We start from the raw sequence: 144,179 nt of genomic DNA on the forward strand, positions 1-144,179 counted from the left end.
GTTTTAACTCTGTTAGCTGAATGCACACATCAGAAATAAGTTTCACACAATGCTTTTGTGTAGTTTTTATTTGAAGATATTTTTTTTCCCAATATAGGCCTCTTAGCGCTCAGAATGTCCAATTGCAGTTTCTACAGAAAGAGTGTTCCAGAACGGCTCAATCAAAAGTAAGGTTCAACTCTGTTAGCTGAATGCACAGAACAGAAGGATGTTTCATACAATGCTTCTGTGTAGTTTATATTTGAACATATTCTTTTTTCCACTATTACCCACTTAGCGCTACGAATGTCCAGTTGCATTTTCTACAGACAGAGTGTTTCAAAACTGCTCAATCAAAAGTATGGTTTAACTCTGTTAGCTGAATGCTCAGATCAGAAAGAAGTTTCACAGAATGCTTCTGTGTAGTTTATATTTGAATATATTCCTTTTTCCACTACTACCCTCTTAGCGCTCCAAATGTCCAGTTGCATTTTCAACAGAAAGGGTGTTCAGATCTGCTCTATCAAACGTATGGTTTAACTCTGTTAGCTGAATGCACAGATAAGAAAGAAGTTTCACAGAATGATTCTGTGTAGTTTATATTTGAAGACATTCCTTTTTCCACTATTACCCTCTTAGCGCTCCGAATCTCCACTTGCATTTTCTACAGAAAGAGTGTTTCAGAACGGCTCAATCAAAACTAAGGTTCAAATCTTTTAGTTGAATGAACAGAACAGAAAGAAGTTTCACAGAATGCTTCTGTGTAGTTTTTATTTGTAGATATTCTTTGTCCCAATATAGGCCTCTTATCGCTCAGAATGTCCAATTGCAGTTTCTACAGAAAGAGTGTTTCAGAACGGCTCAATCAAAAGTAAGGTTCAACTCTGTTAGTTGAATGCACAGAACAGAAGGAAGTTTCACAGAATGCTTCTGTGTAGTTTATATTTGAAAATATTCCTTTTTCCACTATTACCCTCTTAGCGCTCCGAATGTCCACTTGCATTTTCTACAGAAAGAGTGTTCTGAACTGCGCAATCAAAAGTATGGTTTAACTCTGTTAGCTGAATGCACATATCAGAAATAAGTTTCAAACAATGCTTCTGTGTAGTTTTTATTTGAAGATATTATTTTTCCCAATATTGGCCTCTTGGCGCTCAGAATGTCCAATTGCAGTTTCTACAGAAAGAGTGTTTCAGAACGGCTCAATCAAATGTAAGGTTCAACTTTCTTAGTTGAATGCACAGAACAGAAAAATGTTTCACAGAATGCTTCTGTGTAGTATTTAGTTGAAAATACTACTTTTTGGACTATTACCCACTTAGCGCTCCGAATATCCACTGGCAGTTTCTACACAAAGAGTGTTTCAGAACTGCTCCTTCAAAAGTAAGACTCAAATCTGTTAGTTGAATGCAGAGAACAGAAAGGGGTTTCAGAGAATGCTTCTGTGTAGTTTTTAATTGGAGATATCCCTTTTTCCTCTATTACAATCTTAGTGCTCCGAATGTCCACTTGCATTTTCTACAAAAAGATTGTTTCATAACTGCTCAATCAAAAATATGGTTTAGCTCTGTTAACTGAATTTACAGATCAGAAATAAGTTTCACAGAATGCATCTGTGTAGTTTTTATTTGAAGATATTCTTTTTCCCAGTGTAGGCCTCTTAGCGCTTAGAATGTCCAATTGCAGTTTCTACAAAAAGAATGTTTCAGAACGGCTCAATCAAAAGTAAGGTTCAACTCTGTTAGTTGAATGCACAGAACAGAAAGAAGTTTCACAGAATGCTACTGTGTAGTTTATATTTGAATATATTCCTTTTTCCACTATTACCCTCTTAGCGCTCCGAATGTCCACTAGCATTTTCTACAGAAAGAGTGTTCGGAACTGCGCAATCAAAAGTATGGTTTAACTCTGTTAGCTGAATGCACACATCAGAAATAAGTTTCACACAATGCTTCTGTGTAGTTTTTAATTGAAGATATTATTTTTCCCAATATAGGCCTCTTAGCGCTCAGAATGTCCAATTGCAGTTTCTACAGAAAGAGTGTTCCAGAACGGCTCAATCAAAAGTAAGGTTCAACTCTGTTAGCTGAATGCACAGAACAGAAAGATGTTTCATACAATGCTTCTGTGTAGTTTATATTTGAACATATTCTTTTTTCCACTATTACCCACTTAGCGCTACGAATGTCCAGTTGCATTTTCTACAGACAGAGTGTTTCAAAACTGCTCAATCAAAAGTATGGTTTAACTCTGTTAGCTGAATGCTCAGATCAGAAAGAAGTTTCACAGAATGCTTCTGTGTAGTTTATATTTGAATATATTCCTTTTTCCACTACTACCCTCTTAGCGCTCCAAATGTCCAGTTGCATTTTCTACAGAAAGAGTGTTCAGATCTGCTCTATCAAAAGTATGGTTTAACTCTGTTAGCTGAATGCACAGATCAGAAAGAAGTTTCACAGAATGATTCCGTGTAGTTTATATTTGAAGACATTCCTTTTTCCAATATTACCCTCTTAGCGCTCCGAATCTCCACTTGCATTTTCTACAGAAAGAGTGTTTCAGAACGGCTCAATCAAAACTAAGGTTCAAATCTTTTAGTTGAATGAACAGAACAGAAAGAAGTTTCACAGAATGCTTCTGTGTAGTTTTTATTTGTAGATATTCTTTTTCCCAATATAGGCCTCTTAGCTCTCAGAATTTCCAATTGCAGTTTCTACAGAAAGAGTGTTTCAGAACGGCTCAATCAAAAGTAAGGTTCAACACCGTTAGTTGAATGCACAGAAGAGAAAGAAGTTTCACAGAATGCTACTGTGTAGTTTATATTTGAATATATCCCTTTTTCCACTATTACCCTCTTACCGCTCCGAATGTCCACTTGCATTTTCTACAGAAAGAGTGTTCTGAACTGCGCAATCAAAAGTATGGTTTAACTCTGTTAGCTGAATGCACATATCAGAAATAAGTTTCAAACAATGCTTCTGTGTAATTTTTATATGAAGATATTATTTTTCCCAATATAGGCCTCTTAGCGCTCAGAATGTCCAATTGCAGTTTCTACAGAAAGAGTGTTTCAGAACGGCTCAATCAAATGTAAGGTTCAACTCTCTTAGTTGAATGCACAGAACAGAAAGGAGTTTCACTGAATGCTTCTGTGTAGTATTTAGTTGAAGATACTCCTTTTTGGACTATTACACACTTAGCGCTCCGAATATCCACTGGCGGTTTCTACACAAAGAGTGTTTCAGAACTGCTCCTTCAAAAGTAAGGCTCAACTCTGTTAGTTGAATCCGGAGAACAGAAAGGGGTTTCAGAGAATGCTCCTTTGTAGTTTTTAATTGGAGATATTCCTTTTTCCTCTATTACAATCTTAGCGCTCCGAATGTCCACTTGCATTTTCTACAAAAAGAGTGTTTCACAACTGCTCAATCAAAAATATGGTTTAGCTCTGCTAACTGAATTTACAGATCAGAAATAAGTTTCACAGAATGCATCTGTGTAGTTTTTATTTGAAGATATTCTTTTTCCCAATTTAGGCCTCTTAGCGCTTAGCATGTCCAATTGCAGTTTCTACAGAAAGAGTGTTTCAGAACGGCTCAATCAAAAGTAAGGTTCAACACTGTTAGTTGAATGCACAGAAGAGAAAGCAGTTTCACAGAATGCTACTGTGTAGTTTATATTTGTATATATCCCTTTTTCCACTATTACCCTCTTAGCGCTCCGATTGTCCACTTGCATTTTCTACAGAAAGAGTGTTCTGAACTGCGCAATCAAAAGTATGGTTTAACTCTGTTAGCTGAATGCACATATCAGAAATAAGTTTCAAACAATGCTTCTGTGTAATTTTTATTTGAAGATATTATTTTTCCCAATATAGGCCTCTTAGCGCTCAGAATGTCCAATTGCAGTTTCTACAGAAAGAGTGTTTCAGAACGGCTCAATCAAATATAAGGTTCAACTCTCTTAATTGAATGCACAGAACAGAGAGAAGTTTCACTGAATGCTTCTGTGTAGTATTTAGTTGAAGATACTCCTTTTTGGAGTATTACACACTTAGCGCACCGAATATCCACTGGCAGTTTCTACACAAAGAGTGTTTCAGAACGGCTCCTTCAAAAGTAAGGCTCAACTCTGTTAGTTGAATTCGGAGAACAGAAAGGGTTTTCAGAGAATGCTTCTGTGTAGTTTTTAATTGGAGATATCCCTTTTTCCTCTATTACAATCTTAGTGCTCCGAATGTCCACTTGCATTTTCTACAAAAAGATTGTTTCATAACGGCTCAATCAAAAATATGGTTTAGCTCTGTTAACTGAATTTACAGATCAGAAATAAGTTTCACAGAATGCATCTGTGTAGTTTTTATTTGAAGATATTCTTTTTCCCAGTGTAGGCCTCTTAGCGCTTAGAATGTCCAATTGCAGTTTCTACAAAAAGAATGTTTCAGAACGGCTCAATCAAAATTAAGGTTCAACTCTGTTAGTTGAATGCACAGAACAGAAAGAAGTTTCACAGAATGCTACTGTGTAGTTTATATTTGAATATATTCCTTTTTCCACTATTACCCTCTTAGCGCTCCGAATGTCTACTAGCATTTTCTACAGAAAGAGTGTTCGGAAATGCGCCATCAAAAGTATGGTTTAACTCTGTTAGCTGAATGCACACATCAGAAATAAGTTTCACACAATGCTTCTGTGTAGTTTTTATTTGAAGATATTATTTTTCCCAATATAGGCCTCTTAGCGCTCAGAATGTCCAATTGCAGTTTCTACAGAAAGAGTGTTCCAGAACGGCTCAATCAAAAGTAAGGTTCAACTCTGTTAGCTGAATGCACAGAACAGAAAGATGTTTCATACAATGCTTCTGTGTAGTTTATATTTGAACATATTCTTTTTTCCACTATTACCCACTTAGCGCTACGAATGTCCAGTTGCATTTTCTACAGACAGAGTGTTTCAAAACTGCTCAATCAAAAGTATGGTTTAACTCTGTTAGCTGAATGCTCAGATCAGAAAGACGTTTCACAGAATGTTTCTGTGTAGTTTATATTTGAATATATTCCTTTTTCCACTACTACCCTCTTAGCGCTCCAAATGTCCAGTTGCATTTTCTACAGAAAGAGTGTTCAGATCTGCTCTATCAAAAGTATGGTTTAACTCTGTTAGCTGAATGCACAGATCAGAAAGAAGTTTCACAGAATGATTCTGTGTAGTTTATATTTGAAGACATTCCTTTTTCCACTATTACCCTCTTAGCGCTCCGAATCTCCAATTGCATTTTCTACAGAAAGAGTGTTTCAGAACGGCTCAATCAAAACTAAGGTTCAACTCTTTTAGTTGAATGAACAGAACAGAAAGAAGTTTCACAGAATGCTTCTGTGTAGTTTTTATTTGTAGATATTCTTTTTCCCAATATAGGCCTCTTAGCGCTCAGAATGTCCAATTGCAGTTTCTACAGAAAGAGTGTTTCAGAACGGCTCAATCAAAAGTAAGGTTCAACCCTGGTAGTTGAATGCACAGAACAGAAAGAAGTTTCACAGAATGCTACTGTGTGGTTTATATTTGAATATATTCCTTTTTCCACTATTACCCTCTTAGCGCTCCGAATGTCAACTTGCATTTTCTACAGAAAGAGTGTTCTGAACTGCGCAATCAAAAGTATGGTTTAACTCTGTTAGCTGAATGCACGTATCAAAAATAAGTTTCAAACAATGCTTCTGGGTAATTTTTATGTGAAGATATTATTTTTCCCAATATAGGCCTCTTAGCGCTCAGAATGTCCAATTGCAGTTTCTACAGAAAGAGTGTTTCAGAACGGCTGAATCAAATGTAAGGTTCAACTCTCTTAGTTGAATGCACAGAACAGAAAGAAGTTTCACTGAATGCTTCTGTGTAGTATTTAGTTGAAGATACTCCTTTTTGGACTATTACACACTTAGCGCTCCGAATATCCACTGGCAGTTTCTACACAAAGAGTGTTTCAGAACTGCTCCTTCAAAAGTAAGGCTCAACTCTGTTAGTTGAATTCGGAGAACAGAAAGGGGTTTCAGAGAATGCTTCTGTGTAGTTTTTAATTGGAGACATCCCTTTTTATTCTATTAAAATCTTAGTGCTCCGAATGTCCACTTGCATTTTCTACAAAAAGATTGTTTCATAACTGCTCAATCAAAAATATGGTTTAGCTCTGTTAACTGAATTTACAGATCAGAAATAAGTTTCACAGAATGCATCTGTGTAGTTTTTATTTGAAGATATTCTTTTTCCCAATGTAGGCCTCTTAGCGCTTAGAATGTCCAATTGCAGTTTCTACAGAAAGAGTGTTTCAGAACGGCTCAATCAAAAGTAAGGTTCAACGATGTTAGTTGAATGCACAGAACAGAAAGAAGTTTCACAGAATGCTACTCTGTAGTTTATATTTGAATATATTCCTTTTTCCAATATTACCCTCTTAGCGCTCCGAATGTCCACTTGCATTTTCTACAGAAAGAGTGTTCGGAACTGCGCAATCAAAAGTATGGTTTAACTCTGTTAGCTGAATGCACATATCAGAAATAATTTTCACACAATGCTTCTGTGTAGTTTTTATTTGAAGATATTATTTTTCCCAATATAGGCCTCTTAGCGCTCAGAATGTCCAATTGCAGTTTCTACAGAAAGAGTGTTTCAGAACGGCAAAAATCAAAAGTAAGGTTCAACTCTGTTAGTTGAAAGCACAGAACAGAAAGAAGTTTCATACAATGCTTCTGTGTAGTTTATATTTGAACATATTCTTTTTTCCACTATTACCCACTTAGCGCTACGAATGTCCAGTTGCATTTTCTACAGACAGAGTGTTTCAAAACTGCTCAATCAAAAGTATGGTTTAACTCTGTTAGCTGAACGCTCAGATCACAAAGAAGTTTCACAGAATGCTTCTTTGTAGTTTATATTTGAATATATTCTTTTTCCACTACTACCCTCTTAGCGCTCCAAATGTCCAGTTGCATTTTCTACAGAAAGAGTTTTCAGATCTGCTCAATCAAAAGTATGGCTTAACTCTGTTAGCTGAATGCACAGATCAGAAAGAAGTTTCACAGAATGATTCTGTGTAGTTTATATTTGAAGACATTCCTTTTTCCACTATTACCCTCTTAGCGCTCCGAATTTCCACTTGCATTTTCTACAGAAAGAGTGTTTCAGAAAGGCTCAATCAAAACTAAGTTTCAACTCTTTTAGTTGAATGAACAGAACAGAAAGAAGTTTCACAGAATGCTTCTGTGTAGTTTTTATTTGTAGATATTCTTTTTCCCAATATAGGCCTCTTAGCGCTCAGAATGTCCAATTGCAGTTTCTACAGAAAGAGTGTTTCAGAACGGCTCAATCAAAAGTAAGGTTCAACCCTGGTAGTTGAATGCACAGAACAGAAGGAAGTTTCACAGAATGCTTCTGTGTAGTTTATATTTGAATATATTCCTTTTTCCACAATTACCCTCTTAGCGCTCCGAATGTCCACTTGCATTTTCTACAGAAAGAGTGTTCTGAACTGCGCAATCAAAAGTATGGCTTAACTCTGTTAGCTGAATGCACATATCAGAAATAAGTTTCAAACAATGCTTCTGTGTAGTTTTTATTTGAAGATATTATTTTTCCCAATATAAGTCTCTTAGCGCTCAGAATGTCCAATAGCAGTTTCTACAGAAAGAGTGTTTCAGAACGGCTCAATCAAATGTAAGGTTCAACTTTCTTAGTTGAATGCACAGAACAGAAAGAAGTTTCACAGAATGCTTCTGTGTAGTTTATATTTGAATATATTCCTTTTTCCACTATTACCCTCTTAGCGCTCCGAATGTCCACTTGCATTTTCTACAGAAAGAGTGTTCTGAACTGCGCAATCAAAAGTATGGCTTAACTCTGTTAGCTGAATGCACATATCAGAAATAAGTTTCAAACAATGCTTCTGTGTAGTTTTTATTTGAAGATATTATTTTTCCCAATATAGGCCTCTTAGCGCTCAGAATGTCCAATAGCAGTTTCTACAGAAAGAGTGTTTCAGAACGGCTCAATCAAATGTAAGGTTCAACTTTCTTAGTTGAATGCACAGAACAGAAAGAAGTTTCACAGAATGCTTCTGTGTAGTATTTAGTTGAAGATACTACTTTTTGGACTATTACCCACTGAGCGCTCCGAATATCCACTGGCAGTTTCTACACAAAGAGTGTTTCAGAACTGCTCCTTCAAAAGTAAGGCTCAACTCTGTTAGTTGAATGCGGAGAACAGAAAGGGGTTTCAGAGAATGCTTCTGTGTAGTTTTTAATTGGAGATATTCCTTTTTCCTCTATTACAATCTTAGCGCTCCGAATGTCCACTTGCATTTTCTACAAAAAGAGTGTTTCACAACTGCTCAATCAAAAATATGGTTTAGCTCTGTTAACTGAATTTACAGATCAGAAATAAGTTTCACAGAATGCATCTGTGTAGTTTTTATTTGAAGATATTCTTTTTCCCAATGTAGGCCTCTTAACGCTTAGAATGTCCAATTGCAGTTTCTACAGAAAGAGTGTTTCAGAACGGCTCAATCAAAAGTAAGGTTCAACACTGTTAGTTGAATGCACAGAAGAGAAAGGAGTTTCACAGAATGCTACTGTGTAGTTTATATTTGAATATATCCCTTTTTCCACTATTACCCTCTTAGCGCTCCGAATGTCCACTTGCATTTTCTACAGAAAGAGTGTTCTGAACTGTGCAATCAAAAGTATGGTTTAACTCTGTTAGCTGAATGCACATATCAGAAATAAGTTTCAAACAATGCTTCTGTGTAATTTTTATTTGAAGATATTATTTTTCCCAATATAGGCCTCTTAGCGCTCAGAATGTCCAATTGCAGTTTCTACAGAAAGAGTGTTTCAGAACGGCTCAATCAAATGTAAGGTTCAACTCTCTTAGTTGAATGCACAGAACAGAAAGAACTTTCACTGAATGCTTCTGTGTAGTATTTAGTTGAAGATACTCCTTTTTGGACTATTACACACTTAGCGCTCCGAATATCCACTGGCAGTTTCTACACAAAGAGTGTTTCAGAACTGCTCCTTCAAAAGTAAGGCTCATCTCTGTTAGTTGAATTCGGAGAACAGAAAGGGGTTTCAGAGAACGCTTCTGTGTAGTTTTTAATTGGAGATATTCCTTTTTCCTCTATTAAAATCTTAGCGCTCCGAATGTCCACTTGCATTTTCTACAAAAAGAGTGTTTCACAACTGCTCAATCAAAAATATGGTTTAGCTCTGTTAACTGAATTTACAGATCATAAATAAGTTTCACAGAATGCCTCTGTGTAGTTTTTATTTGAAGATATTCTTTTTCCCAATGTAGGCCTCTTAGCGCTTAGAATGTCCAATTGCAGTTTCTACAAAAAGAGTGTTTCAGAACGGCTCAATCAAAAGTAAGGTTCAACGATGTTAGTTGAATGCACAGAACAGAAAGAAGTTTCACAGAATGCTACTGTGTAGTTTATATTTGAATATATTCCTTTTACCACTATTACCCTCTTAGCGCTCCGAATGTCCACTTGCATTTTCTACAGAAAGAGTGTTCGGAACTGCGCAATCAAAAGTATGTTTTAACTCTGTTAGCTGAATGCACATATCAGAAGTAAGGTTCACACAATGCTTCTGTGTAGTTTTTATTTGAAGATATTATTTTTCCCAATATAGGCCTCTTAGCGCTCAGAATGTCCAATTGCAGTTTCTACAGAAAGAGTGTTTCAGAACGGCTCAATCAAAAGTACGGTTCAACTCTTTTAGTTGAATGAACAGAACAGAATGAAGTTTCACAGAATGATTCTGTGTAGTTTTTATTTGTAGATATTCTTTTTCCCAATATAGGCCTCTTAGCGCTCAGAATGTCCAATTGCAGTTTCTACAGAAAGAGTGTTTCAGAACGGCTCAATCAAAAGTAAGGTTCAACTCTGTTAGTTGAATGCACAGAACAGAAAGAAGTTTCATACAATGCTTCTGTGTAGTTTATATTTGAACATATTCTTTTTTCCACTATTACCCACTTAGCGCTACGAATGTCCAGTTGCATTTTCTACAGACAGAGTGTTTCAAAACTGCTCAATCAAAAGTATGGTTTAACTCTGTTAGCTTAATGCTCAGATCAGAAAGAATTTTCACAGAATGCTTCTGTGTAGTTTATTTTTGAATATATTACTTTTTCCACTACTACCCTCTTAGCTCTCCAAATGTCCAGTTGCATTTTCTATAGAAAGAGTGTTCAGATCTGCTCAATCAAAAGTATGGTTTAACTCTGTTAGCTGAATGCACAGATCAGAAATAAGTATCACAGAATGCTTCTGTGTAGTTTTTATTTGTAGATATTCTTTTTCCCAATATAGGCCTCTTAGCGCTCAGAATGTCCAATTGCAGTTTCTACAGAAAGAGTGTTTCAGAATGGCTCAATCAAAACTAAGGTACAACTCTTTTAGTTGAATGAACAGAACAGAAAGATGTTTCACAGAATGCTTCTGTGTACTTTTTATTTGTAGATATTCATTTTCCCAATATAGGCCTCTTAGCGCTCAGAATGTCCAATTGCAATTTCTACAGAAAGAGTGTTTCAGAACGGCTCAATCATAAGTAAGGTTCAACCCTGGAAATTGAATGCATAGAACAGAAAGAAGTTTCACAGAATGCTTCTGTGTAGTTTATATTTGAATATATTGCTTTTTCCACTATTACCCTCTTAGCGCTCCGAATGTCCACTTGCATTTTCTACAGAAACAGTGTTCTGAACTGCGCAATCAAAAGTATGGTTTAACTCTGTTAGCTGAATGCACATATCAGAAATAAGTTTCAAACAATGCTTCTGTGTAGTTTTTATTTGAAGATATTATTTTTCCCAATATAGGCCTCTTAGCGCTCAGAATGTTCAATTGCAGTTTCTACAGAAAGAGTGTTTCAGAACGGCTCAATCAAATGTAGGGTTCAACTCTCTTAGTTGAATGCACAGAACAGAAAGAAGTTTCACAGAATGCTTCTGTGTAGTATTTAGTTGAAAATACTCCTTTTTGGACTATTACCCACTTAGCGTTCCGAATATCCACTGGCAGTGTCTACACAAAGAGTGTTTCAGAACTGCACCTTCAAAAGTAAGGCTCAACTCTGTTAGTTGAATGCGGAGAACAGAAAGGGGTTTCAGAGAATGCTTCTGTGTAGTTTTTAATTGGAGATATTCCTTTTTCCTCTATTAAAATCTTCGCGCTCCCAATGTCCACTTGCATTTTCTAAAAAAAGAGTGCTTCATAACTGCTCAATGAAAAATATGGTTTAGCTCTTTTAACTGAATTTACAGATCAGAAATAAGTTTCACAGAATGCATCTGTGTAGTTTTTATTTGAAGATATTCTTTTTCCCAATGTAGACCTCTTAGCCCTTAGAATGTAAAATTGCAGTTTCTACAGAAAGAGTGTTACAGAACGGCTCAATCAAAAGTAAGGTTCAACTCTGTTAGTTGAATGCACAGAACAGAAAGAAGTTTCACAGAATGCTACTGTGTAGTTTATATTTGAATATATTCCTTTTTCCACTATTACCCTCTTAGCGCTCCGAATGTCCACTTGCATTTTCTACAGAAAGAGTGTTCGGAACTGCGCAATCAAAAGTATGGTTTAACTCTGTTAGGTGAATGCACATATCAGAAATAAGTCTCACACAATGCTTCTGTGTAGTTTTTATTTAAAGATATTATTTTTCCCAATATAGGCCTCTTAGTGCTCAGAATGTCCAATTGCATTTTCTACAGAAAGAGTGTTTCAGAACGGCTCAATCAAAAGTAAGGTTCAACTCAGTTAGTTGAATGCACAGAACAGAAAGAAGTTTCATACAATCCTTCTGTGTAGTTTATATTTGAACATATTCTTTTTTCCACTATTACCCACTTAGCGCTACGAATGTCCAGTTGCATTTTCTACAGACAGAGTGTTTCAAAACTGCTCAATCAAAAGTATGGTTTAACTCTGTTAGCTGAATGCTCAGATCAGAAAGAAGTTTCACAGAATGCTTCTGTGTAGTTTATATTTGAATATATTCCTTTTTCCACTACTACCCTCTTAGCGCTCCAAATGTCCAGTTGCATTTTCTACAGAAAGAGTGTTCAGATCTGCTCTATCAAAAGTATGGTTTAACTCTGTTAGCTGAATGCACAGATCAGAAAGAAGTTTCACAGAATGATTCTGTGTAGTTTATATTTGAAGACATTCCTTTTTCCACTATTACCCTCTTAGCGCTCCGAATCTCCACTTGCATTTTCTACAGAAAGAGTGTTTCAGAACGGCTCAATCAAAACTAAGGTTCAACTCTTTTAGTTGAATGAACAGAACAGAAAGAAGTTTCACAGAATGCTTCTGTGTAGTTTTTATTTGTAGATATTCTCTTTCCCAATATAGGCCTCTTAGCGCTCAGAATGTCCAATTGCAGTTTCTACAGAAAGAGTGTTTCAGAACGGCTCAATCAAAAGTAAGGTTCAACCCTGGTAGTTGAATGCACAGAACAGAAAGAAGTTTCACAGAATGCTTCTGTGTAGTTTATATTTGAATATATTCCTTTTTCCACTATTACCCTCTTAGCGCTCCGAATGTCAACTTGCATTTTCTACATCAAGAGTGTTCTGAACTGCGCAATCAAAAGTATGGTTTAACTCTGTTAGCTGAATGCACATATCAGAAATAAGTTTCAAACAATGCTTCTGTGTAGTTTTTATTTGAAAATATTATTTTTCCCAATATAGGCCTCTTAGCGCTCAGAATGTACAATTGCAGTTTCTACAGAAAGAGTGTTTCAGAACGGCTCAATCAAATGTAAGGTTTAACTTTCTTAGTTGAATGCACAGAACAGAAAGAAGTTTCACAGAATGCTTCTGTGTAGTATTTAGTTGAAGATACTACTTTTTGGACTATTACCCACTTAGCGCTCCGAATATCCACTGGCAGTTTCTACACAAAGAGTGTTTCAGAACTGCTCCTTCAAAAGTAAGGCTCAACTCTGTTAGTTGAATGCGGAGAACAGAAAGGGGTTTCAGAGAATGCTTCTGTGTAGTTTTTAATTGGAGATATTCCTTTTTCCTGTATTACAATCTTAGCGCTCCGAATGTCCACTTGCATTTTCTACAAAAAGAGTGTTTCATAACTGCTCAATCAAAAATATGTTTTAGCTCTGTTAATTGAATTTACAGATCAGAAATAAGTTTCACAGAATGCATCTGTGTAGTTTTTATTTGAAGATATTCTTTTTCCCAATGTAGGCCTCTTAGCGCTTAGAATGTCCAATTGCAGTTTCTACAGATAGAGTGTTTCACAACGGCTCAGTCAAAAGTAAGGTTCAACGCTGTTAGTTGAATGCACAGAACGGAAAGAAGTTTCACAGAATGCTACTGTGTAGTTTATATTTGAATATATCCCTTTTTCCACTATTACCCTCTTAGCGCTGCGAATGTCCACTTGCATTTTCTACAGAAAGAGTGTTCTGAACTGTGCAATCAAAAGTATGGTTTAACTCTGTTAGCTGAATGCACATATCAGAAATAAGTTTCAAACAATGCTTCTGTGTAATTTTTATTTGAAGATATTATTTTTCCCAATATAGGCCTCTTAGCGCTCAGAATGTCCAATTGCAGTTTCTACAGAAAGAGTGTTTCAGAACGGCTCAATCAAATGTAAGGTTCAACTCTCTTAGTTGAATGCACAGAACAGAAAGAAGTTTCACTGAATGCTTCTGTGTAGTATTTAGTTGAAGATACTCCTTTTTGGACTATTACACACTTAGCGCTCCGAATATCCACTGACAGTTTCTACACAAAGAGTGTTTCAGAACTGCTCCTTCAAAAGTAAGGCTCATCTCTGTTAGTTGAATTCGGAGAACAGAAAGGGGTTTCAGAGAACGCTTCTGTGTAGTTTTTAATTGGAGATATCCCTTTTTCCTCTATTAAAATCTTAGTGCTCCGAATGTCCTCTTGCATTTTCTACAAAAAGATTGTTTCATAACTGCTCAATCAAAAATATGGTTTAGCTCTGTTAACTGAATTTACAGATCAGAAATAAGTTTCACAGAATGCATCTGTGTAGTTTTTATTTGAAGATATTCTTTTTCCCAATATAGGCCTCTTAGCGCTTAGAATGTCCAATTGCAGTTTCTACAGAAAGAGTGTTTCAGAACAGCTCAATCAAAAGTAAGGTTCAACGATGTTAGTTGAATGCACAGAACAGAAAGAAGTTTCACAGAATGCTACTCTGTAGTTTATATTTGAATATATTCCTTTTTCCAATATTACCCTCTTAGCGCTCCGAATGTCCACTTGCATTTTCTACAGAAAGAGTGTTCGGAAATGCGCAATCAAAAGTATGGTTTAACTCTGTTAGCTGAACGCACATATCAGAAATAAGTTTCACACAATGCTTCTGTGTAGTTTTTATTTGAAGATATTATTTTTCCCAATATAGGCCTCTTAGCACTCAGAATGTCCAATTGCAGTTTCTACAGAAAGAGTGTTTCAGAACGGCTCAATCAAATGTAAGGTTCAACTCTGTTAGTTGAATGCACAGAACAGAAAGAAGTTTCATACAATGCTTCTGTGTAGTTTATATTTGAACATATTCTTTTTTCCACTATTACCCACTTAGCGCTTCGAATGTCCAGTTGCATTTTCTACAGACAGAGTGTTTCAAAACTGCTCAATCAAAAGTATGGTTTAACTCTGTTAGCTGAATGCTCAGATCACAAAGAAGTTTCACAGAACGCTTCTGTGTAGTTTATATTTGAATATATTCTTTTTCCACTACTACCCTCTTAGCGCTCCAAATGTCCAGATGCATTTTCTACAGAAAGAGTGTTCAGATCTGCTCAATCAAAAGTATGGTTTAACTCTGTTAGCTGAATCCACAGATCAGAAAGAAGTTTCACAGAATGATTCTGTGTAGTTTATATTTGAAGACATTCCTTTTTCCACTATTACCCTCTTAGCGCTCCGAATCTCCACTTGCATTTTCTACAGAAAGAGTGTTTCAGAAAGGCTCAATCAAAACTAAGGTTCAACTCTTTTAGTTGAATGAACAGAACAGAAAGAAGTTTCACAGAATGCTTCTGTGTAGTTTTTATTTGTAGATATTCTTTTTCCCAATATAGGCCTCTTAGCGCTCAGAATGTCCAATTGCAGTTTCTACAGAAAGAGTGTTTCAGAACGGCTCAATCAAAAGTAAGGTTCAACCCTGGTAGTTGAATGCACAGAACAGAAAGAAGTTTCACAGAATGCTTCTGTGTAGTTTCTATTTGAATATATTCCTTTTTCCACTATTACCCTCTTAGCGCTCCGAATGTCCACTTGTATTTTCTACAGAAAGAGTGTTCTGAACTGCGCAATCAAAAGTATGGTTTAACTCTGTTAGCTGAATGCACATATCAGAAATAAGTTTCACAAAATGCTTCTGTGTAGTTTTTATTTGAAGATATTATTTTTCCCAATATAGGCCTCTTAGCGCTCAGAATGTCCAATTGCAGTTTCTACAGAAAGAGTGTTTCAGAACGGCTCAATCAAAAGTACGGTTCAACTCTTTTAGTTGAATGAACAGAACAGAATGAAGTTTCACAGAATGATTCTGTGTAGTTTTTATTTGTAGATATTCTTTTTCCCAATATAGGCCTCTTAGCGCTCAGAATGTCCAATTGCAGTTTCTACAGAAAGAGTGTTTCAGAACGGCTCAATCAAAAGTAAGGTTCAACTCTGTTAGTTGAATGCACAGAACAGAAAGAAGTTTCATACAATGCTTCTGTGTAGTTTATATTTGAACATATTCTTTTTTCCACTATTACCCACTTAGCGCTACGAATGTCCAGTTGCATTTTCTACAGACAGAGTGTTTCAAAACTGCTCAATCAAAAGTATGGTTTAACTCTGTTAGCTGAATGCTCAGATCAGAAAGAAGTTTCACAGAATGCTTCTGTGTAGTTTATTTTTGAATATATTACTTTTTCCACTACTACCCTCTTAGCTCTCAAAATGTCCAGTTGCATTTTCTATAGAAAGAGTGTTCAGATCTGCTCAATCAAAAGTATGGTTTAACTCTGTTTGCTGAATGCACAGATCAGAAATAAGTATCACAGAATGCTTCTGTGTAGTTTTTATTTGTAGATATTCTTTTTCCCAATATAGGCCTCTTAGCGCTCAGAATGTCCAATTGCAGTTTCTACAGAAAGAGTGTTTCAGAACGGCTCAATCAAAACTAAGGTACAACTCTTTTAGTTGAATGAACAGAACAGAAAGAAGTTTCACAGAATGCTTCTGTGTACTTTTTATTTGTAGATATTCATTTTCCCAATATAGGCCTCTTAGCGCTCAGAATGTCCAATTGCAATTTCTACAGAAAGAGTGTTTCAGAACGGCTCAATCATAAGTAAGGTTCAACCCTGGAAATTGAATGCATAGAACAGAAAGAAGTTTCACAGAATGCTTCTGTGTAGATTATATTTGAATATATTGCTTTTTCCACTATTACCCTCTTAGCGCTCCGAATGTCCACTTGCATTTTCTACAGAAAGAGTGTTCTGAACTGCGCAATCAAAAGTATGGTTTAACTCTGTTAGCTGAATGCACATATCAGAAATAAGTTTCAAACAATGCTTCTGTGTAGTTTTTATTTGAAGATATTATTTTTCCCAATATAGGCCTCTTAGCGCTCAGAATGTTCAATTGCAGTTTCTACAGAAAGAGTGTTTCAGAACGGCTCAATCAAATGTAAGGTTCAACTCTCTTAGTTGAATGCACAGAACAGAAAGAAGTTTCACAGAATGCTTCTGTGTAGTATTTAGTTGAAAATACTACTTTTTGGACTATTACCCACTTAGCGTTCCGAATATCCACTGGCAGTGTCTACACAAAGAGTGTTTCAGAACTGCACCTTCAAAAGTAAGGCTCAACTCTGTTAGTTGAATGCGGAGAACAGAAAGTGGTTTCAGAGAATGCTTCTGTGTAGTTTTTAATTGGAGATATTCCTTTTTCCTCTATTAAAATCTTAGCGCTCCCAATGTCCACTTGCATTTTCTAAAAAAAGAGTGCTTCATAACTGCTCAATGAAAAATATGGTTTAGCTCTTTTAACTGAATTTACAGATCAGAAATAAGTTTCACAGAATGCATCTGTGTAGTTTTTATTTGAAGATATTCTTTTTCCCAATGTAGACCTCTTAGCCCTTAGAATGTAAAATTGCAGTTTCTACAGAAAGAGTGTTTCAGAACGGCTCAATCAAAAGTAAGGTTCAACTCTGTTAGTTGAATGCACAGAACAGAAAGAAGTTTCACAGAATGCTACTGTGTAGTTTATATTTGAATATATTCCTTTTTCCACTATTACCCTCTTAGCGCTCCGAATGTCCACTTGCATTTTCTACAGAAAGAGTGTTCGGAACTGCGCAATCAAAAGTATGGTTTAACTCTGTTAGGTGAATGCACATATCAGAAATAAGTCTCACACAATGCTTCTGTGTAGTTTTTATTTAAAGATATTATTTTTCCCAATATAGGCCTCTTAGCGCTCAGAATGTCCAATTGCATTTTCTACAGAAAGAGTGTTTCAGAACGGCTCAATCAAAAGTAAGGTTCAACTCAGTTAGTTGAATGCACAGAACAGAAAGAAGTTTCATACAATGCTTCTGTGTAGTTTATATTTGAACATATTCTTTTTTCCACTATTACCCACTTAGCGCTACGAATGTCCAGTTGCATTTTCTACAGACAGAGTGTTTCAAAACTGCTCAATCAAAAGTATGGTTTAACTCTGTTAGCTGAATGCTCAGATCAGAAAGAAGTTTCACAGAATGCTTCTGTGTAGTTTATATTTGAATATATTCCTTTTTCCACTACTACCCTCTTAGCGCTCCAAATGTCCAGTTGCATTTTCTACAGAAAGAGTGTTCAGATCTGCTCTATCAAAAGTATGGTTTAACTCTGTTAGCTGAATGCACAGATCAGAAAGAAGTTTCACAGAATGATTCTGTGTAGTTTATATTTGAAGACATTCCTTTTTCCACTATTACCCTCTTAGCGCTCCGAATCTCCACTTGCATTTTCTACAGAAAGAGTGTTTCAGAACGGCTCAATCAAAACTAAGGTTCAACTCTTTTAGTTGAATGAACAGAACAGAAAGAAGTTTCACAGAATGCTTCTGGGTAGTTTTTATTTGTAGATATTCTCTCTCCCAATATAGGCCTCTTAGCGCTCAGAATGTCCAATTGCAGTTTCTACAGAAAGAGTGTTTCAGAACGGCTCAATCAAAAGTAAGGTTCAACCCTGGTAGTTGAATGCACAGAACAGAAAGAAGTTTCACAGAATGCTTCTGTGTAGTTTATATTTGAATATATTCCTTTTTCCACTATTACCCTCTTAGCGCTCCGAATGTCAACTTGCATTTTCTACATCAAGAGTGTTCTGAACTGCGCAATCAAAAGTATGGTTTAACTCTGTTAGCTGAATGCACATATCAGAAATAAGTTTCAAACAATGCTTCTGTGTAGTTTTTATTTGAAGATATTATTTTTCCCAATATAGGCCTCTTAGCGCTCAGAATGTACAATTGCAGTTTCTACAGAAAGAGTGTTTCAGAACGGCTCAATCAAATGTAAGGTTTAACTTTCTTAGTTGAATGCACAGAACAGAAAGAAGTTTCACAGAATGCTTCTGTGTAGTATTTAGTTGAAGATACTACTTTTTGGACTATTACCCACTTAGCGCTCCGAATATCCACTGGCAGTTTCTACACAAAGAGTGTTTCAGAACTGCTCCTTCAAAAGTAAGGCTCAACTCTGTTAGTTGAATGCGGAGAACAGAAAGGGGTTTCAGAGAATGCTTCTGTGTAGTTTTTAATTGGAGATATTCCTTTTTCCTGTATTACAATCTTAGCGCTCCGAATGTCCGCTTGCATTTTCTACAAAAAGAGTGTTTCATAACTGCTCAATCAAAAATATGTTTTAGCTCTGTTAATTGAATTTACAGATCAGAAATAAGTTTCACAGAATGCATCTGTGTAGTTTTTATTTGAAGATATTCTTTTTCCCAATGTAGGCCTCTTAGCGCTTAGAATGTCCAATTGCAGTTTCTACAGATAGAGTGTTTCACAACGGCTCAGTCAAAAGTAAGGTTCAACGCTGTTAGTTGAATGCACAGAACGGAAAGAAGTTTCACAGAATGCTACTGTGTAGTTTATATTTGAATATATTCCTTTTTCCACTATTACCCTCTTAGCGCTCCGAATGTCAACTTGCATTTTCTACAGAAAGAGTGTTCTGAACTGCGCAATCAAAAGTATGGTTTAACTCTGTTAGCTGAATGCACGTATCAGAAATAAGTTTCAAACAATGCTTCTGGGTAATTTTTATTTGAAGATATTATTTTTCCCAATATAGGCCTCTTAGCGCTCAGAATGTCCAATTGCAGTTTCTACAGAAAGAGTGTTTCAGAACGGCTGAATCAAATGTAAGGTTCAACTCTCTTAGTTGAATGCACAGAACAGAAAGAAGTTTCACTGAATGCTTCTGTGTAGTATTTAGTTGAAGATACTCCTTTTTGGACTATTACACACTTAGCGCTCCGAATATCCACTGGCAGTTTCTACACAAAGAGTGTTTCAGAACTGCTCCTTCAAAAGTAAGGCTCAACTCTGTTAGTTGAATGCGGAGAACAGAAAGGGGTTTCAGAGAATGCTTCTGTGTAGTTTTTAATTGGAGATATCCCTTTTTCCTCTATTACAATCTTAGTGCTCCGAATGTCCACTTGCATTTTCTACAAAAAGATTGTTTCATAAATGCTCAATCAAAAATATGGTTTAGCTCTGTTAACTGAATTTACAGATCAGAAATAAGTTTCACAGAATGCATCTGTGTAGTTTTTATTTGAAGATATTCTTTTTCCCAATGTAGGCCTCTTAGCGCTTAGAATGTCCAATTGCAGTTTCTACAGAAAGAGTGTTTCAGAACGGCTCAATCAAAAGTAAGGTTCAACGATGTTAGTTGAATGCACAGAACAGAAAGAAGTTTCACAGAATGCTACTCTGTAGTTTATATTTGAATATATTACTTTTTCCAATATTACCCTCTTAGCGCTCCGAATGTCCACTTGCATTTTCTACAGAAAGAGTGTTCGGAACTGCGCAATCAAAAGTATGGTTTAACTCTGTTAGCTGAATGCACATATCAGAAATAAGTTTCACACAATGCTTCTGTGTAGTTTTTATTTGAAGATATTATTTTTCCCAATATAGGCCTCTTAGCGCTCAGAATGTCCAATTGCAGTTTCTACAGAAAGAGTGTTTCAGAACGGCAAAAATCAAAATAAGGTTCAACTCTGTTAGTTGAAAGCACAGAACAGAAAGAAGTTTCATACAATGCTTCTGTGTAGTTTATATTTGAACATATTCTTTTTTCCACTATTACCCACTTAGCGCTACGAATGTCCAGTTGCATTTTCTACAGACAGAGTGTTTCAAAACTGCTCAATCAAAAGTATGGTTTAACTCTGTTAGCTGAATGCTCAGATCACAAAGAAGTTTCACAGAACGCTTCTTTGTAGTTTATATTTGAATATATTCTTTTTCCACTACTACCCTCTTAGCGCTCCAAATGTCCAGTTGCATTTTCTACAGAAAGAATTTTCAGATCTGCTCAATCAAAAGTATGGCTTAACTCTGTTAGCTGAATGCACAGATCAGAAAGAAGTTTCACAGAATGATTCTGTGTAGTTTATATTTGAAGACATTCCTTTTTCCACTATTACCCTCTTAGCGCTCCGAATTTCCACTTGCATTTTCTACAGAAAGAGTGTTTCAGAAAGGCTCAATCAAAACTAAGGTTCAACTCTTTTAGTTGAATGAACAGAACAGAAAGAAGTTTCACAGAATGCTTCTGTGTAGTTTTTATTTGTAGATATTCTTTTTCCCAATATAGGCCTCTTAGCGCTCAGAATGTCCAATTGCAGTTTCTACAGAAAGAGTGTTTCAGAACGGCTCAATCAAAAGTAAGGTTCAACCCTGGTAGTTGAATGCACAGAACAGAAGGAAGTTTCACAGAATGCTTCTGTGTAGTTTATATTTGAATATATTCCTTTTTCCACTATTACCCTCTTAGCGCTCCGAATGTCCACTTGCATTTTCTACAGAAAGAGTGTTCTGAACTGCGCAATCAAAAGTATGGTTTAACTCTGTTAGCTGAATGCACATATCAGAAATAAGTTTCAAACAATGCTTCTGTGTAGTTTTTATTTGAAGATATTATTTTTCCCAATATAGGCCTCTTAGCGCTCAGAATGTCCAATTGCAGTTTCTACAGAAAGAGTGTTTCAGAACGGCTCAATCAAATGTAAGGTTCAACTCTCTTAGTTGAATGCACAGAACAGAAAGAAGTTTCACAGAATGCTTCTGTGTAGTATTTAGTTGAAAATATTACTTTTTGGAATATTACCCACTTAGCGTTCCGAATATCCACTGGCAGTTTCTACACAAAGAGTGTTTCAGAACTGCTCCTTCAAAAGTAAGGTTCAACACTGTTAGTTGAATGCGGAGAACAGAGGGGGTTTCAGAGAATGCTTCTGTGTAGTTTTTAATTGGAGATATTCCTTTTTCCTCTATTACAATCTTAGCGCTCCGAATGTCCACTTGCATTTTCAACAAAAAGAGTATTTCATAACTGCCCAATCAAATAGATGGTTAAGCTCTGTTAACTGAATTTACAGATCATAAATAAGTTTCACAGAATGCATCAGTGTAGTTTTTATTTGAAGATATTCTTTTTCCCAATGTAGGCCTCTTAGCGCTTAGAATGTCCAATTGCAGTTTCTACAAAAAGAGTGTTTCAGAACGGCTCAATCAAAAGTAAGGTTCAACTCTGTTAGTTGAACGCACAGAACAGAAAGAAGTTTCACAGAATGCTACTGTGTAGTTTATATTTGAATATATTCCTTTTACCACTATTACCCTCTTAGCGCTCCGAATGTCCACTTGCATTTTCTACAGAAATAGTGTTCGGAACTGCGCAATCAAAAGTATGGTTTAACTCTGTTAGCTGAATGCACATATCAGAAATAAGTTTCACACAATGCTTCTGTGTAGTTTTTATTTGAAGATATTATTTTTCCCAATATAGGCCTCTTAGCGCTCAGAATGTCCAATTGCAGTTTCTACAGAAAGAGTGTTTCAGAACGGCTCAATCAAAAGTACGGTTCAACTCTTTTAGTTGAATGAACAGAACAGAATGAAGTTTCACATAATGATTCTGTGTAGTTTTTATTTGTAGATATTCTTTTTCCCAATATAGGCCTCTTAGCGCTCAGAATGTCCAATTGCAGTTTCTACAGAAAGAGTGTTTCAGAACGGCTCAATCAAAAGTAAGGTTCAACTCTGTTAGTTGAATGCACAGAACAGAAAGAAGTTTCATACAATGCTTCTGTGTAGTTTATATTTGAACATATTCTTTTTTCCACTATTACCCACTTAGCGCTACGAATGTCCAGTTGCATTTTCTACAGACAGAGTGTTTCAAAACTGCTCAATCAAAAGTATGGTTTAACTCTGTTAGCTTAATGCTCAGATCAGAAAGAATTTTCACAGAATGCTTCTGTGTAGTTTATTTTTGAATATATTACTTTTTCCACTACTACCCTCTTAGCTCTCCAAATGTCCAGTTGCATTTTCTATAGAAAGAGTGTTCAGATCTGCTCAATCAAAAGTATGGTTTAACTCTGTTAGCTGAATGCACAGATCAGAAATAAGTATCACAGAATGCTTCTGTGTAGTTTTTATTTGTAGATATTCTTTTTCCCAATATAGGCCTCTTAGCGCTCAGAATGTCCAATTGCAGTTTCTACAGAAAGAGTGTTTCAGAACGGCTCAATCAAAACTAAGGTACAACTCTTTTAGTTGAATGAACAGAACAGAAAGAAGTTTCACAGAATGCTTCTGTGTACTTTTTATTTGTAGATATTCATTTTCCCAATATAGGCCTCTTAGCGCTCAGAATGTCCAATTGCAATTTCTACAGAAAGAGTGTTTCAGAACGGCTCAATCATAAGTAAGGTTCAACCCTGGAAATTGAATGCATAGAACAGAAAAAAGTTTCACAGAATGCTTCTGTGTAGTTTATATTTGAATATATTGCTTTTTCCACTATTACCCTCTTAGCGCTCCGAATGTCCACTTGCATTTTCTACAGAAAGAGTGTTCTGAACTGCGCAATCAAAAGTATGGTTTAACTCTGTTAGCTGAATGCACATATCAGAAATAAGTTTCAAACAATGCTTCTGTGTAGTTTTTATTTGAAGATATTATTTTTCCCAATATAGGCCTCTTAGCGCTCAGAATGTCCAATTGCAGTTTCTACAGAAAGAGTGTTTCAGAATGGCTCAATCAAATGTAAGGTTCAACTCTCTTAGTTGAATGCACAGAACAGAAAGAAGTTTCACAGAATGCTTCTGTGTAGTATTTAGTTGAAAATACTCCTTTTTGGACTATTACCCACTTAGCGTTCCGAATATCCACTGGCAGTTTCTACACAAAGAGTGTTTCAGAACTGCACCTTCAAAAGTAAGGCTCAACTCTGTTAGTTGAATGCGGAGAACAGAAAGGGGTTTCAGAGAATGCTTCTGTGTAGTTTTTAATTGGAGATATTCCTTTTTCCTCTATTAAAATCTTAGCGCTCCCAATGTCCACTTGCATTTTCTACAAAAAGAGTGCTTCATAACTGCTCAATGAAAAATATGGTTTAGCTCTTTTAACTGAATTTACAGATCAGAAATAAGTTTCACAGAATGCATCTCTGTAGTTTTTATTTGAAGATATTCTTTTTCCCAATGTAGACCTCTTAGCCCTTAGAATGTAAAATTGCAGTTTCTACAGAAAGAGTGTTTCAGAACGGCTCAATCAAAAGTAAGGTTCAACTCTGTTAGTTGAATGCACAGAACAGAAAGAAGTTTCACAGAATGCTACTGTGTAGTTTATATTTGAATATATTCCTTTTTCCACTATTACCCTATTAGCGCTCCGAATGTCCACTTGCATTTTCTACAGAAAGAGTGTTCGGAACTGCTCAATCAAAAGTATGGTTTAACTCTGTTAGCTGAATGCTCAGATCACAAAGAAGTTTCACAGAACGCTTCTGTGTAGTTTATATTTGAATATATTCTTTTTCCACTACTACCCTCTTAGCGCTCCAAATGTCCAGATGCATTTTCTACAGAAAGAGTGTTCAGATCTGCTCAATCAAAAGTATGGTTTAACTCTGTTAGCTGAATCCACAGATCAGAAAGAAGTTTCACAGAATGATTCTGTGTAGTTTATATTTGAAGACATTCCTTTTTCCACTATTACCCTCTTAGCGCTCCGAATCTCCACTTGCATTTTCTACAGAAAGAGTGTTTCAGAAAGGCTCAATCAAAACTAAGGTTCAACTCTTTTAGTTGAATGAACAGAACAGAAAGAAGTTTCACAGAATGCTTCTGTGTAGTTTTTATTTGTAGATATTCTTTTTCCCAATATAGGCCTCTTAGCGCTCAGAATGTCCAATTGCAGTTTCTACAGAAAGAGTGTTTCAGAACGGCTCAATCAAAAGTAAGGTTCAACCCTGGTAGTTGAATGCACAGAACAGAAAGAAGTTTCACAGAATGCTTCTGTGTAGTTTATATTTGAATATATTCCTTTTTCCACTATTACCCTCTTAGCGCTCCGAATGTCCACTTGCATTTTCTACAGAAAGAGTGTTCTGAACTGCGCACTCAAAAGTATGGTTTAACTCTGTTAGCTGAATGCACATATCAGAAATAAGTTTCAAACAATGCTTCTGTGTAGTTTTTATTTGAAGATATTATTTTTACCAATATAGGCCTCTTAGCGCTCAGAATGTCCATTTGCAGTTTCTACAGAAAGAGTGTTTCAGAACGGCTCAATCAAATATAAGGTTCAACTTTCTTAGTTGAATGCACAGAACAGAAAGGAGTTTCACAGAATGCTTCTGTGTAGTATTTAGTTGAAGATACTACTTTTTGGACTATTACCCACTTAGCGCTCCGAATATCCACTGGCAGTTTCTACAAAAACAGTGTTTCAGAACTGCTCCTTCAAAAGTAAGGTTCAACCCTGTTAGTTGAATGCGGAGAACAGAGGGGGTTTCAGAGAATGCTTCTGTGTAGTTTTTAATTGGAGATATTCCTTTTTCGTCTATTACAATCTTAGCGCTCCGAATGTCCACTTGCATTTTCAACAAAAAGAGTATTTGATAACTGCCCAATCAAATATATGGTTAAGCTCTGTTAACTGAATTTACAGATCATAAATAAGTTTCACAGAATGCATCTGTGTAGTTTTTATTTGAAGATATTCTTTTTCCCAATGTAGGCCTCTTAGCGCTTAGAATGTCCAATTGCAGTTTCTACAAAAAGAGTGTTTCAGAACGGCTCAATCAAAAGTAAGGTTCAACTCTGTTAGTTGAATGCACAGAACAGAAAGAAGTTTCACAGAATGCTACTGTGTAGTTTATATTTGAATATATTCCTTTTACCACTATTACCCTCTTAGCGCTCCGAATGTCCACTTGCATTTTCTACAGAAATAGTGTTCGGAACTGCGCAATCAAAAGTATGGTTTAACTCTGTTAGCTGAATGCACATATCAGAAATAAGTTTCACAAAATGCTTCTGTGTAGTTTTTATTTGAAGATATTATTTTTCCCAATATAGGCCTCTTAGCGCTCAGAATGTCCAATTGCAGTTTCTACAGAAAGAGTGTTTCAGAACGGCTCAATCAAAAGTACGGTTCAACTCTTTTAGTTGAATGAACAGAACAGAATGAAGTTTCACAGAATGATTCTGTGTAGTTTTTATTTGTAGATATTCTTTTTCCCAATATAGGCCTCTTAGCGCTCAGAATGTCCAATTGCAGTTTCTACAGAAAGAGTGTTTCAGAACGGCTCAATCAAAAGTAAGGTTCAACTCTGTTAGTTGAATGCACAGAACAGAAAGAAGTTTCATACAATGCTTCTGTGTAGTTTATATTTGAACATATTCTTTTTTCCACTATTACCCACTTAGCGCTACGAATGTCCAGTTGCATTTTCTACAGACAGAGTGTTTCAAAACTGCTCAATCAAAAGTATGGTTTAACTCTGTTAGCTTAATGCTCAGATCAGAAAGAATTTTCACAGAATGCTTCTGTGTAGTTTATTTTTGAATATATTACTTTTTCCACTACTACCCTCTTAGCTCTCCAAATGTCCAGTTGCATTTTCTATAGAAAGAGTGTTCAGATCTGCTCAATCAAAAGTATGGTTTAACTCTGTTAGCTGAATGCACAGATCAGAAATAAGTATCACAGAATGCTTCTGTGTAGTTTTTATTTGTAGATATTCTTTTTCCCAATATAGGCCTCTTAGCGCTCAGAATGTCCAATTGCAGTTTCTACAGAAAGAGTGTTTCAGAACGGCTCAATCAAAACTAAGGTACAACTCTTTTAGTTGAATGAACAGAACAGAAAGAAGTTTCACAGAATGCTTCTGTGTACTTTTTATTTGTAGATATTCATTTTCCCAATATAGGCCTCTTAGCGCTCAGAATGTCCAATTGCAATTTCTACAGAAAGAGTGTTTCAGAACGGCTCAATCATAAGTAAGGTTCAACCCTGGAAATTGAATGCATAGAACAGAAAAAAGTTTCACAGAATGCTTCTGTGTAGTTTATATTTGAATATATTGCTTTTTCCACTATTACCCTCTTAGCGCTCCGAATGTCCACTTGCATTTTCTACAGAAAGAGTGTTCTGAACTGCGCAATCAAAAGTATGGTTTAACTCTGTTAGCTGAATGCACATATCAGAAATAAGTTTCAAACAATGCTTCTGTGTAGTTTTTATTTGAAGATATTATTTTTCCCAATATAGGCCTCTTAGCGCTCAGAATGTCCAATTGCAGTTTCTACAGAAAGAGTGTTTCAGAATGGCTCAATCAAATGTAAGGTTCAACTCTCTTAGTTGAATGCACAGAACAGAAAGAAGTTTCACAGAATGCTTCTGTGTAGTATTTAGTTGAAAATACTCCTTTTTGGACTATTACCCACTTAGCGTTCCGAATATCCACTGGCAGTTTCTACACAAAGAGTGTTTCAGAACTGCACCTTCAAAAGTAAGGCTCAACTCTGTTAGTTGAATGCGGAGAACAGAAAGGGGTTTCAGAGAATGCTTCTGTGTAGTTTTTAATTGGAGATATTCCTTTTTCCTCTATTAAAATCTTAGCGCTCCCAATGTCCACTTGCATTTTCTACAAAAAGAGTGCTTCATAACTGCTCAATGAAAAATATGGTTTAGCTCTTTTAACTGAATTTACAGATCAGAAATAAGTTTCACAGAATGCATCTCTGTAGTTTTTATTTGAAGATATTCTTTTTCCCAATGTAGACCTCTTAGCCCTTAGAATGTAAAATTGCAGTTTCTACAGAAAGAGTGTTTCAGAACGGCTCAATCAAAAGTAAGGTTCAACTCTGTTAGTTGAATGCACAGAACAGAAAGAAGTTTCACAGAATGCTACTGTGTAGTTTATATTTGAATATATTCCTTTTTCCACTATTACCCTATTAGCGCTCCGAATGTCCACTTGCATTTTCTACAGAAAGAGTGTTCGGAACTGCTCAATCAAAAGTATGGTTTAACTCTGTTAGCTGAATGCTCAGATCACAAAGAAGTTTCACAGAACGCTTCTGTGTAGTTTATATTTGAATATATTCTTTTTCCACTACTACCCTCTTAGCGCTCCAAATGTCCAGATGCATTTTCTACAGAAAGAGTGTTCAGATCTGCTCAATCAAAAGTATGGTTTAACTCTGTTAGCTGAATCCACAGATCAGAAAGAAGTTTCACAGAATGATTCTGTGTAGTTTATATTTGAAGACATTCCTTTTTCCACTATTACCCTCTTAGCGCTCCGAATCTCCACTTGCATTTTCTACAGAAAGAGTGTTTCAGAAAGGCTCAATCAAAACTAAGGTTCAACTCTTTTAGTTGAATGAACAGAACAGAAAGAAGTTTCACAGAATGCTTCTGTGTAGTTTTTATTTGTAGATATTCTTTTTCCCAATATAGGCCTCTTAGCGCTCAGAATGTCCAATTGCAGTTTCTACAGAAAGAGTGTTTCAGAACGGCTCAATCAAAAGTAAGGTTCAACCCTGGTAGTTGAATGCACAGAACAGAAAGAAGTTTCACAGAATGCTTCTGTGTAGTTTATATTTGAATATATTCCTTTTTCCACTATTACCCTCTTAGCGCTCCGAATGTCCACTTGCATTTTCTACAGAAAGAGTGTTCTGAACTGCGCACTCAAAAGTATGGTTTAACTCTGTTAGCTGAATGCACATATCAGAAATAAGTTTCAAACAATGCTTCTGTGTAGTTTTTATTTGAAGATATTATTTTTACCAATATAGGCCTCTTAGCGCTCAGAATGTCCATTTGCAGTTTCTACAGAAAGAGTGTTTCAGAACGGCTCAATCAAATATAAGGTTCAACTTTCTTAGTTGAATGCACAGAACAGAAAGGAGTTTCACAGAATGCTTCTGTGTAGTATTTAGTTGAAGATACTACTTTTTGGACTATTACCCACTTAGCGCTCCGAATATCCACTGGCAGTTTCTACAAAAACAGTGTTTCAGAACTGCTCCTTCAAAAGTAAGGTTCAACCCTGTTAGTTGAATGCGGAGAACAGAGGGGGTTTCAGAGAATGCTTCTGTGTAGTTTTTAATTGGAGATATTCCTTTTTCGTCTATTACAATCTTAGCGCTCCGAATGTCCACTTGCATTTTCAACAAAAAGAGTATTTGATAACTGCCCAATCAAATATATGGTTAAGCTCTGTTAACTGAATTTACAGATCATAAATAAGTTTCACAGAATGCATCTGTGTAGTTTTTATTTGAAGATATTCTTTTTCCCAATGTAGGCCTCTTAGCGCTTAGAATGTCCAATTGCAGTTTCTACAAAAAGAGTGTTTCAGAACGGCTCAATCAAAAGTAAGGTTCAACTCTGTTAGTTGAATGCACAGAACAGAAAGAAGTTTCACAGAATGCTACTGTGTAGTTTATATTTGAATATATTCCTTTTACCACTATTACCCTCTTAGCGCTCCGAATGTCCACTTGCATTTTCTACAGAAATAGTGTTCGGAACTGCGCAATCAAAAGTATGGTTTAACTCTGTTAGCTGAATGCACATATCAGAAATAAGTTTCACAAAATGCTTCTGTGTAGTTTTTATTTGAAGATATTATTTTTCCCAATATAGGCCTCTTAGCGCTCAGAATGTCCAATTGCAGTTTCTACAGAAAGAGTGTTTCAGAACGGCTCAATCAAAAGTACGGTTCAACTCTTTTAGTTGAATGAACAGAACAGAATGAAGTTTCACAGAATGATTCTGTGTAGTTTTTATTTGTAGATATTCTTTTTCCCAATATAGGCCTCTTAGCGCTCAGAATGTCCAATTGCAGTTTCTACAGAAAGAGTGTTTCAGAACGGCTCAATCAAAAGTAAGGTTCAACTCTGTTAGTTGAATGCACAGAACAGAAAGAAGTTTCATACAATGCTTCTGTGTAGTTTATATTTGAACATATTCTTTTTTCCACTATTACCCACTTAGCGCTACGAATGTCCAGTTGCATTTTCTACAGACAGAGTGTTTCAAAACTGCTCAATCAAAAGTATGGTTTAACTCTGTTAGCTGAATGCTCAGATCAGAAAGAAGTTTCACAGAATGCTTCTGTGTAGTTTATTTTTGAATATATTACTTTTTCCACTACTACCCTCTTAGCTCTCCAAATGTCCAGTTGCATTTTCTATAGAAAGAGTGTTCAGATCTGCTCAATCAAAAGTATGGTTTAACTCTGTTAGCTGAATGCACAGATCAGAAATAAGTATCACAGAATGCTTCTGTGTAGTTTTTATTTGTAGATATTCTTTTTCCCAATATAGGCCTCTTAGCGCTCAGAATGTCCAATTGCAGTTTCTACAGAAAGAGTGTTTCAGAACGGCTCAATCAAAACTAAGGTACAACTCTTTTAGTTGAATGAACAGAACAGAAAGAAGTTTCACAGAATGCTTCTGTGTACTTTTTATTTGTAGATATTCATTTTCCCAATATAGGCCTCTTAGCGCTCAGAATGTCCAATTGCAATTTCTACAGAAAGAGTGTTTCAAAACGGCTCAGTCATAAGTAAGTTTCAACCCTGGAAATTGAATGCATAGAACAGAAAGAAGTTTCACCGAATGCTTCTGTGTAGTTTATATTTGAATATATTGCTTTTTCCACTACTACGCTCTTAGCGCTCCAAATATCCAGTTGCATTTTCTACAGAAAGAGTGTTCAGATCTGCTCAATCAAAAGTATGGTTTAACTCTGTTAGCTGAATGCACAGATCAGAAAGAAGTTTCACCGAATGATTCTGTGTAGTTTATATTTGAAGACATTCCTTTTTCCACTATTACCCTCTTAGCGCTCCGGATCTCCACTTGCATTTTCTACAGAAAGAGTGTTTCAGAACGGCTCAATCAAAACTAAGGTTCAACTCTTTTAGTTGAATGAACAGAACAGAAAGAAGTTTCACAGAATGCTTCTGTGTAGTTTTTATTTGTAGATATTCTCTTTCCCAATATAGGCCTCTTAGCGCTCAGAATGTCCAATTGCAGTTTCTACAGAAAGAGTGTTTCAGAACGGCTCAATCAAAACTAAGGTTCAACTCTTTTAGTTCAATGAACAGAACAGAAAGAAGTTTCACAGAATGCTACTGTGTAGTTTATATTTGAATATATTCCTTTTTCCACTCTTACCCTCATAGCGCTCCGAATGTCCACTTTCATTTTCCACAGAAAGAGTGTTCTGAACTGCGCAATCAAAAGAATGGTTTCACTCTGTTAGCTGAATGCACATATCAGAAATAAGTTTCAAACAATGCTTCTGTGTAGTTTTTATTTGAAGATATTATTTTTCCCAATATAGGCCTCTTAGCACTCAGAATGTCCAATTCCAGTTTCTACAGAAAGAGTGTTTCAGAACGGCTCAATCAAATGTAAGGTTCAACTCTCTTAGTTGAATGCACAGAACAGAAAGAAGTTTCACAGAATGCTTCTGTGTAGTATTTAGTTGAAGATACTCCTTTTTGGACTATTACCCACTTAGCGCTCCGAATATCCACTGGCAGTTTCTACACAAAGAGTGTTTCAGAACTGCTCCTTCGAAAGTAAGGCTCAACTCTCTTAGTTGAATGCGGAGAACAGAAAGGGGTTTCAGAGAATGCTTCTGTGTAGTTTTTAATTGGAGATATTCCTATTTCCTCTATTACAATCTTAGCGCTCCGAATGTCCACTTGCATTTTCTACAAAAAGAGTGTTTCATAACTGCTCAATCAAAAATATGGTTTTGCTCTGTTATCTGAATTTACAGATCAGAAATAAGTTTCACAGAATGCATCTGTGTAGTTTTTATTTGAAGATATTATTTTTCCCAATGTAGGCCTCTTAGCGCTTAAAATGTCCAATTGCAGTTTCTACAGAAAGAGTGTTTCAGAACGGCTCAATCAAAAGTAAGGTTCAACTCTTTTAGTTGAATGCACAGAACAGGAAGAAGTTTCATACAATGCTTCTGTGTAGTTTATATTTGAACATATTCTTTTTTCCAATATTACCCACTTAGCGCTACGAATGACCAGTTGCATTTTCTACAGACAGAGTGTTTCAATACTGCTCAATCAAAAGTATGGTTTAACTCTGTTAGCTGAATGCTCAGATCAGAAAGAAGTTTCTTAGAATGCTTCTGTGTAGTTTATATTTGAATATATTCCTTTTTCCACTACTACCCTCTTAGCGCTCCAAATGTCCAGTTGCATTTTCTACAGAAAGAGTGTTCAGATCTGCTGAATCAAAAGTATGGTTTAACTCTGTTAGCTTAATGCACAGATCTGAAAGAAGTTTCACAGAATCATTCTGTGCAGTTTATATTTGAAGACATTCCATTTTCCACTATTACCCTCTTAGCGCTCCGAATCTCCACTTGCATTTTCTACAGAAAGAGTGTTTCAGAACGGCACAATCAAATCTAAGGTTCAAATCTGTTAGTTGAATGCACAGAACAGAATGTAGTTTCACAGATTGCTTCTGTGTAGTTTGTATTTGAAGATATTCCTTTTTCCACTGTTACCCTCTTAGAGCTCAGAATGTCCACTTGCATTTTCTACAGAAAGTGTGTTCAGAACTGCTCTATCAAAAGTATGATTTAACTCTGTTAGGTGAATGCACAGATCAGAAATAAGTTTCACAGAATTCTTCTGTGTAGTTTATATATGAAGATATTCCATTTTCCACTATTACCCACTTAGCTCTCTGAATGTCCAGTTGCATTTTCTACAGAAAGAGTGTTTCAGAACTGCTCAATCAAAAGTATGGTTTAGCTGTGTTAGCTGAATGCACAGATCAGAAAGATGTTTCACAGAATGCTGCTGTGTAGTGTTTACATGGAGATATTCTTTTTACCAATATAGGCCTCTTAGCGCACAGAATGTCCAATTGCAGTTTCTACAGAAAGAGTGTTTCAGAAAGGCTCAATCAAAAGTAAGGTTCAACTCTGTTAGTTGAATGAACAGAACAGAAAGAAGTTTCAGAGAATGATTCTGTGTAGTTTATATTTGAAGATACTCCTTTTTCCACTATTACCTTCTAAGCGCTCCGAATGTCCCCTTGCATTTTCTACAGAAAGAGTGTTTCCGAACTGCTCAATCAAAAGTATGGTTTAACTCTGATAGATGAATGCACAGATCAGTACGAAGTTTCACAGAATGTTTCTGTGTAGTTTTCATTTGAAGATAGTCCTTTCTCATATATAGGCCTCTTAGCGCTCCGAATATCCAATTGCAGTTTCTACAGAAAGAGTGTTTCAGAACGGCTCAATGAAAAGTAGGGATCAACTCTTTTAGTTGAATTCACAGAACAGAAAGTAGTTTCACAGAATGCTTCTGTGTAGTATTTATTTGAAGGTATTCCTTTTTCCACTATTAACCTCTTAGCGCTCCAAATGTCCAGTTGCATTTTCTACAGAAGGAGTGTTCAGAACTGCTCAAACATAAGTGTGGTTTAACCCTGTTAGGTGAATGCACAGATCAGAAAGAAGTTTCACAGAATTCTTCTGCGTAGTTTATATTTGAAGATATTCCATTTTTCACTATTACCCACTTAGCGCTCTGAATCTCCAGTTGCACTATCTACAGAAAGATTGTTTCAGAACTGCTCAATCAAAAGAATGGTTTAACTCTGTTAGCTGAATGCACAGAACAGAAAGAAGTTTCACAGAATGCTGCGGTGTAATGTTTATATGAAGATATTCTTTTTACCAATATAGGCCTCTTAGCGCTCAGAATGTCCAATTGCAGATTCTACAGAATGAGTGTTTCAGAAGGCTCAATCAAAAGTAAGGTTCAACTCTGTTTGTTGAATGCACAGAAGAGAAAGAAGTTTCACAGAATGCTTCTGTGTAGTTTATATTTGAATGTATTCCTTTTTCCACTATTACCATCTTAGCGCTCCGAATGTCCACTTGCATTTTCTACAGAAAGAGGGTTTCAGAACGGTTCCATCAAAAGTAAGGTTCAACTCTGTTACTTGAATGCACAGAACAGCAAGAAGTTTCACAGAATGCTTCTGTGTAGTTTATATTTGAATATATTCCTTTTTCCAGTATTACCCTCTTAGTGCTCCGAATGTCCACTTGCATTTTCTACAGAAGGAGTGTTCAGAATGGCTCAATCAAAAGTATGGTTTTACTCTGTTATTTGAATGCACATATCAGAAATAAGTTTCACAGAATCCTTCCGTGTAGTATTTTGTTGAAGATATTCCTTTTTCGACTATTATCCTCTTAGCTCTCCGAATGTCCAATTACAGTTTCTACACAAAGAGTGTTTCAGAACTGCTCCTTCAAAAGTAGGGCTCAACTCTGTTAGTTGAATGCAGAGAACAGAAAGGAGTTACACAGAATGCCTCTGTGTAGTTTATATTTGAATATATTCCCTTTTTCAGTATTACCCTCTTAGCGCTCCGAATGTCCACTTGCATTTTCTACAGAAAGAGTGTTCAGAACTGCTCAATCAAAAGTATGGTTTAACTCTGTTAGCTGAATGCACAGATCAGAAAGAATTTTCACAGAATGCTTCTGTGTACTTTTTATTTGAAGATATTCCTTTCTCCAATATAGGAGTCTTAGCGCTCAGTATGTCCAATTGCAGTATCTACAGAAAGAGTGTTTCTGAACTGCTCAATCAAATGTAAGGTTCAACTCTGTTAGTTGAATGAACGGAACAGAAAGAAGTTTCATAGAATGCTTCTGTGTAGTTTATATTTGAAGATGTTCCTTTTTCCACTATTACCTTCTAAGCGCTCCGAATGTCCACTTGCATTTTCTACAGAAAGAGTGTTTCCGAACTGCTCAATCAAAAGTATGGTTTAATTCTTTTAGCTGAATGCACAGATCAGTACGAAGTTTCACGGAATGCTTCTGTGTAGTTTTTATTTGAAGATAGTCCTTTTTCCAATATAGGCCTCTTAGCGCTCCGAATATCCAATTGCAGTTTCTACAGAAAGAGTGTTTCAGAATGGCTCAATCAAAAGTAGGGTTCAACTCTTTTAGTTGAATGCACAGAACAGAAAGTAGTTTCACAGAATGCTTCTGTGTAGTATTTATTTGAATATATTCCTTTTTCCACTATTACCCTCTTAGCGCTCCGAATGTCCACTTGCAGTTTCTACAGAAAGAGTGTTTCAGGACTGCTCCTTCAAAAATAAGGCTCAACCCTGTTAGTTGAAAGCAGAGAACAGAAACAAGTTTCAGAGAATGCCTCTGTGTAGTTTTTATTTGAAGATATTCCTTTTTCCACAATTACCATCTTAGCGCACCGAATGACCACTTGCATTTTCTACAGAAAGAGTGTTTCAGAACTGCTAAATCAAAAGTATCGTTTAACTCTGTTAGCTGAATGCACAGATAAGAAAGAAGTTTCACAGAATGCATCTGTTTAGTTTTTATTTTAAGATATTCTTTATCCCAATATAGGCATCATAGCGCTCAGTATGTTAAATTGCAGTTTCTACAGAAAGAGTGTTTCAGAACGGCTCAATCAAAAGTAAGGTTCAACTCTGTTAGTTGAATGCACAGAACAAAAAGAAGTTTCACAGAATGCTTCTCAGTAGTTTATATTTGAATATATTCCTTTTTCCACTATTACCCTCTTAGCGCTCCGAATGTCCACTTGCATTTTCTACAGAAAGAGTGTTTCAAAACTGCTCAATCTAAAATATGGTTTTACTCTGTTAGTTAAATGCACATAACAGAAATAAGTTTCAGAGAAGGCTTCTGTGTAGTATTTAGTTGAAGATATTCCTTTTTTGAATATTAACCTCTTAGCGCTCCGAATGTCCACTGGCAGTTTCTACACAAAGAGTTTTTCAGAACTGCTCCTTCAAAAGTAATGCTCAACACTGTAAGTTGAATGCAGAGAACAGAAAGAAGTTTCACAGAATGCTTCTGTGTAGTTTATATTTGAATATATTCCTTTTTTCAGTATTACCCTCTTAGCGCTCCGAATGTCCACCTGCATTTTCTACAAAAAGAGTGTTCAGAACTGCTCAATCAAAAGTATGGTTTATCTCTGTTAGCTGAATGCACATATCAGTACGAAGTTTCACAGAATGCTTCTGTGTAGTTTTTATTTGAAGATAGTCCTTTTTCAAATATAGGCCTCTTAGCGCTCCGAATATCCAATTGCAGTTTCTACAGAAAGAGTGTTTCAGAACGGCAAAATGAAAAGTAGGGTTCAACACTTTTAGTTGAATTCACAGAACAGAAAGTAGTTTCACAGATTGCTTCTGTGTAGTATTTATTTGAAGGTATTCCTTTTTCCACTAATACCCTAGTAGCGCTCGGAATGTCCACTTGCAGTTTCTACAGAAAGTGTGTTTCAGGGCTGCTCCTTCAAAAATAAGGCTCAACTCTGTTAGTTGAATGCAGAGAACAGAAAGAAGTTTCAGAGAATGCCTCTGTGTAGTTTTTATTTGAAGATATTACTTTTTCCACAATTACCAACTTAGCGCACCGAATGTCCACTTGCATTTTCTACAGAAAGAGTGTTTCAGAACTGCTAAATCAAATGTATCATTTAATTCTGTTAGCTGAATGCACAGATCAGAAAGTAGTTTCAGAGAATGCATCTCTGTAGTTTTTATTTGAAGATATTATTTTTCTCAATATAGGACTCTTAGCGTTCAGAAATCCAATTACACTTTCTACAGAAAGAGTCTTTCAGAACTGCTCAATCAAAATTAAGTTTCAACTCTGTTAGTTGAATGCACAGAACAGAATGTAGTTTCACAGAATGCTTCTGTGTAGTTTATATTTGAATATATTCCATTTTCCACTATTACCCACTTAGCGCTCTGAATGTCCAGTTGCATTTTCTACAGAAAGAGTGTTTCAGAACTGCTCAATCAAAAGTATGGTTTAACTCTGTTAGCTGAATGCACAGATCAGAAAGAAGCTTCACAGAATGCTGCTGTGTAGTGTTTATATGAAGATATTCTTTTTACCAATATAGGCCTCTTAGATCTCCGAATGTCCACTTGCATTTTCTACAGAAAGTGTGTTCAGAACTGCTCTATCAAAAGTATGGTTTAACTGTGTTAGGTGAATGCACAGATCAGAAATAAGTTTCACAGAATTCTTCTGTGTAGTTTATATTTGAAGATATTCCATTTTCCACTATTACCCACTTAGCGCTCTGAATGTCCAGTTGCATTTTCTACAGAAAGAGTGTTTCAGAACTGCTCAATCAAAAGTATGGTTTAACTCTGTTAGCTGAATGCACAGATCAGAAAGAAGTTTCACAGAATGCTGCTGTGTAGTGTTTATATGAAGATATTCTTTTTACCAATATAGGCCTCTTAGCGCTCAGAATGTCCAATTGCATTTTCTACAGAAAGAGTGTTTCAGAAAGGCTCAATCAAAAGTAAGGTTCAACTATGTTAGTTGAATGCACAGAACAGAAACAAGTTTCACAGAATGCTTCTGTGTAGTTTATATTTGAATATATTCCTTTTTGCACTACTACCCTCTTAGCGCTCCAAATGTCCAGTTGTATTTTCTACAGAAAGAGTGTTCAGAACTGATCAATCAAATGTATGATTTAACTCTGTTAGCTGAATGCACAGATCAGAAAAAGTGTCACAGAATGCTTCTGTGTAGTTTTTATTTGAAGATATTCTTTTTCCCAATATAGGCCTCTTATCGCTCAGATTGTCCAATTGAATTTTCTACAGAAAGAGTGTTTCAGAATGGCTCTATCAAAAGTAAGGTTCAACTCTGTTATTTGAATGCACAGAACAGAAAGTAGTTTCACAGAATGCTTGTCTGTAGTTCTTATTTGACGATATTACTTTTTCCACTATTACCCTCTTAGAGCTCCGAATGTCCACTTGCATTTTCTACAGAAAGAGTGTTCAGAACTGCTCAATCAAAAGTATGGTTTAACTCTGTTAGTTGAATGCACAGATCAGAAAGAAGTTTCACAGAATTCTTTTGTGTAGTTTTTATTTGAAGATATTCCTTTTTCCAATATAGGACTCTTAGCGTTCAGAATTTCCAATTGCAGTATCTACAGAAAGAGAGTTTCAGAACTGGTCAATCAAAAGTAAGGTTCAGTATTGTTAGTTGAATGCAAGGAACAGAAAGAAGTTCTACAGAATGCTTCTGTGTAGTTTATATTTGAAGATATTCCTTTTTCCTCTATTACCCTCTTAGCGCTCCGAATCACCACTTGCATTTTCTACAGAAAGAGTGTTTCAGAACGGCTCAATAAAAAGTAAGGTTCACTCTTTTAGTTGAATGCACAGAAAAGAAAGAAGTTTCACAGAATGCTTCTGTTTAGTATTTAGTTGAAGATATTCCTTTTTCGACTATTACCCTCTTAGCGTTCCGAATGTCCACTGGCAGTTTCTACACAAAGAGTGTTTCAGAACAGCTCCTTCAAAAGTAAGGCTCAACTCTGTTAGTTTAATGCAGAGAACAGAAAGGAGTTTCAGAGAATGCTTCTGTGTAGTTTTTATTTGGGGTTATTCCTTTTTCCACTATTACAATCTTAGCGCTCCTAATGTCCACTTGCATTTCCTACAGAAACAGTGTTTAATAACTGCTCAATCAAAAGTATGGTTTAACTCTGTTAGCTGAATGCACAGATCAGAAATAAGTTTCACAGAATTCTTCTGAGTAGTTTTTATTTGGAGATATTCTTTTTCCCAATATAGGCCACTTAGCGCTCAGAATGTCCAATTGCAGTTTCTACAGAATGAGTGTTTCAGGACGGCTCAATCAAAAGTAAGGTTCAACTCTGTTAGTTGAATGCAAAGAACAGAAAGAAGTTTCACAGAATTCTTCTGTGTAGTTTATATTTGAATATATTCCTTTTTCCTGTATTACCTTCGTAGTGCTCCGAATGTCCACTTGCATTTTCTTCAGAAAGAGTGTTCATAATGGCTCAATCAAAAGTATGGTTTTACTCTGTTAGTTGAATGCACATATCAGAAATAAGTTTCACAGAATGCTTCTGTGTAGTATTTAGCTGAAGATATTCCTTTTTCGACTTTTATCCTCTTAGCTCTCCGAATGTCCAATTTCAGTTTCTACACAAAGAGTGTTTCGGAACTGCTCCTTCAAAAGTAAGGCTCAACTCTGTTAGTTGAATGCAGAGAACAGAAAGAAGTTGCAGAGAACAGAAAGAAATTTCACAGAATGCTTCTGTTTACTTTATATTTGAATATATTCCTTTTTCCACTACTACCCTCTTAGCGCTGCAAATGTCCAGTTGCATTTTCTACAGAAAGAGTGTTCAGAACTGCTCAATCAAAAGTACGGTTTAACTCTGTTAGCTGAATGCACAGATCAGAAAGATGTTTCACAGAATGATTCTGTGTAGTTTATATTTGAAGATATTCCTTTCTGTTCTCTGCATTAAAATCAATCAAAAAATTATATTGAAATTGAAATACTGAATTTTATACTAAAGACAAGGCATACAACTGAAAATGAAATTTTCCAGGTGAAAATTTCCAAATCATAAATATGTAGGGACAAAAAACTTTATTTATAAAGTAAAAGATAATTCTAATTAATTGATGATTCAAAGGTTTACAACTTTAAAAGTAAATATTATCTTTGAAGTAAAGTCCATTTAAATTATTTATGCCGCCAAAATTTTAGTAATTTTATATGTATATCATGTAAACTTTTTCGAGAAAGATGGAATTGGAAATGTTAGAGTATTATGTGGAAAATATCACCTAAAGGAAAAAATTATCTCCTCATGAAATATTACTTTAGCCACTTTGACAGGTGTAGGTAAAAGAACACTTAATGCACATCAATATGATTAGGAGATGCGCGCTTAGAAATACGTTATCATTGAAAAGAGAATTGTATTATCAGGTTTGCAGGGGCCCTTCTTATCCTTCATATTTATGTAACTTTGTCATCTATAGAAAGATTATAAGAATTTTAAAAATAGCTGATAGTTAAGAAACATCACCATAACACTGTGCTGAATGCATAATAAAACATTTCCCTTCTCTCTAAAAGCCTTTTAAAATTATGTACCATAATCAGTATGGCCAGCAGAGGGTCATTTCCATGTTCAAGTTCCTCTGTTTCTCGAGGGTGAGAATCCTTCTATAGTCTTCTGAGGGTGACACTGTAGTGTTTTCTTAGCCTGATTATTTTTATCTATTTTTTCCGATCCTTTCCTTTGTATATTTACATTTTACATATTGAAAGTTATTTTTTCAAATATTTTATATGCAAATTTACAAAGTACAACGACTGTACATTAAAATAACTTATTTATGCCATATGGAAGATTAAATATAATTTTACAATATCTAATATTGATTGTTTAGTTTCTAATCATTGATACTTGACATGATTTTTCCCAGCATACCTCAAAATATTCTTCAAAATCCTGCGAATTAATTCCTGTAACACTTCTGAGGTGTATTAATAAGCTAGAGATGTAAAGAAGATTTGCAGAGAAAATTAGGTTCCCAAATTAGAAATTTTGTCCCACTATCGACTAGAAACCTCTTGAAATGATCAAAAACAATAATAATGCATGTCATAGAGGAAAACCAATAAGGCTGCTGCAGCATGACTACCTCTGTGACCTCATACAAGTTACGTGTGGGTCCCTACTTCTGTGACCTCAGACAAGTTACGTGTGGGTCCGCACTTATTTTCTTCATCTCTAATAAATATTTGACAAATCTCATTTTCAAAAGTCTTTTAAGGCCTATCCACCTTTATTTTTCAGATGGAGTTCTGCTCTCATTGCCCAGGCTGCAGTGCAATGACATGGTCTCGGCTCACACAACCTCCGACTCCCGGGTTCATGTGATTCTCCTGCCTCCACCTCCTGAGTAGCTGGGATTACAGGTGCGCAACACAACGCCCAGCTAATTTTTTGTATTTTTAGTAGAGATGGGGTTTCACCATGTTGGTCAGGCTGGTCTTGAACTCCCGACCTCAGGTGATCTGCACGCCTCGGCCTCTCAAAGTGCTGGGATTACAGGCATGAGCAACCGCGGCCTGTGAGGGCTTTCTACTTTTAAGATGTCAGGACGTATAGCCTGGGAGGTAAATGGTAGTATATATATACATATATATATATATATGTATATATATATACACACACACACTGTATATATATACATATATACGGTATATTATACTATATATACATATATACTGAATATTATACTCTATATATACATATCTACTGTATATTATATGTATATATATATATACACATACACACATACACACATACACACATACACACATGAGACAGAGAGAAGAGATAGACAATTTCATGTGAAAATATAAACTGTTAACATAATATTTTGCTTCTCTGAGGAATATTTAGCATTGTTCTCAATCTTCTCTGCAGAATTTAAGCATTTTTCTCAGAACTCACCAGATAGAATGAGGGAGGGGCCATATGATACGAGCCAGAGATGAAGGGAGAACAATAGAGAGGGTGCTTTGGGAAAAATAGTACAGTAAGGCTAGGGAATACTTCTCTCCAACAAAAAGACCAAGGTCACAGCTGTATCTCTTCAGAAGCCAAACTTTCTTTTAAAATGTCAATTTCCATCTATTTCTTGCTTCACAGACATTCCATTCATTGCTGGATTTCAAATAAAGCCTTTCCATGTGCAACCTTTCTATAGAAAAAGAGAAATATGGGGGACAGTACAGTCTAAGAAGTGATTAAGAATATCTAGTGGACTTTCCCAGACTGTAAATCTTTACATATATCTGAGCCTAATGAGGTGATTTATTGTGCTATAATGCACAGTGAACTATACAGATGCTTCTTTTTGATCATGCTGCAGAATGGAACTAAATACTAAATACCAAATAGCACTCCCATGATTCTTATACATGTCATTCATATGGCATATTTATGCTTTTTTATATAGCAATTCTTATTCTTAGCTCTTAGGCAATTACGGAATCTTTTTGTCATTTTAATAATCATGCTCCATTTGAGTTATGCAAGGTAGAAATTCTAAGTAGAAAATCTTGTTTTTATTGAAAATTTTTAGTAAACATTTTGGAAAAAGTCTGTTTTTTGATGCTACTTCTGCACGCTTTCTCAACATGATATTACTTGGTATTGTCCTTATTAACCATAGTACACCATATTCTGCAAATGTTAGAGAGGGTTAAAAATCAGTCATGTATAAGTAAAGCTAATGAAATAGAAAGGAAACCATATTTAGGAAATGGAAGGCAGAAGCAAATGTATTAACCGTGAGTTAGAAACGGTTTAGTCTTTGGAATGAAGCAGCAAGAGTTTAAAAATCTGGTTTGTGATTCACTAGCTTTGTGACCTTGGAGAATTACTTCAGATTTCTGAGTATCAGTTTAGTAGGTGATATCAATTGCAACTTCGCAGAAATATCACAAGTATTAAATAAAGGACTTAGTATCTGGGAGAGCATAGAAAATTACTAATAGTTACATTTTTGTTAATATTACCGTTATTATTATCATACGTATAGTATTTTCTTTCACTGACAATGCATTTAGGACATAAGGAGAACTATAGAACAGTGCTTCTCCAACTTAAATGCAGAGCATGAATCACCTGGAGTTTTGTCAAAATGCGAATTCTGACTCAGTAGCCCTGCAAACTAAGGAAATCTTGGTAATGCTGGTGCTGCTAGTTCACCAACAGACCACACGTTTTGCAACAGCTATATAGAATGTCCTGTTTCTTTTTTTAATCACAAAACATGGCAAGCTCTAAAATAAAGCAGAATAACAGATTTAAATGTTAATACTCATGTCCTCAATTTATAATTTCTCCCTCCCTAACAATGGTATAATTCTGATTAAAAATTAGCAAAGAAAAAAATGGAAATTAATCTTCCTATGTTTATTCTTTTAACAAATTCTGTGTGATTACTACTGGGTTACTTGCTGTAGGAAATAGAAAAATTGCTTTGACATAGATCCTCAAGAATCTGTCCCACTACAAGCTTATTTTTGTAGGAAGCTAAAAGATTTATATAAATAACCGTAATTAAAGAGACAAATGAAGAAGTGCAATGAAAGACGTAGGGAAAGTGCTAGAGGAGTTCGGGGTGGAGGAAAATTATCCTATAATAATATCTATGCGTAACATTATGCTATCTTCCCTAACCAGCGCTTGACCAGATTGTCACAGTGAACTTTGGTCCTTTCTTATATCTTAGTTTTGGTTCCCACATCCTTCTGTTTGGGGAAGTTCTTGTTTTCCTCATGTAATGACAACAACACTTAAACAATGTATACTAGATAAAAGGAACTATATTGCTTTATTTACATAGTTAATTTAATTTGTACAATGAACTATGAAGTAATCAGCATTATTTCCTTCATTTTACATATGAGAAAATGGAGAATCAGCGACATTGAATCATCTCAAGTTTCTAAAATATCCACTCTCACCAGGCTGTTTACCCTGTTTTTGTCTGTATGCTGCTATAACAAAATGCCACAGATTGAGTAATTCATAAAAAACAGAAATGTATTTCTCACAGTTCTGGGGCTGAGAAGTCCGAAATCAAGGCAGTGGAGATTTGGCAGTTGGTCCCGAGGTGGCACCTTCTTGCTTCGTCTTCACGTGACAAAAGTGGGCAAAAACGGACAATGTAACGACATGGCAGAAGAGACTGAGGAGCCCGGCATTCCTCTAAAGCATCTTTTACGAGGACGTTTATCTCATTCATGAGGGTGGATCCTTCTTCATTTAATCACTTAACCAAAAGCCCCATCTCTTGATGTCATTGTCCTGGGATTTTAGTTTCAACATACAAACTTTGGATGGGCACATAGGTTCAAATCATAGCACCCTCCAAATTATAATGCCTCTCTCATGCCTGTTCTCCTTGAAGTACCCTCTGGTTTTGCTCTCTTCATTCTTGCCATCACAGTTAACCCTTCAGTTCCATTTCTTTAAGTAATCTCTAAATTTGTAAGATGGTTCCATCTTTTTTTTTTGTATATGGCAGTCTCTCAAACATATTTGTCATATGAACTAAGCAGGTAAATATGTAAATGCCAGCTAAATTTTAGTGAATGATATAATGGCCTAAAGTTGTATCTACCCTTCAGCCAAATATATTTACTTTTAGTAGCAATTTCCTGTCATATACAAAGTCACGACTCTAGGGGTAAACATTTTAGCCTGTGGGTAAGATGTAAAGCAGTGGTATGTTATAGTGACAACTCACTGTCATAGCACTGGGACATGCTCCTCTATCTGCTACAAATTGAATCAACAAAATATATATGATTTTGTCAGATTTAAATGTATGCTCCTGTTAGTAAAATAAGAGTATGGGAAAACTTTACGGAGTAGATTTAATAGAAATGTTTTCCTGAGTTATCTGCCTTCTTTATTTTTATGTTATGCTTTAAGTCTATGGTCAATGTATAGAGCTATGATTGATGTGCTTTTCCAATTCTGTTCAGATCAGACAGGTTAATTTTCTTCTTTTAAATCTTCTTGAATTTTGTCTAACACTTTTTGTTCCAATTTCTTACTAGATTATACTCCCTTCCCTAACTGCTTCATGATTACTTATACACAAACAATATTATGATATTGACACATTGAATTCATTTTAGGTGATGATTTTGGTCATAAACATGAGCAGGTTGTGAAGTGTTTCAGCCATCCCAGGGCATGGCTGTGAGTCCCTTGTCTAATGTTTCAAAAAAATCTTGAATTTGTGATGATGCTGTGATGGTCCCTCAGACATTCTTACACACATCTTTGCCCCTTGTTCCCTCTAACTTTCCTCTTCTGATAAAAAAGCAAACACTGCCAAGCTCAAATGGAATTACATTTGGATGCAAGTGTCACTATGCAATGGTTGCCAATAAAAGTACACAAGGAATTTCATTATGGTGAATTAAAGGCAAACAGACTTCAGAGAAATGAGCACGAACATGAAAATGGCGCATGGTACGCGGATCTCACTGGAAAGTCATTCGGTACACAATGTTTTCACTAGAAAAATCCATTAGCTTTAGCTAGAAATTGAAATTACTTTGTAGGAAATCAGAATAAAATATGTGAAAACATTATATTCTGTGCAAGATTAATACCACGCCTGGTGTTGAAAGGTTTGTGGTCTTGCTTCGACGATGCTAAAAGGTCAGAAACCACAAAGATGCATATGTGTTGTCGTTTGCACAGTTACTAATTTTTCTCATTATTTCCATAATGCGATGTGCTGTTTCAACAGAGAAACCCTCTGGAGAGTGGCTTGCACTGTTTTCAGGCAGCTCTTTTGCTTTCATGTTTTGGCCTTGGCCAGGGAATTCAGACAGACTTTTCAGTTATTTTCGACAAGAATGTATTCATTGATTGTTTTAAATAATAATAAATAGATTTTAAAATTACTGTACATTACTGCACTTTAAACGCCATGAGGTCAAGGACTCTAAAGTCTGGACATCATTGTATACCCTACATCTTGCACAAGGTTTAGAAAAAATGGCATGGACACCTATTTTTTGAATCAATAAATGAATACATAAAAGAATTCCAAACTCTAGTCCAAGGTTTTAGATTAATAATGTATTAAAATGCGTAAAATTTATAGACAAAACTCTTCTTATTTAGAAGTTTATTCTTTAGTTGGAGAGATAAAATATATGCACATAAAAGCTTAAGGAAAAATAATAAGGGTTTTGAAGTACTTACTATGTGAAAAATTTAGCATAAATCTTACATCCATTTATTTAACACATTTTATACGTTGCATTATTTATATATAGTGCTGATTGGTAGAATTCATATGTGAACGGAACTATAAAAATTTTGAGGATAAGCACTAGAAACACAGAATAAATAGAGTGTTAACATGCAAAACACAGAAATACTTAAATTGACTAGGTGAAAGAAAAGATTTCTGGTTCCATGTACACTGATTATTGAGGGATGAGTATGACATTATTATGCCAGAATCAATAAATATTTTAAATAGGGAGAAAACTATAATTATATATCTTTGTGTTCAACAGGAGTAGCAGTACTGATAAAGTAGAAGTTTGTTATACCTTTTTTATAGTCTTTTAAAGTTGTTTATAAATAAAATCTACTCTTAGTTAATTAATGGTTGATGTTCATTGAAGTGTTTTCAAATTTTTGACCTCTGAATTGCCTTGTACATATGGAGAAATAAAGCTTGCCTAGCATAATTTCTTGAGTGGAGAATGAATGATCTGGATAGATTTGTTGACAATATGTCTGTACTTATTTTATTAATTCTTTAATCTTCATGAAGAAAAATATAAAAGTCATATTCTAGTATTTTATACCATGGAAAAAATGTCTTATCCTTTTCCTAAGGAAAAATACATCATGACACAAAAGTAAAGTTAATTAAATTACTTACTTTATTAATTAACTGTCTATTATTTCTATGGGTTGAAGTAAATTTGATACTCAATGCTATTTAATCTAATTCTAAAAGCTTGAATGAGTAATGATTTTTTCATGTAAGGTTAGTTGAAATAAATTATCACTGATTTTCAGATTTAATATTAATTAGCTATTGCATATTCTTAATGGGAAATAAGTGTTTAAAAAGCCCTTTTTGGTTGCGAAAAGACCACGCCCATTGTAGACTTCTTAGAATACATCACATCTGGCCTCCTTTATAGAGTGGGGAATTCAACTCATAAGTGGCTGGACATTGATTCTGAACATTTTGAACATTATTTGCCTGTCTTCACTCATACTGGTTGCTGTTCTTTTATAAGTAATCACCATGTTTAGCATGCACTTGAACTATTGTTACTTAGGGTGCTTGACTATTTACAAGTCTCACTAGGATTCTAGGTATTCATTAGTCTCGTGGTGTGTATTTGCTGATGGTCCTATTATCCTTGTTGGTTCAGTTACACAGTACCATCCAAGATGCTGCAACACATTATACACAGGCTATGGGTTGTGGGAGCTACAGATTTCAGTTATTATTTAGGCTCAGAAACTTAGAATCTCTGCAAGGTTGGACATGATCCTTAGTCTTGTTTTAAGACCGTCTTGTTTTAAAAGTTAAACCCAAATTCTTAAAATATAGAATAGGGGTGCTAGTAGTGCTCACAGAATTGTAGTAAAGATCAGCTGGGAAAGAAGAGCCTATTAAACAGAGCCTGGTATTTAATAAGTATCAGCTGCCTTCAATTAGGAATCTGTGTTGTCATGATTAGAAGATTGCTGGTTTATTTTACAGATCTGTAAGTATAGCCAAAATATGTCAAAATAACCACCAGAAAGAATCATATACCGTCCCTTGAACATTTCATCCCTAGAATCTAGCCAGATTAGCATGTCTATACTGGCAATACTGTTAACACAGATTGTGCTCAAACCCCTCATTGACTTTTCAGCACCTGTAAATTACTGGAGATTTAGGAAGAAGTCTGGGGTTATGGCTTAGTTAAGCTGAGTGGCCAGAAAGTGTGAGATGCTGGATGCCTCCTCCAGTTCATTTCTCCAGCGGCCGCACCAGGCGTATCCATAGCTCCGCTCCCGGGAGCTCGTCTCCGGCGTGGGGCGTGTGCGCACCCCTGGCCGGGCGGAGCCTGGAGCCTGCTCATTAGCAGCGCGGGCAGCTCGTGCGCCCGCAGGAGGGAGGCGGAAGCACAGCCCTGAGCCGCCAGCAGGAGGAGGGAGCGCGGCGGCTGCAGGCAGGGGAGGGAGAGGAAAGAACGGAGGGACGGTTCCCGGACAGAGCGGGAGGAATCGGGGAGCGGCCAGTCCAGGGGGAGCTGCTCCGCTGCGCTGCGCTCGTTATTCACAGGACGCGGCGGCGCTTCCCGGGGCCGCTTCCCGGTCCCCTGGGTGGAGGCTGCCATCTAAACCTGACTCCAGGTGAGTTCCCCAAAGAGGCGAAGCGAGGGGTCTCGAACCAGAGACTTGGAACTGGCGAGGCTGCTCGGCTCCCCAAGCGCTGCTGCCTTGACATTTCCCGATTCACGGGAGGTTTTGGGGGCGGCTGCGATCCTCAGCCGGCGTGGGGGCGTTCGGGAGGAATTAGCTTCAGTGAACGGGGTTTTAGGAGATGTCCGCAAGGCACGCGCTATGTACGCGTTTCTAGACGAGCTTTTGAGACAGAAATTTGGCTTCCCGGATGCCCGTTTTGGCCTTCTGTCCTTCCTTTTGCTTGCCTCATGCCCAATTTTCCAAGCGAGGAAAGGACTGGAAGGTCGTGGAAGTAGGAGGTCTGGGCACAGCATTCGGCAGGGCAGCCCTGGTCTCCAAGTTTGGGGGTGGGGGGTGGGACTCTTTTCCTTTCAGCCTAATTTACCAGGGGAAAACCCGCAGAGCACCTTGAGGTGCCTTTGCTCCGCACCCTCCATAAGCTTATTAGAGGGAACTTGAGGCTCGCTAGACAACCTGTGACAGGTGACGGCAATTTAGCTTAAAAGCCATGTTGGTTCACTTCGTCTCCTCTTTATCCTTTGTTGCAAAATTGATACCTTTTTGGATTTCTTTAACAGCACAAAGTTTAAGTGGCCGGCTGACAGGAAATATTTCTTTTGAAAATGCTATGAGAAAAGTGATGAGTTAACGTTGAGAGAAAGGCAACTTTATTTTCTCGGAAGAACTTTGGGGAAAGAGATTGATAGGGAAATTCTGGGCATGAAATTATGGACATTTCCCACAGAACTTCCTTCATTTATTTATTTTTTTACATTTCCTTCATTTTTTTTTTAATCGTGTGTGTGTGTATCAGAGAGACAAAATTCGTTGGAGGTATTAGGACTTTATTTGGTTTAGAAGTTTCTTTCTTACTAATAGCACTAATTTGTGATCTTCATGATTATAAGAATTTACTAAGTGTTTTGCTTTTAGGTGTTTTGGGTCTGTTTTTTAAAAAAATTCAATTCTTACTTTGTGGGCCTTGCTGAATACCTCTCAATAAAATCGGTGGGCATACAGTTAGTGACATGACCCCTGTGGATTTAATAGCAGGTAAGTATACAAATGATAAGTTTAGGAAATAAATGTCAGAATCAACATTTAGGTGTGAAATTGAAATATCTTTCAAATATTTACCAAACTCTCTTATAGGATCCAATGTCATTTTATGGTCAAGAGAGCTTAAAGGTTTCTCAGATTGAGATATATGTATCTACTTTGTTAATCCAAATGTAATGTTTTCTTTTGTTCTTTAATGACTGTTTGAATTCAACAAATAAAACTTGCATATTTAATGTAAGGTTCTTTCACATATATTACTTCTCCAATTTTTAATATAAATTTAAGGAGAAAAGCAATATTCCATTTTGTAGATGAAGAGACTGTGTCACAGAAGTATTACTTTACCTAGATTTCTGTAATTATTATGTTATAAACTTAGAAATTACATATTATTCTGGAACATATAAAATATATGAATGTTATAAACCATAAGAATTCAGACCTATGCTATTTAACTTCAAGTTTAGTTCTTTACCCAAACAATTGCATGACTACATTGAGACTACTGAAGTAATTATATATGAACACGCTATACGAAAAAATACTTAAAACATTTCTTATTTTTGTCGTTTCTCTTTGATATAAAATATACTATAATTTAATGGAGTTATATTCCATATTTAGATGCTCCTAACTTCCAAATAACACCTAAACTCCTAAAAACTGACCTGTGTCCTTCTTAATAGAAGTGGCTTGACCGGGAGACCCAATTTTTACTAAGAATATTCTTGGGATAATTTATGTCTTATAATCAAGATAAAGACAGGCCACATTTAGTTGTATTTTTAAACCACTTAGTGTGAAGTTGCAACGCAGACATAACTTGCTTTCAGGCTACACTGCCAGCTTTGCAGTGAATAGTCTTTAAGATTCCGTGGAAACATTGGCAGATATAGCTAATGTCTATCTGATGTAGGATTTATGAGAAAAGGAGAGGTAGAAACTGAATGCTCTTATATTTCATATGTGACCACATTCATAAAACTTCATTGATAAGTACTTTGTTGTCTGACACGGGCTGATACAAATAGGCTTCTTCAAGAGTTGAGGAAGAAAACTAAATCCCTATAATACAGCCTTTTTCCTCCTTTTCTTTCTTAAGCGGTAATAGTTGATCCTAGCTTTTGTGTGTCTATGCATGCTCAATACAGTTAGGGGTATAAGGAGAAGTTAAGCAAGAATATTGAATGCTAGCTAGGAAAGTTTTTGGAGTCTCAAATACTTTGGAACGATTTTTCACATTATATACATAAAATTCCTAGTTACATTTGGGAACTAAGTATATTATACACAACTTTGCATCTGATTACAGGATTCCCTGTACATTTATAGCTCAGGTATTCTGGAAAGAGTCAAGATAATTAGTTTTATGGCTCTTGCCCGTGTGACCTGTTTCTTTCTGGTCCTGATATTAAAAGGATGACTTAAATTTTCTGGAATGTCAAAATTTTCTCTTCCCTTGGATCCTACAAAATACTTCAAGCAGTGTATGTGTGATACTCGCTGTCATTCCAACATTTCCAATCCTCCTGAGAATGCTAAACAATGCCCTAGATTTCTTCCTTTGTAATTCTTTCAGATAGAGGGTTAGCTGAGTTAGGAAGAAAGGAGAGAGGGAGAGAAGAAGAGAGATGACATTTTATCCCTCAGGAAAGAACAAGACCAATTGTATTCCTAATTTAGAAATATTATTCTACAAACATTCCTGAACAAGAGGGCTTTGCATATACATTAAAGCAGAATACCTAGTCAACTTCTAGTTATGCCATGTAGTGAAATGGAAGTAAGATGAGCAGGCCGAGATCATTTTTGTTGGAGAACTGAGACCACATGAAATAGGTAACAGAGTTACCCCAACTGGGGGGCAAGAGGACTTGAAAGTTTCCTCCATAAATTTGCAGTTAGTACAGGGCTGCTCCAGTGATCAGAGTCATGAATGCCCTAGAGTGTCTGTATAACCCTGTACACAGGCTGAGACAGCTCTAACGGCCCAGAAAAGCCTCTGGACAGAATCACTGCACCCTTGGACATTGTCCGACCGCATGTATGAGAATAGTGAGTGCTGAGGAGTTGTGGGTAGCTCGGTACAACTCTTGCTAAAGGAGTGTCATCAACATTCATTGCTGAAAGTGAATTTTTTCATTCACATATGTGATGCCTATTAGGTCATGATTTCTTGGATACCAATTTGTACAAGATATGAATTAATTTTTGAACATCCTTTCTTAAAAGTACCATGTTCATATAGTTGCTCATTTTAATATGAGTAGTTCAGATGGGACATAATAGAGTAAGGAAATGATTGAACATCCTAAGATCTAGTGTATATACCTTTGTTCATGATGAGATTCATCCCCTGTCCCCCTTTGTAGTGACACTGATGGCATAAGGAGTATTAGATGAAATTTAATGCAGAAAACAATGGGATATATGAATGGTAGATATGGTTGACAACCACCATTTTCACTGAAGTTGTTTCAAAGCAAAGAAATTTGGGATAAATTCATTTTATTTGCTCCTGAAGGGTAATTAGGAATAAGTAGGAATTGTGAAGAGGCTGTAGTGTTGACATTAAGAGAAGTTTTTGATTCTTAAAATAGGATATATTACACAAGAGTGAACAAACAGAAGATACTGAACAAATATTCTGTCATAAGTAAGTGATGGATTATTCGGACTTGTTGAACTATGTTTTTAAATGTATTATTTAAATATTTAAATATTATTAAAACCTTAAATAATATTTAAATATTATAAAAGTTGTAGAAAATTATGTTTTCAATACAAATATACACTTATAAGCTATATTGTAGATATGGGAGTAAACAATGCAATTTTTTTTAACTGAGTGAAAAATTTAGTTTTTTAAAATTCCAAATGGAGCTAACAGCTTAGTGTGATACATATTTTGAATTTCAAAATTTGTAACCAAATAGGACAAATGTGTTGAACTGTACTTTTCTTGAAGAACCGTGATAAGAATGAGCGGTGAAAAAATTACAGCATACTTACCAGGGATCAAATACTTGCTTAGGGTTAATAAGAAAAATCTCAGCAAACGCTAGAAATGAGGTACACGATCTATCAGAGACCCATGATTAAAGTGGTATCTTGTTAGGTATATGAGCTTGAAAAGAAACGGCATAGCTTCACTTTACCCCAGTTGCTTCTTTTGTAAAACGGGGAGACTAAGAGTGTGGTAACTCAAAATCCTTTGTTAATGATTTTCTTCTTAGAACAGTGCCAGGTCCAATTAGGATTAGATTGCTATTTTTATTATTGATATTTGCCCTAGTTCTGCCTTTTATTGACTGTGTGACATTGGTGAAGATCCCTTTCTGAAGCTTTGTTTCTTACCTACAAGCTGGGAATAGAATACTTGCTATGAAGAGTGGTTGTTAGTACATTAGAAAGGCTGGATATTTGTTGATATAAGGGGCTCAGCGCATGGTAGAAATTTGATAGCATTTTTTTCTTGCCCTCCCATGTATTACTGTGGAGACATCCCACATATTATGTCCAAGTTTTTATTTTCCCCTCAAATGCAATGTCAAGCACAAAACATTCCCATCTCCCAATTCTCTTCTGATGTTCTACAACCATTAAAGTATAGAAAACTAGAATGAGTGTTTTTATAACTTTTGCTGTACTTAAGCATGTGGAGAGAAGAGCGCTAGATCACAGGACACACTTTGATAGGAAAAGGGAAATATTTACACTGCAAACAACTTTCTCCTCATGCTTAACAGTTTTATGCTGTCATTCTGTCAGCACCAAGTGAGATTTTTCTATTTAAATAGTTTTCTATTTGTGGTATGATAATTCATGTATGGACTTCATGTAACTAACATAAATATAATGGATGGTTGAGAAGTGGTTTATTTTTACCAAGAGGAAAAAATGTGTACACGATTTTTTAAAATATTGCTTTGAAAATATTTAAAATTAATTTTGATTCAGTTGGTGGAAGATAGCGTCACAAATTCACTGCTAGTGGTATTCTTGAGAAGTAATGTTTGAATTTTCTAGGTATTGTCCCCAGACTGGCTTAAAAGAATTTAATTTTAGATGTAAATTTTCTGCTTAACATGGAAGATTTTCCCTGAAAATATTAGCTTCATCAGATACATAGTTGCTTAGGGGTAGCTGCATGGAATTATGGGAAGAGTGAAATAGAAAAAAATTTTCATGTCTAAGTTATACATACTGGTGTAATCATATTGATTGGATGATAATGATAATTACAGCAATAATGTGATTGAAAGGGTAAGCAAGTAACATATACTACAGTTACTAATATAATCCTGTGATTGAGTTTACCACTTCGTTTCTCTTTCCTGGAAACCCTTAAGTTTGTCACTATTGCACTTTATTTCCTTTGCTTATTGTAGTGGTGTATTAGTTGTATTACTGCTGCTATAACAAATTACGACACATTTACATAACTTAACACATATTTATTGTCTTGCAGTTTCAAAGGTCAGAAGTCCAAAATCACTTTAATATGGCTAAGTCAATGTGTCTGCAGTGTGGGTTCCTTCTGGAGGTGCTGAGGGGAGAATCCATTCTCTTGCATTTTCTGCTTCTGGTGGCACCTGTCTTCATTGTCTTTTCCCCATTCCTCCATTTTCAAGGTGCGTTGCTTTTATTTCTGTTTCTGTCTCCGCGCTGTCTCCTCCTTTAACTTTGAGTCCTTCTCTCCACTTCATCTAAGGACTCCTGTGATTACTTTGGACTCACGTGGATGATCTGGGATAATCACCTTGTCTCCAGATCCTTAAATGAATCGTATCTACAAGTCCTTTGGCTGTGTAAGGCAGCACATTCCCAGGGCCGGGAGATTAGGTGAAGAACATCTTTTGGGACTATTATGCAGCCTATCACAAGTGGTAATATCACTTTTATGCCTTGAGACCCTGAAATTAATGTACTTGCTTACGCATGGAAAAACAATGTATCTGTGGGGGTAACAGTTTATTTTTGAACCATTAGAAGGTATTGACGGGGAAGTTTTCATCTGACAACAGATACTGATAAATTAAATACCCTTAGATTTGTCAAAACTAGCTTTAGTAAAATATAAGTAAAAGTATTTGCACTGCTAGGGTCAAAAATATTAATTAAACCCATTATTTATCAAGGCCAAGTCCTGGATTAGTTAGGTTTAAATTAACCTAGAACATTATCTTCCATAGTGCTTAATTGTGAAGCTTAGTTCTTGTTGACAAAAGCTCATCCATATAAGAAAGCATCGAAAGGTTGGTGTTTTTTAACCTTTGCAGAATATAACTTTTCAAAGGGATGTTAGACAGTAGTTCCATCACAATTGATGCAGTTCACAGACATTCTTTGTGAATATTTTATCTCATGAGTTATATCTATGACACTAATCATAGACTTCTAGAAGAAATTTAGCAATGGTCATGTCAGCCTTTCAAATCTTTCTGTAACCTAGAAGAGGATCATTGCATAAGATAGATTCATTTTCCCCTTTATTCCATTGTTGCCAGAGAGAACTTGAAATGCCCTGTTCAAATTAATTTAATGCAAATGAATTCTTGCTGCCTCACAAGTAGTTTGTCCTTCATTTTTCTTAAAATTAGATTGAAAATGGATGTGACCTGCTTTACTGGTTGTTGTGCAGGAAGCGTTGTCCTTCCTGAAAGCTCCCTCAGTTGTCAAAATGAAGCCATTAAGAGTAAAGTAAATTATATTATCTGATCATAGTATCACAATTGACCTTAAAACAATAAATTTTATAATCAGTGCAAATTGCTGAATAGTGTTTGCAGTTGTAGAAATTTCAAAGGAAACCCTGGTTGAGATACAAAGCTGCTATAATCATTTTTAAAATCTTTGTTTTTCTTTTACTTTGGAACAGTAGTGCAGTAAGTACTTTTGCCTTATTGTTCTCTCTGCCTTCCAGAAACCCTCATTCAAATATTCTAAGTTTTTAAGTCTTTTTCATTTCTTTTAATATTGTAACATTTAACAATGTCAAAGAAAGTATAATTTTTCTGGAAATCAAGCTAAAAATAAAGAGAAGCCGATGTAAATGAACATCAAATTAACAAGATTGATTAGGAAAAGTAATTTTTGAAAAGGGCCCAAAATCCCTTTGCACATAAATGCAAAAGAATTTAGTGAAAGAAGGTGAAACTGGAGTAAAGAACTCTACGGATGCGTAAGTAACTCTTAATAAGAATGAGTAACGTACATGCATATCTTTAGCTCCCAGTTTCAGAGATACAGTAGTTGTACAACAAATGGTCCTTTCCTGCTCTTAAGGAAGCCTCTCCTCCTCCAGCCATGCCATTCCTCAGAGCAAGCTCTTCCACTGAGTTTTCAGCAACCATAAGTAAGAAGGATGGTACGATAGGCTGCGTGTACATATGGCCCTCATTAGCAGGCCAACTGTTCCTTTTGCCCACCCACATCACTGGGGACATATGGCGTTACTTTGACTGTTGAAACAAGTGTGTGTGGACATATCTTGGTATGAGTAAAAGACTGTTGATTGTCTTTCTCTTGTCGCTCGTGCAACCGTCTCCTTGTGGAGATCGTATTATCCATAACACTAGATTTGAGGATGATAAATGACGTTGTTATTATTAACTGAATTTGCCTCTCTAGTTTGATCACAAAACCAGCGAATGTTTGCTTATGGAACATGTAAAGCTTATAGAAGACGGAAAGCTTACAGAAAGAAATGATGGCTTTTCTAAGCATAAGAGTCAGGTCTTTTTCAATCAAAAACTAACTCATTCAAAAATTCAAGAGTTCTGTAAAACCAGAACAGCAGAGGTTTCAGAAATGCTATTGAGATCATTTATTATAAAATAGCCATTAATGAAATGTAATAGTGAGTCTGTTGTTGTGACTATGTGGAGAAATGAATGAGAAAATATAAGATAGGCTGGAATGAAGAGAGTCATCGGATCCCAGCATAATTCATTTTGTATAGTTCACAGTATTGTAACTTTAAAAAATTATGAATTTTTTCAGTACTGTGAATTCTGAATTTGCAATATGAGGCTTTTCAATCCTTGCAACAAGTGTGTATTTTTCAGTGGTTCTAGAATTATCGGGGCTTTCGAGCTGCTTCTGATAAGAGGGCAAGGCTAGAGGACTTGTGTTGAGGTGGCATTTGCACAGGACTTTAGATAACATACATCGATGATGTAGAGAGAAGAGCGGGTGATGTTGCTGTGGATTATAGGGGAAAGGCACCTTTTGCTCCCTCTGCTGACCTCTTTGTGTATTCAGCTGTGTAGCATATTTCTTGTATAATTACGTAGTAATTTCACACACTACATTAAGAAAATCTGAACAATTTTTACTAAACTCATGTTTTCTAAATATTAAGTAAATAAAACCAATATTTGGCTAGGTAACATTTATAAAAACAGGATTTCTAGATAGATGATGATAAATTTTCATCTATATCTATAAAGCTGATAAATTTTCAAAACCCTTTGAATATCACTTGTACTACAAAGTCTCGTTTCAGTTTCAGTGCCATGGCACATTGATTAATCACCACTAAAGCGGTACATGAAATATTTGGCAATATAGGTATTTGGTAATGGTGATTGATGCACAGAATACGGCACCATTATTATGCACTGGCCTTGAGAACTTTAGTTTTCATCTTCGATCACCTGATAGAGAACAAACTAACAGCTTTTTTCTTTCACCTTGCTGGAGAATAAACTAACAACTTCAAATTATCTGATCCATCCGAAAACTTATTTCCGTGAAACTCACTGATTTATTTATTATTTCGTGGGGATCACTATTATTTGCTGTAGTAAAATATCAAATGATCGATGTTTTATACCAACATGGCAGCTCACATGGTAGGCAACAGAATGAAAACAAACAGGTTTACTACCAAGAATTATACTATATTGCTTTTATTGACAGAAAAAGCATACAGATAATTTTATTCAGAGATTTTATGTGAATTATTTTGATAAGTGTACACATATATTTATAACTGACCTTTCTTTGTCAAGTGTGTGCCCACACACGTATTCATACTAAATCAATCTTAGAGATCTTATCCAAAGATTGAATTTCTTAAAGTGACTGTTCCAAATATGTATAATTTATGGCAAAAAAGTCACAAAATGGCAATACAAGGAGGCATAAAACTGAAGATAAAGGGGGAGATGATGGTTAAAAACACCTGTAAATGAATAATTGATTTTGATTTAAATTCTTTTTAGTTCTTAGCTGATGAAATGAATATAAATGAAATTATTATGCAAAACACCTCTATTTGTTGTATATGCATGTACATATATGTGTTACAAATACAAAACTGATAGGATATTATTTAACATATATTCACACTCATAATGTGCATATATGTACAAAATGAAAATGAGTGCTTGTTTTATATGTATGTATACACACACATACACATATTGCATACTTTCATTTTTTAAAATTTTACTTTAAGTTCTGGGATACATGTGCTGAACATGCAGGTTTGTTACATAGGTATACTTGTGCCATGGTAATTTGCTGCACCCATCAACCCGTCATCTAGGTTTTAAGCTCCACATGCATTAGCTATTTGTCCTAATGCTCTCCCTCCCCTTTCCCCACACCCACCTACAGACCCCAGTGTGTGATGTTCCTCTCCCTGTGTCAACATGTTCTCATTGTTCAGCACCCACTTATGAGTGAGAACATGCAGTGTTTGGTTTTCTGTTCCTGTGTTAGTTTGCTGAGGATGATGGTTTCCAGCTTCATCCATATCCCCGCAAAGGACGTGAACTCATCCTTTTTTATGGCTGTGTAGTATTCCATGGTGAATATGTGCCACATTTTCTTCATCCAGTCTATCATTGATGGGCATTATGTTGGTTCCAAGTCTTTGCTATTGTAAATAGTCCCATGATAAACATATATGTACATGTGTCTTTAGAGTAGAATGATGTATAATCCTTTGGTATATACCCAGTAATGGGATTGCTGGGTCAAATGGTATTTCTGGTTTTATATCCTTGAGGAATCACCACATTGTATTCCACAATGGTTGAACTATTTTACAAGCCCACCAACAGTGGAAAAGTGTTCCTATTTCTCTGCATCTTCTCCAGCATCTGCTGTTTCCAGAATTTTTAATGATCACCATTCTAACTGGTGTGAGATGGTATGTCATTGTGGTTTTGATTTGCATTTCTCTAATGAACAGTGATAATGAGCTTTTTTCATATGTTTATTGGCCATATACATATCTTCTTTTGAGGAGTGTCTGTTCATATCCTTTGCCCACTTTTTGATGGGGTTGTTTGTTTTTTTTTTCTTGTAAATTTGTTTAAGTTCCTTCTAGATTCTGGATATTAGACCTTTGTCAGATGGATAGATTGCAAAAATTTTCTCATATTTTGTAGGTTGCCTGTTCACTCTTGTGATAGTTTATTTTACTGAGCAGAAGCTCTTTAGTTTGATTAGATTCCATCTGTCAATTTTGGCTGTTGTTTCAAGTGCTGTTGGTGATTTAGTCATGAAGTCTTTGCCCACACCTATGTCCTGAATCATATTGCCTAGGTTTTCTTCTAGGGTTTTTATAGTTTTAGGTTTTACATTTATGTTTTTAATCCACCTTGAGTTAACTCTTTTATAAGGTATAATGAAGGGGTCTAGTTTCTCTTTTCTGCATATGGCTACCCAGTTTTCCCAGCGCCATTAATTACATAGGGAATCCTTTCCCCATTGCTTGCTTTTGTCAGGTTTGTTGAAGATCAGATTGTTGTAGATGTGTGGTGTTATTTCTGAGGCCTCTATTCTGTTTCATTGGTCTATATATCTGTTTTGGTATTAGCACCATGCTGTTTTGGTTACTTTAGCTTTGTAATATAGTTTGAAGTCAGGCAGCATCATGCCTCCAGCTTTGTTCTTTTTGCTTAGGTTAGCCTTGGCTCCACAGGCTCTTTTTTGCTTCCATATGAAATTTAACATAGTTTTTTTCTAGTTCTGTGAAGAAAGTCAATGGTAGCTTGATGGGAATAGCATTGAATCTATAAATTACTTTGGGCAATATGGCCATTTTCATGATATTGAGTCTTCCTATCCATGAGGATGGAGTGTTTCTCTATATGTTTGTGTCCTGTCATTTCCTTGAGCTCTGGTTTGTAGTTTTCTTTGAAGAGGTCCTTCACATCCCTTGTAGGTTGTATTCCTAGGTATTTTGTTTTCTTTATAGCAATTGTGAATGGGAGTTTACTAATGATTTGGCTCTCTGCTTGTCTGTTATTGGTATATAAGAATGATTGTGATTTTTGCACATGAATTTTATATCCTGAGACTTTGCCAAAGTTGCTTATCAGGTTAAGGAATTTTTGGGCTGAGGTGGTGGCGTTTTGTAAATATACAATCATGTCATCTGCAGACAGAGACAATTTGATTTCCTCTCTTCCTATTTGCATGCTTTTATTTCTTTCTCTTACTCGATTGCCCTGGCCAGAACTTCCAATACTATGTTGATAAGAGTGGGGAGAGAGGGCATCCTACTCTTGGGCCAGTTTTCAAAGGTAATGCTTCCAGCTTTCGGCCATTTAGCATGATATTAGCTATGCATTTGTCATAAATAGCTCTTATTTTTGTGAGATATGTTCCATCAATACCTAGTTTATTGAGAGTTTTTAGTATGAGGGGTGTTGAATTTTATTGAAGGCCTTTTCTGCATCTATTGAGATAATCATGTGGTTTTTGTCATTGGTTCTGTTTATGTGATGGATTATGTTTATTGATTTGCATATGTTGAACCAGCCTTTCATGCCAGGCATGAAGCCAACTTGATCGTGGTGGATAAGTTTTTGATGTGCTGCTGGATTCTCTTGCCAGTATTTTATTCAGGATTTTCGCATCGATGTTCATCAGTGATATTGGCCTGAAATTTTCTTTTTCTATTGGGTCTCCGCCAGGTTTTGGAATCAGAGTGATGCTGGCCTCATAAAATGATTTAGGGAGGAGTCTTTCTTTTTCTATTGTTCAGAATAGTTTCAGAAGGAATGGTACCAGCTCCTCTTTGTACCTCTGGTAGAACTCGGCTGTGAAGACATCTGGTCCTGGGCTTTTTTTGGTTGGTAGGCTAGTAATTACTGAGTCAATTTCAGAACTTGTTATTGGTCTATTCAGGGATTTGACTTCTTCCTGCTTTAGTCTTGGGAGGGTGTATGTGTCCAGGACTTTATCCGTTTCTTCTAGATTTTCTAGTTTATTTGTGTAGAGGTGTTTACAGTATTCTCTAATAATAGTTTGTATTTCTGTGGGATCAGTGGTGATATCCCCTTTATCGTTTTTTAATGTGTCTATTTGATCTTTCTCTCTTTTCTTCCTTGTTAGTCTGGCTACCGGTCTATCTATTTTGTTAATCTTTTCAAAAAACCCACTCCTAGATTCATTGATTTTTTTTTGAAGGTTTTTTTGTGTTTCTCTCCCATTCGGTTCTGCTGTGATCTTAGTTATTTCTTGTTTTATACTAGGTTTTTAATGTGTTTTCCATTGCTTATTTTGATTGTGATGTTAGGGTGTCTATTTTAGATCTTTCCCACTTTCTAATGTGGACATTTAATGCTGTAAATTTCCCTCTAAACACTGTTTTAACTGTATCCCAGAAATTCTGATATGTTGTGTCTTTGTTCTCATTGGTTTCAAAGAACTTATTTATTTCTGCCTTAATTTTGCTATTTACCCAGTAGTCATTCATAAGCAGGTTGTTCAGTTTCCATGTAGTTGTGCAGTTTTGAGTGAGCTTCTTAATTCTGAGTTCTAATTTGATTACACTGTGGTGTGAGAGATTGTTTGTTATGATTTTCATTCTTTTGCATTTGCTGAGGAGTGTTTTACTTCCAATTATGTGGTTGATTTTAGAATAAGTGCTATGTGGTGCTGAGAAGAATGTATATTCTGTTGATTTGGGGTGGAGAGTTCTGTAGGTATCTATTAGGTCCACTTGGACCAGAGCTGAGTTCAAGTCTGAATATCCTTGTTAATTTCCTTTCTTGTTGATCTGTCTAATATTGATAGTGGGTTGTTAAAGTTTCCCACTATTATTGTGTGGGAGTCTAAGTCTCCTTGTAGGTCTCTAGGAACTCGTTTTATGAATCCTGGTGCTCCTGTATTTGGCATATATATATATTTAGGATACTTAGCTCTTCTTGTTGCATTGATCCCTTTACTACTATGTAATGCCCTTCTTTGTCCTTTTTTATCCTTGTTGGTTTAAAGTCTGTTTTATTAGAGACTAGGATTGCAACTCCTGCTTTTTTTTTCTTTCTTTCCATTTGCTTGGTAAATATTCCTCCATCCCTTTATTTTGAGCCTATGTGTGACCTTGCAAGTGAGATGTGTCTCCTGAATACAGCACACCTGTGGGTATTGACTCTTTATCCAATTTGCCAGTGTATGTCTTTTAATTGGGGCATTTAGCTCATTTATATTTACCGTTAATATTGTTATGTGTGAATTTGGTCCTGTCATCATGATGTTAGCTGGTTATTCTGCACATTAGTTGAAGCAGTTTCTTCCTAGTTTCATTGGTTTATATATTTTGGTGTGTTTTTGCAGAGGCTGGTACTGGTTTTTCCTTTCCACGTTTAGTGCTTCCTTTAGGAGCTCTTGGAAGGCAGGTCTGATGGTGACTAAATCTGTCAGCATCTGCTTGTCTGTAAAGGATTTTATTTCTCATTCACTTATGAAGCTTAGTTTGGCTGGTTATGAAATTCCATATGTACATCATGGAAACGAGTGCATGTGATACACACACACACACACGCACACACATTGCATACTTTCATTTTTGTGTCCATTTCTTTTCTGATTTTATCAGCAGCCAACTAAAGAAAATAGAAAAAAAAAATTGGTAATTCGAACTTTCATGTTCTGCATCTTCCAGCTTCACAACTTATAGTTTTCTATTTTTATTGTTATTGTGATCAGAATGAAAATGTATACAATAGAATCAGAATCAGGTCAGAATCAACAAAAATACTATAATGTTTGTACATGCTTTCGATGCAGTTTGTCTCTGCAAAGGGTGTGTGTGTTTCTATGCACATGTGCATGTACACAAGTGTGTAAATAAGTGTTTTATTCATGATGGAGAAAGGCTGGTCAAAATGATTCTGAATGAGATAGCACCACTACAGCAGATAATTAGGTCTCTATCAATAAAACAAGTCATTAAACATGTTTCTAAGCATCTACTCAGTATCTGGCACAATGTTAAGTAGTGTAAATATAATCATTAGCAAAATTCAGCTTCTACCCTCAATGGTATATGTGTAGAACAAATTGGTAAAGCTGGAGTACATTTCAGGACCAAAAACAGTTTCTGTGTAGTTCCCACTTCATCAAGACCATGTTGTATACCTCTCATACACTTAAGCCATAGGGAAGCAATTATTCCATCCATCCTTTTACAGGGTAGTGGTGGGGAAGAAGAGCTGACTGTCATGCTTGAATTCACATAATTTCATAATTAAATAATTTCATGTTACATAATCTCGATAAACCTAAAATCCAATATATGATAAAGATAGTGTTTCAAATCAGTGGATAAGTGATAAACAGTTCATAAAATGGTGTTCAGATAATTGGCTATATGTATTTTATAGTTGCACAAAGGTATAATATGTCATTAATAAATATTAATTCCATAGTGGATGTCAAATACACTTTTCCAAAATATAAAGAAAAAATACCATAGACAAATATCACTTGCAACATTACGGTTAAAATTAAATATCCAAACATAGCCCTAACCAATAACAGAAAATTTAAAAAAAAATTTATGGATTGGAATTTGTTAAAATATAAAACTTTTCTTTTTCAGAGGATACAATGAATATGTGTAAAAAGCAAATATCAAATCAGCAACAAGTGCTTGCAGTTCACTTGACATATTTAAAATATGAGTAGTTCCAACAAATCATAAATAAATGATTAGTAGTCCAATAAAAAAAAGACAAAGTACATTGACAGGAAACTGTATGAAACTCATGAACACTAAATGTCTTAGATTCTCTATTGTTAAACAAAATGCAAAAACAATAGAGAACATTATGAATATGGAGTTAATATTTAACAAAATTATTTTATCCATGTTATAAGTAAATATTTACATCCAAAAACCCTTGTTTTCTCTGAAAGTTGTCACTTATGAGTCTATTTTGAAAATGTTTAAAGAATAGTAATTAATTAACTTTAATAAATAGGTACTCCTATTGAGGGAAAACAGACATTTCCATAATTTTTCTTCTGTTTCTAATCTAGTAGATGGTAGGAAAATAATGACAATTGCATATTCATACCTGGAGAATATGCATTCCATTTCTTTTAAACTTTTGCATTCTCAAAACTATATTGATACCTCAAAGCATACCCTTTGCTGTTGAAAACAGCCTTTCAAGTATAAAGACACACACATCACTTTCCTTAAATCTTATATAAGGCAAGGGCCTAGATTCCTATCAGAAAATGTATTTCAAGAATGCTTTTTTAGTAGTTCCTGTGGCCTTATCTTATAGAGGAAGGTTTTTTTTTAAACATACACACAGTATTTGATGCACATTTTTATTGGAAAGAGCTTTTATTTCCTTAAATGTTTTGTTGTCTAAGTGTGAAAAGTATCCTGCAGTGGAATTTAGTGGCACAGATGCTTATTGTGATAGATGAGATGAACTTGCTTCCCTAAGCATGCATGGTCATGAAATGCATCTGGCTTCTGTACGTAAAAGTCAGTTATGTTCCCAAATGTGTCTCTGCATTTACACAGACGTTTAGGGGCAGACAGCCTACTGTTCCCTCAAAAGGCGGCTCTGCTTAATTATGAAGTTCAAGTTAGACCAGAAGTTGGAAAATACTAAATTCCACATTGCAGACAGAGCCTGAGCAGGTGATGTCACCACTGCATTCTAAGGTGGCAAGTCCTCAGAGAAGTCACTTATCACCTTACCATGGAGAAAAATAACCGTGTCCAGAACACAAGAGGATGCTTTTAGGTAGCGTACAATCAAGTGTGCAAACCTGTGCAATACATACCAGATGAAATCCAGTTCAGAGGCTCAGGAAAACAAACAAATGAGGATATGCTTTAAAAAATAGGACTTAATATAAACAGTCGTGAGAGTAAAACTATTGCTAAGCACATAGGAAACATAAACCAGGCTTTCAGGAAGGAGTTTGGCACATGTGTGCACTGGTAGGAGGTGTAATGTGCAGAAATCCGGCCTTTTGTGGCATAGCAACTAAAGTTCCTTTTCTATTGTCCAGACAACCTTAAATATTCCTTTATGCAGTACTATTTTAAAAAGGTCATCTACTGTGCACAATGTGTTAGCATCAAGGACATGAAATTTATCTGGAATATACCAAAACTTTAATCAATAGACTAGGACCAAAGCTTTTAAAAACAGGTTTTCGTAGATAAATCATTATAAGTTATTATTTCCTCGCCATAGGTAAGGCATGATAGATAACTTTACTTTTTCTCAGTCACTTAGTGTGTAGGTAGAATAATGACCCTTAGCAGGATGACCTTTTGAATGTGTTGTTAGGCAGCATGGAAGCATTATGGTTAGAGGTGGAATTAAGATTGCTAATCACCTCACCTTAAACTGGAGCGATTATCCTGAATTATCTAGGTGGGCCCACTGTAGTCACAAAGAACCTTCAGACAGGAAGGCGGAGAGACCAGAGTGAGCAGAAGAGCTTGGGTAAACTGGAGCCGAGGCTGAAGTGATGTGCTGTGTCCAAGATGTGCAGAGGCCAAGAGCTCAGGGATACATGTGACCCCTCAAACCTGGTGAATTCTCTCCTGGAATCTCTAGACAAAATATACACTTGATGATACCTTGGTTTTAGCACACTAAGACCCATTTTGGACTTCTGACCCCCAGAAGTATAAAGAAAAAAAATGTGTTGTTTTAAGCCTCTGAGTTTATGTTAATTTACTGTAACAGCAGTAAGAAACTAACACAGTAAGACGGCTTTTATTTTTATGTGATGTATAGAATTAAATTGGATATGCTAGGAAATATTGGAAATTTATTGATTTATTTTTTTGTCTGAGCTGGAGTCTGGCTCTGTCGCCCAGGCTGGAGTGCAGTGGCGCGATCTCGGCTCACTGCATGCTCTGCCTCCCGGGTTCCCGCCATTCTCCTGCCTCAGCCTCCCGAGTAGCTGGGACTACAGGCGCCGCCACCACGCCGGCTAATTTTCTGTATTTTTAGTAGAGACGGGGTTTCACCGTGGTCTCGATCTCCTGACCTCGTGATCCGCCCGCCTCGGCCTCCCAAAGTGCTGGGATTACAAGTGTGAGCCACCGCGCCTGGCCAGGAATTTATTTTCTTAATATAGTTCTTCATATTAGAATAATGAGAACCATCGAGTAATGAAGTGTTCTATTTTGTGAAGGATGATTATATAAACAGTACGAAGGTTAAAAACCGGGCGGGACCGGCTGGGCACAATGGCTCGTTCATGTAATCGCAGCACTTTGGGAGGCCGGGGCAGGTGGATCTCTTGAGCCCAGGAGTCTCAGATCAGCCTGGGCAACATGTGAAACCCCATCTCCACAAAAATACAAAAACCAGGCAGACGTGGTGGCGGCGCCTGTGGTCCCAGCCACTCAGGAGGCTGCGGTGGAAGGATCGGAGCCCGGCAGGTGCAGGCTGCGGTGGACCGTGATTATGCCACTGCGCTCCAGTCTGGGTGACAGAGTGAGACCTTGTCTCCATTAAATAAATAGATAAATAAATATATATATAAGTAAAAGAGGAGGGTGTCTTTTGAAGGCTATTAAAGTCGTCTAAGTGTCCTCTGATTATATGAGGCTGGAATGGTGCATGGAATGTTGTGTTGAATAACCTGATACAGTCTCTGAAACTATAGAAGCATTAGTAATTTTAGCCTGAGAGTGCTATAATCTGGGATAATTTGGTCCAATACTTCCAGAGAGGGTTGAAGTTTTGAGATAGCTGGAGTTATTTCAGTTGAAGACCTGAATATGAGGCAACTGGATACTCAATTACAATTCAATTTCTACTCTTTATATAAGGTAGAAATGGGTAACATGTGGGACACTGTGTTAAAAGTAATGCAGCCATAGTGTAGTGGTAGAAGCAGATGAAAAGTACTATAATAGTCGTATAGATGAGGTACTGGAAAGAAGCAGAGTTGAAAAATTGGAGATAAATGTCAGTTTTCCAGAGCCATGGGATGAAAACCAAACAGGATTACAACAGATTCAATTCACTCAAGATGTCTAACTTGGTAATAGGTCAGAAAACTCAATTTGTCGTATTTTCTTAAAAGTACACAAAAATGTTCCTTTTGATAAAACACGTGTAGTGCACCTTCGGATTTGATTTTTCTTTATGTTCTGTAAACTGCTCACAGTAAAACAGAAAAAAAGTCTGACAAATATGATGGTCCTTAAATCTTGTAGGAGTATGATGCTTCTCCAAAGAATAGAGGTTTTCCTAGGAAGGCCCTAAGCAAGGAATCAAGTTTCCTTTTGCAAGAAATAAAATTCTCAAAAGTTCCCTGCACCTTGGAAAGGCTCTGGTTGAAATTAATAGCACAACGTTATTTATTTAAATTTTAACTTTTAAGTTCAGGGGTACAAGTGTAGGTTTGTTACAGAGGTAAGCTTATGCCATGGCATTGGTTGTACAGTTTATTTCATCACCCAGATATTAAGCCTAATATCCATTAGTTGTTTTTCCTGATCCTCATAGCAAATATTACCCCCATAAAGTTTTATGGTTACTTTTTTCTTATCTTCTGATTAATGCCATTAGATTCACCAATTGAAATTATTTTTCAGTAGTTTAATTCCCTCTAGAAGGTTTAAAAAATGTTTCCGAATTTCCTAAGTCTTCTTTCTTTGTTAGTCTTCTAAAAAGCTATATTCAATAGAATTCATGTGCTTAGGTACAGTTTCACTAAAAGCGTATCTTCAACATTTGATCTGTTTAAAAGTTCTTAAGGTGTTAAGGAACATTAGGTATCAGAGTTTATGGCATTTGATTAATCTGAATAAATCTTGGCATCAAATTGAATTCAGCAAAAGTAACAGTGATAAATCAGAGAGCAATATTTGAAATGTCTCCAGGAAACATTTTAAAACAATTTTTAAGTTCACTAATTTGAGTCATTACACTTGGCCCTAATATGGTAGATTTTAAGTGAAGCTCAGTCGAACCTGGCAGATATCATATACAAACTTTTAATAGTCCTAACAATTCCTGTACCTCATTTGGATAAAGATTATTTCCAGAGCATCAGTGCTTTGACCAGAAAGGCATTTATTATTCTGTAACACTTTTCTTGAGAAATTAGCATGGTTCATCATTTGAGTACGCTCTCTCAGATAAGATTCTAATATTTGGGTGTGAATAAAACTTCAGGGCATTGAAAACAGCTGGAAGATAGACAATAGGGTGATCATCCTCTCTTGTCATTCTCTATCAAGGTCCTCTTTAATTATTGGCCTAAACAGCTATAACTTTATGGTGAAAACAAACCGCTCGGATATAGCGTTAAAGGTTGAAATAATGAATTATACATAAATCGATTTAGTTCAGTTATATTCTGTTGAATTGGGAGAACATCGAATTTTTAAATTTCTCTGCATTTCTTGAAGTTAGGAATAAAAGCTGGGGTGGGGTCTCCTGAAATAATGAGGTCTAGAATAATTTCTGTTAAATTTACTTTTTAGTAGGATAAGTCTACTAAAATCAATATGAATGGAACCTTCAATGTACCACTGAAGATAATTAATCTTTGAGAGGTTAAGTAACCATTACAAGGTAATTTACCTAATTAGCAACTAAACCAACCAAATTTTAGATTTCTTAACTTTAAGACTATTGCTCACATAGTCACGTAAAGTATATCTTCCACATAGTCACAGGCAATCACAAGCTAACACGAGCAGTTAGCACAAAATAGATGTTCCACATAGAATGCAGAACAAAAAAAGACACTTTAAAAATCCTTTTCCCTTTTCCAAATTCATATTTAAAAAGTTTCTTGTGGAATTTCCCAAATGCCAGCATGGCCACATATAATACAGATTGATACTCAGACCTCTAATGAGAAACAGTTAGAATTATGCTAAACAAGGAACATTCTATATTGATTTCACAAATTCTCCTCTTTCCACTTATAGTTTCTCATAAAATGTAACATGTTTGTCTCGTGTGGAGTCTGTATAGAAAAAGTGTGATAACTGAAGATATAGACACACAGGTGTATGTATGTCTGTGTGTTCCTGTGTATTATAGCCTTTCTTTAATGGTTTTCTCTTTATATTTATATATATATATATATATATATATATATATATATATATATATATATATATACTTTAAGTTCTAGGACACATGTGCACAACGTGCAGGTTTGTTACATATGTATACATGTGCCATGTTGGTGTGCTGCACCCAGTAACTCATCATTTACATTAGGTATATCTCCAAATGCTGTCCCTCCCCCTCACCCCACCCCATGACAGGCCCCGGAGTGTGATGTTCCCCTTCCTGGGTCCATGTGTTCTCATTGTTCAATTCACACCTATGAGTGAGAACATGCAGCGTTTGGTTTTTTTTGTCCTTGTGATAGTTTGCTGAGAATTATGGTTTCCAGCTTCATCCATGTGTCTACAAAGGACATGAACTCATCCTTTTTTATGGCTGCATAGTATTCCATGGTGTATATGTGCCACATTTTCTTTTTTTTTTATTATACTTTAGGTTTTAGGGTACATATGCACAATGTGCAGGTTTGTTACATATGTATCCAGCCACATTTTCTTAATCCAGTCTATCATCGTTGGACGTTTGGGTTGGTTCCAAGTCTTTGCTATTGTGAATAGTGCCACAATAAACATACGTGTGCATGTGTCTTTATAGCAGCATGACTTATAATCCTTTGGGTATATATACATATATATATAAAAAAACTATATATATATATTTTGGGGACGGAGTTTCTCTCTGTCACCCGGCTGGAGTGCAGTGGCGCGATCTCGGCTCACTGCAAGCTCCGCCTCCCGGGTTCACACCATTCTCCTGCCTCAGCCTCCAGAGTAGCTGGGACTACAGGTGCCCGCCACCATGCCCGGCTAATTTTTTGCATTTTTAGTACAGACGGGGTTTCACCGTGTTAGCCAGGATGGTCTCGATCTCCTGACCTCATGATCCACCCTCCTCGGCCTCCCAAAGTGCTGGGATTACAGGCATGAACCACCGCGCCAGGTCTCTATTTAAGTTAGCTCTGTCCAGGGCAAACCAGCATTTCAAAGATACAAACTGTTTTTGCAAAAAACAGGTATACACCTATCCATAGTGCAGACATTATGTCTACTTATTTCTCTCTAAATAGATCTTTCATTTTAACAAGTACTTCACCTTCACAAAATTTAGTTGAGTCAGTGAACTCTTATCCAGATGCTATATCTTGGCCAGATTATCAAGAATTAAGCCTCACAGATAGGCTGTTTCCATTTCCTTTAACAAAGTTTATCAGTCCTGAGTTACTTCTTGATTTCTTGCCAGTGGCATATAATGATGACTCAGCCAAGTCAGTTCCCAGAGTTGGACTCTTTTTTTTCTTATACACAGGAAACTTCTTTTCCAAGAATACTTGTTCCAGTTGCTCACAATCTTCATAGTTGATGATTATAGAATGATCTATGTACTTTCAATGTACCTTCAAAAATGAGATCTGCAGCTGGATAAGACGTGTGTGTGTGTGTGTGTGTGTGTCTTAGTAGACTTAAACCGTTCATTGAATAAGAAGCCTAGTTGATAGTGTAAGGTGAGAGTTAGAAGAACAGGGAATTATTTGGTTTAAGGAATTGTGAAGAAATGTGCTATGCCATTAAAATTTTTCTCTACTTTTGTGTTAAATCTTAATTTTGTGCAGAATTTACTAAGCTGCAGGAAACTGTCAAAATTGACTCTTGCTAAGTTCCATATTGGTTTGTAATTATCTTAAAACAAAAGTTGGTTGATACTAAAGTGCAGTTTTTCCTCTAGCTTTCATAAATTGAGACAGGTCTTTTTCTCACCCTCCACATACCTATGGCTGGAAGCCGAGGTGGTTGTTCTTGGTTCCCGTTACAACTTCTAGACTGTTAATTTCTCCGCTCCTTGCAAATTAGACTGTTCCTTTGAAACTCAAACCCCTTGGAAATATCGGCCATGCCCCTTTGGTATTACCATCATCAACAGACCTCCCTCCTGGGCACTCTGGTCTTATTTTTTTTTTTTTTTGAGATGGAGTCTTGCTCTGTCACCCATGCTGGAGTGTAATGGTGTGATCTCGGCTCACTGCAACCTCCTCCTCCCGGTTTCAAGTGATTCTCCTGCCTCAGGTTCCTGAGTAACTGGGATTACAGGTGCATACCACCACATCCAGCTAATTTTTGTATTTTTGGTAGAGACGGGGTTTCGCCATGTTGGCCAGGCTGGTCTCGAACTCCTGACCTCAGGTGATATGCCTGCCTCAGCCCCCCAAAGTTCTGGGATTACAGGCATGATCCACTGCACCTGGCCTCTTGCCATTTATTTAAGGCTGTAGATCTTTTGCTCAATATCATCTTCAGGCAAGTTCAGCCATCATTTTAGTGGCTCAGCTTTCACGTGAAAGGACCAGTACAAACCTCGGTTCCCCGTTTTTTGACATCTTTATTTCCATTACTTTTTTTCTTTCCTCCACTTTATTGTCATCAAATCTGAAACATTTTCTATAAGGGTATATACCACCAGGATCTAGATGCAAATATTCTGCCTCCTGGACATCACTCCTTGCCAGCTCGTTGGCCCAGATGTCCTCATTCCTACAACCCTTCATTTTCACTGAGACTCTTCTTAGGACACAGCTGCTGCTGCTCCCTCACGATCCATCCGTACTCTCTTGCTTTCAGTTTCCACGTTTTCCTCCTCAAATGCCATAGTTCATTTTTAGCATTCCCTTGCAACTACCCTGAGCTTCATTTTCCCACAATTTATTTGTTTCTGTTTCTCTTCCCAAATTTTAAATATTGATGTTTCTAAGGGTTCTGTCCTAATTGCTCTTCTTTTCTCTCCACACACATACTCTCTCTAAGCTCTAAACACTACTAAACAGCTCATAATTTCCAGTCTTAGAGTTTGGCCCAGACCTTTATTCTGGGAGTTGATGATTTACATGACAATAGCACTCGAATAATTCAGAGGTAACATGTCCTGGTTTCCCACATGTCAGTAAGTGGCACTGCCAGCCATGCTAGACGCTTATAAGTCATTTTTGGCCCTTCCTCAATATTCTGACAATATCCAATTCAACATTCATTTAAAAAATATTTTGGTTCCAAATACATCTGTAATTTCCTCCACCTCTTTTGATTTCCAATGTCCCCAGCCTAGCCAGAGCCACATATTTTCTTACCTACGCTTATTTTCTTAGGTCATCCTTAGTCAACCTACTTTAATTCTTAATCTCCTACACCCTGTTAGCTACAGAGAAACCAAAGTGATCTCTTAACATGTCTTTCAGTTTCCAACTCTCCCACTTTTCTGGTGTACTTGGACTAACATTTATGTTCCTCATCATTACTAATGAAGACCTGTACTGTTTCACATATCCTTCTCTTTCAGCCACGTCTCACATTAGTCTTTCTCCCTTCTGTACTTCATCCAGATTCCTACTTTTCAGTTTTTCATTTCATCCAATTCACAGGTTTCTTCTACATGCCAAGATCTTGCTCATATATTAGGGTCCATGAACACTGGGGGTTTTTCCTAAAAGACGAATCTTTCTGTAGTGTATGAAAAGCTAACTCTTTTTATTCTCAGGTCTTACCTTAAATATTCTCACTTGAAAGAAGTGGTTAGAATCTGTATAATCCAAATTAATATTTCTTTTTTTCTTTTTCTTTTGAGACAGGGTCTTGCTGTGTCACCCAGGCTGGAGTGCAGTGGCACAATCTTGGCTCACTGAAACCTCTGCCTCCTGGGTTCAAGCAGTTTTCCTTTCTCAGCCTCCTGAGTAGCTGGGACTACAAGCGCACACCACTACACCCGGCTAACTTTTTTATTTTTAGTAGAGATGGGGTTTTGCCATGTTGATCAGACTGGTCTGAAACTCCTGGACTGAAGTGATCCATCCGCCTTGGCCTCCCAAAATGCTGGGATTACAGGCATAAGCCACCACGCCCGGCCCAAATTAATATATCTATATATAAAAATTATATGTATGAATCTTATATAATCTGAATTAAGATTGTATCTAATGTTCGCCCCAAAACCCTTGTTGTATATTCAGTCCCTTGCTTCACTTTGCATGTGAACACATTTTGTAATAATCTCTTCTCTTTGCTCAGTTGGGTTTCTGTGCCTGTCTTCGTCTTCAGAATTGAAACCCTGGGAGTACAGGACTGTGGCTTTCTTATTCACCACTGCAGCTCTGTAACTAAGAGAGCATCTGATACATATGTGTGAAGGGAATTGGTTAAATATAGACCACTATGTCCAGTGGAGTCCACAGCCTATTCACTTCATGTAGTTTCCAAGAAACAAAGGCTTCTCAACATATATTAATGAATGAGATATGGGCCAGGATATCTGGTCTGGCTGGAGATGGCTTAACTTTGAGTTCACTTGAGAGGGTATCAGTGTGAGCAGGGATGCTTTCACTCACTTCAAGAATTGCATGGTGTTTAGGGGGAAGAATCACCCTGCCTCTCTGGAGAGACATGAGGGCTCTGTGGCTCCTGTGGGCTCTCAAACTGTTGGAAGATGACTGCTAAACCTGAGTTTTCAGGTCTCCTAGTTATATTCATTTAAACTTATAGATGATTTGTCACTATTTTAAGTTGTTTTTCACTGAAAATTCAGTCTGAATATAGAGCCTTATTTCATTCAGAACAGAAAGAATGGGTTACGGTGAAATCTGTTTATCTATAATTTTTAAGTAAGTACAATTTTATAAACCAGTTATTCCTAACTTGAGAGGCCTGGAGGATTTATTACAATGTGTATTTCAGGGCCACATCTGCAGAAGTTTTGATACAACATTTCCTTACTAATCCCCCTGACAGCACATTTTAGCAGGCATCCTGTGTTATTGAGAAGCAGAACGTTTATGCACCACACTTTGGGAGAGAGAAGTGCATGTTATGTTACCATTTAAAGATGCCTGGTTCTTGTGGGGCAAATTGGCAAATGATTTATCTGAACTAATGGCAGAGTGGAATTTTAATATTTTAGGGTTTTCAGGAATCTTAGAGCTGTTTTCATTTGTCTCATACATAGAGCCTGAACCTTGAAGACATTAATGAATTTGTCACAGAAATTAAATTGGGCCAAAATTTACATTTCCAACCCATGTCTGTGCTCTTCATTCTAAAGCACAATGGCCTAGAGTCATATTTTAACCTCTAACTTTTATCTTATTAAAAAATAAAATAAAATAAATAATTGTAAATACATGCATGTATTATACCTATATATACAATTTATATACATTACAATATTAATTTGAACTACACATGACATCACTAGTAAAGGCCAGTTACAGTTTAGACTGAGATAAGCCCTGTGAGAATTTACTAAGATCAAAAAGACTCCTTTTAATAGTGACTCAGTGGCACCTACTCTAAGGACAAAGGCTCCAGTATGTATCCTAATCTAAGTTATTACTGAATGTGAGTCCTGTGATAGCTTCTAATGAAAATTTCCCATTGGAAAAAATCAATGTTAATAACTGGAACTCGAGAGCTGTAATGGGTTCTGCTGTGTTTTTCGGGCTTAGACTGTGTGCTATAATATGCTAAGAAGAGGAGTTGATGACCTGTGAGCTCTGGTCCCTTCCTGATCTCATTTGATTCTTTGGTCTTTAGTTTTAAAAGGGTGATCAGAGAGGTTGCTTTATAATGGAGAAGTTGAACAAAAGGACCATCAACCTGCAGGCTCACTGGCACAGCGCAAGTTTCACCGGATAAGCATTTCAGTAAAGAGGACTATTGCCAACAGCAATACTTGCAAGGAAGCTTTGTTCCAGAGAGGATTTTTGTTTTTAAAGAAGCTGCTAGAAAAACTGACACTAGAAGCTAACTAGAGTCACTCTTTCTAGATATCAATGAAATTGTAAGTCTGAAGACATTACTTACCTAGATACAGAAATGGACTTTATTTAAGAACCAACTTTATACATATCTAATATACCTAGGCTTGTTGATCAAGTTGGCTGGCTGGGGAAGAATAAGACCATCTAGAAGATCCACATGATGAGAGAAAGCATTCGGGGAGGGCAGACAGATACTTGATGCTGGCCACAGATAGAACCCAGAGACGCTCTGTGATTGAAGTGGTTCTAATACCTAGAAGCTTCGATTTGCTCTTATAACGTGTTCTAAAGCCATTTAATTCAAGACTACCCTTCCTGGTTGGTACCTGTAGATGTAATGCATCTCCTAAGGTATTACTCTAGGCTCCATCGGACAGAACAACTACATGGAGGTAGGTGGTGGAGCCTCCGGACTCCACGACACATTTCACAGTGCTGTTTACTCCAAAACACTGGCCTAATTGAACTAATGTAGCTATTGGGTAAGACGAGAAGTAATACACGAACATTCTTAAAGTCTGTTCTCTTTTGCCTTGTGACCTTAAACATTTGAAAGACCAAGATGAACACTATTGAATAGAATTGTGTTTCCATCGTCATAACTAACCTGAAAGCCTAAGTTTTACCTCTTTCACTGCACATCCGATCTATTTTATGGGCAGAAGAGCACAATGGGCTCAGCTATCCAGGCTTTAGGAGTTATTTTAATCTTTAAAGAACAATAGACACAAGTAAAAGTACATACATAAAGTAGGTATTTTATATTTAATTTTTATTTTCATATGCATGAAAAGGGTGTTCCAAAAAAAGATTAGAGAAGTCCATGGCATGTCTTTCTGGTTAATGTTACTTTATTTTTTGGTTCATCTACCATACTACTTACAAGTTACTTGATTTTGTTCATGGAAAATTATTTTAAATGAATTGATTTTACTTTTCATCAGCACAGTTGTTGACTAATACCAAAGTTAGTTAGAAGGTTATGATTTTTGTATTTATAGAATGGCAGGGGCAGCATTTAGATAATACATCATAGTAACTTGGCATTTATGAAATATTAGTTTTCCATAAACATGAACTCAGAGAGGAAGGTTACATTTTTTTAAATTATAATAACATTTTGAAAAGCATCTGTCCTTTAAAATGTTACTGAAATATATATTGGAACTGGTGTTTTAGATGCCAGTCCTTCCTGAAGAGTGTTTTGAGATTTTTTTCAAATACTGCCTCAGTTCTATATAAAATAGAAAAAATTCTGCCTTGTAAAATGACTACTGGATGTAGGTAAGAAGAAGTTAAGGAAATATTACATAAAAATAGATTTGCAAAGGTAATTTGCTGGAGGATTATTTACACTTTGATGAGTGGATCTGGATATTTTGATACTAAGTGAAAGTGGTTCCACTGGAATTAGAAGGGAACAGAGATCTGCAAGCAGGAGTGAAAAGAATGTGTGTAAGCCGGGCACGGTGGCTCATGCCTGACCTCAGGTGAGCCGCCCACTTCAGCCTCCCAAAGTGCTGGGATGACACGCTTGTTAAGTGGTACTCTAATTAATCAGTAACTTAAACCTCAAAAGAGATTCATTATGTACACAAAATTAATCTTGTGTAATCAAGTGTATAAGTAAAATTAATTGAAGAAATCAAAAAACGCACGGTGGCTGACACCTGTAATCTCAGTGCTTTCGGAAGTCCAGGTGGGAGGATCCCTTGACTTAAGGAGGCTGAGACCAGTCAAGCAACACGGTGGGACCCATCTCTGTAAAAAAATTAGCCGGGGATGGTGGTGCGTGCCTGTAGTCCGAGCTACTTGAGAGGCCGAGGCAAAAGTATCGCTTGAGCCTAGGACTTGGAGTCTGCAGTGAGCTATGATCACACCACTGACTCCAGCCAGAGCAACAGAGGGAGACAATGAGAACACGTGGACACAGGAAGGGGAACATCACACTCTGGGGACTGTGGTGGGGTGGGGGGAGGGGGCAGGGACAGCATTAGGAGATACACCTAATGCTAAATGACGAGTTAATGGGTGCAGCACATCAACATGGCACATGGATACATATGTAACAAACCTGCACATTGTGCACATGTACCCCAAAACTCAAAGTATAGTAATAAATAAATAATAAACCACAAAACACTTGTAATTCCACATCCAGATATATAAACCACAGGAATACTTAGATAAACACACGCTATACACACATATAGTATATATATGATAAAATATATTTGTATGTTCAACTTGGGAAAGGTTGATGATTTTAGAAACAAACTAATAATTCTTTTGCCTTGTGCTCTAATGATTTTCAATATGAAGATGTATTTGGGATCAAATACATGAGGCTCCACATACAAGACATCTTTCTTTCCCCTCTTCTCAGCACCATTTTTTGGCTGATTATTGGACTACAACTGGGAGATCTAGAACTAAATTCCTGCTTAGTGTTTACTTGTTCAGAGCATAGGCTTTGAAATCGTCCTGTTTTGCCTCAGTCTCCACAGTGGTACCTACTAACCTCATGACTAGGGGATCGTGTAGCATTTCTCTAAGCCTTGTTTTCTTAGCTGTGAAGTGGTAAATTTTGGAAGTGCTTTGTTCATAGGATTTCTGTGAAAACTGAATTGGGTAAAGAATGTAAGGCATTTAGCACAGTAAAATAACCTGGATTACAGTAACTTTTCCAGGAGTGTTTATTAGTACTTAAACTGTCATTGTCATCAAAATTCTGTTTTTACATATGAACTTAGAAATGTCATTGTAACCTTCTCAACTCATTTGGTCATTTAAAATGGAGAGGTTGAGTTAGGTGTTTCTTAAATTTCTCTTTAGCTCTGATACTATGAGTCTGACGTTAAGTAATGCAAAGTTGGTAATTAAATCTTCCCCTTTCGTGATGTAGGAGAAAGGCATAAAAAATTTCTGGGTGACTGGATTCCCTTGCAAGTTTATTAGAATTGTAATTACGTAGCATTTTGAATAAAGCATTCATTCTGGAAATCATTAAGTTTATTTTTCTTAACTCCGTTATTTTGTCAACTGTGGAAAAATTGGGATTTAGGAGTAACCTCTGATTTAAAATTCCACCTACTAACCATTTAAATTGTAGTCTTGTAATTTCCTAACTTTAGTCTTGAAGGTGTTTCTCATTCTTATGCGTTATTATACTGTATTATATATTTATGCAACATAAAATTTATAGTTTTAACTATTGCACATGTTTACATATGAAAGGTGTAATTTTGAACTTATCATTATTAAATTTGCTAGTTTTGCTTCACTATTCATTTTGGACACTTATCCATATTAGTACATGCAACTCAAGTTTATTCTTTTGAGCTACTGTATATCATTCAAATGTATGAATAAATAACCTTGCTTTGGTGGACATTTAAGTATTTTCATGTATCAGTATGAAAAGCAGTTTCAAAATGAACATTCAAATATACATTGTCATATATGTGTATAATATTTGTATATATGAAGGTTCCTGTGGGTCATATATCTGAAATCAAAATTACAAGTGTTTTGTACCTTCTATAATTAATTTTACTCTCAATTTTAAGTAAACAAGATTAGTTTTTGCACATGATGCATCTCTTTATTCAGTTAAAATTACTGACATAATTAGAATACCACTTAAAACTTGAGAATATTTTCAAGGGTATTTATGCAAAACTTACATAAATGTGTTGAAAAGTCCTTTTGTATATATGTAGAGATTACATGGTATGTTAAATTCATCAATTTGCCTAAATATCAAGTTATACTTAAGTAGTGTCCATACACCATGCTTTTGCTTGACTGAACTCCAATATGTATATCAGGAGTACTTTTTAACATTCATAGGTTAAGTGGCCTGTTTTGGAAAATGATATTAAAAATGGAATTCAGATGAATGCTTAAAGATTAAAAATGAATGAGCTTTCGTATTAATCATCAATATGACAACCCTAAAGGGAAGCATGATTTTCAAATGTACCTCCTTGTAGGCAGGATAATTCAGAAATGCACAGTGCATATTAGATATGGGATTTGAGTCGTAGTGTATTTCTCTAAGAATGTAATTTATTGTACTTTCACATCCACCCCACTGAATATGCAGAGTTTAAGATGCAATGGCCAGAAGACACGAGCGTGTCACTAGAAGGATGTGGACGTGGGCTCCGGGGCTGTTGATGATGACGGTGGTGTTTTGGGGTCATCTGGGGAATGGACAAGGCCAAGGTAAGTGCAAGGATTTTCTAATTCTTTGCGAGTTGGATGCGAATTTCACTTTGTGATGAAATTATGTTTAGTGTTTGGTTTGATGTTTAAGCAATTTGTTACAATCTTCCGTCAGGTTTTTGTTACAGGGTATTGTAATATCTCTGCAGTTAAATTGAAATAGAATTAAGTGTGAGTAAATGCATCAAAATTGAAGCCATGTTTCTGAAATTGGCTTTTCTCTGTTGTAATTGATGATATGTATATATATGTGAGGTATTATGAGGCCATATATATGCGTGTGTCTCTGTTGCATTTGGTGACATGTATATATATGTGAGGTATTACGAGGCCATATAAATTCGAGTGTGTGGGTTTTGGGTGGGTGGGTGTGCCTGTGAGTTTGTGTATGTGGTATTTTACAGGAACACGTAGCATATAAAGTTGTTGTGATTTTGAAGAAAAGTTTTTGGACGTTTGTCTGTTTAGGGTTTTTATGTTTTTGGATGTTTGTCTCTTTAGGGTTTTTATGTTTAACATTTTAAAATTTCAAGAACCTATTCTTAAAGGATGTGATGTTCTTTAGAAATTAAATGAAAAATGTGACGTTTCTCGTTCTTCTGCCAAGGGTATTTAGGGGAAATTAATGAGAGAGTGGAGCTGCAAGGTTGTGGCATCCTGAAATGTCAGTTGGAGAGTAGAAAAGGGCCATAGATTTTGGAATAAGGCTTTCAATACTGATTTCATCAATAGCTGTATGGAGTGGTTTGTGCCAAATCTAGTATCTGTGAATGTATTTTGTGATAAGTATTGTATTATTTTTGGAGGTGTGTTGCCTGCTCATATACAAATTGCAATTCTGTACTTTATGTGATAAAACATCCTGACACCCCTGAAATTTTCTTTTCCTTTCGGGGCAAGTATATTCAGCATTGATTTTCTGCATTTTCAAGGCTTGAAATGAAATCTGTGAGCAGGAAGTTTACAGAGTTATTTCAAGGGATAGATATATTTCTCCAGATAAAATTGAAAGTGTGCAGTGTTATTATATAATTGTGATGAAGTTGAGCTTTGCTAGTTTGGAGTATCTAATAAAGTTTAACACTTTTTAAAAGATCCTTCAAAAAGATCAGTTTTCTTGCCATATGTAATATTGTTCAATGAAGATTTGAAATGAAATAGATATTTTTTCAAAACCACAAATGCATCTGTGCCTTTGTATATGAACAGTTGTATATACATGTAAGCAGATAATACATTTTGTTAATTAAGATCAGCTTTGATTTTAATTTTTCTTTCCTGTCATTCAGAATTTGTATTTGCATCTAATAGAATTCTCATTTTTCTTTTGTGATAAAACTAATGTAAAATATATTCAATACACATAGTAGTTTTTTTCACCAAAGGTCTAAAACAAGAATATGTAGACAGTAGCTACGTTGGATTTCTTTGGCTATAAGAGTTGTCTATTTCTCTGGTGATGTGTAGAATTACTAAAATGCAGCATGACAACTGTTTCTCTGTAATAGTGATCCAACATGACATGTAGTATTACACAGGGTTGCTAATACCTTCCTCTGACCATCATTTCCAGTAATTGTGGCTTGTTTTAGATGAGGAATAGGTTATTAGATATTTAAAATATTTGAGAAAAATAGGTATCTTCTCTCTTATTTACCCAAACCCTTTTATTTACTCAATATTGATGGCTCAAGTATTCTATCTTTCACTAGGGACCATCATTTATTAAAAAATGGCCTGAAATCAATTCCAAGTCTAGCTGTAGTGAAGCTTCTAGTGGGAAATGCAAGTTAAGTAATTTGTTTTCTTTCTAAAAGGATAAATTAAAATAGACAATGATTCAAAGAACAAAACAACTTAATAGAAAACATAATGGAATGCTTTGATACTATGATTCAGGGAATTTTGCTTCCTTAGTGGTAGCTAGATTGAGTGAAGGAGATTGCTTAGGTATAATGAGCAAATCTTATAATTGCAAGTATAACCCAAGCTGCATATCATCATTTAGCTCAATAAGCCTCATTAAATATTAAATATTACCTTTTAACTTTTATGCAATTAAGCAGAATTTAAAAATAAAAGTTTTAAAAATTAAAGTTTTTATTACTAAGTATCTTTTAAAATACAAATCTCACAGCTCCTTATTGTCAAGAAAAGAACACATGAAAATTTATAAATAAGGTTTTCTCTCTATTAAATTTACAGTCTTGCATTAAATATTGGTTATTGGGACCCACCATGTCCATGATTATGATTAAGTATCAATGAAAGATGACTCTTGCAGCAAATATGCATGCAAATGTTTTAAGATTATTTTCACATTATTTCACATAATTTCTTAAGCATAATAGGATAAGTAAATTATACTTTCTACACAAGCTCTTCATGTTTATGAATAGACCATGTTCTAAATTTTTCAATCATTGGGGAATCCCAATGTCATATTTATGAATGGACCATGTTCTAAATGTTTCAGTCATTGGGGAATCCCAATGTCATATTTATGAATGGACCATGTTCTAAAAGTTTCAGTCATTGGGGAATCCCAGTGTCGTATTTATGAATGGACCATGTTCTAAATGTTTCAGTCATTGGGGAATCCCAGTGTCGTATTTATGAGTGGACCATGTTCTAAATGTTTCAGTCATTGGGGAATCCCAGTGTCGTATTTATGAATGGACCATGTTCAAAATGTTTCAGTCATTGGGGAATCCCAGTGTCGTATTTATGAATCGACCATGTTCTAAATGTTTCAGTCATTGAGGAATCTTCCTAGAGAAACCGTGTGAGAAATTGTAGCTAAGCTCAAAAACGGAAGACAAAAATCGATTTAACGAGGAATGTAGATTAATGTCATAGTATTATCGCGACTGTGTGCAACCACTACTTATAAACAATGATATAAGAAATGCAATCTGAAATCTGAATTCTAAATAGGAATGTAGTGCCATTATCCCTCTGGGACCCTTAGGGTCAAAATAAGATAAAAGTGATGAATGGTGGGTTGGAAGTCAGTCAGTGATCCTTGTCAAATTTTTGTATCTGTCAAGAAAAGCATCTGCTTGAGGACATCCATTTTCCTACTTCTGAGTTACAGAATAATAGGTACTTATCCTGAATGTGACATTCCCTGACGTGGACTCTGTCTTTGCTGCTTAGGTGGTGTGTGCATGAGAAAGTGCTTAACATCTGAAAACGGAGACAATCCTTAGAGAAAGATATATATGAATTTTAAAAGGAAATATACCTACGATGGAAATAAAACAAATAGCATAAATATCTAGCTGTATTTGGTCTTTTTGGTAACTATTACAATATATACATTTTCAAACAACTAAGTTCAGCACTGACTTTGGGAGAATCTAGATAAAACTGAACTGACATATAATAAGCATTGGTGTAATTAATAGCACAGCGGGCAGAACCATGGGGGTATTTCCTGAGGAAGAGGGACTATAGAGAGGCAAAAGAAAACCCAGCTCATTCTGGGGAGTGCCAGGAGCAGTTATTATATTCAGAACTGAGAACTTATTTCTAACTCACCAACCCATAGTTCTGGCTGAAGTGCAGTGGTGCAGTCATAGCTCATTCTCAGCCCCAAACTCCTGGGTTCATATGGTCCTCTCATCTCAGCCTCCTGGTAGCTATGACCACAGGTGTGCACTACTTTGTCCAGCCAGTTTATTTTATATTTTATTTTCATTTCATTTGTAAAGACTGGGTCTTGCTATGTTGCCCAGGCAGGTCACAAACTCCTATCCTCAAGCAGTCCTCTAACCTAGGCCTCCCAAAGTACTGACATTACAGGCATGAGCCATTGCATCTGGCTCAAAAATATTTCTGTCCTAATGGCTTTAACAAAGAAGTGCCGTTTTGGGGATATATACAATGGTGTGCTGCTTGGGAGTGACAAAAAAATAATTATAAGAAGAATGGAACGAATATGTCAGTATGTTTTCAAAAGCAAGTTAGCCCAAGTTTTTAAACAAGCATAATTTTAGGGTTTTTGTAACTAACTTAGGGTTTAAATGTAGCAAAAATTTTAAACATTATCATGAATACACAGAAAATTTTAATCAATTTGGTTTCCATGATGAATTTACATGCTTAAATTCCTAATTTCAATTTGCTGCTAGATATGAGAAAGTTTGAGATTTTGAAGAAGCAAGTGGTTCTTACAAATGTAGCAAACTTAAATTTTGAGGACAATTTAATTTAACTTCCATTTTTATGACCAGATTTTGAGTCAACTCTTAAGCATTCAAAAAATAAAATCTGATAATATCTGGCAATTCCAATTTTCAGTTTTATTGATCTTCACCATGAAATAATATATAAGCTAAGGGGCAAAATTTTGGAAAAGCAGATCACTTTGTTGTCCTATTTAGCAAGTTCTCAAATTATGCCATCTTGGAATCATTACAAGTAATTATACGAAGACAGTATCTTGTGTTTTGTATTTCATTGTTACACATCCAATTGTTCTCTAGAGATATCAGAGAAAACCCACTCAAGAAGGGAAGGTTAGATAAACAGCCCTCTCTCTCTCTCTCTCTGTCTTTGCCTCCATTTGGTTCCTTATGTTCATTTCTCAGTGCATTTCAGTTACTTTTATTGTTCCCTTCATTTTCTCTTTCATTCCAGAAGTTTAAGTGATTGCATAATTCTTTTGACAGCTGAAAGTAGTATCCGACTTTGAATGAAAGGTTTACAGCTACAGCTTTTCAATTAGAAAATCTCAGATCATGTGATCTATGAGTTTTAATATCTTAGGATCTCGACCAGTAAGGAATAATCACTTTGAAAAACCTTGATGCTACCTAGAGTTTGTGTTTTGTGAGGTTGCTTGGTAAATTATTTTCCTTTGATAATTGAATATTGCTTCAAGAGAGGTGAGCTCAGACGTTTGGCAATGAATATTGAATGTGTATTCCAAGAGACATGACCTTAAAATATCATCAAGCTAAGTAGTAGTGAAATTGAACTCTGCTGTATAATAGAAGTCAGTGTTTCTTACATCTTTGTGATATATAAATATTTTTACATTGTGGTAGATAATAATTTGTATGGGAACATTTAATTGAATTTAATTTATCCTATGGCAGAATTATGTTGCATAGGTCATTTTAGTTTTTGATTTAAGCATCTTAAAATTACAAATGCAAATATTCAACACGTAAAACCCACATGAATACACACTCCCAAACATTTGAAATCCTAACAGTCATTTCCAACAGCTTTTTCCTACAAAAGAAGTCAGCTCTTCTTAGAGAAGACATGCATTCCCATAGCTTGAGAGGTGCACACTATAAGGTAAACAGAGAAAGGATTACAGCAGTTTAAGTATACCAGCGGATTTACTTTATAGACAATAGACTTTTGAATTACTTGTCTTCAAAATTTGGTTTCTTGAGAAAATTATCTGTGTAGATTAATCATGCATTTCAGATACTTTCCAGACATCTGAATGTTGTTTTCTTAAAAGTAGCCAGCACGCCTTTTTATGCAGTCTGCATGGGAGATAGTAAGAGATGTGTATGCTGTATATCTACTAGTAGAGATTTGTTTATGAGTGCTTCCTTAAAAAATTATTTTTTCTGAAGAAAGGGATTTCTTTTTTATAATTTAGATTAGATGATTTTAAATGTTTTTAGGTTTTAACCTCTCTGATCATCAGGGTCATTGCCATGGAAAAAATGCAAGTTATAGCATATTTCATTTTTATAAGGAAAGAAGTTGATAATTTAGACTTTTTTCTTTTACTAAATTGAATTACATCACTCAATATTTGGATGGCATTAATTCACAATAGCAACAAAAAAATCTTACTATTCAACAAAATAAAGTATGATTTCCTTCACATTTAACTTAATTTGTTCTTTAAAACATCTCCTAACGAAGGTTTTCTCATCCTCTGAAGCTGAATTTATTTAGGAAAAAATATTTTAAACACCATCCCAAGTGATATAACTATTTTTATTGAGCTTTGATGTTCTATTTGAACATATTTGAAGACTGTACAAGCACTCAATTTAGAATTAAGATTTTATTTGGAGATTTTGGTTGTATTTGAAATCTGTTGTGGAATTAAACATGAAGAATACGTCAATTTACTAGATGTCATTGTCTATGACACATTTTAGTCTTATCTTTCTGCCTATATGTAAAGAGGAATAGAAATAATTGGTATAAACAGGAAAAAAGAAGTAAAGTGGTAGGATCAGATGTGAGAAATATATAAGCTAAGATACTCTTTTTTTGTTTGTTTGTTTTTTGTTTTTGTGAGACAGAGTCTTGCTCTGTTGCCCAGGCTGGAGTGCAGTGACACAATCTTGGCTCACTGCGGCCTCCACCTCCCAGGCTCAATGGTTCTCCTGCCTCAGCCTCCTGTGTAGCTGGGATTACAGGTACGCATCACCACACCCGGCTAATTTTTGGATTTTTAGTAGAGACTAGGTTTGACCATGTTGGCTAGGCTAGTCTCAAACTCCTGACTTCAGTTGATCCGCCCACTTCAGCCTCCCAAAATTCTGGGATTTCAAGTGTGAGCCACCAGGGCCAGCCTAAGCTAAGATATTCTAGAAGCTATTAATAGTAAAATATAATGTAAATTGTTTAAAATTAATCTGTATATGAAATTTTTTCTAGGACTTTCCTGCCAGAAAAGTAGGAATAGAATGGCAAAAGGAACGAGGTTCCTTCTACAAGTAGGGACACATCCTATTTCACTTTATCCTGTGATCAGTCTCATAACCATCTCCTGGTGTGAAGTGCTAAAACTGTGCTTTAAGAATAACTTAAGTCCTTTATGTACAAACTAAAGTATGAGAGCCTGAACCTTGGAAACCAAGAGATTCCAAAAAGCCTTATGTGTGAGACTGGGTGCCACAGATCTTGGCAGAAATTACTGCTTATTCTTAATTCTTATTGTTCCTTTCTAGCACTTCAATTTATAATGCCAATATCTACCTCAGCCTAAAGACAAGCTCTAGAATCACTTGTGTTACTTATTACATTTCTTTTAAAAAGCTCATGAATTACACATGAATTTCAAAGTTGCCAACTGAGATTCCAAGGACTTAGAAAAGAAAAAACGTGGCACCTTTCCATTATAAAGGCTGTACGCAGTCTTCATAGTGTTTGTCTTTAAGGGACAACATGCCTCATCCATCAGCAACTTTTCTTCCTTAAATCATCATATCTTGCCTAAAAAGGTTTTCTGAAAACTAAGATTTGCAGATTGTTATATCACATCTTAATCTACGTATCAACTTTAGCATTATCAAAGCATGAACTGTTCTGGGTTTTCATAGTTAATTATGTTTGTGGTAATAACTGGGATGCAATTGTTTTTCTTCTGATGATTTTGTACTTGCTTTTCTTATGGTAACTTCTGATGCTTGTTTGTAAGATCTTCCTCTCTTTTCTCCATCTGGTTATCTTCTTACCTTCTGTCCTTTAACTCAGATGTCACCCACACTGTGTGTCTTTCTGGATTGCTTCTTATTTAACTGTTGCTTCTCATAGTTTACATACCTCCTCCTGTACCACACTATCAACATTTCTCAAGCTGCACTATATGCTGGGTTGTGTCTTTATTTATTTATAAGTTCCTTGATAATTCGGACTATATATTAGTATATTCAAAAAATACTTATGAAGTGTTTACTTTGGGTCAGGAATTATTGAGTGAAGGAAATTGACCAAAACTCTGCCATCATGAAGCTCGCATTCTAACTTAGGGAGACAGATAACAGACAATGAGCCACATAAATATGCAAAGTATCGTAAGTTAGATGGTGAAAAGTAATCCTGGATGGGGATCAGATAATTTTGATAGGATAATTTTTAACTGGGTAGTCAAGAAAGGCCGCACAGAGAAGATGGCAATTGGAAGAACAAGGTGGTGAGAACTGCTGAGTCTGGAGCAAACACACAATTTGGAGCAGTAGAAGATTCCAGAAGTAACAGTATAGAGGCGAAGAAGTGGGAATTGTGTGGAGTCTTTTACTTGCTGTTGTAATGACCTTGGCTATGCTTTGAAGTGAGGTGGAAAGTTGGCAGGGACCTTAGTTTTCTTTTTAATAATTCACTATGAATTTTGAACGGTCACTATTATAGACTCAATAATTTTGCTTTATTACTCTTGCAATTGACTACAAAAGAGCGTATTGAAGAAATGTTAAATTCTAATTTAAACTGATTGAAATAGGTTTTTATCTTTTTATGTTTCTCATCACTGAATATCTCATTTTTAATTAGTTTGAAAGCATTCTAAGATAGTGAGCCAATGCAATTTAGCATAATGCATAACTTATTATTCATCAGATTTAGGTATTTAACCGAGGATGCTAATTAGGAAAGTAACTTGTTCTGTTGGATGATTTTGATAAAGCTACTTTCAAATGATTATCACATCCATTGATGTCATATTAAGTTGTGTTTCTGGAAACCAAATTTAGGCAGTGGTAATGAGTTAATATCTCTAAGTGGATACCTTTTATCTCTACAGTCAAGGATACTTGAAAGTGGAAAAACATACTGGCTTCAAGTCTTGGGAACTAGGACTTACCGGAAATGTGTGTGTTTTTTTTGTTTCCTGGTGGAATTGTCTTCTCGGAAAGATGGTGTTTCCTTTTCAATAGGAAAAAATTGATCCTATGCTGCTTTACTTTAATGCTTTGCTTTTGTCAAAATAGTGTTTTCTTAGGAAAATTAACCTATCATAATATAATGAAAAGAGAAATGCTGAAGACACAAAATGATGTCCATGTTAATATTGAGTAGGAAGCATCAAGGGACATGAGAAGAGGGAAGCGAAGAGAGGGAGAAGAGAAATTTATAGTGTAACAACAATTAGTAAAAAGGATTAGCATATACATGTAGTCAATAAGTCAATAAATGGCTGTTTATAGAAAGCCTACCAGGCACTAGGGGATATAGCAGTGAAGAAGGCAAAGACACAATTGGCTATACTGTAGTGAGGAGGGAAAGAGGAGGAAGACATACAAATACCTAAAAAAAGCAATGGTGTGAAGGGCTATAAAGTACACTACTACGAAGAAGATTACATGTGATAACATGGCTGAGTAAAACTGTCAAGGAGGAAGGCACTGATCTGGCTGTAGGTATTTCAGAGCATTTTTCTCTCTGAGGAGGTAATATTTCATTTGAGAGTTGAGTGAAGACAAAGAGGAAGGTACTTTGAAGATCTGGGGTGCTCTGAGCAGAAAGAAGGGCAGATATAAAGATTCTGTAATTTAAAAAGAGAGCTTGATAGTTTCTTACAAAGAAAAGAAGGCCGGTTTGGCTGGAATGTCCATGAAGGAAGAGCATGGAGAGAGATTACATGAGTGTTCTCAGGGACCAAATCTAGATCTTATATCAAAATGTGAATATAAATTAACTACATTGAAAAGTGTATGATGGATGTGTGATACGATGAGGTTAGCTCTTAGGAGGGTGTACTATTGTGGAAGGGTACACTAGTGAAGGAAGGGGGTTCATTTAGCTGACTATTGCACCTGTCCAGTTGAAGGATGATGGTAGTTGGGATTATGAGTGTAGCAATAAAGTTGGAGAAAATCAGTTGAGATTGGAAGTTGACTTGAAGATGGTTGAATTTACTGAGCAAGAATTATATCAAGGTATTTGGATTTAGGGACATGGGGGATTATGGTCACTTTTAGTGATATGGCAAAGTCTTGATGACATGAGGCAGTTTGCAAGTGACAGAGGTGTGGGTAGGTGCGTATGTGTGATTGATTTTACATTTTTTAATCTTAAATTAAGACGCTAGTTAGAATCCAAGTGGAGACATCAAGTAGGCACTGACAAGTTGACTTGGCTAGAGATGTGAGTTAGATCATCGTAGCCTATAGAGCATGCCTAAAGTCATGAATCTAGGTGAGGGGTTGGAAAACTATTATAGCCCATGAGCCAGATCTGGTCTGCCACCTATTTTTGTATGGCTCATGAGTTATAAGTACGTGTGGCATTTATAAGTCTAAAATGTAAAATACAGGGAAATTTTTCAGCAGGGAAAGTTCCATAAATTTGCCTCTTGGCAACACAAAGCCTGCAATATTTACTATCTGGCTCTTTGTCAAAAATGTTACTGACTCCTGATCTGGAGGAAACCCTGTGAGGAGAGAGTGTTGACAGAAGAGAGAGAAGCATCACAGTGGAAATTAAAATTATGTCAACTGAAGTGTGTAGGGTAGAGAATTTAAGCCTGAGTATAACAGTAAGAGATTAAAATAACAGTAAATTCATTATCAGCGTGATCAATGAAACCTTTGGGGGCAAAGAGGAACTATCTTCGTCACACCTTTCACTCACTCATAGAAAGATCTTAGGCAGGAAATATAACTTGTTTGAAGATCTGAGATAAGGCTAATGTAGTTTGGACAAAGAAAGCCAATGGGAGGATGACATTACATCTGGCCAAAGATTTAGGGAAGAGCCAAATACTTCAGGCTTTTTAAAGTGATCTTTAGATAAAGAGGAGGTCATCAAGGCATTCCGAATTTGGAGGATCAAATCACATCTGATGGAAAAAATCTGGCTGTATGTGCATCTAGGATGTAAGGAAGCCAACATGGATGTGAAGTTAAAATTGTCCATTGCAAATAATAAAATGAAGGCCCCAGGTAGCCTTGGCAAGGGCAGATTTGGTATAAAATCCTTATTGGAATGGGCTTAAGCAGTAACGGGAATACGGATCTAGCTGTTGTGTTTAGTGGAATTTTATCAGTCTTTTTGTTGTGTATGATATATAGATGGTCAAAATAAGGAACTTCTACATTTTCGGTTTTTGTTTTATTTTAATTGAGATTTGAATTAAAAATAAGAAACTTTTATTTTGAAACTTGGAGACTGTGTTTAAAAAGTATAGAGTAGGGCAAGAAAAAAACCTAAAACTCTCCTGATGAGGAGAGTGCTAATCGTGACTCTAATAATAATAAAATACTTTTCTGATAATTTTTTGTGTGTTTCATTATTTATATATGTATGGGAAGTTGTACCCTAGCCACATGCCAATTCACCTGGTGAACTTGCTCTTCAACGTGGCACAAATATTTCCTTCTATCTTTAGCCTTCCGGGGTTTCTCACATGGACTATTGGCTCTTCCTACATGAACCTGCTGGTAGTACCCTGTAGGAGACATGCTACTCCATGACAACAGGCACCACGCTGTAGGGGAATTACCATACCTGTCAATCACTATCTCTAGAATGTGGCCTTTCATGAGCCCTGAGATTTCATACTGTTTCTCTGAGCTGTAACAATATTTATATTGAAAAAATAAACATGTTCTTCTATCTTTAATATTTTATATCTTATAATTTGAATATCCCATTTTCATTATACTACTTAGCTGCTAAGTTATGTTATAAAAACAAGTTTTAATTATCTGCAAACACCTTCAAATCTAATCCTTACCGGTGAAGACTGATGTCTGGTTAACATCTGTTAGGACATTTATTTCCATACAGTATTTATAGCGCCTTTTTGTTATTGATTGGTATGATAAATGTGTAACTCTTACACAAAGACAAAATTTTTAGATTTTTGTATTTAAAATACTGGTTATCAAAAGAAAAACCCAGATGTTATTTGTTTATGTTTCTGCTTGAGGTACTGAATCTATTTCAAGTCATATTTCTCAGTATTGATATACTTAATTTTGCTGAAATAATAACACACTAACTTTAGCTACTTTTTTTCTCAGTGTATCTCCTTGTCGCTCACCATTTCTGCCTCATTTCACTTCTCATCTTTATTTCTTTTTCTTTGGTCTTCTTTTACTTTAGGGATTCTTTCAATTTAGAAGTGTTCTTGTTTTCTGTTAATTACTATTCTTCTTGGATGTACACAGTTATCCTTTTCCATTTCATTTGTGAATTCATCTCAGAGGCATTTTGTATGTGCCTTTTACTCATAGCTTCTCAGAAGTCCCTTTCGAGGTTACCGATTTAACATGTCATGTACTATAAGGTTTGCATGGCATGGTGGCAGCTGACTTTGGTCTTTACAAGGATTGAAATGTTCACTCAACATGGATTGGTAGAATTTATTTTTTCCTTAAACATTTCATCGCCTTGTAAACAAACAAAAGCAAACCCAAGACTCAAAACTGACATTACTATTGGTGCCCCTGGAAATAGCTACCTTCTCACTAAAGTAGATTTTGTCATCCAACTTTATGTGTTGTTGAACACACATGGTGCTGTATGAGCACTCACTCACTAGTCTAGAAAACATTGCTGTGACCAGTTACCAGAAAAATAAATTCAGATTGCTCTTCACCTTCCACAGATGACCCTTCTGAAAGCCATTTGAATTCATTATAAATTATAGTTATATTAGTGTGACTTTAATTCACTTGTAATCTGAACTTTATGTGCAATGCATTTTTTCCCGTGTTTAATCATTTTTGAATGCTAAATCATTTGCAAACAAATGGCTTGTCCTTGAGAAAGAATTTAAGGCTGAAAGTACATTAAGTGCCATCTGGGTATCTGTGTCAATGGTTTTGTCACTACAAATGTGTGTGTGTGTGCATATCACCTACTTTATCACATTTATTTGATAAAATTGATATGCAATCTCTAAATCATTGTGTCTCCAACTTGTGTTATGCCACAAATACAAATTTTTGTCCTAAAGTTGATGGTACCCTTTGTAAAACTAGAAGTTCTCATTTGTGCAAAGGAAGGAAAAATAAAACAAGAAACAAATTCAATAAAAAAATTAAAGGTCAGATTTCTTTTATAGCTGCTGAATTCCTTTCTTTCCTTTCCATCATCCTCACATTCCCAAATCTCAACAAAGTTAAGAAATTAAAACACACATCATGAGATCATATGTTCACCTTGTTCAGGAACTGAAGGATTACATATACAAGACTATACCTTAATAAGTAGAGGGAGAAATATGAAGATATGAATAGAATATGAAAATTTATTATAATGCAGTTGTATTCTAAAGTGTTTCCTAGGCAGGCTAAGAGTATGTTGCCAGGAAATTTTAAGAGACCCACTCCATTATATAGAAGAGGATGTGTGTAGATCTCTTAATTCTGAAATGTTTAGAACTGAGTACAACAGGTCTTTGAATAACGACGTTTCATTCAATGTCATTTCATTATGATGTTGATGAGAAAAAACAAATTGATTCCAATTGGGGTTCACTGTCTGTGTAGAGCTTATGTATTCTCCCCATGTCTGCATTGATATTCTCTGGATGCTCCAGTTTCCTCTCACTTCCCAAGGCTGTGCATGTGAGGTTGATTGACGTGTCTATGTGGTCCCAGTCTGAGTAACTGTGGGTATGTGTGAGTGCACCTGCAATGCGACGGCACCCTGTCCAGGGCTGGTTCCCACATTGCGTCCTGAGCTGACAGGATAGGCTGCGGTCAACTGCAACCCTAAACTGAAATAAGTAGGTAAATAATGATTTTACTAGCTTTTATTAATCTTAAACGTATGAATAGCTGAAATTTATTTCAGCATTTAATATTAGAAGTGTTTTGATCTTTATTTACAAGTTTGTTGACGTTTTAGTTACCAAAAGCCATAGAAGCTGAACTCTTTTGATGTCAACCTATGGTAAAATGGGTTTCGCTGACTGTATTTTTGTACCAATTAACCATCCCCAATTTATCCCTCCGTATGCGTGTATCAAAACATCACGTGACCATAAATATATATACCTATGACCAGTTTTCAAGCACCTGTCAATGATGTTAAGTGAAGACTTATTGTAGTCCTTTTTTGGCATAACGAAAATGTGTGTGTTTTGTTCAAGATTGGAAAAGTTCTTTGTGTAAAGAACTAGACAGTAAATATTACAGGCTTTGCTGGCCATATGTAGTCTCTGTCTCTCCTTCATCTACTCATTCTTCTTCTCCCCTTCCTTCTCCTTCTTTAAACACTTCCAAAATGCCAAAACAATTTTTAGCTCTCAGCCATATGAAGCAAGCCATTGATTAAATTTGGCTTGTAGGCCCATAAGGTGTGAATTCCTTTACATCATCAGAATGCCGCATATATATGAAATGTTATCTATGAGAAATTAATGGGGCTCCCAGCAGAGAGAAATTAGCCTAAGTTAAGTTTGGGCTTTGGAATTCAGGGGAATGCCATGCACAAAAATGCTCTGCTTTTAAAACTAGTTACTAACAGTCCATTTCTGATATCAGAAATACATGAAAACTACCAATTGAACGGACATTATTCACTACTTTAGTGCTGCTACTCCTGTGTGGTGGAAAAAGAATCCAGAAAGTTTTCCTTTCCATTTGAACATTCATGCAATAAAAATTTCCAAATCTTTTTTTGAACAAATTTTTATCTTATAGCTCTCTTGTGTACTTTATAAGTACGTTTTGCTGCTTATTCTCAGTAACTGTATTGAAACAATCTGTTTTCCTTTATCAATCAAAATAAAATAAGAAATTTAGCTTAATACTAATATTAAGCTGAAGTGCAAGATATATGAAAAAGAGAGAAAAGAAGCAGGATAAACTGACCTTTTGATAACTGCAGAGGACAGCAGATCAAAGACTGGACTTTAACGTCTTACATTTTCAGAATCTATCACAGTAAGTCCACTGGGTCCAGAAATAGGTTTTAATCCTAGATTGAAATGACAATGCTGTCATGACATTGAGTTTGATGGAAAAAGTGAAGTTAAAGTTTTTCTCAATATTTTTTTAAAATCAATGATTGATTTAACTATAAAATGGACTGATTCTGAAGAACTCATTCTGACGTTGGAGGTGAAAATGCTTTTACTCTAATCATTAAAATCAATTTCTCTAGATATCTGACTTTATTCTGCTTTATAACATAAAGAATGAAAGTATATTTATTAATGAAGTGTAATCTAGCAAAGTGGCATAAGCATAATTATGAGTCACTTACTAAAGTTGTGTGTTTTTTTCCATTGCATGAAAACCCTGCCTTGTTTTAATTTTTATTGACTCTTTAAAAGCAATTTTAGGTTTGTAGAAAGAAGTGAATAAGCATTCACACGTCATCCTCAGCCTCTACCCCAATTTCCCCGATTTTTAACATCTTGCAATAGTGTGGTACATTTGTTATAGTTGATGAATCAATATTGGTACATTACTATTGACTAAAGTATGTAGTTTGTATTAGAGTTTACTCCTTGTCTTATGAATTCTATAGGTTTTGTCAAATGTGTAATGACAAATAATCCTCATTACAGTGTCATACAGAATAATGGATTCACTCTCCTAAAATTCTTCCTTGCTCCATCCGTTCATCGTTTCCTCTACTAATTTATGTAGAAGATAAATTAGTAGATTGAGTTGATGGTTATAGCAGTTTAAAGCACAGATAGAAAACTAGATTGACCTGCCTACCCAGACTGTGCTTCTCACTCTCACTGTGCCCTTTCTTAACCTTTGGAAATGCTTTTATTCATATATAAAATAGGCTATAACTTCATATAGTTGTATTACAAAAAGTTAATGCACAGAAAAAGACTTGTGCTAGGTATATGGTTTCTTCTCAGTTAAATGGAAGCCATTGCATGTGTTTGTCAATAGAATTCGTCATACTTTATCTCACATATCTTTACGTCATTGTTGGCACATGACATGTTTAGACTGCACAAATCTCCTCCAAATCCCTAATAGCCACTGATCTCTTTACTGTCTCCATAGTTTGGCTTTCTCCAGAAGGTCATGTAGTTGAATCATACGGTATGTAGACTTTTCAGACTGGCTTCTTTCACTTGGCAATATGCATTTAAAGGTTCCTGTGTGTCTTCTGTAGCTTGACAGAATACTATTCCATTGCCTGGATATACCACAGTTTATTTTTCCATTCACTTCCTGAAGGACATTTCGATTTTAGTGATCATGAATAAGGCTCCTGTAACATTCATGGGAAGAAGGCTTTTGTGTGCATGTAAGTTTTCAAATCCTTTAAGTAAATACTGGGAATGTAATTGCTGGGTTGTGTGGTAGGAGTATGTTTAGTTTTATAAGAAACTGCCAAACTGACTGCCAAAGTAGCTGTACTATTCTGCATTCTCACAAGCAATGAATAAAAGTTCCTGTTTCTCCTCACATTTGCCAGCTTTTGGTATCATCAGACTTTTGGATATTGGTCATTTTAATAGTCATGTAATAATATCTCACGGTTGCTGTGACTTGCAGTTCCCTAATGATACATGACTAGTAACTTCAAAATCCCCATTTGACAGCTGTATTTAGACCTTTGGACTATTTTTTAAATGAGTTGTTTTCTTTCTTATTTTCGAGTTCTCTGTATACTTTAAATACCAGTAATTTATCTGATATGTTTTGAAAATGTTTTGAATATGTTTTGAAAAAGTTTTCTCCCAACCTGTGGCTTTTGTTTTCATTCTAAGCACAGTTTTAATAACAAAAGTCTTTAATTTTAATGATGCTCAATTTCTCAATTTTTTCTTTGTCTAACCCAATAAATCAGAAAGCTTTTTATCATTTCACATGACTTAATATTCAGGCAAGGTCTATATAGGCCCCTTTCAAACAGTCATAAAGTTTAGAAGCTCTGACCTCACAAACAATAACAACGACAACATAGAAACAAAAATGACAGCTTTTGATGTTGTCTCAGTAATTTCTCAATTCAAGAACAGATTACTGAGCTTTATAAGCAATACGTATAGATATCAATTTCACAGTAAAATACCTTATGATATTTATCAAATCACCTTAGTTTTGGTCACTTATTACTATTAGACTAAAATGTAATTTGTCAGACATGAGAAATCCTTTGGAGTATTTTTTAGAGAACTAAGTATTTGTTTTAGCCTTTTCAGTTCTTCTCTTGCTGTTTCTCCAGTATAGTCATTCCAATTGTCTCTATAGATGTATTAATACCAGGTACATAGTAAACACAATTATCTCCCACGTGTACCCCAACCCCCTTCCCTGTTCATGCAGTGAACATAAAGGAAGCAGGTCAAAAGGAAGCAGGTCATGTACCCTGTGATGTGCTGGGTTGTAAGGAAAGGTACACAATTAATGTACCATGTCTGAGTTTTCTTCTTCTCTGTATTTGTTCCATTTAATGCATGTATGTTTTTTATTCCTTAGGCCTCTCCAGTCCTAACACACTCAGGGATACTTGATACAGCTATAAGACTGTGTCTTTATCAGGTACCTTTGGGTTACCCCCGGCCAGGGGTGGGAAATAGAGGAAGTGAATGTCTGTATCCTCATTAAGTATCACACAGAGCAGAAACATAAAGAAGCCTGTGCCATGAATGGGTCTCTTCTTTCTCCAAAAACCACCTACCCCTTCAACTCCCACTGCTTAAAGGAAAATCTTGTATTAGTCTCCCCATTTTCTCCTCAAACTTGCTTTAGCAAAGCAGTTCCTAAACCTCTGTTAATGTATGTCCCCACCCCTAACTCAACACACAGTCTCATGTCACATCACAGAAAAGAAGTTCAAAACAAAACAAAACAAAGCCACAGTCTTATAAGAAAAATAGGTAAGTTTTACAAAAGTTGTGTACTGTATCTCTGCTTTGAATTTTGTCATTGGCCAAGGATAGTAAAACTCTTGGAAAACTATAAAACAGGAACTTACGTAATATGTTTTACCCAAGATTTTTCAAACATTTTTGGAAGGATACTTATTAACATCTTGCAGAGGTAATGTTACATGAAAAACTTAGCATAAGACCAATCAGGTATTCTATGCAATAATGCAGATATATGAAAAAATAATATAATGAAATAAATGACTTTTCAAAAGGTATTGATCCTAGATCCACATTCTTTTTTTGGTTCAGGTGAGGCAATTAGAATGTGAAAAAAAGAAGCATAGAACAACTGTCTAATGAGAGGGACGAATGCTCCTGGGTGGAAAGTTATTAGAAGATAAATTAGTAGATTGACACTTTTGTGTAGTTTATATTTGGAGACATTCCTTTTTCCACTATAACCCTCTTAGCGCTCCGAATCTCCACTTGCATTTTCTACAGAAAGTGTGTTTCAGAACGGCTCAATCAAAACTAAGGTTCAACTCTTTTAGTTGAACAAACAGAACAGAAAGAAGTTTCACACAATTCTTCTGTGTAGTTTTTATTTGTAGACATTCTTTTTCCCAATATAGGCCTCTTAGCGCTCAGAATGTCCAATTGCAGTTTCTACAGAAAGAGTGTTTCAGAACGGCTCAATCAAAAGTAAGGTTCAACTCTGTTAGTTGAATGCACAGAACAGAAAGAAGTTTCATACAATGCTTCTGTGTAGTTTATATTTGAACATATTCTTTTTTCCACTATTACCCACTTAGCGCTACGAATGTCCAGTTGCATTTTCTACAGACAGAGTGTTTCAAAACTGCTCAATCAAAAGTATGGTTTAACTCTGTTAGCTGAATGCTCAGATCAGAAAGAAGTTTCACAGAATGCTTCTGTGTAGTTTATATTTGAATATATTCCTTTTTCCACTACTACGCTCTTAGCGCTCCAAATGTCCAGTTGCATTTTCTACAGAAAGAGTGTTCAGATCTGCTCAATCAAAAGTATGGTTTAACTCTGTTAGCTGAATGCACAGATCAGAAAGAAGTTTCACCGAATGATTCTGTGTAGTTTATATTTGAAGACATTCCTTTTTCCACTATTACCCTCTTAGCGCTCCGAATCTCCACTTGCATTTTCTACAAAAAGAGTGTTTCATAACTGCTCAATCAAAAATAAGTTTTATCTCTGTTAACTGAATTTACAGATCAGAAATAAGTTTCACAGAATGCATCTGTGTAGTTTTTATTTGAAGATATTCTTTTTCCCAATGTAGGCCTCTTAGCGCTTAGCATGTCCAATTGAAGTTTCTACAGAAAGAGTGTTTCAGAACGGCTCAATCAAAAGTAAGGTTCAACTCTGTTAGTTGAATGCACAGAACAGAAAGAATTTTCACAGAATGCTACTGTGTAGTTTATATTTGAATATATTCCTTTTTCCACTATTACCCTCTTAGCGCTCCGAATGTCCACTTGCATTTTCTACAGAAAGAGTTTTCAGAACTGCGCAATCAAAAGTATGGTTTAACTCTGTTAGCTTAATGAACATATCAGAAATAAGTTTCACACAATGCTTCTGTGTAGTTTTTATTTGAAGATATTATTTTTCCCAATAGAGGCCTCTTAGCGCTCAGAATGTCCAATTGCAGTTTCTACAGAAAGAGTGTTTCAGAAAGGCTCAATCAAAAGTAAGGTTCAACTCTGTTAGTTGAATGCACAGAACAGAAAGAAGTTTCATACAATGCTTCTGTGTAGTTTATATTTGAACATATTCTTTTTTCCACTATTACCCACTTAGCGCTACGAATGTCCAGTTGCATTTTCTACAGACAGAGTGTTTCAAAACTGCTCAATCAAAAGTATGGTTTAACTCTGTTAGCTGAATGCTCAGATCAGAAAGAAGTTTCACAGAAGGCTTCTGTGTAGTTTATATTTGAATATATTCCTTTTTCCACTACTACTCTCTTAGCGCTCCAAATGTCCAGTTGCATTTTCTACAGAAAGAGTGTTCAGATCTGCTCAAAGGTATGGTTTAACTCTGTTAGCTGAATGCACAGATCAGAAAGAAGTTTCACAGAATGATTCTGTGTAGTTTATATTTGGAGACATTCCTTTTTCCACTATTACCCTCTTAGCACTCCGAATCTCCACTTGCATTTTCTACAGAAAGAGTGTTTCAGAACGGCTCAATCAAAACTAAGGTTCAACTCTTTTAGTTGAACAAACAGAACAGAAAGAAGTTTCACACAATTCTTCTGTGTAGTTTTTATTTGTAGACATTCTTTTTCCCAATATAGGCCTCTTAGCGCTCAGAATGTCCAATTGCAGTTTCTACAAAAGAGTGTTTCAGATCGGCTCAATCAAAAGTAAGGTTCAACTCTGTTAGTTGAATGCACAGAACAGAAAGAAGTTTCATACAATGCTTCTGTGTAGTTTATATTTGAACATATTCTTTTTTCCTCTATTACCCACTTAGCGCTACGAATGTCCAGTTGCATTTTCTACAGACAGAGTGTTTCAAAACTGCTCAATCAAAAGTATGGTTTAACTCTGTTAGCTGAATGCTCAGATCAGAAAGAAGTTTCACAGAATGCTTCTGTGTAGTTTATATTTGAATATATTCCTTTTTCCACTACTACGCTCTTAGCGCTCCAAATGTCCAGTTGCATTTTCTACAGAAAGAGTGTTCAGATCTGCTCAATCAAAGTATGGTTTAACTCTGTTAGCTGAATGCACAGATCAGAAAGAAGTTTCACCGAATGATTCTGTGTAGTTTATATTTGAAGACATTCCTTTTTCCACTATTACCCTCTTAGCGCTCCGAATCTCCACTTGCATTTTCTACAAAAAGAGTGTTTCATAACTGCTCAATCAAAAATATGTTTTATCTCTGTTAACTGAATTTACAGATCAGAAATAAGTTTCACAGAATGCATCTGTGTAGTTTTTATTTGAAGATATTCTTTTTCCCAATGTAGGCCTCTTAGCGCTTAGCATGTCCAATTGCAGTTTCTACAGAAAGAGTGTTTCAGAACGGCTCAATCAAAAGTAAGGTTCAACTCTGTTAGCTGAATGCACAGAACAGAAAGGGTTTTCACAGAATGCTACTGTGTAGTTTATATTTGAATATATTCCTTTTTCCACTATTCCCCTGTTAGCGCTCCGAATGTCCACTTGCATTTTCTACAGAAAGAGTGTTCAGAACTGCGCAATCAAAAGTATGATTTAACTCTGTTAGCTTAATGAACATATCAGAAATAAGTTTCACACAATGCTTCTGTGTAGTTTTTATTTGAAGATATTATTTTTCCCAATATAGGCCTCTTAGCGCTCAGAATGTCCAATTGCAGTCTCTACAGAAAGAGTGTTTCAGAAAGGCTCAATCAAAAGTAAGGTTCAACTCTGTTAGTTGAATGCACAGAACAGAAAGAAGTTTCATACAATGCTTCTGTGTAGTTTATATTTGAACATATTCTTTTTTCCACTATTACCCACTTAGCGCTACGAATGTCCAGTTGCATTTTCTACAGACAGAGTGTTTCAAAACTGCTCAATCAAATGTATGGTTTAACTCTGTTAGCTGAATGCTCAGATCAGAAAGAAGTTTCACAGAATGCTTCTGTGTAGTTTATATTTGAATATATTCCTTTTTCCACTACTACTCTCTTAGCGCTCCAAATGTCCAGTTGCATTTTCTACAGAAAGAGAGTTCAGATCTGCTCAATCAAAAGTATGTTTTAACTCTGTTAGCTGAATGCACAGATCAGAAAGAAGTTTCACAGAATGATACTGTGTAGTTTGTATTTGGAGACATTCCTTTTTCAACTATTACCCTCTTAGCGCTCCGAATCTCCACTTGCATTTTCTACAGAAAGAGTGTTTCAGAACGGCTCAATCAAAACTAAGGTTCAACTCTTTTAGTTGAACAAACAGAACAGAAAGAAGTTTCACACAATTCTTCTGTGTAGTTTTTATTTGTAGACATTCTTTTTCCCAATATAGGCTTCTTAGCGCTCAGAATGTCCAATTGCAGTTTCTACAGAAAGAGTGTTTCAGAACGGCTCAATCAAAAGTAAGGTTCAACTCTGTTAGTTGAATGCACAGAACACAAAGAAGTTTCATACAATGCTTCTGTGTAGTTTATATTTGAACATATTCTTTTTTCCACTATTACCCTCTTAGCGCTACGAATGTCCAGTTGCATTTTCTACAGACAGAGTGTTTCAAAACTGCTCAATCAAAAGTATGGTTTAACTCTGTTAGCTGAATGCTCAGATCAGAAAGAAGTTTCACAGAATGCTTCTGTGTAGTTTATATTTGAATATATTCCTTTTTCCACTACTAATCTCTTAGCGCTCCAAATGTCCAGTTGCATTTTCTACAGAAAGAGTGTTCAGATCTGCTCAATCAAAAGTATGGTTTAACTCTGTTAGCTGAATGCACAGATCAGAAAGAAGTTTCACCGAATGATTCTGTGTAGTTTATATTTGAAGACATTCCTTTTTCCACTATTACCCTCTTAGCGCTCCGAATCTCCACTTGCATTTTCTACAAAAAGAGTGTTTCATAACTGCTCAATCAAAAATATGTTTTATCTCTGTTAACTGAATTTACAGATCAGAAATAAGTTTCACAGAATGCATCTGTGTAGTTTTTATTTGAAGATATTCTTTTTCCCAATGTAGGCCTCTTAGCGCTTAGCATGTCCAATTGCAGTTTCTACAGAAAGAGTGTTTCAGAACGGCTCAATCAAAAGTAAGGTTCAACTCTGTTAGCTGAATGCACAGAACAGAAAGAGTTTTCACAGAATGCTACTGTGTAGTTTATATTTGAATATATTCCTTTTTCCACTATTACCCTGTTAGCGCTCCGAATGTCCACTTGCATTTTCTACAGAAAGAGTGTTCAGAACTGCGCAATCAAAAGTATGGTTTAACTCTGTTAGCTTAATGAACATATCAGAAATAAGTTTCACACAATGCTTCTGTGTAGTTTTTATTTGAAGATATTATTTTTCCCAATATAGGCCTCTTAGCGCTCAGAATGTCCAATTGCAGTTTCTACAGAAAGAGTGTTTCAGAAAGGCTCAATCAAAAGTAAGGTTCAACTCTGTTAGTTGAATGCACAGAACAGAAAGAAGTTTCATACAATGCTTCTGTGTAGTTTATCTTTGAACATATTCTTTTTTCCACTATTACCCACTTAGCGCTACGAATGTCCAGTTGCATTTTCTACAGACAGAGTGTTTCAAAACTGCTCAATCAAATGTATGGTTTAACTCTGTTAGCTGAATGCTCAGATCAGAAAGAAGTTTCACAGAATGCTTCTGTGTAGTTTATATTTGAATATATTCCTTTTTCCACTACTACTCTCTTAGCGCTCCAAATGTCCAGTTGCATTTTCTACAGAAAGAGAGTTCAGATCTGCTCAATCAAAAGTATGGTTTAACTCTGTTAGCTGAATGCACAGATCAGAAAGAAGTTTCACAGAATGATTCTGTGTAGTTTATATTTGGAGACATTCCTTTTTCCACTATTAACCTCTTAGCGCTCCGAATCTCCACTTGCATTTTCTACAGAAAGAGTGTTTCAGAACGGCTCGATCAAAACTAAGGTTCAACTCTTTTAGTTGAACAAACAGAACAGAAAGAAGTTTCACACAATTCTTCTGTGTAGTTTTTATTTGTAGACATTCTTTTTCCCAATATAGGCCTCTTAGCGCTCAGAATGTCCAATTGCAGTTTCTACAGAAAGAGTGTTTCAGATCGGCTCAATCAAAAGTAAGGTTCAACTCTGTTAGTTGAATGCACAGAACAGAAAGAAGTTTCATACAATGCTTCTGTGTAGTTTATATTTGAACATATTCTTTTTTCCACTATTACCCACTTAGCGCTACGAATGTCCAGTTGCATTTTCTACAGACAGAGTGTTTCAAAACTGCTCAATCAAAACTATGGTTTAACTCTGTTAGCTGAATGCTCAGATCAGAAAGAAGTTTCACAGAATTTTTCTGTGTAGTTTACATTTGAATATATTCCTTTTTCCACTACTACGCTCTTAGCGCTCCAAATGTCCAGTTGCATTTTCTACAGAAAGAGTGTTCAGATCTGCTCAATCAAAAGTATGGTTTAACTCTGTTAGCTGAATGCACAGATCAGAAAGAAGTTTCACCGAATGATTCTGTGTAGTTTATATTTGAAGACATTCCTTTTTCCACTATTACCCACTTAGCGCTCCGAATCTCCACTTGCATTTTCTACAAAAAGAGTGTTTCATAACTGCTCAATCAAAAATATGTTTTATCTCTGTTAACTGAATTTACAGATCAGAAATAAGTTTCACAGAATGCATCTGTGTAGTTTTTATTTGAAGATATTCTTTTTCCCAATGTAGGCCTCTTAGCGCTTAGCATGTCCAATTGCAGTTTCTACAGAAAGAGTGTTTCAGAACGGCTCAATCAAAAGTAAGGTTCAACTCTGTTAGCTGAATGCACAGAACAGAAAGGGTTTTCACAGAATGCTACTGTGTAGTTTATATTTGAATATATTCCTTTTTCCACTATTACCCTCTTAGCGCTCCGAATGTCCACTTGCATTTTCTACAGAAAGAGTGTTCAGAACTGCGCAATCAAAAGTATGGTTTAACTCTGTTAGCTTAATGAACATATCAGAAATAAGTTTCACACAATGCTTCTGTGTAGTTTTTATTTGAAGATATTATTTTTCCCAATATAGGCCTCTTAGCGCTCAGAATGTCCAATTGCAGTTTCTACAGAAAGAGTGTTTCAGAAAGGCTCAATCAAAAGTAAGGTTCAACTCTGTTAGTTGAATGCACAGAACAGAAAGAAGTTTCATACAATGCTTCTGTGTAGTTTATATTTGAACATACTCTTTTTTCCACTATTACCCACTTAGCGCTACGAATGTCCAGTTGCATTTTCTACAGACAGAGTGTTTCAAAACTGCTCAATCAAATGTATGGTTTAACTCTGTTAGCTGAATGCTCAGATCAGAAAGAAGTTTCACAGAATGCTTCTGTGTAGTTTATATTTGAATATATTCCTTTTTCCACTACTACTCTCTTAGCGCTCCAAATGTCCAGTTGCATTTTCTACAGAAAGAGAGTTCAGATCTGCTCAATCAAAAGTATGGTTTAACTCTCTTAGCTGAATGCACAGATCAGAAAGAAGTTTCACAGAATGATTCTGTGTAGTTTATATTTGGAGACATTCCTTTTTCCACTATTACCCTCTTAGCGCTCCGAATCTCCACTTGCATTTTCTACAGAAAGAGTGTTTCAGAACGGCTCAATCAAAACTAAGGTTCAACTCTTTTAGTTGAACAAACAGAACAGAAAGAAGTTTCACACAATTCTTCTGTGTAGTTATTATTTGTAGACATTCTTTTTCCCAATATAGGCCTCTTAGCGCTCAGAATGTCCAATTGCAGTTTCTACAGAAAGCGTGTTTCAGAACGGCTCAATCAAAAGTAAGGTTCAACTCTGTTAGTTGAATGCACAGAACACAAAGAAGTTTCATACAATGCTTCTGTGTAGTTCATATTTGAACATATTCTTTTTTCCACTATTACCCACTTAGCGCTACGAATGTCCAGTTGCATTTACTACAGACAGAGTGTTTCAAAACTGCTCAATCAAAAGTATGGTTTAACTCTGTTAGCTGAATGCTCAGATCAGAAAGAAGTTTCACAGAATGCTTCTGTGTAGTTTATATTTGAATATATTCCTTTTTCCACTACTACGCTCTTAGCGCTCGAAATGTCCAGTTGCATTTTCTACAGAAAGAGTGTTCAGATCTGCTCAATCAAAAGTATGGTTTAACTCTGTTAGCTGAATGCACAGATCAGAAAGAAGTTTCACCGAATGATTCTGTGTAGTTTATATTTGAAGACATTCCTTTTTCCACTATTACCCTCTTAGCGCTCCGAATCTCCACTTGCATTTTCTACAAAAAGAGTGTTTCATAACTGCTCAATCAAAAATATGTTTTATCTCTGTTAACTGAATTTACAGATCAGAAATAAGTTTCACAGAATGCATCTGTGTAGTTTTTATTTGAAGATATTCTTTTTCCCAATGTAGGCCTCTTAGCGCTTAGCATGTCCAATTGCAGTTTCTACAGAAAGAGTGTTTCAGAACGGCTCAATCAAAAGTAAGGTTCAACTCTGTTAGCTGAATGCACAGAACAGAAAGAGTTTTCACAGAATGCTACTGTGTAGTTTATATTTGAATATATTCCTTTTTCCACTATTACCCTGTTAGCGCTCCGAATGTCCACTTGCATTTTCTACAGAAAGAGTGTTCAGAACTGCGCAATCGAAAGTATGGTTTAACTCTGTTAGCTTAATGAACATATCAGAAATAAGTTTCACACAATGCTTCTGTGTAGTTTTTATTTGAAGATATTATTTTTCCCAATATAGGCCTCTTAGCGCTCAGAATGTCCAATTGCAGTTTCTACAGAAAGAGTGATTCAGAAAGGCTCAATCAAAAGTAAGGTTCAACTCTGTTAGTTGAATGCACAGAACAGAAAGAAGTTTCATACAATGCTTCTGTGTAGTTTATCTTTGAACATATTCTTTTTTCCACTATTACCCACTTAGCGCTACGAATGTCCAGTTGCATTTTCTACAGACAGAGTGTTTCAAAACTGCTCAATCAAATGTATGGTTTAACTCTGTTAGCTGAATGCTCAGATCAGAAAGAAGTTTCACAGAATGCTTCTGTGTAGTTTATATTTGAATATATTCCTTTTTCCACTACTACTCTCTTAGCGCTCCAAATGTCCAGTTGCATTTTCTACAGAAAGAGAGTTCAGATCTGCTCAATCAAAACTATGGTTTAACTCTGTTAGCTGAATGCACAGATCAGAAAGAAGTTTCACAGAATGATTCTGTGTAGTTTATATTTGGAGACATTCCTTTTTCCACTATTAACCTCTTAGCGCTCCGAATCTCCACTTGCATTTTCTACAGAAAGAGTGTTTCAGAACGGCTCAATCAAAACTAAGGTTCAACTCTTTTAGTTGAACAAACAGAACAGAAAGAAGTTTCACACAATTCTTCTGTGTAGTTTTTATTTGTGGACATTCTTTTTCCCAATATAGGCCTCTTAGCGCTCAGAATGTCCAATTGCAGTTTCTACAGAAAGAGTGTTTCAGATCGGCTCAATCAAAAGTAAGGTTCAACTCTGTTAGTTGAATGCACAGAACAGAAAGAAGTTTCATACAATGCTTCTGTGTAGTTTATATTTGAACATATTCTTTTTTCCACTATTACCCACTTAGCGCTACGAATGTCCAGTTGCATTTTCTACAGACAGAGTGTTTCAAAACTGCTCAATCAAAACTATGGTTTAACTCTGTTAGCTGAATGCTCAGATCAGAAAGAACTTTCACAGAATTCTTCTGTGTAGTTTACATTTGAATATATTCCTTTTTCCACTACTACGCTCTTAGCGCTCCAAATGTCCAGTTGCATTTTCTACAGAAAGAGTGTTCAGATCTGCTCAATCAAAAGTATGGTTTAACTCTGTTAGCTGAATGCACAGATCAGAAAGAAGTTTCACCGAATGATTCTGTGTAGTTTATATTTGAAGACATTCCTTTTTCCACTATTACCCACTTAGCGCTCCGAATCTCCACTTGCATTTTCTACAAAAAGAGTGTTTCATAACTGCTCAATCAAAAATATGTTTTATCTCTGTTAACTGAATTTACAGATCAGAAATAAGTTTCACAGAATGCATCTGTGTAGTTTTTATTTGAAGATATTCTTTTTCCCAATGTAGGCCTCTTAGCGCTTAGCATGTCCAATTGCAGTTTCTACAGAAAGAGTGTTTCAGAACGGCTCAATCAAAAGTAAGGTTCAACTCTGTTAGCTGAATGCACAGAACAGAAAGGGTTTTCACAGAATGCTACTGTGTAGTTTATATTTGAATATATTCCTTTTTCCACTATTACCCTCTTAGCGCTCCGAATGTCCACTTGCATTTTCTACAGAAAGAGTGTTCAGAACTGCGCAATCAAAAGTATGGTTTAACTCTGTTAGCTTAATGAACATATCAGAAATAAGTTTCACACAATGCTTCTGTGTAGTTTTTATTTGAAGATATTATTTTTCCCAATATAGGCCTCTTAGCGCTCAGAATGTCCAATTGCAGTTTCTACAGAAAGAGTGTTTCAGAAAGGCTCAATCAAAAGTAAGGTTCAACTCTGTTAGTTGAATGCACAGAACAGAAAGAAGTTTCATACAATGCTTCTGTGTAGTTTATATTTGAACATACTCTTTTTTCCACTATTACCCACTTAGCGCTACGAATGTCCAGTTGCATTTTCTACAGACAGAGTGTTTCAAAACTGCTCAATCAAATGTATGGTTTAACTCTGTTAGCTGAATGCTCAGATCAGAAAGAAGTTTCACAGAATGCTTCTGTGTAGTTTATATTTGAATATATTCCTTTTTCCACTACTACTCTCTTAGCGCTCCAAATGTCCAGTTGCATTTTCTACAGAAAGAGAGTTCAGATCTGCTCAATCAAAAGTATGGTTTAACTCTGTTAGCTGAATGCACAGATCAGAAAGAAGTTTCACAGAATGATTCTGTGTAGTTTATATTTGGAGACATTCCTTTTTCCACTATTACCCTCTTAGCGCTCCGAATCTCCACTTGCATTTTCTACAGAAAGAGTGTTTCAGAACGGCTCAATCAAAACTAAGGTTCAACTCTTTTAGTTGAACAAAGAGAACAGAAAGAAGTTTCACACAATTCTTCTGTGTAGTTATTATTTGTAGACATTCTTTTTCCCAATATAGGCCTCTTAGCGCTCAGAATGTCCAATTGCAGTTTCTACAGAAAGAGTGTTTCAGAACGGCTCAATCAAAAGTAAGGTTCAACTCTGTTAGTTGAATGCACAGAACACAAAGATGTTTCATACAATGCTTCTGTGTAGTTCATATTTGAACATATTCTTTTTTCCACTATTACCCACTTAGCGCTACGAATGTCCAGTTGCATTTACTACAGACAGAGTGTTTCAAAACTGCTCAATCAAAAGTATGGTTTAACTCTGTTAGCTGAATGCTCAGATCAGAAAGAAGTTTCACAGAATGCTTCTGTGTAGTTTATATTTGAATATATTCCTTTTTCCACTACTACTCTCTTAGCGCTCCAAATGTCCAGTTGCATTTTCTACAGAAAGAGAGTTCAGATCTGCTCAATCAAAAGTATGGTTTAACTCTGTTAGCTGAATGCACAGATCAGAAAGAAGTTTCACAGAATGATTCTGTGTAGTTTATATTTGGAGACATTCCTTTTTCCACTATTAACCTCTTAGCGCTCCGAATCTCCACTTGCATTTTCTACAGAAAGAGTGTTTCAGAACGGCTCAATCAAAACTAAGGTTCAACTCTTTTAGTTGAACAAACAGAACAGAAAGAAGTTTCACACAATTCTTCTGTGTAGTTTTTATTTGTAGACATTCTTTTTCCCAATATAGGCCTCTTAGCGCTCAGAATGTCCAATTGCAGTTTCTACAGAAAGAGTGTTTCAGATTGGCTCAATCAAAAGTAAGGTTCAACTCTGTTAGTTGAATGCACAGAACAGAAAGAAGTTTCATACAATGCTTCTGTGTAGTTTATATTTGAACATATTCTTTTTTCCACTATTACCCACTTAGCGCTACGAATGTCCAGTTGCATTTTCTACAGACAGAGTGTTTCAAAACTGCTCAATCAAATGTATGGTTTAACTCTGTTAGCTGAATGCTCAGATCAGAAAGAAGTTTCACAGAATTCTTCTGTGTAGTTTATATTTGAATATATTCCTTTTTCCACTACTACGCCCTTAGCGCTCCAAATGTCCAGTTGCATTTTCTACAGAAAGAGTGTTCAGATCTGCTCAATCAAAAGTATGGTTTAACTCTGTTAGCTGAATGCACAGATCAGAAAGAAGTTTCACCGAATGATTCTGTGTAGTTTATATTTGAAGACATTACTTTTTCCACTATTACCCTCTTAGCGCTCCGAATCTCCACTTGCATTTTCTACAAAAAGAGTGTTTCATAACTGCTCAATCAAAAATATGTTTTATCTCTGTTAACTGAATTTACAGATCAGAAATAAGTTTCACAGAATGCATCTGTGTAGTTTTTATTTGAAGATATTCTTTTTCCCAATGTAGGCCTCTTAGCGCTTAGCATGTCCAATTGCAGTTTCTACAGAAAGAGTGTTTCAGAACGGCTCAATCAAAAGTAAGCTTCAACTCTGTTAGCTGAATGCACAGAACAGAAAGAGTTTTCACAGAATGCTACTGTGTAGTTTATATTTGAATATATTCCTTTTTCCACTATTACCCTCTTAGCGCTCCGAATGTCCACTTGCATTTTCTACAGAAAGAGTGTTCAGAACTGCGCAATCAAAAGTATGGTTTAACTCTGTTAGCTTAATGAACATATCAGAAATAAGTTTCACACAATGCTTCTGTGTAGTTTTTATTTGAAGATATTATTTTTCCCAATATAGGCCTCTTAGCGCTCAGAATGTCCAATTGCAGTTTCTACAGAAAGAGTGTTTCAGAAAGGCTCAATCAAAAGTAAGGTTCAACTCTGTTAGTTGAATGCACAGAACAGAAAGAAGTTTCATACAATGCTTCTGTGCAGTTTATCTTTGAACATACTCTTTTTTCCACTATTACCCACTTAGCGCTACGAATGTCCAGTTGCATTTTCTACAGACAGAGTGTTTCAAAACTGCTCAATCAAAAGTATGGTTTAACTCTGTTAGCTGAATGCTCAGATCAGAAAGAAGTTTCACAGAATGCTTCTGTGTAGTTTATATTTGAATATATTCCTTTTTCCACGACTACTCTCTTAGCGCTCCAAATGTCCAGTTGCATTTTCTACAGAAAGAGAGTTCAGATCTGCTCAATCAAAAGTATGGTTTAACTCTGTTAGCTGAATGCACAGATCAGAAAGAAGTTTCACAGAATGATTCTGTGTAGTTTATATTTGGAGACATTCCTTTTTCCACTATTACCCTCTTAGCGCTCCGAATCTCCACTTGCATTTTCAACAGAAGGAGTGTTTCAGAACGGCTCAATCAAAACTAAGGTTCAACTCTTTTAGTTGAACAAACAGAACAGAAAGAAGTTTCACACAATTCTTCTGTGTAGTTTTTATTTGTAGACATTCTTTTTCCCAATATAGGCCTCTTAGCGCTCAGAATGTCCAATTGCAGTTTCTACAGAAAGAGTGTTTCAGAACGGCTCAATCAAAAGTAAGGTTCAACTCTGTTAGTTGAATGCACAGAACACAAAGAAGTTTCATACAATGCTTCTGTGTAGTTCATATTTGAACATATTCTTTTTTCCACTATTACCCACTTAGCGCTACGAATGTCCAGTTGCATTTTCTACAGACAGAGTGTTTCAAAACTGCTCAATCAAAAGTATGGTTTAACTCTGTTAGCTGAATGCTCAGATCAGAAAGAAGTTTCACAGAATTCTTCTGTGTAGTTTACATTTGAATATATTCCTTTTTCCACTACTACGCTCTTAGCGCTCCAAATGTCCAGTTGCATTTTCTACAGAAAGAGTGTTCAGATCTGCTCAATCAAAAGTATGGTTTAACTCTGTTAGCTGAATGCACAGATCAGAAAGAAGTTTCACCGAATGATTCTGTGTAGTTTATATTTGAAGACATTCCTTTTTCCACTATTACCCACTTAGCGCTCCGAATCTCCACTTGCATTTTCTACAAAAAGAGTGTTTCATAACTGCTCAATCAAAAATATGTTTTATCTCTGTTAACTGAATTTACAGATCAGAAATAAGTTTCACAGAATGCATCTGTGTAGTTTTTATTTGAAGATATTCTTTTTCCCAATGTAGGCCTCTTAGCGCTTAGCATGTCCAATTGCAGTTTCTACAGAAAGAGTGTTTCAGAACGGCTCAATCAAAAGTAAGGTTCAACTCTGTTAGCTGAATGCACAGAACAGAAAGGGTTTTCACAGAATGCTACTGTGTAGTTTATATTTGAATATATTCCTTTTTCCACTATTACCCTCTTAGCGCTCCGAATGTCCACTTGCATTTTCTACAGAAAGAGTGTTCAGAACTGCGCAATCAAAAGTATGGTTTAACTCTGTTAGCTTAATGAACATATCAGAAATAAGTTTCACACAATGCTTCTGTGTAGTTTTTATTTGAAGATATTATTTTTCCCAATATAGGCCTCTTAGCGCTCAGAATGTCCAATTGCAGTTTCTACAGAAAGAGTGTTTCAGAAAGGCTCAATCAAAAGTAAGGTTCAACTCTGTTAGTTGAATGCACAGAACAGAAAGAAGTTTCATACAATGCTTCTGTGTAGTTTATATTTGAACATACTCTTTTTTCCACTATTACCCACTTAGCGCTACGAATGTCCAGTTGCATTTTCTACAGACAGAGTGTTTCAAAACTGCTCAATCAAATGTATGGTTTAACTCTGTTAGCTGAATGCTCAGATCAGAAAGAAGTTTCACAGAATGCTTCTGTGTAGTTTATATTTGAATATATTCCTTTTTCCACTACTAATCTCTTAGCGCTCCAAATGTCCAGTTGCATTTTCTACAGAAAGAGAGTTCAGATCTGCTCAATCAAAAGTATGGTTTAACTCTGTTAGCTGAATGCACAGATCAGAAAGAAGTTTCACAGAATGATTCTGTGTAGTTTATATTTGGAGACATTCCTTTTTCCACTATTACCCTCTTAGCGCTCCGAATCTCCACTTGCATTTTCTACAGAAAGAGTGTTTCAGAACGGCTCAATCAAAACTAAGGTTCAACTCTTTTAGTTGAACAAACAGAACAGAAAGAAGTTTCACACAATTCTTCTGTGTAGTTATTATTTGTAGACATTTTTTTCCCAATATAGGCCTCTTAGCGCTCAGAATGTCCAATTGCAGTTTCTACAGAAAGAGTGTTTCAGAACGGCTCAATCAAAAGTAAGGTTCAACTCTGTTAGTTGAATGCACAGAACACAAAGAAGTTTCATACAATGCTTCTGTGTAGTTCATATTTGAACATATTCTTTTTTCCACTATTACCCACTTAGCGCTACGAATGTCCAGTTGCATTTACTACAGACAGAGTGTTTCAAAACTGCTCAATCAAAAGTATGGTTTAACTCTGTTAGCTGAATGCTCAGATCAGAAAGAAGTTTCACAGAATGCTTCTGTGTAGTTTATATTTGAATATATTCCTTTTTCCACTACTACTCTCTTAGCGCTCCAAATGTCCAGTTGCATTTTCTACAGAAAGAGAGTTCAGATCTGCTCAATCAAAAGTATGGTTTAACTCTGTTAGCTGAATGCACAGATCAGAAAGAAGTTTCACAGAATGATTCTGTGTAGTTTATATTTGGAGACATTCCTTTTTCCACTATTAACCTCTTAGCGCTCCGAATCTCCACTTGCATTTTCTACAGAAAGAGTGTTTCAGAACGGCTCAATCAAAACTAAGGTTCAACTCTTTTAGTTGAACAAACAGAACAGAAAGAAGTTTCACACAATTCTTCTGTGTAGTTTTTATTTGTAGACATTCTTTTTCCCAATATAGGCCTCTTAGCGCTCAGAATGTCCAATTGCAGTTTCTACAGAAAGAGTGTTTCAGATTGGCTCAATCAAAAGTAAGGTTCAACTCTGTTAGTTGAATGCACAGAACAGAAAGAAGTTTCATACAATGCTTCTGTGTAGTTTATATTTGAACATATTCTTTTTTCCACTATTACCCACTTAGCGCTACGAATGTCCAGTTGCATTTTCTACAGACAGAGTGTTTCAAAACTGCTCAATCAAATGTATGGTTTAACTCTGTTAGCTGAATGCTCAGATCAGAAAGAAGTTTCACAGAATTCTTCTGTGTAGTTTATATTTGAATATATTCCTTTTTCCACTACTACGCCCTTAGCGCTCCAAATGTCCAGTTGCATTTTCTACAGAAAGAGTGTTCAGATCTGCTCAATCAAAAGTATGGTTTAACTCTGTTAGCTGAATGCACAGATCAGAAAGAAGTTTCACCGAATGATTCTGTGTAGTTTATATTTGAAGACATTACTTTTTCCACTATTACCCTCTTAGCGCTCCGAATCTCCACTTGCATTTTCTACAAAAAGAGTGTTTCATAACTGCTCAATCAAAAATATGTTTTATCTCTGTTAACTGAATTTACAGATCAGAAATAAGTTTCACAGAATGCATCTGTGTAGTTTTTATTTGAAGATATTCTTTTTCCCAATGTAGGCCTCTTAGCGCTTAGCATGTCCTATTGCAGTTTCTACAGAAAGAGTGTTTCAGAACGGCTCAATCAAAAGTAAGCTTCAACTCTGTTAGCTGAATGCACAGAACAGAAAGAGTTTTCACAGAATGCTACTGTGTAGTTTATATTTGAATATATTCCTTTTTCCACTATTACCCTCTTAGCGCTCCGAATGTCCACTTGCATTTTCTACAGAAAGAGTGTTCAGAACTGCGCAATCAAAAGTATGGTTTAACTCTGTTAGCTTAATGAACATATCAGAAATAAGTTTCACACAATGCTTCTGTGTAGTTTTTATTTGAAGATATTATTTTTCCCAATATAGGCCTCTTAGCGCTCAGAATGTCCAATTGCAGTTTCTACAGAAAGAGTGTTTCAGAAAGGCTCAATCAAAAGTAAGGTTCAACTCTGTTAGTTGAATGCACAGAACAGAAAGAAGTTTCATACAATGCTTCTGTGCAGTTTATCTTTGAACATACTCTTTTTTCCACTATTACCCACTTAGCGCTACGAATGTCCAGTTGCATTTTCTACAGACAGAGTGTTTCAAAACTGCTCAATCAAAAGTATGGTTTAACTCTGTTAGCTGAATGCTCAGATCAGAAAGAAGTTTCACAGAATGCTTCTGTGTAGTTTATATTTGAATATATTCCTTTTTCCACGACTACTCTCTTAGCGCTCCAAATGTCCAGTTGCATTTTCTACAGAAAGAGAGTTCAGATCTGCTCAATCAAAAGTATGGTTTAACTCTGTTAGCTGAATGCACAGATCAGAAAGAAGTTTCACAGAATGATTCTGTGTAGTTTATATTTGGAGACATTCCTTTTTCCACTATTACCCTCTTAGCGCTCCGAATCTCCACTTGCATTTTCAACAGAAGGAGTGTTTCAGAACGGCTCAATCAAAACTAAGGTTCAACTCTTTTAGTTGAACAAACAGAACAGAAAGAAGTTTCACACAATTCTTCTGTGTAGTTTTTATTTGTAGACATTCTTTTTCCCAATATAGGCCTCTTAGCGCTCAGAATGTCCAATTGCAGTTTCTACAGAAAGAGTGTTTCAGAACGGCTCAATCAAAAGTAAGGTTCAACTCTGTTAGTTGAATGCACAGAACACAAAGAAGTTTCATACAATGCTTCTGTGTAGTTCATATTTGAACATATTCTTTTTTCCACTATTACCCACTTAGCGCTACGAATGTCCAGTTGCATTTTCTACAGACAGAGTGTTTCAAAACTGCTCAATCAAAAGTATGGTTTAACTCTGTTAGCTGAATGCTCAGAACAGAAAGAAGTTTCACAGAATGCTTCTGTGTAGTTTATATTTGAATATATTCCTTTTTCCACTACTACGCTCTTAGCGCTCGAAATGTCCAGTTGCATTTTCTACAGAAAGAGTGTTCAGATCTGCTCAATCAAAAGTATGGTTTAACTCTGTTAGCTGAATGCACAGATCAGAAAGAAGTTTCACCGAATGATTCTGTGTAGTTTATATTTGAAGACATTCCTTTTTCCACTATTACCCTCTTAGCGCTCTGAATCTCCACTTGCATTTTCTACAAAAAGAGTGTTTCATAACTGCTCAATCAAAAATATGTTTTATCTCTGTTAACTGAATTTACAGATCAGAAATAAGTTTCACAGAATGCATCTGTGTAGTTTTTATTTGAAGATATTCTTTTTCCAATGTAGGCCTCTTAGCGCTTAGCATGTCCAATTGCAGTTTCTACAGAAAGAGTGTTTCAGAACGGCTCAATCAAAAGTAAGGTTCAACTCTGTTAGTTGAATGCACAGAACAGAAAGAATTTTCACAGAATGCTACTGTGTAGTTTATATTTGAATATATTCCTTTTTCCACTATTACCCTCTTAGCGCTCCGAATGTCCACTTGCATTTTCTACAGAAAGAGTGTTCAGAACTGCGCAATCAAAAGTATGGTTTAACTCTGTTAGCTTAATGAACATATCAGAAATAAGTTTCACACAATGCTTCTGTGTAGTTTTTATTTGAAGATATTATTTTTCCCAATATAGGCCTCTTAGCGCTCAGAATGTCCAATTGCAGTTTCTACAGAAAGAGTGTTTCAGAAAGGCTCAATCAAAAGTAAGGTTCAACTCTGTTAGTTGAATGCACAGAACAGAAAGAAGTTTCATACAATGCTTCTGTGTAGTTTATATTTGAACATATTCTTTTTTCCACTATTACCCACTTAGTGCTACGAATGTCCAGTTGCATTTTCTACAGACAGAGTGTTTCAAAACTGCTCAATCAAAAGTATGGTTTAACTCTGTTAGCTGAATGCTCAGATCAGAAAGAAGTTTCACAGAATGCTTCTGTGTAGTTTATATTTGAATATATTCCTTTTTCCACTACTACTCTCTTAGCGCTCCAAATGTCCAGTTGCATTTTCTACAGAAAGAGAGTTCAGATCTGCTCAATCAAAAGTATGGTTTAACTCTGTTAGCTGAATGCACAGATCAGAAAGAAGTTTCACAGAATGATTCTGTGTAGTTTATATTTGGAGACATTCCTTTTTCCACTATTAACCTCTTAGCGCTCCGAATCTCCACTTGCATTTTCTACAGAAAGAGTGTTTCAGAACGGCTCAATCAAAACTAAGGTTCAACTCTTTTAGTTGAACAAACAGAACAGAAAGAAGTTTCACACAATTCTTCTGTGTAGTTTTTATTTGTAGACATTCTTTTTCCCAATATAGGCCTCTTAGCGCTCAGAATGTCCAATTGAAGTTTCTACAGAAAGAGTGTTTCAGATCGGCTCAATCAAAAGTAAGGTTCAACTCTGTTAGTTGAATGCACAGAACAGAAAGAAGTTTCATACAATGCTTCTGTGTAGTTTATATTTGAACATATTCTTTTTTCCACTATTACCCACTTAGCGCTACGAATGTCCAGTTGCATTTTCTACAGACAGAGTGTTTCAAAACTGCTCAATCAAAAGTATGGTTTAACTCTGTTAGCTGAATGCTCAGATCACAAAGAAGTTTCACAGAATGCTTCTGTGTAGTTTATATTTGAATATATTCCTTTTTCCACTACTACGCTCTTAGCGCTCCAAATGTCCAGTTGCATTTTCTACAGAAAGAGTGTTCAGATCTGCTCAATCAAAAGTATGGTTTAACTCTGTTAGCTGAATGCACAGATCAGAAAGAAGTTTCACCGAATGATTCTGTGTAGTTTATATTTGAAGACATTCCTTTTTCCACTATTACCCTCTTAGCGCTCCGAATCTCCACTTGCATTTTCTACAAAAAGAATGTTTCATAACTGCTCAATCAAAAATATGTTTTATCTCTGTTAACTGAATTTACAGATCAGAAATAAGTTTCACAGAATGCATCTGTGTAGTTTTTATTTGAAGATATTCTTTTTCCCAATGTAGGCCTCTTAGCGCTTAGCATGTCCAATTGCTGTTTCTACAGAAAGAGTGTTTCAGAACGGCTCAATCAAAAGTAAGGTTCAACTCTGTTAGTTGAATGCACAGAACAGAAAGAATTTTCACAGAATGCTACTGTGTAGTTTATATTTGAATATAGTCCTTTTTCCACTATTACCCTCTTAGCGCTCCGAATGTCCACTTGCATTTTCTACAGAAAGAGTGTTCAGAACTGCGCAATCAAAAGTATGGTTTAACTCTGTTAGCTTAATGAACATATCAGAAATAAGTTTCACACAATGCTTCTGTGTAGTTTTTATTTGAAGATATTATTTTTCCCAATATAGGCCTCTTAGCGCTCAGAATGTCCAATTGCAGTTTCTACAGAAAGAGTGTTTCAGAAAGGCTCAATCAAAAGTAAGGTTCAACTCTGTTAGTTGAATGCACAGAACAGAAAGAAGTTTCATACAATGCTTCTGTGTAGTTTATATATGAACATATTCTTTTTTCCACTATTACCCACTTAGCGCTACGAATGTCCAGTTGCATTTTCTACAGACAGAGTGTTTCAAAACTGCTCAATCAAAAGTATGGTTTAACTCTGTTAGCTGAATGCTCAGATCAGAAAGAAGTTTCACAGAATGCTTCTGTGTAGTTTATATTTGAATATATTCCTTTTTCCACGACTACTCTCTTAGCGCTCCAAATGTCCAGTTGCATTTTCTACAGAAAGAGTGTTCAGATCTGCTCAATCAAAAGTATGGATTAACTCTGTTAGCTGAATGCACAGATCAGAAAGAAGTTTCACAGAATGATTCTGTGTAGTTTATATTTGGAGACATTCCTTTTTCCACTATTACCCTCTTAGCGCTCCGAATCTCCACTTGCATTTTCTACAGAAAGTGTGTTTCGGAACGGCTCAATCAAAACTAAGGTTCAACTCTTTTAGTTGAACAAACAGAACAGAAAGAAGTTTCACACAATTCTTCTGTGTAGTTTTTATTTGTAGACATTCTTTTTCCCAATATAGGCCTCTTAGCGCTCAGAATGTCCAATTGCAGTTCCTACAGAAAGAGTGTTTCAGAACGGCTCAATCAAAAGTAAGGTTCAACTCTGTTAGTTGAATGCACAGAACAGAAAGAAGTTTCATACAATGCTTCTGTGTAGTTTATATTTGAACATATTCTTTTTTCCACTATTACCCACTTAGCGCTACGAATGTCCATTTGCATTTTCTACAGACAGAGTGTTTCAAAACTGCTCAATCAAAAGTATGGTTTAACTCTGTTAGCTGAATGCTCAGATCAGAAAGAAGTTTCACAGAAGGCTTCTGTGTAGTTTATATTTGAATATATTCCTTTTTCCACTACTACGCTCTTAGCGCTCCAAATGTCCAGTTGCATTTTCTACAGAAAGAGTGTTCAGATCTCCTCAATCAAAAGTATGGTTTAACTCTGTTAGCTGAATGCACAGATCAGAAAGAAGTTTCACCGAATGATTCTGTGTAGTTTATATTTGAAGACATTCCTTTTTCCACTATTACCCTCTTAGCGCTCCGAATCTCCACTTGCATTTTCTACAAAATAGTGTTTCATAACTGCTCAATCAAAAATATGTTTTATCTCTGTTAACTGAATTTACAGATCAGAAATAAGTTTCACAGAATGCATCTGTGTAGTTTTTATTTGAAGATATTCTTTTTCCCAATGTAGGCCTCTTAGCGCTTAGCATTTCCAATTGCAGTTTCTACAGAAAGAGTGTTTCAGAACGGCTCAATCAAAAGTAAGGTTCAACTCTGTTAGTTGAATGCACAGAACACAAAGAATTTTCACAGAATGCTACTGTGTAGTTTATATTTGAATATATTCCTTTTTCCACTGTTACCCTCTTTGCGCTCCGAATGTCCACTTGCATTTTCTACAGAAAGAGTGTCCAGAACTGCGCAATCAAAAGTATGGTTTAACTCTGTTAGCTTAATGAACATATCAGAAATAAGTTTCACACAATGCTTCTGTGTAGTTTTTTTTGAAGATATTATTTTTCCGAATATAGGCCTCTTAGCGCTCAGAATGTCCAATTGCAGTTTCTACAGAAAGAGTGTTTCAGAACGGCTCAATCAAAAGTAAGGTTCAACTCTGTTAGTTGAATGCACAGAACAGAAAGAAGTTTCATACAATGCTTCTGTGTAGTTTATATTTGAACATATTCTTTTTTCCACTATTACCCACTTAGCGCTACGAATGTCCAGTTGCATTTTCTACAGACAGAGTGTTTCAAAACTGCTCAATCAAAAGTATGGTTTAACTCTGTTAACTGAATGCTCAGATCAGAAAGAAATTTCACAGAATGCTTCTGTGTAGTTTATATTTGAATATATTCCTTTTTCCACTAGTACGCTCTTAGCGCTCCAAATGTCCAGTTGCATTTTCTACAGAAAGAGTGTTCAGATCAGCTCAATCAAAAGTATGGTTTAACTCTGTTAGCTGAATGCACAGATCAGAAAGAAGTTTCACCGAATGATTCTGTGTAGTTTATATTTGAAGACATTCCTTTTTCCACTATTACCCTCTTAGCGCTCCGAATCTCCACTTGCATTTTCTACAAAAAGAGTGTTTCATAACTGCTCAATCAAAAATATGTTTTATCTCTGTTAACTGAATTTACAGATCAGAAATAAGTTTCACAGAATGCATCTGTGTAGTTTTTATTTGAAGATATTGTTTTTCCCAATGTAGGCCTCTTAGCGCTTAGCATTTCCAATTGCAGTTTCTACAGAAAGAGTGTTTCAGAACGGCTCAATCAAAAGTAAGGTTCAACTCTGTTAGTTGAATGCACAGAACAAAAAGGATTTTCACAGAATGCTACTGTGTAGTTTATATTTGAATATATTCCTTTTTCCACTATTACCCTCTTAGCGCTCCGAATGTCCACTTGCATTTTCTACAGAAAGAGTGTCCAGAACTGCGCAATCAAAAGTATGGTTTAACTCTGTTAGCTTAATGAACATATCAGAAATAAGTTTCACACAATGCTTCTGTGTAGTTTTTATTTGAAGATATTATTTTTCCCAATATAGGCCTCTTTGCGCTCAGAATGTCCAATTGCAGTTTCTACAGAAAGAGTGTTTCAGAACGGCTCAATCAAAAGTAAGGTTCAACTCTGTTAGTTGAATGCACAGAACAGAAAGGAGTTTCATACAATGCTTCTGTGTAGTTTATATTTGAACATATTCTTTTTTCCACTATTACCCACTTAGCGCTACGAATGTCAAGTTGCATTTTCTACAGACAGAGTGTTTCAAAACTGCTCAATCAAAAGTATGGTTTAACTCTGTTAACTGAATGCTCAGATCAGAAAGAAGTTTCACAGAATGCTTCTGTGTAGTTTATATTTGAATATATTCCTTTTTCCACTAGTACGCTCTTAGCGCTCCAAATGTCCAGTTGCATTTTCTACAGAAAGAGTGTTCAGATCAGCTCAATCAAAAGTATGGTTTAACTCTGTTAGCTGAATGCACAGATCAGAAAGAAGTTTCACCGAATGATTCTGTGTAGTTTATATTTGAAGACATTCCTTTTTCCACTATTACCCTCTTAGCGCTCCGAATCTCCACTTGCATTTTCTACAAAAAGAGTGTTTCATAACTGCTCAATCAAAAATATATTTTATCTCTGTTAACTGAATTTACAGATCAGAAATAAGTTTCACAGAATGCATCTGTGTAGTTTTTATTTGAAGATATTCTTTTTCCCAATGTAGGCCTCTTAGCGCTTAGCATGTCCAATTGCAGTTTCTACAGAAAGAGTGTTTCAGAACGGCTCAATCAAAAGTAAGGTTCAACTCTGTTAGTTGAATGCACAGAACAGAAAGAATTTTCACAGAATGCTACTGTGTAGTTTATATTTGAATATATTCCTTTTTCCACTATTACCCTCTTAGCGCTCCGAATGTCCACTTGCATTTTCTACAGAAAGAGTGTTCAGAACTGCGCAATCAAAAGTATGGTTTAACTCTGTTAGCTTAATGAACATATCAGAAATAAGTTTTACACAATGCTTCTGTGTAGTTTTTATTTGAAGATATTATTTTTCCCAATACAGGCTTCTTAGCGCTCAGAATGTCCAATTGCAGTTTCTACAGAAAGAGTGTTTCAGAAAGGCTCAATCAAAAGTAAGGTTCAACTCTGTTAGTTGAATGCACAGAACAGAAAGAAGTTTCATACAATGCTTCTGTGTAGTTTATATTTGAACATATTCTTTTTTCCACTATTACCCACTTAGCGCTACGAATGTCCAGTTGCATTTTGTACAGACAGAGTGTTTCAAAACTGCACAATCAAAAGTATGGTTTAACTCTGTTAGCTGAATGCTCAGATCAGAAAGAAGTTTCACAGAATGCTTCTGTGTAGTTTATATTTGAATATATTCCTTTTTCCACTACTACTCTCTTAGCGCTCCAAATGTCCAGTTGCATTTTCTACAGAAAGAGTGTTCAGATCTGCTCAATCAAAAGCATGGTTTAAATCTGTTAGCTGAATGCACAGATCAGAAAGACGTTTCACACAATGATTCTGTGTAGTTTATATTTGGAGACATTCCTTTTTCCACTATTACCCTCTTAGCGCTCCGAATCTCCACTTGCATTTTCTACAGAAAGAGTGTTTCAGAACGGCTCAATCAAAACTAAGGTTCAACTCTTTTAGTTGAACAAACAGAACAAAAAGAAGTTTCACACAATTCTTCTGTGTAGTTTTTATTTGTAGACATTCTTTTTCCCAATATAGGCCTCTTAGCGCTCAGAATGTCCAATTGCAGTTTCTACAAAAGAGTGTTTCAGAACGGCTCAATCAAAAGTAAGGTTCAACTCTGTTAGTTGAATGCACAGAACAGAAAGAAGTTTCATATAATGCTTCTGTGTAGTTTATATTTGAACATATTCTTTATTCCACTATTACCCACTGAGCGCTACGAATGTCCAGTTGCATTTCCTACAGACAGAGTGTTTCAAATCTGCTCAATCAAAAGTATGCTTTAACTCTGTTAGCTGAATGCTCAGATCAGAAAGAAGTTTCACAGAATGCTTCTGTGTAGTTTATATTTGAATATATTCCTTTTTCCACTACTACGCTCTTAGCGCTCGAAATGTCCAGTTGCATTTTCTACAGAAAGAGTGTTCAGATCTGCTCAATCAAAAGTATGGTTTAACTCTGTTAGCTGAATGCACAGATCACAAAGAAGTTTCACAGAATGATTCTGTGTAGTTTATATTTGGAGACATTCCTTTTTCCACTATTACCCTCTTAGCGCTCCGAATCTCCACTTGCATTTTCTACAAAAAGAGTGTTTCATAACTGCTCAATCAAAAATATGTTTTATCTCTGTTAACTGAATTTACAGATCAGAAATAAGTTTCACAGAATGCATCTGTGTAGTTTTTATTTGAAGATATTCTTCTTCCCAATGTAGGCCTCTTAGCGCTTAGCATGTCCAATTGCAGTTTCTACAGAAAGAGTGTTTCAGAACGGCTCAATCAAAAGTAAGGTTCAACTCTGTTAGTTGAATGCACAGAACAGAAAGAATTTTCACAGAATGCTACTGTGTAGTTTATATTTGAATATATTCCTTTTTCCACTATTACCCTCTTAGCGCTCCGAATGTCCACCTGCATTTTCTACAGAAAGAGTGTTCAGAACTGCGCAATCAAAAGTATGGTTTAACTCTGTTAGCTTAATGAACATATCAGAAATAAGTTTCACACAATGCTTCTGTGTAGTTTTTATTTGAAGATATTATTTTTCCCAATATAGGCCTCTTAGCGCTCAGAATGTCCAATTGCAGTTTCTAAAGAAAGAGTGTTTCAGAAAGGCTCAATCAAAAGTAAGGTTCAGCTCTGTTAGTTGAATGCACAGAACAGAAAGAAGTTTCATACAATGCTTCTGTGTAGTTTATATTTGAACATATTCTTTTTTCCACTATTACCCACTTAGCTCTACGAATGTCCAGTTGCATTTTCTACAGACAGAGTGTTTCAGAACTGCTCAATCAAAAGTATGGTTTAACTCGGTTAGCTGAATTCTCAGATCAGAAAGAAGTTTCACAGAATGCTTCTGTGTAGTTTATATTTGAATATATTCCTTTTTCCACTACTACTCTCTTAGCGCTCCAAAGGTCCAGTTGCATTTTCTACAGAAAGAGAGTTCAGATCTGCTCAATCAAAAGTATGGTTTAACTCTGTTAGCTGAATGCACAGATCAGAAAGAAGTTTCACAGAATGATTCTGTGTAGTTTATATTTGGAGACATTCCTTTTTCCACTATTACCCTCTTAGCGCTCCGAATCTCCACTTGCATTTTCTACAGAAAGAGTGTTTCAGAACGGCTCAATCAAAACTAAGGTTCAACTCTTTTAGTTGAACAAACAGAACAGAAAGAAGTTTCACACAATTCTTCTGTGTAGTTTTTATTTGTAGACATTCTTTTTCCCAATATAGGCCTCTTAGCGCTCAGAATGTCCAATTGCAGTTTCTACAGAAAGAGTGTTTCAGAACGGCTCAATCAAAAGTAAGGTTCAACTCTGTTAGTTGAATGCACAGAACAGAAAGAAGTTTCATACAATGCTTCTGTGTAGTTTATATTTGAACATATTCTTTTTTCCACTATTACCCACTTAGCGCTACGAATGTCCAGTTGCATTTTCTACAGACAGAGTGTTTCAAAACTGCTCAATCAAAAGTATGGTTTAACTCTGTTAGCTGAATGCTCAGATCAGAAAGAAGTTTCACAGAATGCTTCTGTGTAGTTTATATTTGAATATATTCCTTTTTCCACTACTACACTCTTAGCGCTCCAAATGTTCAGTTGCATTTTCTACAGAAAGAGTGTTCAGATCTCCTCAATCAAAAGTATGGTTTAACTCTGTTAGCTGAATGCACAGATCAGAAAGAAGTTTCACCGAATGATACTGTGTAGTTTATATTTGAAGACATTACTTTTTCCACTATTACCCTCTTAGCGCTCCGAATCTCCACTTGCATTTTCTACAAAAAGAGTGTTTCATAACTGCTCAATCAAAAATATGTATTATCTCTGTTAACTGAATTTACAGATCAGAAATAAGTTTCACAGAATGTATCTGTGTAGTTTTTATTTGAAGATATTGTTTTTCCCAATGTTGGCCTCTTAGTGCTTAGCATGTCCAATTGCAGTTTCTACAGAAAGAGTGTTTCAGAACGGCTCAATCAAAAGTAAGGTTCAAATCTGTTAGTTGAATGCACAGAACAGAAAGAATTTTCACAGAATGCTACTGTGTAGTTTAAATTTGAATATATTCCTTTTTCCACTATTACCCTCTTAGCGCTCCGAATGTCCACTTGCATTTTCTACAGAAAGAGTGTTCAGAACTGCGCAATCAAAAGTATGGTTTAACTCTGTTAGCTTAATGAACATATCAGAAATAAGTTTCACACAATGCTTCTGAGTAGTTTTTATTTGAAGATATTTTTTTTCCCAATATAGGCCTCTTAGCGCTCAGAATGTCCAATTGCAGTTTCTACAGAAAGAGTGTTTCAGAAAGGCTCAATCAAAAGTAAGGTTCAACTCTGTTAGTTGAATGCACAGAACAGAAAGGAGTTTCATACACTGCTTCTGTGTAGTTTATATTTGAACATATTCTTTTTTCCACAATTACCCACTTAGCGCTACGAATGTCCAGTTGCATTTTCTACAGACAGAGTGTTTCAAAACTGCTCAATCAAAAGTATGGTTTAACTCTGTTTGCTGAATGCTCAGAACAGAAAGAAGTTTCACAGAATGCTTCTGTGTAGTTTATATTTGAATATATTACTTTTTCCACTACTACTCTCTTAGCGCTCCAAATGTCCAGTTGCATTTTCTACAGAAAGAGAGTTCAGATCTGCTCAATCAAAAGTATGCTTTAACTCTGTTAGCTGAATGCACAGTTCAGAAAGAAGTTTCACAGAATGATTCTGTGTAGTTTATATTTGGAGACAATCCTTTTTCCACTATTACCCTCTTAGCGCTCCGAATCTCCACTTGCATTTTCTACAGAAAGAGTGTTTCAGAACGGCTCAATCAAAACTAAGGTTCAACTCTTTTAGTTGAACAAACAGAACAGAAAGAAGTTTCACACAATTCTTCTGTGTAGTTTTTATTTGTAGACATTCTTTTTCCCAATATAGGCCTCTTAGCGCTCAGAATGTCCAATTGCAGTTTCTACAGAAAGAGTGTTTCAGAACGGCTCAATCAAAAGTAAGGTTCAACTCTGTTAGTTGAATGCACAGAACGGAAAGAAGTTTCATACAATACTTCTGTGTAGTTTATATTTGAACATATTCTTTTTTCCACTATTACCCACTTAGCGCTACGAATGTCCAGTTGCATTTTCTACAGACAGAGTGTTTCAAAACTGCTCAATCAAAAGTATGGTTTAACTCTGTTAGCTGAATGCTCAGATCAGAAAGAAGTTTCACAGAATGCTTCTGTGTAGTTTATATTTGAATATATTCCTTTTTCCACTACTACGCTCTTAGCGCTCGAAATGTCCAGTTGCATTTTCTACAGAAAGAGTGTTCAGATCTGCTCAATCAAAAGTATGGTTTAACTCTGTTAGCTGAATGCACAGATCAGAAAGAAGTTTCACCAAATGATTCTGTGTAGTTTATATTTGAAGACATTCCTTTTTCCACTATTACCCCCTTAGCGCTCCGAATCTCCACTTGCATTTTCTACAAAAAGAGTGTTTCATAACTGCTCAATCAAAAATATGTTTTATCTCTGTTAACTGAATTTACAGATCAGAAATAAGTTTCACAGAATGCATCTGTGTAGTTTTTATTTGAAGATATTCTTTTTCAAAATGTAGGCCTCTTAGCGCTTAGCATGTCCAATTGCAGTTTCTACAGAAAGAGTGTTTCAGAACGGCTCAATCAAAAGTAAGGTTCAACTCTGTTAGTTGAATGCACAGAACAGAAAGAATTTTCACAGAATGCTACTGTGTAGTATATATTTGAATATATTCCTTTTTCCATTATTACCCTCTTAGCGCTCCGAATATCCACTTGCATTTTCTACAGAAAGAGTGTTCAGAACTGCGCAATCAAAAGTATGGTTTAACTCTGTTAGCTTAATGAACATATCAGAAATAAGTTTCACACAATGCTTTTGTGTAGTTTTTATTTGAAGATATTATTTTTCCCAATATAGGCCTCTTAGCGCTCAGAATGTCCAATTGCAGTTTCTACAGAAAGAGTGTTTCAGAAAGGCTCAATCAAAAGTAAGGTTCAACTCTGTTAGTTGAATGCACAGACCAGAAAGAAGTTTCATACAATGCTTCTGTGTAGTTTATATTTGAACATATTCTTTTTTCCACTATTACCCACTTAGCGCTACGAATGTCCAGTTGCATTTTCTACAGACAGAGTGTTTCAAAACTGCTCAATCAAAAGTATGGTTTAACTCTGTTAGCTGAATGCTCAGATCAGAAAGAAGTTTCACAGAATGCTTCTGTGTAGTTTATATTTGAATATATTCCTTTTTCCACTACTAATCTCTTAGCGCTCCAAATGTCCAGTTGCATTTTCTACAGAAAGAGAGTTCAGATCTGCTCAATCAAAAGTATGGTTTAACTCTGTTAGCTGAATGCACAGATCAGAAAGAAGTTTCACCGAATGATTCTGTGTAGTTTATATTTGGAGACATTCCTTTTTCCACTATTACCCTCTTAGCGCTCCGAATCTCCACTTGCATTTTCTACAGAAAGAGTGTTTCAGAACGGCACAATCAAAACTAAGGTTCAACTCTTTTAGTTGAACAAACAGAACAGAAAGAAGTTTCACACAATTCTTCTGTGTAGTTTTTATTTGTAGACATTCTTTTTCCCAATATAGGCCTCTTAGCGCTCAGAATGTCCAATTGCAGTTTCTACAGAAAGAGTGTTTCAGAACGGCTCAATCAAAAGTAAGGTTCAACTCCGTTAGTTGAATGCACAGAACAGAAAGAAGTTTCATACAATGCTTCTGTGTAGTTTATATTTGAACATAATCTTTTTTCCACTATTACCCACTTAGCGCTACGAATGTCCAGTTGCATTTTCTACAGACAGAGTGTTTCAAAACAGCTCAATCAAAAGTATGGTTTAACTCTGTTAGCTGAATGCTCAGATCAGAAAGTAGTTTCACAGAATGCTTCTGTGTAGTTTATATTTGAATATATTCCTTTTTCCACTACTACGCTCTTAGCGCTCCAAATGTCCAGTTGCATTTTCTACAGAAAGAGTGTTCAGATCTGCTCAATCAAAAGTATGGTTTAACTCTGTTAGCTGAATGCACAGATCAGAAAGAAGTTTCACCGAATGATTCTGTTTAGTTTATATTTGAAGACATTCCTTTTTCCACTATTACCCTCTTAGCGCTCCGAATCTCCACTTGCATTTTCTACAAAAAGAGTGTTTCATAACTGCTCAATCAAAAATATGTTTTATCTCTGTTAACTGAATTTACAGATCAGAAATAAGTTTCACAGAATGCATCTGTGTAGTTTTTATTTGAAGATATTCTTTTTCAAAATGTAGACCTCTTAGCGCTTAGCATGTCCAATTGCAGTTTCTACAGAAAGAGTGTTTCAGAACGGCTCAATCAAAAGTAAGGTTCAACTCTGTTAGTTGACTGTACAGATCAGGAAGAATTTTCACAGAATGCTACTGTGTAGTTTATATTTGAATATATTCCTTTTTCCACTATTACCCTCTTAGCGCTCCGAATGTCCACTTGCATTATCTACAGAAAGAGTGTTCAGAACTGCGCAATCAAAATATGGTTTAACTCTGTTAGCTTAATGAACATATCAGAAAGAAGTTTCACACAATGCTTCTGTGTAGTTTTTATTTGAAGATATTATTTTTCCCAATATAGGCCTCTTAGCGCTCAGAATGTCCAATTGCAGTTTCTACAGAAAGAGTGTTTCAGAAAGGCTCAATCAAAAGTAAGGTTCAACTCTGTTAGTTGAATGCACAGAACAGAAAGAAGTTTCATACAATGCTTCTCTGTAGTTTATATTTGAACATATTCTTTTTTCCACTATTACCCACTTAGCGCTAAGAATGTCCAGTTGCATTTTCTACAGACAGAGTGTTTCAAAACTGCTCAATCAAAAGTATGGTTTAACTCTGTTAGCTGAATGCTCAGATCAGAAAGAAGTTTCACAGAATGCTTCTGTGTAGTTTATATTTGAATATATTCCTTTTTCCACTACTAATCTCTTAGCGCTATAAATATCAAGTTGCATTTTCTACAGAAAGAGAGTTCAGATCTGCTCAATCAAAAGTATGGTTTAACTCTGTTAGCTGAATGCACAGATCAGAAAGAAGTTTCACCGAATGATTCTGTGTAGTTTATATTTGGAGACATTCCCTTTTCCACTATTACCCTCTTAGCGCTCCGAATCTCCACTTGCATTTTCTACAGAAAGAGTGTTTCAGAACGGCTCAATCAAAACTAAGGTTCAACTCTTTTAGTTGAACAAACAGAACAGAAAGAAGTTTCACACAATTCTTCTGTATTTTTTATTTGTAGACATTCTTTTTCCCAATATAGGCCTCTTAGCGCTCAGAATGTCCAATTGCAGTTTCTACAGAAAGAGTGTTTCAGAACGGCTCAATCAAAAGTAAGGTTCAACTCTGTTAGTTGAATGCACAGAACAGAAAGAAGTTTCATACAATGCTTCTGTGTAGTTTATATTTGAACATATTCTTTTTTCCACTATTACCCACTTAGCGCTACGAATGTCCAGTTGCATTTTCTACAGACAGAGTGTTTCAAAACTGCTCAATCAAAAGTATGGTTTAACTCTGTTAGCTGAATGCTCAGATCAGAAAGAAGTTTCACAGAATGCTTCTGTGTAGTTTATATTTGAATATGTTCCTTTTTCCACTACTACGCTCTTAGCGCTCCAAATGTCCAGTTGCATTTTCTACAGAAAGAGTGTTCAGATCTGCTCAATCAAAAGTATGGTTAAACTCTGTTAGCTGAATGCACAGATCAGAAAGAAGTTTCACCGAATGATTCTGTGTAGTTTATATTTGAAGACATTCCTTTTTCCACTATTACCCTCTTAGCGCTCCGAATCTCCACTTGCATTTTCTACAAAAAGAGTGTTTCATAACTGCTCAATCAAAAATATGTTTTTTCTCTGTTAACTAAATTTACAGATCAGAAATAAGTTTCACAGAATGCATCTGTGTAGGTTTTATTTGAAGATATTATTTTTCAAAATGTAGGCCTCTTAGCTCTTAGCATGTCCAATTGCAGTTTCTACAGAAAGAGTGTTTCAGAACGGCTGAATCAAAAGTAAGGTTCAACTCTGTTAGTTGAATGCACAGAACAGAAAGAATTTTCACAGAATGCTACTGTGTAGTTTATATTTGAATATATTCCTTTTTCCACTATTACCCTCTTAGCGCTCCGAATGTCCACTTGCATTTTCTACAGAAAGAGAGTTCAGAACTGCGCAATCAAAAGTATGGTTTAACTCTGTTAGCTTAATGAACATATCAGAAATAAGTTTCACACAATGCTTCTGTGTAGTTTTTATTTGAAGATATTATTTTTCCCAATATAGGCCTCTTAGCGCTCAGAATGTCCAATTGCAGTTTCTACAGAAAGAGTGTTTCAGAAAGGCTCAATCAAAGTAAGGTTCAACTCTGTTAGTTGAATGCACAGAACAGAAAGATGTTTCATACAATGCTTCCGTGTAGTTTATATTTGAACATATTCTTTTTTCCACTAATACCCACTTAGCGCTACGAATGTCCAGTTGCATTTTCTACAGACAGAGTGTTTCAAAACTGCTCAATCAAAAGTATGGTTTATCTCTGTTAGCTGAATGCTCAGATCAGAAAGAAGTTTCACAGAATGCTTCTGTGTAGTTTATATTTGAATATATTCCTTTTTCCACTACTAATCTCTTAGCGCTATAAATGTCAAGTTGCATTTTCTACAGAAAGAGAGTTCAGATCTGCTCAATCAAAAGTATGGTTTAACTCTGTTAGCTGAATGCACAGATCAGAAAGTAGTTTCACCGAATGATTCTGTGTAGTTTATATTTGGAGACATTCCTTTTTCCACTATTACCCTCTTAGCGCTCCGAATCTCCACTTGCATTTTCCACAGAAAGAGTGTTTCAGAACGGCTCAATCAAAACTAAGGTTCAACTCTTTTAGTTGAACAAACAGAACAGAAAGAAGTTTCACACAATTCTTCTGTGTAGTTTTTATTTGTAGACATTCTTTTTCCCAATATAGGCCTCTTAGCGCTCAGAATGTCCAATTGCAGTTTCTACAGAAAGAGTGTTTCAGAACGGCTCAATCAAAAGTAAGGTTCAACTCTGTTAGTTGAATGCACAGAACAGAAAGAAGTTTCATACAATGCTTCTGTGTAGTTTATATTTGAACATATTCTTTTTTCCACTATTACCCACTTAGCGCTACGAATGTCCAGTTGCATTTTCTACAGACAGAGTGTTTCAAAACTGCTCAATCAAAAGTATGGTTTAACTCTGTTAGCTGAATGCTCAGATCAGAAAGAAGTTTCACAGAATGCTTCTGTGTAGTTTATATTTGAATATGTTCCTTTTTCCACTACTACGCTCTTAGCGCTCCAAATGTCCAGTTGCATTTATTACAGAAAGAGTGTTCAGATCTGCTCAATCAAAAGTATGGTTTAACTCTGTTAGCTGAATGCACAGATCAGAAAGAAGTTTCACCGAATGATTCTGTGTAGTTTATATTTGAAGACATTCCTTTTTCCACTATTACCCTCTTAGCGCTCCGAATCTCCACTTGCATTTTCTACAAAAAGAGTGTTTCATAACTGCTCAATCAAAAATATGTTTTATCTCTGTTAACTGAATTTACAGATCAGAAATATGTTTCACAGAATGCATCTGTGTAGTTTTTATTTGAAGATATTCTTTTTCAAAATGTAGGCCTCTTAGCGCTTAGCATGTCCAATTGCAGTTTCTACAGAAAGAGTGTTTCAGAACGGCTCAATCAAAAGTAAGGTTCAATTCTGTTAGTTGAATGCACAGAACAGGAAGAATTTTCACAGAATGCTACTGTGTAGTTTATATTTGAATATATTCCTTTTTCCACTATTACCCTATTAGCGCTCCGAATGTCCACTTGCATTTTCTACAGAAAGAGTGTTCAGAACTGCGCAATCAAAAGTATGGTATAACTCTGTTAGCTTAATGAATATATCAGAAATAAGTTTCACACAATGCTTCTGTGTAGTTTTTATTTGAAGATATTATTTTTCCCAATAAAGGTCTCTTAGCGCTCAGAATATCCAATTGCAGTTTCTACAGAAAGAGTGTTTCAGAAAGGCTCAATCAAAAGTAAGGTTCAACTCTGTTAGTTGAATGCACAGAACAGAAAGAAGTTTCATACAATGCTTCCGTGTAGTTTATATTTGAACATATTCTTTTTTCCACTATTACCCACTTAGCGCTACGAATGTCCAGTTGCATTTTCTACAGACAGAGTGTTTCAAAACTGCTCAATCAAAAGTATGGTTTAACTCTGTTAGCTGAATGCTCAGATCAGAAAGAAGTTTCACAGAATGCTTCTGTGTAGTTCATATTTGAATATATTCCTTTTTCCACTACTACTCTCTTAGCGCTCCAAATGTCCAGTTGCATTTTCTACAGAAAGAGAGTTCAGATCTGCTGAATCAAAATTATGGTTTAACTCTGTTAGCTGAATGCACAGATCAGAAAGAAGTTTCACCGAATGATTCTGTGTAGTTTATATTTGGAGACATTCCTTTTTCCACTATTACCCTCTTAGCGCTCCGAATCTCCACTTGCATTTTCTACAGAAAGAGTGTTTCAGAACGGCTCAATCAAAACTAAGGTTCAACTCTTTTAGTTGAACAAACAGAACAGAAAGAAGTTTCACACAATTCTTCTGTGTAGTTTTTATTTGTAGACATTCTTTTTCCCAATATAGGCCTCTTAGCGCTCAGAATGTCCAATTGCAGTTTCTACAGAAAGAGTGTTTCAGAACGGCTCAATCAAAAGTAAGGTTCAACTCTGTTAGTTGAATGCACAGAACAGAAAGAAGTTTCATACAATGCTTCTGTGTAGTTTATATTTGAACATATTCTTTTTTCCACTATTACCCACTTAGCGCTACGAATGTCCAGTTGCATTTTCTACAGACAGAGTGTTTCAAAACTGCTCAATCAAAAGTATGGTTTAACTCTGTTAGCTGAATGCTCAGATCAGAAAGAAGTTTCACAGAATGCTTCTGTGTAGTTTATATTTGAATATATTCCTTTTTCCACTACTACGCTCTTAGCGCTCCAAATGTCCAGTTGCATTTTCTACAGAAAGAGTGTTCAGATCTGCTCAATCAAAATTATGGTTTAACTCTGTTAGCTGAATGCACAGATCAGAAAGTAGTTTCACCGAATGATTCTGTGTAGTTTATATTTGGAGACATTCCTTTTTCCACTATTACCCTCTTAGCGCTCCGAATCTCCACTTGCATTTTCCACAGAAAGAGTGTTTCAGAACGGCTCAATCAAAACTAAGGTTCAACTCTTTTAGTTGAACAAACAGAACAGAAAGAAGTTTCACACAATTCTTCTGTGTAGTTTTTATTTGTAGACATTCTTTTTCCCAATATAGGCCTCTTAGCGCTCAGAATGTCCAATTGCAGTTTCTACAGAAAGAGTGTTTCAGAACGGCTCAATCAAAAGTAAGGTTCAACTCTGTTAGTTGAATGCACAGAACAGAAAGAAGTTTCATACAATGCTTCTGTGTAGTTTATATTTGAACATATTCTTTTTTCCACTATTACCCACTTAGCGCTACGAATGTCCAGTTGCATTTTCTACAGACAGAGTGTTTCAAAACTGCTCAATCAAAAGTATGGTTTAACTCTGTTAGCTGAATGCTCAGATCAGAAAGAAGTTTCACAGAATGCTTCTGTGTAGTTTATATTTGAATATGTTCCTTTTTCCACTACTACGCTCTTAGCGCTCCAAATGTCCAGTTGCATTTTCTACAGAAAGAGTGTTCAGATCTGCTCAATCAAAAGTATGGTTTAACTCTGTTAGCTGAATGCACAGATCAGAAAGAAGTTTCACCGAATGATTCTGTGTAGTTTATATTTGAAGACATTCCTTTTTCCACTATTACCCTCTTAGCGCTCCGAATCTCCACTTGCATTTTCTACAAAAAGAGTGTTTCATAACTGCTCAATCAAAAATATGTTTTATCTCTGTTAACTGAATTTACAGATCAGAAATATGTTTCACAGAATGCATCTGTGTAGTTTTTATTTGAAGATATTCTTTTTCAAAATGTAGGCCTCTTAGCGCTTAGCATGTCCAATTGCAGTTTCTACAGAAAGAGTGTTTCAGAACGGCTCAATCAAAAGTAAGGTTCAATTCTGTTAGTTGAATGCACAGAACAGGAAGAATTTTCACAGAATGCTACTGTGTAGTTTATATTTGAATATATTCCTTTTTCCACTATTACCCTATTAGCGCTCCGAATGTCCACTTGCATTTTCTACAGAAAGAGTGTTCAGAACTGCGCAATCAAAAGTATGGTATAACTCTGTTAGCTTAATGAATATATCAGAAATAAGTTTCACACAATGCTTCTGTGTAGTTTTTATTTGAAGATATTATTTTTCCCAATAAAGGTCTCTTAGCGCTCAGAATATCCAATTGCAGTTTCTACAGAAAGAGTGTTTCAGAAAGGCTCAATCAAAAGTAAGGTTCAACTCTGTTAGTTGAATGCACAGAACAGAAAGAAGTTTCATACAATGCTTCCGTGTAGTTTATATTTGAACATATTCTTTTTTCCACTATTACCCACTTAGCGCTACGAATGTCCAGTTGCATTTTCTACAGACAGAGTGTTTCAAAACTGCTCAATCAAAAGTATGGTTTAACTCTGTTAGCTGAATGCTCAGATCAGAAAGAAGTTTCACAGAATGCTTCTGTGTAGTTCATATTTGAATATATTCCTTTTTCCACTACTACTCTCTTAGCGCTCCAAATGTCCAGTTGCATTTTCTACAGAAAGAGAGTTCAGATCTGCTGAATCAAAATTATGGTTTAACTCTGTTAGCTGAATGCACAGATCAGAAAGAAGTTTCACCGAATGATTCTGTGTAGTTTATATTTGGAGACATTCCTTTTTCCACTATTACCCTCTTAGCGCTCCGAATCTCCACTTGCATTTTCTACAGAAAGAGTGTTTCAGAACGGCTCAATCAAAACTAAGGTTCAACTCTTTTAGTTGAACAAACAGAACAGAAAGAAGTTTCACACAATTCTTCTGTGTAGTTTTTATTTGTAGACATTCTTTTTCCCAATATAGGCCTCTTAGCGCTCAGAATGTCCAATTGCAGTTTCTACAGAAAGAGTGTTTCAGAACGGCTCAATCAAAAGTAAGGTTCAACTCTGTTAGTTGAATGCACAGAACAGAAAGAAGTTTCATACAATGCTTCTGTGTAGTTTATATTTGAACATATTCTTTTTTCCACTATTACCCACTTAGCGCTACGAATGTCCAGTTGCATTTTCTACAGACAGAGTGTTTCAAAACTGCTCAATCAAAAGTATGGTTTAACTCTGTTAGCTGAATGCTCAGATCAGAAAGAAGTTTCACAGAATGCTTCTGTGTAGTTTATATTTGAATATATTCCTTTTTCCACTACTACGCTCTTAGCGCTCCAAATGTCCAGTTGCATTTTCTACAGAAAGAGTGTTCAGATCTGCTCAATCAAAATTATGGTTTAACTCTGTTAGCTGAATGCACAGATCAGAAAGAAGTTTCACCGAATGATTCTGTGTAGTTTATATTTGAAGACATTCCTTTTTCCACTATTACCCTCTTAGCGCTCTGAATCTCCACTTGCATTTTCTACAAAAAGAGTGTTTCATAACTGCTCAATCAAAAATATGTTTTATCTCTGTTAACTGAATTTACAGATCAGAAATAAGTTTCACAGAATGCATCTGTGTGGTTTTTATTTGAAGTTATTCTTTTTCAAAATGTAGGCCTCTTAGCGCTTAGCATGTCCAATTGCAGTTTCTACAGAAAGAGTGTTTCAGAACGGCTCAATCAAAAGTAAGGTTCAAATCTGTTCGTTGAATGCACAGAACAGGAAGAATTTTCACAGAATGCTACTGTGTAGTTTATATTTGAATATATTCCTTTTTCCACTATTACCCTCTTAGCGCTCCGAATGTCCACTTGCATTTTCTACAGAAAGAGTGTTCAGAACTGCGCAATCAAAAGTATGGTTTAACTCTGTTAGCTTAATGAACATATCAGAAATAAGTTTCACACAATGCTTCTGTGTAGTTTTTATTTGAAGATATTATTTTTCCCAATATAGGCCTCTTAGCGCTCAGAATGTCCAATTGCAGTTTCTACAGAAAGAGAGTTTCAGAAAGGCTCAATCAAAAGTAAGGTTCAACTCTGTTAGTTGAATGCACAGAACAGAAAGAAGTTTCATACAATGCTTCTGTGTAGTTTATATTTGAACATATTCTTTTTTCCACTATTACCCACTTAGCGCTACGAATGTCCAGTTGCATTTTCTACAGACAGAGTGTTTCAAAACTGCTCAATCAAAAGTATGGTTTAACTCTGTTAGCTGAATGCTCAGATCAGAAAGAAGTTTCACAGAATGCTTCTGTGTAGTTTATATTTGAATATATTCCTTTTTCCACTACTACTCTCTTAGCGCTCCAAATGTCCAGTTGCATTTTCTACAGAAAGAGAGTTCAGATCTGCTCAATCAATAGTATGGTTTAACTCTGTTAGCTGAATGCACAGATCAGAAAGAAGTTTCACCGAATGATTCTGTGGAGTTTATATTTGGAGACATTCCTTTTTCCACTATTACCCTCTTAGCGCTCCGAATCTCCACTTGCATTTTCTACAGAAAGAGTGTTTCAGAACGGCTCAATCAAAACTAAGGTTCAACTCTTTTAGTTGAACAAACAGAACAGAAAGAAGTTTCACACAATTCTTCTCTGTAGTTTTTATTTGTAGACATTCTTTTTCCCAATATAGGCCTCTTAGCGCTCAGAATGTCCAATTGCAGTTTCTACAGAAAGAGTGTTTCAGAACGGCTCAATCAAAAGTAAGGTTCAACTCTGTTAGTTGAATGCACAGAACAGAAAGAAGTTTCATACAATGCTTCTGTGTAGTTTATATTTGAACATATTCTTTTTTCCACTATTACCCACTTAGCGCTACGAATGTCCAGTTGCATTTTCTACAGACAGAGTGTTTCAAAACTGCTCAATCAAAAGTATGGTTTAACTCTGTTAGCTGAATGCTCACATCAGAAAGAAGTTTCACAGAATGCTTCTGTGTAGTTTATATTTGAATATATTCCTTTTTCCACTACTACGCTCTTAGCGCTCCAAATGTCCAGTTGCATTTTCTACAGAAAGAGTGTTCAGATCTGCTCAATCAAAAGTATGGTTTAACTCTGTTAGCTGAATGCACAGATCAGAAAGAAGTTTCACTGAATGATTCTGTGTAGTTTATATTTGAAGACATTCCTTTTTCGACTATTACCCTCTTAGCGCTCCGAATCTCCACTTGCATTTTCTACAAAAAGAGTGTTTCATAACTGATCAATCAAAAATATGTTTTATCTCTGTTAACTGAATTTACAGATCAGAAATAAGTTTCACAGAATGCATCTGTGTAGTTTTTATTTGAAGATATTCTTTTTCAAAATGTAGGCCTCTTAGCGCTTAGCATGTCCAATTGCAGTTTCTACAGAAAGAGTGTTTCAGAACGGCTCAATCAAAAGTAAGGTTCATCTCTGTAAGTTGAATGCACAGAACAGGAAGAATTTTCACAGAATGCTACTGTGCAGTTTATATTTGAATATATTCCTTTTTCCACTATTACCCTCTTAGCGCTCCGAATGTCCACTTGCATTTTCTACAGAAAGAGTGTTCAGAACTGCGCAATCAAAAGTATGGTTTAACTCTGTTAGCTTAATGAACATATCAGAAATAAGTTTCACACAATGCTTCTGTGTAGTTTTTATTTGAAGATATTATTTTTCCCAATATAGGCCTCTTAGCGCTCAGAATGTCCAATTGCAGTTTCTACAGAAAGAGTGTTTCGGATGTGCTCAATCAAAAGAAAGGTTCAACTCTGTTAGTTGAATGCACAGAACAGAAAGAAGTTTCATACAATGCTTCTGTGTAGTTTATATTTGAACATATTCTTTTTTCCACTATTACCCACTTAGCGCTACGAATGTCCAGTTGCATTTTCTACAGACAGAGTGTTTCAAAACTGCTCAATCAAAAGTATGGTTTAACTCTGTTAGCTGAATGCTCAGATCAGAAAGAAGTTTCACAGAATGCTTCTGTGTAGGTTATATTTGAATATATTCCTTTTTCCACTACTACTCTCTTAGCGCTCCAAATGTCCAGTTGCATTTTCTACAGAAAGAGAGTTCAGATCTGCTCAATCAAAAGTATGTTTTAACTCTGTTAGCTGAATGCACAGATCAGAAAGAAGTTTCACCGAATGATTCTGTGTAGTTTATATTTGGAGACATTCCTTTTTCCACTATTACCCTCTTAGCGCTCCGAATCTCCACTTGCATTTTCTACAGAAAGAGTGTTTCAGAACGGCTCAATCAAAACTAAGGTTCAACTCTTTTAGTTGAACAAAGAGAACAGAAAGAAGTTTCAAACAATTCTTCTGTGTAGTTTTTATTTGTAGACATTCTTTTTCCCAATATAGGCCTCTTAGCGCTCAGAATGTCCAATAGCAGTTTCTACAGAAAGAGTGTTTCAGAACGGCTCAATCAAAAGTAAGGTTCAACTCTGTTAGTTGAATGCACAGAACAGAATGAAGTTTCATACAATGCTTCTGTGTAGTTTATATTTGAACATATACTTTTTTCCACTATTACCCACTTAGCGCTACGAATGTCCAGTTGCATTTTCTACAGACAGAGTGTTTCAAAACTGCTCAATCAAAAGTATGGTTTAACTCTGTTAGCTGAATGCTCAGATCAGAAAGAAGTTTCACAGAATGCTTCTGTGTAGTTTATATATGAATATATTCCTTTTTCCACTACTACGCTCTTAGCGCTCCAAATGTCCAGTTGCATTTTCTACAGAAAGAGTGTTCAGATCTGCTCAATCAAAAGTATGGTTTAACTCTGTTAGCTGAATGCACAGATCAGAAAGAAGTTTCACCGAATGATTCTGTGTAGTTTATATTTGAAGACATTCCTTTTTCCACTATTACCCTCTTAGCGCTCCGAATCTCCACTTGCATTTTCTACAAAAAGAGTGTTTCATAACTGCTCAATCAAAAATATGTTTTATCTCTGTTAACTGAATTTACAGATCAGAAATAAGTTTCACAGAATGCATCTGTGTAGTTTTAATTTGAAGATATTCTTTTTCAAAATGTAGGCCTCTTAGCGCTTAGCATGTCCAATTGCAGTTTCTACAGAAAGAGTGTTTCAGAACGGCTCAATCAAAAGTAAGGTTCAACTCTGTTAGTTGAATGCACAGAACAGAAAGTAGTTTCATACAATGCTTCTGTGTAGTTTATATTTGAACATATTCTTTTTTCCACTATTACCCACTTAGCGCTAAGAATGTCCAGTTGCATTTTCTACAGACAGAGTGTTTCAAAACTGCTCAATCAAAAGTATGGTATAATTCTGTTAGCTGAATGCTCAGATCAGAAAGAAGTTTCACAGAATGCTTCTGTGTAGTTTATATTTGAATATATTCCTTTTTCCACTACTACGCTCTTAGCGCTCCAAATGTCCAGTTGCATTTTCTACAGAAAGAGAGTTCAGATCTGCTCAATCAAAAGTATGGTTTAACTCTGTTAGCTGAATGCACAGATCAGAAAGAAGTTTCACCGAATGATTCTGTGTAGTTTATATTTGGAGACATTCCTTTTTCCACTACTACCCTCTTAGCGCTCCGAATCTCCACTTGCATTTTCTACAGAAAGAGTGTTTCAGAACGGCTCAATCAAAACTAAGGTTCAACTCTTTTAGTTGAACAAACAGAACAGAAAGAAGTTTCACACAATTCTTCTGTGTAGTTTTTATTTGTAGACATTCTTTTTCCCAATATAGGCCTCTTAGCGCTCAGAATGTCCAATTGCAGTTTCTACAGAAAGAGTGTTTCAGAACGGCTCAATCAAAAGTAAGGTTCAGCTCTGTTAGTTGAATGCACAGAACAGAAAGTTGTTTCATACAATGCTTCTGTGTAGTTTATATTTGAACATATTCTTTTTTCCACTATTACGCACTTAGCGCTACGAATGTCCAGTTGCATTTTCTACAGACAGAGTGTTTCAAAACTGCTCAATCAAAAGTATGGTTTAACTCTGTTAGCTGAATGCTCAGATCAGAAAGACGTTTCACAGAATGCTTCTGTGTAGTTTATATTTGAATATATTCCTTTTTCCACTACTACGCTCTTAGCGCTCCAAATGTCCAGTTGCATTTTCTACAGAAAGAGTGTTCAGATCTGCTCAATCAAAAGTATGGTTTAACTCTGTTAGCTGAATGCACAGATCAGAAAGAAGTTTCACCGAATGATTCTGTGTAGTTTATATTTGAAGACATTCCTTTTTCCACTATTAGCCTCTTAGCGCTCCGAATCTCCACTTGCATTTTCTACAAAGGAGTGTTTCATAACTGCTCAATCAAAATTTGTTTTATCTCTGTTAACTGAATTTACAGATCAGAAATAAGTTTCACAGAATGCATCTGTGTAGTTTTTATTTGAAGATATTCTTTTTCCCAATGTAGGCCTCTTAGCGCTTAGCATGTCCAATTGCTGTTTCTACAGAAAGAGTGTTTCAGAATGGCTCAATCAAAAGTAAGGTTCAACTCTGTTAGTTGAATGCACAGAACAGAAAGAATTTTCACAGAATGCTACTGTGTAGTTTATATTTGAATATATTCCTTTTTCCACTATTACCCTCTTAGCGCTCCGAATGTCCACTTGCATTTTCTACAGAAAGAGTGTTCAGAACTGCGCAATCAAAAGTATGGTTTAACTCTGTTAGCTTAATGAACATATCAGAAATAAGTTTCACACAATGCTTCTGTGTAGTTTTTATTTGAAGATATTATTTTTCCCAATATAGGCCTCTTAGCGCTCAGAATGTCCAATTGCAGTTTCTACAGAAAGAGTGTTTCAGAAAGGCTCAATCAAAAGTAAGGTTCAACTCTGTTAGTTGAATGCACAGAACAGAAAGAAGTTTCATACAATGCTTCTGTGTAGTTTATATTTGAACATATTCTTTTTTCCACTATTACCCACTTAGCGCTACGAATGTCCAGTTGCATTTTCTACAGACAGAGTGTTTCAAAACTGCTCAATCAAAAGTATGGTTTAACTCTGTTAGCTGAATGCTCAGATCAGAAAGAAGTTTCACAGAATGCTTCTGTGTAGTTTATATTTGAATATATTCCTTTTTCCACTACTACTCTCTTAGCGCTCCAAATGTCCAGTTGCATTTTCTACAGAAAGAGAGTTCAGATCTGCTCAATCAAAAGTATGGTTTAACTCTGTTAGCTGAATGCACAGATCAGAAAGAAGTTTCACCGAATGATTCTGTGTAGTTTATATTTGGAGATATTCCTTTTTCCACTATTACCCTCTTAGCGCTCCGAATCTCCACTTGCATTTTCTACAGAAAGAGTGTTTCAGAACGGCTCAATCAAAACTAAGGTTCCACTCTTTTAGTTGAACAAACAGAACAGAAAGAAGTTTCACACAATTCTTCTGTGTAGTTTTTATTTGTAGACATTCTTTTTCCCAATATAGGCCTCTTAGCGCTCAGAATGTCCAATTGCAGTTTCTACAGAAAGAGTGTTTCAGAACGGCTCAATCAAAATTAAGGTTCAACTCTGTTAGTTGAATGCACAGAACAGAAAGAAGTTTCATACAATGCTTCTGTGTAGTTTATATTTGAACATATTCTTTTTTTCACTATTACCCACTTAGCGCTTCGAATGTCCAGTTGCATTTTCTACAGACAGAGTGTTTCAAAACTGCTCAATCAAAAGTATGGTTTAACTCTGTTAGCTGAATGCTCAGATCAGAAAGAAGTTTCACAGAATGCTTCTGTGTAGTTTATATTTGAATATATTCCTTTTTCCACTACTACGCTTTAGCGCTCCAAATGTCCAGTTGCATTTTCTACAGAAAGAGTGTTCAGATCTGCTCAATCAAAAGTATGGTTTAACTCTGTTAGCTGAATGCACAGATCAGAAAGAAGTTTCACCGAATGATTCTGTGTAGTTTATATATGAAGACATTCCTTTTTCCACTATTACCCTCTTAGCGCTCCGAATCTCCACTTGCATTTTCTACAAAAAGAGTGTTTCATAACTGCTCAATCAAAAATATGTTTTATCTCTGTTAACTGAATTTACAGATCAGAAATAAGTTTCACAGAATGCATCTGTGTAGTTTTTATTTGAAGATATTCTTTTTCAAAATGTAGGCCTCTTAGCGCTTAGCATGTCCAATTGCAGTTTCTACAGAAAGAGTGTTTCAGAACGGCTCAATCAAAAGTAAGGTTCAACTCTGTTAGTTGAATGCACAGAACAGGAAGTATTTTCACAGAATGCTACTGTGTAGTTTATATTAGAATATATTCCTTTTTCCACTATTACCCTCTTAGCGCTCCGAATGTCCACTTGCATTTTCTACAGAAAGAGTGTTCAGAACTGCGCAATCAAAAGTATGGTTTAACTCTGTTAGCTTAATGAACATATCAGAAATAAGTTTCACACAATGCTTCTGTGTAGTTTTTATTTGAAGATATTATTTTTCCCAATATAGGCCTCTTAGCGCTCAGAATGTCCAATTGCAGTTTCTACAGAAAGAGTGTTTCGGAAAGGCTCAATCAAAAGTAAGGTTCAACTCTGTTAGTTGAATGCACAGAACAGAAAGTAGTTTCATACAATGCTTCTGTGTAGTTTATATTTGAACATATTCTTTTTTCCACTATTACCCACTTAGCGCTAAGAATGTCCAGTTGCATTTTCTACAGACAGAGTGTTTCAAAACTGCTCAATCAAAAGTATGGTATAATTCTGTTAGCTGAATGCTCAGATCAGAAAGAAGTTTCACAGAATGCTTCTGTGTAGTTTATATTTGAATATATTCCTTTTTCCACTACTACGCTCTTAGCGCTCCAAATGTCCAGTTGCATTTTCTACAGAAAGAGAGTTCAGATCTGCTCAATCAAAAGTATGGTTTAACTCTGTTAGCTGAATGCACAGATCAGAAAGAAGTTTCACCGAATGATTCTGTGTAGTTTATATTTGGAGACATTCCTTTTTCCACTACTACCCTCTTAGCGCTCCGAATCTCCACTTGCATTTTCTACAGAAAGAGTGTTTCAGAACGGCTCAATCAAAACTAAGGTTCAACTCTTTTAGTTGAACAAACAGAACAGAAAGAAGTTTCACACAATTCTTCTGTGTAGTTTTTATTTGTAGACATTCTTTTTCCCAATATAGGCCTCTTAGCGCTCAGAATGTCCAATTGCAGTTTCTACAGAAAGAGTGTTTCAGAACGGCTCAATCAAAAGTAAGGTTCAGCTCTGTTAGTTGAATGCACAGAACAGAAAGATGTTTCATACAATGCTTCTGTGTAGTTTATATTTGAACATATTCTTTTTTCCACTATTACGCACTTAGCGCTACGAATGTCCAGTTGCATTTTCTACAGACAGAGTGTTTCAAAACTGCTCAATCAAAAGTATGGTTTAACTCTGTTAGCTGAATGCTCAGATCAGAAAGACGTTTCACAGAATGCTTCTGTGTAGTTTATATTTGAATATATTCCTTTTTCCACTACTACGCTCTTAGCGCTCCAAATGTCCAGTTGCATTTTCTACAGAAAGAGTGTTCAGATCTGCTCAATCAAAAGTATGGTTTAACTCTGTTAGCTGAATGCACAGATCAGAAAGAAGTTTCACCGAATGATTCTGTGTAGTTTATATTTGAAGACATTCCTTTTTCCACTATTAGCCTCTTAGCGCTCCGAATCTCCACTTGCATTTTCTACAAAGGAGTGTTTCATAACTGCTCAATCAAAAATATGTTTTATCTCTGTTAACTGAATTTACAGATCAGAAATAAGTTTCACAGAATGCATCTGTGTAGTTTTTATTTGAAGATATTCTTTTTCCCAATGTAGGCCTCTTAGCGCTTAGCATGTCCAATTGCTGTTTCTACAGAAAGAGTGTTTCAGAATGGCTCAATCAAAAGTAAGGTACAACTCTGTTAGTTGAATGCACAGAACAGAAAGAATTTTCACAGAATGCTACTGTGTAGTTTATATTTGAATATATTCCTTTTTCCACTATTACCCTCTTAGCGCTCCGAATGTCCACTTGCATTTTCTACAGAAAGAGTGTTCAGAACTGCGCAATCAAAAGTATGGTTTAACTCTGTTAGCTTAATGAACATATCAGAAATAAGTTTCACACAATGCTTCTGTGTAGTTTTTATTTGAAGATATTATTTTTCCCAATATAGGCCTCTTAGCGCTCAGAATGTCCAATTGCAGTTTCTACAGAAAGAGTGTTTCAGAAAGGCTCAATCAAAAGTAAGGTTCAACTCTGTTAGTTGAATGCACAGAACAGAAAGAAGTTTCATACAATGCTTCTGTGTAGTTTATATTTGAACATATTCTTTTTTCCACTATTACCCACTTAGCGCTACGAATGTCCAGTTGCATTTTCTACAGACAGAGTGTTTCAAAACTGCTCAATCAAAAGTATGGTTTAACTCTGTTAGCTGAATGCTCAGATCAGAAAGAAGTTTCACAGAATGCTTCTGTGTAGTTTATATTTGAATATATTCCTTTTTCCACTACTACTCTCTTAGCGCTCCAAATGTCCAGTTGCATTTTCTACAGAAAGAGAGTTCAGATCTGCTCAATCAAAAGTATGGTTTAACTCTGTTAGCTGAATGCACAGATCAGAAAGAAGTTTCACCGAATGATTCTGTGTAGTTTATATTTGGAGATATTCCTTTTTCCACTATTACCCTCTTAGCGCTCCGAATCTCCACTTGCATTTTCTACAGAAAGAGTGTTTCAGAACGGCTCAATCAAAACTAAGGTTCCACTCTTTTAGTTGAACAAACAGAACAGAAAGAAGTTTCACACAATTCTTCTGTGTAGTTTTTATTTGTAGACATTCTTTTTCCCAATATAGGCCTCTTAGCGCTCAGAATGTCCAATTGCAGTTTCTACAGAAAGAGTGTTTCAGAACGGCTCAATCAAAAGTAAGGTTCAACTCTGTTAGTTGAATGCACAGAACAGAAAGAAGTTTCATACAATGCTTCTGTGTAGTTTATATTTGAACATATTCTTTTTTCCACTATTACCCACTTAGCGCTACGAATGTCCAGTTGCATTTTCTACAGACAGAGTGTTTCAAAACTGCTCAATCAAAAGTATGGTTTAACTCTGTTAGCTGAATGCTCAGATCAGAAAGAAGTTTCACAGAATGCTTCTGTGTAGTTTATATATGAATATATTACTTTTTCCACTACTACGCTCTTAGCGCTCCAAATGTCCAGTTGTATTTTCTACAGAAAGAGTGTTCAGATCTGCTCAATCAAAAGTATGGTTTAACTCTGTTAGCTGAATGCACAGATCAGAAAGAAGTTTCACCGAAAGATTCTGTGTAGTTCATATTTGAAGTCATTCCTTTTTCCATTATTACCCTCTTAGCGCTCCGAATCTACACTTGCATTTTCTACAAAAAGAGTGTTTCATAACTGCTCAATCAAAAATATGTTTTATCTCTGTTAACTGAATTTACAGATCAGAAATAAGTTTCACAGAATGCATCTGTGTAGTTTTTATTTGAAGATATTCTTTTTCAAAATGTAGGCCTCTTAGCGCTTAGCATGTCCAATTGCAGTTTCTCCAGAAAGAGTGTTTCAGAACGGCTCAATCAAAAGTAAGGTTCAACTCTGTTAGTTGAATGCACAGAACAGGAAGAATTTTCACAGAATGCTACTGTGTAGTTTATATTTGAATATATTCCTTTTTCCACTATTAACCTCTTAGCGCTCCGAATGTCCACTTGCATTTTCTACAGAAAGAGTGTTCAGAACTGCGCAATCAAAAGTATGGTTTAACTCTGTTAGCTTAATGAACGTATCAGAAATAAGTTTCACACAATGCTTCTGTGTAGTTTTTATTTGAAGATATTATTTTTCCCAATATAGGCCTCTTAGCGCTCAGAATGTCCAATTGCAGTTTCTACAGAAAGAGTGTTTCGGAAAGGCTCAATCAAAAGTAAGGTTCAAATCTGTTAGTTGAATGCACAGAACAGAAAGAAGTTTCATACAATGCTTCTGTGTAGTTTATATTTGAACATATTTTTTTCCACTATTACCCACTTAGCGCTACGAATGTCCAGTTGCATTTTCTACAGACAGAGTGTTTCAAAACTGCTCAATCAAAAGTATGGTTTAACTCTGTTAGCTGAATGCTCAGATCAGAAAGAAGTTTCACAGAATGCTTCTGTGTAGTTTATATTTGAATATATTCCTTTTTCCACTACTACTCTCTTAGCGCCCCAAATGTCCAGTTGCATTTTCTACAGAAAGAGAGTTCAGATCTGCTCAATCAAAAGTATGGTTTAACTCTGTTAGCTGAATGCACAGATCAGAAAGAAGTTTCACCGAATGATTCTGTGTAGTTTATATTTGGAGACATTCCTTTTTCCACTATTACCCTCTTAGCGCTCCGAATCTCCACTTGCATTTTCTACAGAAAGAGTGTTTCAGAACGGCTCAATCAAAACTAAGGTTCAACTCTTTTA

This window comes from Symphalangus syndactylus, chromosome 23 (assembly GCF_028878055.3).
Source record: "Symphalangus syndactylus isolate Jambi chromosome 23, NHGRI_mSymSyn1-v2.1_pri, whole genome shotgun sequence".
NCBI lineage: Eukaryota > Metazoa > Chordata > Mammalia > Primates > Hylobatidae > Symphalangus > Symphalangus syndactylus.